The 144,179-nt window shown below is 38.5% G+C and overlaps 1 protein-coding gene and 2 pseudogenes across 3 annotated transcripts; 1 reads left to right on the top strand and 2 right to left on the bottom strand.

The window, feature by feature from the left end:
- The first annotated feature begins 25,578 nt into the window (after positions 1–25,578).
- LOC125399980 (large ribosomal subunit protein uL6 pseudogene) lies at positions 25,579–118,295 on the top strand (annotated as a pseudogene).
- On the bottom strand, positions 71,422–71,611 carry LOC148117582 (Nuclear RNase P; annotated as a pseudogene).
- A 21,619-nt stretch (positions 118,296–139,914) lies between the features above and the next one.
- Positions 139,915–143,852, bottom strand: LOC148117581 (uncharacterized). Of its 3 annotated transcripts, XM_087902291.1 has the most exons (3): positions 143,417–143,852; positions 141,484–141,613; positions 139,915–141,020 (listed from the first exon to the last, which is right to left on the bottom strand). In XM_087902291.1, exons 1-2 carry the CDS (start codon positions 143,662–143,664, stop codon positions 141,508–141,510), a joined length of 354 nt encoding a protein of 117 aa, XP_087758417.1. In that variant the 5' UTR covers positions 143,665–143,852; the 3' UTR covers positions 139,915–141,020; positions 141,484–141,507. The 3 variants fall into 3 exon arrangements, with proteins under 3 accessions (XP_087758417.1, XP_087758416.1, XP_087758418.1); XM_087902290.1 differs by having other exon boundaries at positions 139,915–141,613; XM_087902292.1 differs by lacking the exon at positions 141,484–141,613.
- Between the last annotated feature and the right edge of the window lie 327 nt (positions 143,853–144,179).

Here is a 144,179-nt window from a genome sequence, read left to right as displayed (position 1 = left end):
GTCAAAAATAGTTAAAATTGTTTATTGATCATACTATAAGACCATGATGGGGACACCCACTGAAACAGCTTAACTGAGCTAATGGAAGCCTTCCAACTCTGGCCTGTCAGCGAGGCAACCAGCATCGACCCAAACTAGGCCCTCTGAATGTGGGTGACAGTTGTATGGCTGGGGCAGGCTGTGGGGTCACTGGCAGTGAAACCAGGATTTCTCCCTACCATTTTTTTCTGGCTTTTTGAAACTCATTTTCTCTGGAGGGATACCTTGCTCAGCCTAGATATATGGGGAGAGTCTTTGTCCTGCCTGAGAGCAATGTGCTAGACTTTATTGACTACCCATGGGAAGCCTTACCAGGAGGGCTGGAGGAGGGGAGGGAAAGGTGTAGGGAACAGGAGAGAAGGGAGTGGGAGATTGATTTGGCATGTAAAATGAAAAAGATAGCCTTTTTAAAAAATAAATTTTAAAAAATTGTAGAAAAATAGCTATAACTCCAGTCCTTATAAGACCCAATGTATTCTTGGTTTACACGGGAATTGCATATATATGGTACACAAGCATGTGTGCATATAAAACATCAAAACACACAAAATAAAAATAAGTAAATCTTTTAAAACTTAAAAAAATACCAATGAAAATAGGTGTGATCATCTTTGTCAAATACATGGAAGAAGCCCAAAGGCAGCAATTTTTTTTATTTCTTTTCAAAGGAAGAGGCGATTATCAATGAAAACTTTATTGGCAGATGTGAGATTTAGTTATATAGGTATTTGTGATAGTCAAGATGTACTATGATTTTCTGTCCCCTTACTCATCTGTACTTTGTATTACAAATAAAATGATTATCACAGAAAATGAAGACAATTGGACATAGGAACACAGCTAATCCTGTTATATGAATTTTGTAATCCTCCATACCAAAGTTGTCAGAATTAAAGAAAGAAGTATCCAGGCATATGGTACACCCCTTAAATCCAGCATGCAGAGGACTTGGGCAGGAAAACCACGAGTTCAAGCAACCTGAAGATTCTGCTAAAACTAATTCGTGTAAAGTTCGGGCAATTAGAACTACGGAAAGTTTAGGAGGAAGAGATTCCCAGTTTTAGCTCCAGTGTCTATTATGGGACCGTGATTGGCCTTGAGCAAAATTTTAGAAATTTCATCTGGTTTCCTTCACTCCTTTCTTTCTTTTTTTCCCAATTTTTCTTGATCTTTTTTGCGGTTTTCTTTGCTCCCTTCTCCTTCTTTTCTCTCCCCCGTTCTTTGATTGTCCTTCTGTCCTCTGCTCTTCATTTCATTCCCCACCTTTCCTTTCATTCTCCCCTTCCTCCACCCACCCATTTTTACAATTCAAAACAGATTTATTTCACTACGAAAAGTAAAACTCTCTTCTGGCCACTGGACCAGGTAAATGCTTTAAGCCACTGACATCAAGGCCTCCAACAACATGAAGGATTGCTGTTCTGTTCCCAGGGGTACCTCACTTGCCAGGTTCTGGGTCAGGCTTCTTAGACAAACCCTCTGTCTGCTGTGTCTGTTCCTCTGTTTGCTTCTGATAAGCAATTTCCCATTCTGTGTGCTCATCATTCATTGTCTGTTTAGTTCGGAAGTTCCACAAGCCTTACCAAATTTCTTGCCAGTCTCAGAGGCTGAGGAATTCCCAATCTCCCAGAACTGTGGTTAATAAAGATTCTGACATCAGCTCACACCTCAGACCTTCTATAACATGTCCCTGGTTCTGGTTCTGGCCTCTAAATGCCTGGAATGCAAATCCACCTCATCTGGTCCTCGCATTATTCTGGTATTGAATAAACATTGCAAAAAAATCATTCCTGTCTTTTCACTTAGTAGCAGGCTCTCCCTACTTCTGCCCATCCCATGTCTTCCTCAGTTCTACCAGAACTTTCTGTTGCCTTGCGGGTCTTCAGCTCTTTGAATCATGCTGTTCGAGCACAGCTCTGATCTCACTTTCTTTGTATATGATTCTGGAAAAATAAAGTATGTGATATAGAGTTGTACATATAGACAGAACAAAAAAACCCTCATAAATGTGCAAATTCAGGAGTTGGTAGATTTTAGAAATTATTTTTAAGTTACTCTCCATTTAATTTCTAACTGATATATGTGTAGAGTCACTCTCCATGTTTGGAAGGATGCAAATGTCATTATTTAAAAATATAAGAATAAAATAAGTTTTTCATGACACTGAATAGGTTTGAAAGTACAATTCTTAGATGCTTCTAAATGGGAGTCACTTAGTAAACTGGCCCTTAGTCGTGTCTCTTAATTCCCTGCTTTCTCTAGCCTGCTTATTAGACTTGGCCAAAATCAAGAGCCAAGTATCTGGATTCAGCTAGGACCCTTTCTAGTTCTTGCTCAGACCTAGAAGAACATGTATTTTTGCCTTCTTTATTGTCTTCTGCAACAGTCTCTTCTACTTAACTTCCAATAATAAGCCAACAAGAATTGCTTGAGATTGCATAGAAAAATAATTTTAAAAATCAAAAGGAAATAATACTTCAGCCTGTCTTTTTTCAAATGTTCAGATAGATAAATGGATAGATAGATTAATAGGTGATAGATAGATAGATAAAGGATTACTCTTTAAGAAAATGCACTTGCTATTTAATTGAGGCACTGTGAAAAAAATTAATTTTTAAAGCAGATATTGAACAAAAGCCCCAGCTGGGAGGAGAGCACCAACTGTCTAGACTGCCTGTGTTGGTGTCTGACCATGCCCTAAAGTGATTAGAGTCAGCTGCCTTACAAGTATAACACAAACAAAAAAAAACCTTCTTGCTTTGTATTCAAAATCACAAGTGTATGCATATTGGTGCATGCATGCACACACACAGTCACACACATATTCTACAGATACACACACATACACACAAGCATACACACACCACAGACACACACACCACAGCAACACATACACACTCTATAGATATACATATACACATACATACAAGCACACATTCACACAAACACACCACAGTCACACATACACAGACCCATACACACCCTACAGAAACACACATATACATAAGCACACATACACCAGACACACGCACATATACCATACACATACACACACACTGATACACATACGTATAAACATGCACACAAACTCAGAGTAATTTTAATGTCTAAAATTTAAGTGTGGTACAAACTAAAAAATGAAGGCTTGTATTCTTTCAACTACCAAACATACATATTAGTCTATTTCTCTAAGAAGTTTATTAAAAACATCATTTACATAATTACTATGGCTAGGAAATAGAATTTATGAGTTAAATTACCAAAGAATAAGCACATGTATAGTAAAGCTGTGTGGCCCAGTATGGAAAACACATTACAATGTGTATTGATTCAAATTTTGATTTTAAATTTTGAATATTTTTAATTCTACTGAAACTTAAAATCCCAAGTATTATCTATTATTCAGGATCTGCATATTTCTTCATGAGCCTTAATATTGAATTAGACCACAGAAATATAATTATCATTACAGAAAGTCTGTTGAATAGTGTATTTGCTATTTAATTTATATGTTTAAGTCAGACAACTCCTTTAAAGTCTAAAATCATCCCTTTCTAAAGGTTATGATTTGTGGATTTTCCTAAAATTAATTTATACTCTGTGCTTTATTAATTTCTGTGACTTCTCTAAATTGGAAATATTAACAAGGACCCCAGCAAGAGGTGATACTTGAGAACAGTCCATTAAGGCAATCTGCCCCATGATGTCAGATGACCCAGACCCCTAATAACTCACTACTTTACAATATATCCATGGAAATTCTATCTCAGACTCTGGGTGAAATGTCTCAATTTATCATCATCGTTCTATTCATACAAACTATGAGCAGGGAAGAAAATAATTTTGTTTACCTTAGCTGCGCATATCAGAAATCATATACATTGCTTTCTGTTCGGATAGGAACTGCTTCTATGATCACAATTACTTAAAAGTTTGCACCTGAAAAGAGTCCTCAACTTTGTACGTGTCTTAGTCCATTTTATGGTTCTATCACACACTACCTCAATATGATAATCTATAAAGAGCAGAGGTATATTTACTTGGTTTCCCTGCAAGTTGGGAAGTCCAAAAATATGTCATAAGCATCTACTTGGCATCTGGTCTGGGAACTTGGCTGCATCATATCACAGTAACTGACATCACACAGGGAGACAGTGTTCATTTTCTCTATAGCTATTCAATATAGTACTTGAAGTTCTAGGTAGAGCAATAAGACAACAAAAGGAGATCAAGGGGATACAAATCAGAAAAGATGAAGTCAAACTATTGTTATTCGCAGTATATATGATACTATATATAAGTGACCCTAAATTTTCTACCGAGTAACTCCTGTAGCTGATAAACACTTTCAGGAATGTAGGGGCATACAAGTTGAATTCAAAAAGTCAGTAACCCTTTTATACACAAATGATAAAGGGGCAGAGAAAGAAATCAAAGAAACATTACTCTTTACAATAGCTACAAATATAAAATATCTTGGGGAAACTCTAACCAAACAAGCAAAATACCCGTATAACAAGAACTTTAAATCTCTAAAGAAAATACTTGAAGAAGATATCAGAAAATGGAAAGGTCTCCCATGTTCTTGTATATTTAAGATCAACATATTAAAAATTGTCAAGAGCAATTTACAGAATCAATGCAATCTCAATCAAAATTCCAACACAATTCTTCACAGACATTGAAAGAATAATATTCAACTTCCTATGGAAAAGCAAAAACCCACAATAGCTAAAACAATTCTGTACAATCAAGGAACTTCTGGAGGCAGCATCATCCCTGATTTCAAAAACTACTATAGAGCTATAACAATAAAAACAGCTTGGTATTGGCATAAAAACAGACATGTGGACCAAAGCAATCATACTTAAGCCCTGACATTAATCCACACAACTATAAACACCTGATTTTTGACAAAATCCAAAATGGTACAATGAATAAAGAAATGCATCTTTAACAAATAGTGTTGACATAACAGAACGTGAGGATGTAGAAGATTGCAAAAAGATCTATATCTATCATCATGCACAAACTCAAGTCCAAATGGATGAAGGAACTCAATAAAAAAATCCAGTTACATTGAACCTCATAAAAGAGTTAAGTGGGAAGTACTCTTAAATGCATTTGCATAGGAGACCATTTCCTAAATATAAAACTAGTAGCACAGATATTGAGAACACCAATCAATAACTAGGACTTCCTAAAACTGAAAAGCTTCTGTAAGGCAAAGGACACAGTCAATAAGACAAAACGACAGCCTACAGAGTGGGAAAAATCTTCTCAAACCCCACATCTGACAGAGGGGTGATCTCCAAAATATATAAAGAACCCAAGAAACTAGACACCAAAATACCAAATTATCCAAATAAAAAATGGGGTACAGATCTAAATAAAAAGATTCTCAGCAGAAGAATCTAAAATGGCTGAACGGCATATAAGGAATTACTCACCATCCTTAATTATCAGAAAAATGCAAATCAAAGCAATTCTGAGATACCATATTAAACCTGTGAGAATGACTAAAATCAAAAACATGGATGACTGCTTATATTGCACAGGATGTGGAGTCAGGGAATCTCTCCCTCACTGCTGGTGGGAATGCAAACTTCTACAACCACTTTGGAAATCCGTGTGGTAGTTTCTCAAAACAATGGCAATCAATTTATCTACCACTAGACCTAGTGATATTCCTCCTGATGATATGCCCCAAAAGTACTCAATCATACCACAAGGACAATTTCTCAACAACGTTCACACCAGCATTATTCGTAAAAGACAGAACCTGGACAACCTAGATGGCCCTCAACTGAAGAATGGATAAGCAAAATTTGGTACATCTACACAAAGGAGTATTAATCAGCTGTAAAAAATCAAGGACATCATGAAATTTGCAAACAAATGGATGGAACTAGAAAAAAAATCCATAGTAAGATAATCCAGGCTCAGAAGGACAAGCATGGTATGTACTCACTCATAAGTGGCTGGTAGATATACTACAAAGCATAACCAGACTACAATTCACAATTCCAGAGAAACTAGTTAACAAGGAACACACTAAGAGAAACACATGGGTTGCTCAGGGAAGTAGAATTAGATGATATCTCCTGAGTAAACTGGGTGGGGGGTACATTAAAGTGGAGGGGTATGAAAAATGAGCACATGAGGAAACAAGATGGTTGGGGAGAAAAGGAAGAAGTAGGGGAGCAATGAAAGTGATATCTTGCTAGAGAGAGACAGTATGGGGTTATGGAGAAACAAGGTGCTGTGGAAATTCTCCAAAATTCACAAGGATGGTCATAACTAAGACTCCTAGCAATAGTAGAAAGGGTGCTCACATTCCTCCCTGTAATCAGACTGGTAAATACCCCAAATAACATCACAGAGGCTTCATCTAACAACTGATGAAACCAAATGCAGAGATCCACAACCAAGCACCAGACCGAGCTCTAGGAAGTTGCTAGGCTTCCTGAGAACCCTTATTCCCCATGGAAAGGTGAGTGTACAATCTGCCCATTTCGAAGACCCACTAAGCAGGACAATCAGATGCGGTAGGGAATTGAGCCAAATCAAGAACTCAGTTTATTACAGTGAGCATCAGCTCATATATGTTAAATGACATGGTATGATGTAGGGGTACCTCCAGCTAATGAGAGACAGCCAAGCCCTCCCTCAGACTAGAGGGGCATCTACCTAGGTTTGGCCGTCTCATCCTTACTCAAACTTGAGCCAGGATTTTCTCTGTCCTACAAGCCTTGAAGTATAGGCCTTGAATTCAAGCCTGGCTTTTTTCTATTCTATAGCCCTCGAGGTACAGGCCCTGAGATATTTGGGGCCCAACAGGATTCAACGGAAGAGAGAGAAGAGGGAATATATGAGCAAAGAAGATCAAGATAATGATGGAAAAATCTACAGAGTCAGCAGAACCAAGCTCATGGAATCTCATGAACTTTGGCTTGAGACCTGTGAAGCCTTCATGGACTGAACTAGGTCCTCCATATATAGGAGACAGTGGTGAAGCTTGGACTATCTGTGAGGCACCTGGCTGTAGGACCAGTATCTATCACTTGCACATGAGATAGCTTATTGGAGCCGATTCCTTATGGCAGGACGCCATGCTCAGCCTTAACGTAGGGGGAGGGGATTGGTTCTGCCCTAAGTTAATGGACCAGACATTGTTGACTCCCCTTCAGAGCCCTTTTCCTGTTGTACGCAGTAGATGCGGGATGAACTGGGAGGGGGGGTTAAGGAGAGAACTGTGGTATGAGATTTATAAAAAATAAATTAAAAAAATAAAAATAAGAGAAAAGAAAACGCTACTAATACCACCACATTCCAGTACTATGACCTCGTTTAACTTTAATTAGCTTATAAAGGTCTTGCCTCCATTTGTATTTTAGAGATTAAATTTTCAGCATCTAAATTTTAGAAGGATATATTTGAAACACTGTAGTGTCTCTGGGTCTGAATCTTTATTCTTCACCGGATAAGAATTAATACTGCCAAATGTTAAAACATTGTAAAGTCATCTATATACATACTTCTTATGATCTCTTATACTTACAATTATTTTTCTGTTTCTCCCTACTTATGGTTGTTTGGGTGAAGAAGATTCAAAGCAGCGAGGGAAAACAGTGAGAACAGGTCGTGATTATTATTCTGCGACTTTGTAGGAGAGTAAATATTCTAGTTTTCATTTCCAAAACCTTGTTATCAGTGACTCTTCCAACCCAACAAAGAAACTCACTTTCATTGAGTGTAAATACTTTGGAGAAACAAAAATATTGATTGAAAAAATTTTTAGGTCTGATTCTTTCATGGATCCTGATGAACAGTAGCATGTGTTTTGTGCCATGGGCTCACTTATCTGTGTCTTAAAGCTGGGTATCTTAAACAGAAGCTTACTCCTATTTGAGCCATAGAACAAGATGTTATGTTCTTGCACTGAGTACACATATTATGATAGGCATGAATTGAAGATTGCTGTACATAATATCTAATAACTCAATTAATAGAATATTCATATTTTAACTTTTATAAGTTATTCAGTTATGGAACTACTATACAAGTACAATTTAAAGTACACATACCTTTATTATTATTTAAAAATTAGCATAAATTTTAAATTGAATCTTCTAATTCAGCTTCTTATTACTTTGAGATGGATTATTACTTTATGTTTTGGACAGAGAATGGAGTGGATCTTCATGAAAAGCAGGACAGGTCATAATTCTCTAGTCTGAGAACAGTCTTCATTTGATGGCCCTGACTTCATGATTTACAAAGTGGCTGGCACCATAACCAGATTGTGATAACAAGTTCAGGCTGTCTGTTCAACAAATGACTCTTTATTAATGGAGACAGATGGAATGAGCCATATCCCAAAACTACTCTTTCTACTTGAAAATGATCATGATTTAAACAATCAAATACCATAATTGTGTTGTGCAGCTGTATGACTTATGAAAGTAAGTATGTCTTTCAGAATAAAACTCTCCAGGAGTGCTTTTAAGCCATTAAAGTTTGAGTATAACATCACTCAATATTGATATTTCATGTGGGAAGAATTTCTGGATCAAATATTTTCTCATATTGATCAATTCAGTCTGCACATGTTGACATCTTTTAACCTTAATTTTGTCCCTCCTCTGTCAGTCTCTGCTGTCATATAGAATTTTTATTTTCTGCACACAGGACCAAAATTCTATGTTTCTGCATCCCAGATATTTACAAATATAGACATAGGTTCATCCATAGCTAGAGTATAGCATATATGTTTTAGAACTAGGGAACACAGAAGACCATGATAGCTTGTTAGAAACAATAAATTTTTCTCCAGCAAATTTAAGCTGCATATTACTATAATATTAAACTTGGCAGCTAAATATTTATCTTAAAAATTAGTCTTTTCTCCTTGAACTCAATAATTATAAAGTCCCAATATTTAAACTTACAGGAAAGAATTTCTAGGTTTTGTTTGAAATGTATGTAGTTATCCCTGTTATTGGCAAAATAAATGGCACCAGAATAATGCAGCATTAAATATTTTTGGTGTGGTCTCACATAGTACACAACCATTTATTATTAAAATAAAATTTATAAATAATAATGCTCTATACAACTCTTCATTCAGGCTTTCCATTTATTTTTAGAATGGGAAAATGATATATCTCAGTGTTTATACTTTCTGTAGCTACAATGAACACTTGAGATAAAACTTCTGAAGGAATCAGTATTATATTGCCTCCCCACTTTGGGCATTTTAGCTCATAATAAATTAATCCTTTTGCTTTGGATCTGTGTGGAAGCAGAATACCATGAGAGGGGTATGTTGGGGAGCCAAGAGAAAAAGCAAGAGTGAAGATGGAGTCACAGTCACATAATTACTTTCCAGGATACAACTTGAGTAACTCTTTGATAGTCTTCTCATAATGACTGTTTTGGGAGATGCCTCAGACTAGTGACCCTCAACACCAAATGGGTTTATACGATATTTGCAAAGCTGATTGACATGTGACAAAGTAACTGAAGGGAAGAAGTCTACTCTGAACGTTGATACACCCTCCATTAGGCTAGGAGTACCGATGGAGGAAGTTAGAAGTTCAGGGGGGCAACCCATCCAAACAAGCTCTGTGATTCCCAGACAAGTATGTCTACTATTGGACACTCAGTGACAGATGTCTACCATTGCAAGTTACTCAGTAACAGCAGTCTGTCATGGTTGCCATGGACACTCAGTGACAGACATCTACCATTGCTAGTCACACAGTATCAGCTGTCTGTCATGGTTGCCATGGCCACTCAATGCCAGACATCTACCATTGCTAGTCACTCAGTATCAGCTGTCCGCCGTGGTTGTCATTTTCCATTACTCATGGACACTCAGTGCCAACTTCTTCAGGATTTCAATGCTGTCTCAAACTCAGCAAACTTTCAGAGAGCTTTGTGGACTTCAGGATCAGACTGGGAAAACGAAGTTTTCCAACTTCCTGAATTGAGAAGATACGGCTTTTCTCTACTTCCAGTGTGCAGGTGGCCATTTTTGCACTGCCCAGATATTTGCTATGTATGCTAACACAATAAACCCACTATGATCATAATTTTTTAATATAATAGTATCACTTCTTCTGCTCTAGAGAACTCTGACAAAAACAAACCTCAAGACCTTCCAACAAAGATTTTATTATTAAGAAGCTGGGTAACAAGGAAGACCCAAAGAGGGCCCTGCATGGATTGCCTTAGGAAATAGATAAGATCTTCTGGGTACACTTGGGGGTTGGGGAGAAAGGAGAGGATGAGGGAGGAGAACATGAGGGAATGGGATGGTTAAGTTGGGGGAATGGATGGAGAGGGAGAACATTGAAAAAGATATCTTGATAGAGGGAGCCACTTGTGGGGTCAGGGAGAAACTTAGTACTGGGCAAATTTCCAGGAAGCCACAAGGATGACCCCTGCTAAGGCTCCTAATAATAATGGAGAGAGTGCCTGAGCTGGAGCCTTCTCCTGTAATCAGATTGGTGATTACCCTAATTGTCATCATAGAGCCTTTATCCAGTAACTGATGGAAGCAAATATAGAGATCCACAGCAAAGCACTGGACTGTGCATCTGAATTGTAAAGCAAAATCTAAATGTTCAAAACAGTGGAAAAACAATAAATTTCCTAAGAACAAAAAAAATATATTATCTCTTAAAATATTACCACACACGATTTGTGCCTTTAACACAAGGACTATTGAAGACCTTAAAGACACACACGTCAGCCATTCAGTAGTAACATGCTTTATATAGTATGCTTATCAATTTTCATGCCATCCTGGATCTATTAAGTCACACCACACCCATTGGCTAAATTACACATTACTAGATAAAATAAATCTAGTAGTCTATTTTTAAATAATTTTAATGCTTTTTATATTCTTGTGTTTCAATTGTCAGACAGATTGTCTTGAACTAAGGTTTACTGGGTTTTATAATCATACAGAGACACAGGATATACTTCTGCATATATTCATCATTGTCTCATGCTCTTAAATCCTTTTCCTACTTGTCTCCAAACCATGATTTTATTTCTGCACAGTCCTGACATAGTCCTTTAAGTAAGTTGTTAAAACAAATGACATAAAACGGACATAAAACTGTCACGAGCAAAACATTGCTATCAAACTAAAGGTCAAGCACTGAATGTGACATTCAAGGCTCCTCACCATGAAGTGATCACCTGCATGCTCAATCCACCAAAGTTTGAAACATAAACCTATGATGTCTTGGCCTGCTTCTCATCCCCATAAATGACAGAAAATGAGGAGATGAGCTAGATTTATAAAAAGCAATTAATAGCTTGGTGTGTCTTCAAAATTTAATTGAATGGCCATAAAAATTCAAAATATTACAAAATTCTGTTTCATCTTAAAGAACCTAATTTTTATTCACTGTGACAGGCAAAAGCTATAAATAAGGCTAGATTGATACTTTAGAAAACCTTGGAAATATGGATAATTGATCAGACAGACAGACAGACAGAGATAGACACACAGAAAAATGCACAGAGAAATAGAGAGATGGAGACAGAGAGAAGATAAGAGATTTTATCTGCAAGTCTAAGTGAGAGTTGATACTGAGCCAGGTAAGAAATTGGCTCTGGAAGAGCAATTTTTTAGGGATAGTTTAGGGATAGTGTATCTTTCTTTTTAGGGCTCTGAATACCAAAAAAAAAAAACACCTTGTCACATACTTGTACTTAATTTCAAGTTACATTCTAAATGAAAAAATGTAACTAGTATAAAAATATAATAAAATATAGATTATGAACCCATCTTCTAGTTTATTTACTTAACACAAGAACACTACGGTGACCAATCTGAAAATAGTATTTTGGTGACCCATTTATCTACTCCCTTCAGAACTTCCTTCCTTTGAAATGTGAGCACCCAGAAAAAAATGGCTTAACTCTGTCTTGTTTTTCAAGGTCTCCTGTGTTAGTTCATGTTCTATTGCAATTAGGTATGCTATGACTAATGCAACTCTTACAAGAAGAAAACATTTAATTGAGGCTTGCTTTACAGTTTTAGAGTTTGAGTCTATTATCACCGTGGCAGAGAGCATGGGAGCATCGGGCAGATATTGTAGTTAGAATTCTACATCCAGATTCAAAGGCAGCAGGAAGAAAGAGAGCTTGTGGGCTTGGCTTGGGCACTCAAAAGGCTTAAAGTACACCCCATTGACACACTTCCTCCTACAAGGCAAACCTTTCCAAACAAGGCCATAACCACTCCATAAGGAGACAGCTTCTAACCAATTCAAACTGGGGCATTCTCTAAGCATTCAAATATATAAGCCCATTTTTGTAGCCCATTCTTAAAAATTATCACATTTCTCTTTTCTCAAAGAGAGAAAAGGAAAATCTAAATATTCCTTATTTAATAAATATGAGAATGTTTAATTTCCTTAGCTAATTGCATATCTTGAGTCTTGAATGATTTTCTATTGAAATCAGTTTGCTTTCTCGGTCATAATGCCAGAGATTCCTATTTGTTTTGTTTTGTTGCAGTTAAATACTTGTCCATTGCTCAGAATTCTCAGAACTGCATAATGTGGGCTTTAAAGTAATGTTGATTGATTAGTTATGAACTTAGTCATGTTTAGGTAACCAATATATCATTGTATTGAAATAGCATTGAATATGAGGAGTATGAGTTGGCTTGAATATAAAGGAGAGTGTCCAGAAAAGCTTAGCAATGTTGAAGTATTTTAGATTTTTGCTGTCTATAGTGTCCCTGAATTCTCTTTCTGTGTGCATTTATAAAGGAACTGTAGCTATGAGTTACTTAAGAACTGGACGGTATAGCTCTGGAAAGACCTTTCTCTGCCAAGTTCTAGCAGTTTGCAGTAACAACCAAATTAAAGTCATTGCATGGGGCATCAATGATTCAGTTCACTGGGATTTATTTTGTTTTCTTTATGCAATACAGGTCATACTGGTTTTCATTGACTATGTAAATGTTTTTACATTTCATGTTCAGTGTGATTCATTAAAAATGTTCATGACTTTAACAACCAGAAAAGATGCTGTAGATTCAGTAACTAATGCTTAGATTAGGGACAGTTGTCCATAGGGAGGACTCGCACCTCATAGAACTTAGTTAAAACCACTGTGAGAAAAACACAACAATCATAGCCAGGTTCTTTTGTGATCATTGAAAGTCTCTTTGCTCAGTTTCTCTGATTAACATAGCATGTCATCATGGCAGAAAAATGGAGGAAAAATGTACACACCAAAAACATATGTTGAGCAAGTCAATCCCAGAGACAAAAAAGCAAAGTTGGCCCCAAGTTATGACAATCTTCAAGAATCAATGTTGGACCCTCTAAAATTTAAAGACCAGTTCAGACCAGTTATCTGGGGATAATACCACATAACCAATTTTCAACTATTGTGGGCACATGTATACTAAGCATTTCATTCACTGAAGTGATCAATACATCTAATGTGTATTCTGGATATCTATTATAGGCTATGCCCTGTAAGTTTTCTCACTCTGTGACTTTACGTAGGATGAAATAGTCCATCAATGATTTCTTTAGAACCTATCCCTTTCATCGAGTGACCGATGATTACTTAATTGGCTCTTCAAATGGTTGTCCTATAACCTTAATTATGCTGAAGCAAATAGCAAATAAATATTACCACAAGTAAATATCTCAATATGAAACTCTTAGGTACATGGACTCTTATTTTTCTAAGCAAAATAGCTATTAATATATTTTAATATTAGCAATTCATGAAAGATTAACAGTAAATATCTAAAATTTTCTAATTGTATTCATTCTATAAAATGAATTCAGATAAATATTATTAAACTTCTTTAGCTATCAGTTCTGCCCATTCTTCCAAGATGTGCATTTATAAGTAACAATTAGTTTATCAGTTTAATTATGACATGTCCATGCATTTGAAAATACCAGCTTTATGGGTAAAAAGACTGTGTTAAAACGTTTGGCTGGAATACATTATTTTCAAGCATGTAGAATTACTGTGCACACAGTTTCCACTCCCGCCACGGGAACTGGGGTTTGAGGTTTACTCTGGCTCTGGTCTGGAGTGTGAAGCCTCTCACGCGCAGCTGCTAACTTGTCTCTGTCAAGGCAGAAAGCCTGTGAAATTGAAACCATCTCGCCTTTCTTGTTCATCACTGCTTCATTTCTTTTCTATTGGAAACTCCTCTATTATGTGGCACTACCTAATAGGTGACCAGGTAGCAGTGCTGTTTGAAAGCATCAATTTGTCTTGAAATCAAATTTAGTGAAAACAACGCCAGAAAAATTGACACTATTGAAAGTTACGCTGTAAAAACTACTGTTGCTATCTTCATCGTGCAGATGTTTGTGATTGATTATTCTTCAGAGAGGAATTAAGGGTCCTCCTCACTGATTGCATTAAAATTAAAGCTAATTTGTGGTATGATATCTTTATTTATGGAGTTTGATGCATGTCAGCCGAAAATTATAAATTATGCTCAGATATTTATGCTATACAATTTGTTGACTAAAATATGTATTAATGTGAGATTTAGATTTCTGCTGTAAAAACATCACCCACGGAGTACACACAACTGGAACAGAAAACAGGTGAGCCTTATACTCTCCACCTTTTGAAACTCAGTGCATCCGCTCAGTTCACACCGGCAGCCTTGTACCCCAGTCAGGCCCAAAGGACAGCAGAGGGAAAATATTGAACATGCTTCATTGTTTTTTTTGCTACCAAAGTTCCAATATGTCAGTAACAAAGGCCAAAGCTATGAGGCTATTATTCAGTACTATGTCCCAAGGTGGCAGACATTGTTTTGTGGCTCATTGATTATACAGATCCACTCAGTGAGGGGCAGGGGTTCAACTGACATGAATTAACATATATAGCCATGACAGATTTATCTGCCTTCTATAAAGGATTTCAATCATCTTTTAGCCCAGGGATTAACTGAAGTCTGACTAATTTATACGAATCCTACCTAACAGTGTATTAAAAAAGGACTTTATTTCATAGCAATGAAGAAGCAGCTATGAGTCCATGACTATTGAGTGTTCTCATCCTGTCATTACTATTACAAAATTAGTAGGGTGCTTCTGATTTAGAATGATACCTTTTCATTAAAAGACTCATACAGAGTTTTCAAGTAGAAATTATATTGTGAGAACATCTAGTGATGTCTCCTAGAGCATGTCATAGACACTTAGTAATAATTCCAAACCATAAATATGTGTCATAGTCATGGATATTATTCTTAAGTGTTCAGCTGCTTTCTCTAAAAAAATTCTCTTTCTCTCTCTCACACACACTTGTATTTTCTGGAAGTCTATTCCAATAAACCATGCTTATAAATCTGAAGCTTCAAATCTATTACTCTTTTTCCTGGGAACAAGCCCTGAAACATTAGATTTAAACATAAATTAGTTTGGGTTTCTTAGTTTAAAGGAATTTAAATAATATATTAACCCCATTATTAGCTTTAGTTTATAAGGTTAATTTCACTCTGTACAAAGAAACATTATTATGATCCTCTTCCCCAATTTGTTAAGTACTGTTTTTGAATGTAAGTATGTACATATATATTTAAGTCTGTCATATCAAATTAGCTTCATATTCTCATTAACCAGCTAGAAAATTAAGTCTTAAACCTGCCACAACAATTAAACAAGGGTTCCAGCTGATTTCAAGATAGGACAACCCGACTTAGCATTTTCTCCAACACAGACTGGAGTAATATATAAACTAAGGTCTTTTAACTTGTCCCTGTGCACAAATATAATCTCTGCCATGTTTCACCCCACAAGTACTGACAGAGACCATGTATTTTAAACATTACAACACACACATAAAAATAGTTGTCTGTATTTGCTGAGTAATGAGCACCTTGAATGGTATTTTAAGAACTGCCTCTGGTACTTCCCTGAGTTTGCCTTCTTTGTGCTTCCATAGTTGCTGGAGTGATCTTATTCTGTGCCCCTTCCTCTGGCTACAGATGCTCCATTGGCAAGCATCTAGATAAACAGAATCTCAGGGTCTCTTCTTTGGGAATTTTGGAAATTTGAAGACTGTGATAGTCTGAATCAGGACTAGCAACACCACTGGGAGATGTCTGTGACCACCCTCTCTTGGTAGTAAGAAGAAACAGGAGTCATGTGCAGCAGGGTACATAAACTGCAGAAATCACAGAAAAACAGACGACAGGAAACAGAGGACTTGTGTTTGCCTACAAGTATATTCAAATTCAGACTTATAATTAAACATTAAATAAATTAATATCTTGATATCTTAAATAAATATCTTTTATCATTGTAAACATGAGTCAGAGTTAATGTTTTCGGTGGACCCATAACTGTAAGATTATCAAATGGTCATTTGGGTATTCACCATAATTCTGACACCACCAAAGTATTGTGAGAAATAAATATTTAAAAGAATTTGTGCTTATCTCAGTAACACCAAGAAAAGGGAAGCAAGCATTCATCATTCCTTGTGTTACACTGGAGAGAAACCAACTATAGAAAGGATTGCTGTGATTTCAGCACTCCTGGGAGACCAGAAGATTGGTTGTTATATAGAGAGAAGAAAGCCAACACCATTGACATCAGTCACGGAAGAGGAACCACTGGTTGCCAGTGGCTTGCTCCATAGAGAGTGCTAGAATCTCTTTCAATAAGGCAATTATTAGCCATTCAGACAAAGAAAGCCCAAGAAAAATATTCATCCTCTGTGAAAACAGATTTTCTCCTCAGGAAAAGTGGCCATTTCTAAGTCAGTTCAGGAAAGGAACCTTGCTTCTCCTAAGAGTGTCATGTTCCATACCCTGATCTGTGACTTTGCCATGTGCCTCCACCCCACTAGCTGTGTTGTTGCACTGTAGCCCATGACATTTTACACACTGGGATATTACTGTTTAGTTTGAATTCTGGACTCCAGAACTAAATTGTCTATGAGCACATCCTTACTACATAAACTATTACAGCTACTGGGAGTAGAAAGCCCCAGCAAAATCTGCCAGCTATGAGACTCTGTTCAGAATTGTTCCTGGCCTCCCACTACTTCACAGTCTCCTGTACCTCAGGCAACTCCACTACTTCCACTCAAGTCCTATTACAGTATCCATTTCCCTGGTTCCTGGGCTTTGAGTCTTAGCTAAGTGGTCACTATACAGATGCCTTGCTATAGACACTGAATATAGATCACCAATGTGATCTGGGGAATATCAGTAGAAAGATGCAGGTAAATTTGGGACATTTAGAGATAAACACTAGTTTTTGAGGAATAAATGACTTAAAAGAAAGTTGAAGAATATTTGGTTCATATAAAACTTGCTCAGAAAAGTAAATGTGATGCTGTTTGAAGGACAAAGCTGGTTAAGTCCACCCCATTGACACACAATTCATTATTGGTTAAGTCAAAATTAGACAACCTACAATTTTCGCTTCTTGATTTCTTTACATTTTTATTTGATAACTTATTTCCAAATAAGATTTCCCAATTAAAGTAAGTTGATAACTCTCAAATTCCTAGGACGAGTGCATATAATATACACAGAAAATATTACATATTATACATAGTAACATTGCTAAAGAGGAGAATGCATATAAACTGTGATTGAGAGAGGATGTATGTATGTATGTAAGAATATGTGCATGTATGTATGTGTTATAATAATGAGCCCACACACCAAGGTTTTTTTTAAAAAATGTGATTGATGGGATCTGATTATATAGCACGCAGTGACCTTAAAATCAAAATACCTTTACCTTGTTGCTGAATTTCACTATGCTCAGTATAATTCTTTATATAGACAAATGATCATGCCTTTTATCAACTGATATCTACTCACATTGCAGTCTAGAGTGTTTTGATGTAACACAACTAGTCTTCAAAAAAGAAAGTGCTTGATGAATACTCATTTGTTGCAGTTTCTGCTCAGACTAGGATAAAACTAAGTTCCAGGTTTGTTTTCTCTGTCTCTGTCTCTGTCTCTGTCTCTGTCTCTGTCTCTGTCTCTCTCTCTCTCTCTCTCTCTCTCTCTCTCTCTCTCTGTGTGTGTGTGTGTATGTGTGTGTATGTTTATGTGTTTCTGTGCATATGTGTAACTGTATTTAGACACCACACATGGGAAAAGGTATGTCACTTCATATGAAAGTCATTATTACTTTCTTGCCTTCTTATGTAGAAATATCTGGGATAATTTTGTAAAATACCTCATGATTTCCTTCTTGTATTTCTAATTCAAAATTCAAGATCACAGGGTACTTTGTTGATACCATAACCTTCTTTCTGTCACTCTAGATTCCAAATGCGTTATGTTTCATTACTAGCCAAAACCAATTTTCTCAACATTATGAACTATATGCAAATATAAAGTAACCATAATAGAAAAATATAATTCTGTAATAATATAAAACAAAACATAATGCTATCTTCAATATACTTGGAAATGTTAAAATCTTAATACATTTTATTGAAAATTTACTATCAGAGATAAAATACATTTGTTTTATCATTCAATTTTGTCTACTTTTTTAAAGCTTAAGTTTTTATTTTTAATTAAAACAATTTTCATAAAACTTATTTTGATCCTATTCTTTCTCTTCCCAAACTCCTCCAAGATTTCACCACTTCCCTAGCACACAGCCTTATGTTCTTTCTCCCTCTCTCAAAGAAAATGAAACCCAAAATTTAATCTCCAAATAATTAAATCCAATCATACAAAAAGTACCAAGCCCAAAAAAAACAAGGAGCACACACAATACAGAGTTTGTTTTGTATTGACCAACTACTATTCATCATGGGTCTTGCCCTGGAGTGAGATTTATATAGCCAGTACAATTCCATTAGAAAAAAAGCTGATTTTGATTTTTCTATTTCCTAGCAAGTATCAATTGCAAATAGCTTCTCAGCTGTCAGTGAGACTGTGTCTACTTTCTCTTCTCCATGCTGGGGTTACCTCTGACATGAATCTGTGCAGATCTTGTGCAGGCTCTCACAGTCTCTTTAGTTCAGCCTTGTGTGTCCAGAAGTTGCTATTTCTTTCAAATCATCAACCACCTCTGGCTCTTAACATCTTTCTATTTCTTCTTCTGGATAGATGATGAGATTTGAGGCAAGAGGTCTGATAGATATATTCCATTTAGGACAGTAGAGTGTCATGTTGTGGGTCTCTGTGTTGATTACCATATACTATAAGAAAAGCTTCTCTGGGGAAAGATGAGTGATGGTTATAGGAAGAGTTATTAGGGGTTGTTTTATTGCTGTGTCCATTCAGCAGAATTATAGCAGTAGTTTTTCACCTAAGCCCATGCTGTAGGTAGTCCCAAGATTTTGATCAATTCAGCAGTGACAGACATAAGTTCCACACCATGAAGTGTGTCTTAAATCCAAGTACAAAGTGGTTGGTTGTTCCTAAAATATTTTGTGTCACAAATTAGTCCTGTTCTGTGAAAAAAAGGACCCTGTTCATAAACTTAGAAAAATTGTTTCATTTTACTTTCAAATTTGATGACTTTTTTTCTCATTTAAGCTTTTCTGTTTATTTAATCAGATTGAATATTTTTTTAATTTATAAAAGTTTATTAATTAATAAAAGTTTCCATTTCTGCCCCTCCTCCCAACACCCTCCCACTCCCCCCACTCCCTCTCCTCCTCCCTCTCCATCCCTAAGAGGAGTCAGGGTTTCCTGCCCTGTGGGAAGCTCAAGTTCCTCCCCACTCCCTCCAGGTCCAGGAAGGTTAGCATCCAAAGAAACTGGATCCCAAAAATCCAGTATATGCAGAGGAAACAAGTCACAGTGTCATTGTCATTGGCTTTTCAGAAAGACCCCATGCCTGCCACATTCAGAGAATCCGGCCACATTCAGAGAATCTGGTTGGATCACGTACTTGTTCAGTCCCAGTCCAACTGGCCTTGGTGAACTCTCATTAGATCAGTCCCCTTGTATCAGTGGGTGATCGCACTCCTTACAGTCCTGCCTTACTTGTTCATGTTCTCCCTCCTTCTGCTCCTCATTTAGACCTTGGGGGCTCAGTCCAGTGCTCCAATGTGGGTCTCTGTCTCAATCTCCCTCCATCAATGGGTGAAGGTTCCCTCTGATCTTGCCTTCTTTGCTCACGTTCTCTTTCCTTCTGCTTCTCGTTTGGACCTAGGGAATTAAGTCCAGTGTTCCAATGTGGGTCTCTGTCTCTATCTCCATCCATTGCCAGAGGAAGGTATTATGGTGATATGCAAAATATTCATCAGTATGGTTATGGGTCAAGGCTGGTTCAGGCACCCTCTCCTGTGTCCAGAGAACAACCTGGGGATCTCTCCTTGGACCTGGGATCCCCTTTATAATCAAGTCTCTTGTAAACCCTAAAATGACTCCCTTAGTTGAGATATATTCTTCCCTGCTCCCATATCCATCCTTCCTCCCTCCCCCATCCGAAAACCCCGAGCTTTCCCCATTCCTCCCCTACTCCCTTTTCTCTAACCCTCTCCCCTTCCAACAACCCTCCCAATCCCCCATGCACCCGAGGTTGCCTGGCACTCTTGTCTACTTCCAATCTCCAGGAGGATAACTACATGATTTTCTTCAGGTTCACCTTCTTATTTAGCTTCTCTAGGATCACGAATAATAGGCGCGAAGACCTTTAATTATGGCTAAAATCCACTTATGAGTAAATACATACCATATTCCTCTTTTTGGGTCTGGGTTACCTCACTCACTCATAGTAAAGCGTTTTCTATGTCCATCCATTTGCATGCAAAATTCAAGATGTCATTGTTTTTTTACCACTGAGTAAAACTCTAATGTATATATGTTCCACACCTTTTTTAACCATTCTTCTATTGAGGGTCACTTAGGTTGTTTCCAGGTTCTGGCTATTACAAATAGTGCTGCTATGAACATAGTTGAAAAAATGCTTTTGTGGTATGATAGGGCATCTCTTGGGTATATTCCCAAGAGTGGAATTGCTGGGTCTTGAGGGAGGTTGACTCCCAGTTTCCTGAGAAACCACCACACTGATTTCCACAGTGGCTGCACAATTTTGCATTCCCACCAACAATGGATGATTGTTCCCCTCTCTCCACATCCTCTCCAGCATAGGCTATCGTTGGTGGTTTTGACTTTAGCTAATCTGACCGGTGTAAAATGGCATCTCATAGTTGTTTTGATTTGCATTTCCCTGATCACTAAGGATGTTGAGCATGACCTTAAGTGTCTTTTGGCCATTCGAAGTTCTTCTGTTGAGAATTCTCTGTTCAGATCAGTACCCCATTTTTTAATTGGGTTAATTAGAGTTTTAGTGTCTAGTTTCTTGAGTTCTTTGTATATTTTGGAGGTCAGACCTTTGTCTGATGAGGGGTTGGTGAAGATCTTCTCCCAGTCAGAAGGTAGTCTTTTTGTCTTACTGACAGTGTCCTTTGCTTTACAGAAGCTTCTCAGTTTCAGGAGGTCCCATTTATTCATTGATTCTCTTATTGTCTGTGCTACTGGGGTTCTACCTAGGAAGTGCTCTCCTGTGTGTATGTCTTGTAGACTACTTCCCACTTTCTCTTCTAACTGGTTCAAAGTGGTCAGATTAATGTTGAGGTCTTTAATCCATTTGGACTTGATTTTTGTGCATGGTGATAGATATGGATCTACTTTCATTCTTCTACAGGTTGACATCCAGTTATGCCAGCACCATTTGTTAAAGATGCTTTCCTTCTTCCATTGTCTACCTTTAGCTCCCTTGTCGAAAATCAAGTGTTCATAGGTTTATGGGTTAATATCTTGCTCTTCTATTCGATTCCATAGGTCGACTTCTCTGTTCTTATACCAGTACCAAGCTGTTTTAAATACTGTAGCTGTGTAATAGTGTTTGAAGTCAGGGATGGTTATACCTCCAGAAGTTCCTTTATTATATAAGATTGTTTTGGCTATCCTGGGTTTTTTGTTTGCCATATAAACTTGATTATTGTTCTCTCAAGGTCTGTGAAGAAGTTTGATGGGATTTTGATGGGGATTGCATTGAATCTGTGGATTGCTTTTGGTAGAATCGCCATTTTTACTATGTTGATCCTCCCAATCCAAGAGCAGGGGAGGTCTTTCCATTTTCTGGTATCCTCCTCAATTTCTTTCTTCAAAGACTTAAAGTTCTTGTCAAATAGGTCTTTCACTTCCTTGGTCAGAGTTATCTCAAGATATTTTATGCTATTTGTGGCTATCGTGAAAGGTGATGTTTCCCTGATTTCCCTCCCTGCTTCTTTATCCTTTGTTTATAGGAGGGCAACTGATTTTTTGAAGTTGATCTTGTACCCTGCCACATTACTAAAGGTGTTTATCAGCTGTAGGAGTTCTTTGGTGGAGTTTTTGGGGTCGCTCATGTATACTATCATATCGTCTGCAAATAATGAGAGTTTAACTTCTTCCTTTCCAATTCGAATCCCCTTAATTCCCTTATGTTGTCTTATTGCTATTGCTAGAACTTCGAGCACTATATTGAAGAGGTATGGGGAGAGTGGACAGCCTTGTCGTGTTCCTGATTTCAATGGAATATGATGACTTTTTAATAATTTTGTTTCACGTTTTTATAATTTACATGACTTAAACGGCCAGTCTTCTTTCGCTGTGATCTCTATTGAGAGTTGATAGCAGAGCACAAGGGACAGAACGAGGAAGGGGGTAACAGGGAAGACAACAGGGAAGGGGGTTTCAGTGGGGAGAACAAAGGGATGGTTGGACTAAGACAGGAGTTGAAGAATGGGACAACTGAGGGTCCTGGAAAAAATCGTATGGATGCCCACTCTTTCATAAATTTCAAATACATACAGACACATATACATGCCCATGTTAAACAATTTAATTGGAGTCATCTTTTATAAGGGTGAAATATACACTCAGTTTCCACAGAATGCCTTAAATCATGCCCTTTTTCTCCTAAATTCTTGATTGTGGATGCCCATGAGCAATCTGTCATGCCTAGATTTTTGGCATGATGGCACGAGAGCAGCCTTTCTTAAAACAAAATGGAATGACCCTCGTACTAGATTCTGGAAAGGATCTTACCCTGTTTTAATATGGGGTCAAGGACATATCTGTGTTATTGTCACAGTAGGAGAGTGAAGCTTGGTGAATTCCTGAATGCTTGGTGTGGTGCGTGGAAGAGAAGGGTATTAGAAGTAATGGCATGGTAGCTGTTGTGGACATTCCAGAGGAGGTGGAGTGAGAGATTGTGGATCCTGTGTTCCTGAACCTCTGATATCATCATGTTGCAGTCTGAGAAGGGAAAGCAATTGTGGTGATGGTTAATGATGCTCACCTTCCTGATAGAGCTACGACACGGATATCTAGGATATCACGGATATCTAGTGAGTCCTGTTCACTCTGGAGGCAGTTCAAGAAAATTAATCGAATATTTGGCAGTTGATCTGCACATCCAGAATTTACTCCCAGATGAGGTACAAGCAAATATTGTGGCCACAGATCACATTGCTTAACAGTCTGGTCAGCAATGTCTCTTGTTAATACAAATTGTTTTCTTAAACTTTTACTATTTTGATGATGTAATGTGGGCGTCCATGTGTGACTCAGTTTCCATCTGAGTCATTTGGGCTCAAGCTTTTCTGCTCTACTTTTTCCAGTAACCTTGAGGGCTATGAATAATGTCTGCATTAGCCCACAGAAAGAACATTTTTGCTCAGATGGAAGAACACATTTTTCTATTAAGATTTAGGCTGAGGCACTCCGCATTAGAGATTAGGAGCTACTTAGCTGAATAAGCTCACCTGTTAGAGCTTCCTCCCAAGGATAGTGCAGGGAGGTGGTAGGCCAACTGAACTTCCCTCTGTTCTGCCTTTTGCCTGTAATTAGTATATATGCTGGTTGAGAAATAAACTCTGGGCTGCTTGGTATTTACCTTCAGTCCTCCTGTTCTATCCTGTGTTTCTGTCTTCATTTCTGTCATTTCTTACAACTTCATGCCCCCTTCCAGGTAACCCCGTGCTGATTCCTGTCAGAGTAAGCAAGCATGTGATCGCTGAATAAAGCTCAACTTGAGATAAAGCAATCAATTGAGTACCTTTATCAGCTAAAGTGTTACCTTCAACCAATGGGCCAGGAAGAATGTTCTCTAATATGACCCACGAAGTATGGCAATTTTCTTTGAGGAATGGCATCTTCAATTTGCCAGAACAGTATTTTAACTTGACTATTACTAGTTTCAATGCAGGGGACAGTTTCTACGACATTCCTTTTAAAAGTGGAATTAGGGTCAGTGTATAAATTAAATGCATTATTTGAAAAAAAAATGGAGCACTACAGCAACAATTCACAGCTCAACTATTTGAGCTGAGGCCAGATCTGTTTGCACTACATATCCTTCACCATCAACAACACACACTGCTCTTTCATTAGAAGAACCATCTGTAGAAGCTAACACAGCATCCTTGAAGGAATGCTTCGTTACAATTTTAGGAAAAGAAATGAATGAACTTGTGAAAATTGCAGCAATCAATCAACTGGAAGATGATTACCAATTTGGCCTAGAAATGGAGCAAACTTAATTTCTCAAGAATTAGTATTTGGAAAAAGCCAATCACACTATTGTTTAATAAAAGGAATGCTGATCATGTTCAGTTCTCTACCAGTATATCACCTAAATTCCATCTTTTTTGTGTGTACTAAACAAGCTACTGCTTCAAAATAAGAGTTGAATACTTGGGCTGTGGGAACAGGTAGATGTAATGATAATAATTGTCCTTTTTGCTATAGTATGGCTGTTGGAGTAAGGCTTGTAGGTAAAATATATGCCTGGCAAGGTTGATCATAGTTATTATAATGTACCTGCTGATCCTGCATTGTACATTCCACCTGCACAGTATCTGTTTAGCAGTGTCTGTAAGATGTCTGAGGTTCTGAGAGATATTGTGGACATATTGTGGACTGGGATCACTACTCTCCTTAAGAATCTCACTGTGGGGCTCACGGTTTCCTGTAGACAACTTCTGTAAATCATTCAAAATTTGCAAGATATTTTTTTATAATCCAGGCTCCAAATATCCCCTTAGCTGACAAGCAGCAATTTGCATTTCTACAGACTCCCATCTGGGCAGGGCTGCACGTTCTCATTAGCTCCTCTTACATCCTGCATCAATCTCCGCTCTCCTGATTGTTTTTAAGCCCCCAAATAGGAGAATTTTTGCATCTTCTCTTCTGCTCAAGGCTATTGAACCATACAGGTTCGTTGGGTTTAGGGGGCCATAACACATCTGACCATTCCCTACCATCTGACCTCAGGTGCCAGTCACTGGAAGCAAGCCCTCTAGACTTTCTTGTCTCCTGTGCTCCTGGCTCCACTGCCGTGACTGCCTGTGGAGCAGAGGCGTCCTCTACATCCAACTGAGGATCAGGAACGGGAGGCTCTAACTCACCTATACCTCTTGGGCCTGAGTGGGGTGCAGTCCACACTCTCTGTGGCTTGGCAGTCCCATCAGAAGCCAGCATTGGTGACAACTGAGAAACTGTGCCCAGGTGCCCAGAAGACCATCATGGCAGTGGCTCTGAGAGCCTGGTGTCCACAGGCTTGGCTGGCTGGGAGCTCAGGTGAGTGGGGCCATGTCATTTTTCCTCCCCCAAGCCCAGAGCAGACCTAAAATATCAGCGACTATGCCACCAGTGTGGGAGAGGGGGTGGGATGTTTCAACTATTTAAAGTTGAAAATTTTTCTGCACTTGTTTTGCTCTAGTCCAGTTCTCATGGCTGTCAACATATAAGCACTTACAACCAGCTGACTACTATTTTACTGTGCCATATCAACAATTATATAAAAGTTTTTATTCTTGATAAAATCATCGCTGCCATTTCACATCTCTTATTTTTTGAATGCTCACTTCTCACCTCCATCCCTACAGTGTGATATTCATATGCTGTGTTGTAACATGAGGGGGCCTACTTGTTGGGGTTTCTGTCCTGCCTGGGTCCCCACAGCCAACAAGCCCCAAAGAAAATCACACAAAGATCTCCATAAGTTATAAAACTGATTGGCCCATTAGCTCAGACTCCTTATTAGCTCTTGTAGCTTATATTAACCCATTATTCTTATCTATGTTAGCCACATGACTCAGTACCTTTTCCAGCGTGGCAGGTCACATCCTGCTTCTTCGGTGTTTGAACAGGTGTGGGGGGAATGGGCTTTCTTCTTCCCAGAATACTCCTGTTTTCCTCGCCCCACTTCTACTTCCTGTCTGGTTGATCCACCTATACTTCCTGCCTAGCCAATCAGTGTTTATTTAAAATATGATTAACAGAATACAAACAATTCTCCTGCACCACTGTGTCCATCACATTCTCCACCAATACCATTGTTGGCACACTGGGTGCCATCTGTTGTGAGCCCCACATTGAGGGCCATCTGTTGGGGTCCAACTTTGATTGGTTTGTAGGTTCCAGGGTAAGGGCATGATTAGATTAGAAATGTTAGGCTGGTTGGGCAATGGTGACACACACCTTTAATCTCAGCACTTGGGAGAAAGAGGTAAGTGGATATTTGTGAGATCGAGGTCAGACTGGTCTATAAGAACTAGTTCAGGACAGTTAGGGCTGTAACACAGAGAAACCCTATTTCAAAAAAAAGAAGGAAAGAAAGAAAAGAAGAGAAGGGGGTGGGCAGACAAACAGAGACAGAAAAGACATGTACAGAAGCACAGAACACAGTTGGGAGGACAAACGAGTGAATACTGAATCCACTAACATTTCTTTTTCATAGGCTTCACATACCCCAATCCAAAAATGAGGGGGAAGACAAAAGACCTCAAATACCCAAAGCATCAAGTAACCGCACCCTAGGTCAAGACATCTTGTTAGTAGCCATTCTCTTGGTCAAAACTCCTGTCAATAACCTTGAAGGAGCAAGAATAGGACTGAACTCTCTGACCTTTAGTCAAGGTAGAACGAATCCACATCTGTGGGCCCTGACAAATATCCCAGAATATAGTTCTTATTACTATTTTTTTTTGTAGATGAAAAAACAGAGACTCATAGCCACTTAATAGATTTTCAGTTTTGTAAGCATGAAATCCAGAGAAGAAAAAGATTGGTTCAAAGGTCTGATTCTGTTCCACATGAACTTTGAAGGGGAAAAGCTATCATGTCTGTTTGTGGTAACTATCTGGGTGTAACTAGGGGGACCATAGTTGCCCTGTGGTATTATAACGAACTAATGTATGAAGGAAATCATCCAATACAAGATACTGAGTGCCCGGAAGAGGATGTTTTGCGTCCAGTTACTAGTATCTGCTAGCATAGAATTCTCTTTCCGCTACTTCACAGCTGCTCAAATTCTGGAATCATGGACACTTCTAGTTTTCACTGTTTCAGCTGTCCTTCCAGTCATGGAACTGACAGGACACGTGTGTAATGATCAAAGCTGTATTTATCAGGAACTACATGCTCAGAGTTGACAGTTCCAGAGTGAGTTCATCTCCAAACTGACTCCAGTGTCTTGAGAAATTCCCATTCTGCAGGATGTTTTACATTCAAGGCTGAGGAGATCATGTAGTTTCACAGTGAGACAACTGCTGCCCTAGATATGTATTTTCCAAAAGCTGACATTTTCAGAAAGCGGATTATTAACAGTAGTTAATTCACAAGATAACTGCCCTCTACAATTGGCCTAATGGTTTTAGCATAGCCTTTGGTGAAAGGTCACTTACTGTTACCCTGAGTAAAAGATACCAAGTAACTTAACATTCTTCTTCCTAACTAAGACTATTCTCCCATTAACCTTTTAAATACAATTACACACCTTTATTGAAAAGAAAAAAATCTGTTAAAGTGAAATAGAATTTGTATGACTTTTCATTTTTAAAATGTCTTAGTCTCACTCATATTCACATCAGCCCAAAATAAATTATATCAATAAGTCCTGTGTGCCATACACACAAGAAATAAAGGCTTATTATTACCATAATACCGCATATTGCCATACTATTACCATATTTATTATTGCTAACGGCTTTTTTCCGTGCAAGTAAACACCTTCCATTCAGATTGCCTTAAATAATCTCATTTGTTATTATTATGAAGATAACATACTAATAAACATTAGCTCATTGAATGTCAATATCATTGATTTAAAGACCCACTACTATTTAATATCCCTTAGTAATGGTGCAGGCCTCCTGATTGCTTCTTACAAATCACCTAGGAATTTATGAATTAAAGTAGAAAGATGAGTGGCTCGAGAGACTGCTCAGAGGTTGAGAGCACCCATCGCACTTGCACGAATAATGTGATTGAATTTTATCCATCTCTGGAGAGTCTTCCTGAGGTTAAAATGAAGAGTTTTGGATTAATTGTATCAGTAGATAAAATCTCAAAACAGCCTAGTATAAACTCTACATGTGGTTATGAGTGTTAACTCTAATGACAGTAACGATTCCCAAAGAAAATGAGCAAGCTAAGCAAGTAAAATTGAAAAATGTATAATTTTAGGAGAAAGGGGGCATAAGGAGTGGTTTTAAATCCTTTGTTAAAAGAAATAAACAGATTAAGAAATGGAAGAAAGGGAGTGGAGACCTCAGGGCAAGATGCCACCCAGCTAAGTTTCCAACTTGTTAAAAGGAATTAAAGAAAAACTTAGATCAGGGTGTGGTGCTGCACCCCTTTCCTTTAATCCCAGCACTGGGTAGCAGAGGCTGGTAGATCTCTGAGTTTAGGGCAAGCCTGGTCTACAGAGAAAGTTTGTGGACAGCCAAGAGAAGGCAATGAAAGCCAATGAAGACATAGTTGAATAAGGAGTGCATGTTTGAGTCCCAGCAAGCAGCAGAATTTGGCAGCTATGGCCATGTGATTCTGGATTTAGAGTTAAGGATGCAAGAAAGGAGTTATGTAAGAAAGCCCCTGAGGCCAGGCAAGCACCAGTGATGTCCCTGTATGGAAGACCCCAATAGGCCATTGTACAAAACTGGGAATGTGAAGCCAGGATTGTTTTGGAGACCCCAAGATGTTGAGGATGCCAGAGCCATGGGGCCAAGAACACCTGCAGACTGAGTGTGGAATCAGCCTTCCTTAGAGAAAGAACTGTGCTGTATTCAGGAAGGCTGAAAACAGTTGGAGATCTGAGGAATCTTTGAAGGCAGACGTGCAGATGCAGAGTCTGAAGTTTTTGGTGTTGCTTTCGTCAGGAATTTCCATACGCTACTCCGTTCCCCATGTTTTTGAATGGTAATGCATATCCTGTGTCATTATATCTAGAAGTATATGAGTTGCTTTTTATTTTGATTGTACATGAGATTACAGCTAAGAAATTGCATGAATCTCAGGAGAAAAACTCTGAACTTTAGACTTTTAAATAAATTTGAGACTCTTTATAGACTACAAGGACTTCTGAAATTCGCCTGAATACATTTTTGCCATATGATATGGCCACAAATCTTTGCAGGGTCAGAGAATGAAATATGGTGGTTTGAAAAAAAAAAAAAAGAAAAAGAAAATCATCCCCAAAGGGAGTAGCACTGTTACGAGGTGTAATCTTGTAGAAGGAAGTGTGCCACTGTGGGGGTAGTTTTTGAGGTTTGTTCAAGCTACACTCAGTGAGACAGACCACTTCCTTTTGTCTGTGAGTCAGGATGTAAACACTCTCAGCTCCTTCTCCATCACCATGACTGTCTTCATGTCCCCATGTTTCTTACCATGACGATAATGGACGATATCTCTGAAATAGTAAGCAAGACCAAATTAAATGTTTTCCTTTATAAAAGTAGCCTTGGTAATGTTGTCTCTTCACAGCAATTGAAACCCTATCTAAAATAATAAGTATCATCATGATAAAATTTGGAAGGAATGGATTATGTTTTCATAATCATAGATCGATCGCTTAGAATGTTAACTTCAACATTCTATTGCTGGATTTGTTTAGATGTGGTGGTATTTTGTTTAAGTATCTCATTAACCATCTTATTGACCTATTATTTCTCTTAGAGATGGAGACCAAATCAAATCTTAGCTATTTAAAAGTGATATTGTTTTATGAAACTAAAACTCTTTAACACTCAAAGCAACCAAGATTCCTTCCTGCCTTAGTTAGTTTTAAAAGTTAATTAATGTTCTTGCCTTAGTTGCTTCACTTTATTTTTTACCACAATATGAGGAGCATCCCTAAGTGATTGACAATTATTCTTTTTTTTGATGTTTTTTCGGACAGGGTTTCTCTGTAGCTTGTGAGCCTGTCTTGTAGACTAGGCTGACCTCAAACTCACAGAGAACTGCCTGCCTCTGCCTCCTGAGTTCTAGGATTAAAGGTGGGTGCCACCACCTCCTGGCTTTTATTTTCTTTTATGACTTTAAAGCTACTTTCTGAAAGTAAAATCCACTTTCATTGTGTCATTCTTAATGTCTTTATTTGGATCCATTTGTATATGGCATTTCTTTTCATCGGTTTTGTTCCTTTTCGCTAATTGTTCTATTCCTCAAACTTAAAATGTTAAATGAAAAAAGTATGGTGGTGGCACACATCTTTAACTTCAGCCCTTGGGAAGCAGAGGCAGGCAGATCTCTGTGAGTTCGAGGCCAGTCTACTCTACAGAATGTGTTCTAAGGTGGCCAGGGTTACACAGAGAAACCCTGTCTTGAGAACAAAACAAGAAAGAGAGAGAGACAGAGACAGAGACAGAGACAGAGACAGAGACAGAGAAGCATCTAATTATAGTGATCTTGTTCTTGTTCTGTACTTGTCTATTTTGTTTTGTTTTTTCAAGACAGGGTTTCTCTGCATAACCCTGACTTTCCTAAAACTTTCTCTGTAGATCAACCTGCCTCTTTTCCCCAAGTTTTAGGATCAAAGGCAAGTGTCACCACTGCCACTGTGATTTGGACTTCTTTTGACTTAACCTTCAGCAGAAACCACTGTGTGACTTCAATTATCCTGATGTCAAGAAATTTCCATTGTCTTGCAGAAATTGATATTGGAGTCCTTGAATTCTTGAGAAATTTTGGTATTTGATTTGGGTTATGCACCCACCATGCCATCTGTTCTCAGCAGTGGTCTCCCAACAGGAGCAGGGCCAGCTTCACCACTTAGGAGGCAGAAGAAAGGGAAGGGATTATGTGGCCTTAATCATAATTTCCTTTTCAGGGCTTCCACCTGAGAGGTGTTGCCCCAAGCCTTCAGGCAAACTTGAAGCATCTGGGTTCTGTTCTTCAACGCCAAAGTTAGCACAGTGAAGTTCACTCTAAAGGAGTAGCATTTGCTCTGAAGTGTTGCTTTAAATAAAATGAACACTTGAAAGTCTGACTGACAAATATTAGAGAATCCCAGGATAAGACTAATATTCTGCTGAGAGAACCAAGAAAGTAAGTAAAGCAAAGTAAGAAGTGACACTGTTTGGGATACTTCAAAACAAGGAGATTTGGAGCAAAACTAAGTACTAAGAAGTGTTTGAGAGGTTGTTCAATTCTTATTTGTATCTCTGAAATTCCCTTATTATGGTTCTGACTCATTTTCTGATGTCTGATATTTCAGTCTCTGGAGACAAGTAAGAATAAAGTTATCTCTTAAGTAACTTTGTTCAAAAAAAATAAAAATAAAAAATCTTCTCACCCAGACTTGTTCTATTTTCTAAACCATTGCTCTTCTCTAAGCCCTGAAAACCCAAAATTCAATCGAGTAGAAACAGAGTACTTAAAATTCAGTTCAGTACTGTATTTGACTTCTCTACTCCTCGGAAAGTGTCTGCATCCCCACCGGTTCCGTCATTCAAAAAAATGCTGATGTGTTCCTATAGCGGCTCTTTATTTCTGCTCTTCTCTAAAAAGGTTTCAGCAATTTGCTTTGCTCTGTAACTGGTGTCAAACATAGTTATGCCGGCTGATTACATTTAGTGAGAACTATTGGGAAAGGGGGGAAAGTCAAATAAATCCCATCTCCACCTACATCTAATTGAACGCTCCGTGAGGTGTTTATGAGGGATGTCCTTCACTCTCTATTTCTTTAGAGTCATCATCTGCTTTGTATAAAATAACAACTGGAGAAAAGGAAGTATCTTCAACCTTCTGCACTTGGTGATTATCTCAGCTGACACCTAGACACTTAACTTTTCCAGAAGAAACTGCTACTTTTCTCACTAGTACTAAGTAAATGGATTAACAGCAATGCTTTTTAAATCAACTATATCTGAAGTCTAATAATATTTTAATATTTCATTATGCAGTGGGCTTGTTTTATTGTTGTCTTCTTCATTTTTATTTTTTTAGCTGCCTCCACAATGCCTGAACATTCAATAGCACCATCACGGTGCAGACAGCTGCTCATGGCTCTTCTCGGCACTTCCAAGAGAAACATTGGCAGCCAAATCTACCTATATGTTCAGATGTTCACACTAGTTCAATCATTTGTAGTGTTCTCTCAACCTGTCCTCCCATTTTTACTCAATCAGAAAGCAGTTATTGACTCCTAAGGCTAAAACCAAAAACCAAAACAACAGATTAGGAGCCTTGCTGTCTCCCTCTCATTCTTTGTTTTTTTTAATATTTATTTATTACGTATACAATATTCTGTCTGTATGTCTGCAGGCCAGAAGAGGGCACTAGACGTCATTACAGATGGTTGTGAGCCACCATGTGGTTGCCAGGAATTAACTCAGGACCTTTGGAAGAGCAGTCAATGCTCTTAACCACTGAGCCATCTCTCCAGCCCCCCTCTCATTCTTTTTATTGGGAATTCAAATCTTCCTTAAATTCCTGAAATACCCACTTTTCAAAATTATATATTAAATCAGAATACAGAGCAATGTTTTACTATCTGAAACAGACTTTCTTGTTTGTCTCATTTAACTTTTACTAACAACCAGAGAAGATGAGATCACTCCTTTATATTGATTTTTTTGTCAATAGTTCTCCCCATTAAAGGTCAAAATTCATGTAATCACTATAATCTTGTGCTGTCCCCTAAGTTGCCGTCCATACTTGTTATTGGTACAGTTTCATTGTCTTCCCAGCTCGTCATATTCCACAGTCCTGCAGTGTTATTATAGCTTATGTCTCCCCAGTACCCTCTCCTGGCTCTCCTGGGCTCCCGTGCCTTACACTGATATTGCTGTTTTTTATATCAACCTTATTCATGGAAAGCACAGACTCTGTGTGATACAAATAGGATTGTGTTCCTCTGACTCTGGCATCTGCTTGTAAGGATGGCTGTTTTGCCTTTTGTCTCTGCCCAGTCCAACATGGTGGAGGTCCATTCACTGCCTCTGAGAGCCATTGTTCAGCATATTTTTAATGTACACTTATATCTTATGTTGACCCATTTTTATTAATCTGTGCATTGCCACGTAGCTATGGCTTACAGGCAAGGTTCCAGCGCATCTGTTCGCTTGAGTGGCTACATGGCATCTCTTGGCTCTGCCTTTTTTCTCCCAGCATTCAATTGAGTTTTCCCTGCCTAGCTCGACTCTGTTCTATCACAGGCTAAGCCAACTTCTTTAGTCATTAACCAGTAAAAGCAACACATATACAGAAGTATTTCCCACACCATACAGGGTTCACATATGGAATGGTGACCAAAAAAATGAATAAAAGAAATATGCCTCATTCTTCAAGTTGCTCTTTTTGGTGCTCCTTAAACCACTAATCTTGCTAATAGATTCATGCAGTCTATCTAGAGTATGTGTTTCTATGGTTCAGGGTGACCTAACTTCCTCAGTACCAGGAAGGCAGGAATCAAACCGTCTTTGTCTCTGTATCTCCAGCGATGACCACAGTACCTAATGCTCAGTAGACAAAGCACAGTTGAGATCAAAACTGTTGGATTTATAACTTGAGATCTCCACACTGTTTCCTGACTGGGATGTACTTATCTCTATTTGGTTTAAAAGATTACGGTATCATGATAAAAGGGATCATTAATCTTCTTCCAAACCAGCCATTTTCAAGACTGAATTGTCAATATTGAGTCAGATATTGTCCATCTATGGTTGATAGCTGAGGACTGCGCTCTACTCACCCTTTTCTTCAACCATCAAAAATGTTATTGAATATATTATAATAAAACACAGCATGAGATTATATTTTTTCACCTCTGGAAATCAGAATAGTATGAGGACTACTTTATAAGAAACCTTAATTTCATCCTTTTAGCAAAGAATATAAGTTTCTTAAAGCTACATTTATTTAATAATGACTATACTTAAAAGAAAGCGTTATCAATGCGTTAAGTGACAGTATAATTTCACTATTAATTTTTAGGGATTTTCCTCCAATTTCAGGAAAATTTCTTATTTCTATATTACTAAAACTAGGAAAAATAAACATAATATCAAGACAGACTGTTGATTTTGTTCAAGTAGCTTAACAATAATGATATTATAGTGATTTGATGCTCATTAATAAGTATCAAATAATGGACTTACAGTTTTCTATGGCATAAGAGACAGTTTTTCAATAGATTGCAGTATAATTGAGGGTTAAAACACACTGATCAATACGATGAGAAGCAGAGGGCATCTAGGATATTTACTGCTGACTGACAGTGATTTTTCTGTGAATGTAAGTCATTAGCAGCGGCAGTGGCAATTAAGAGGCATCCCAAGTCACACAGCTCTGCATGTCTTTCATATTTCAATAATGGGATTCGAGTTTAAGGTTGAGTCTCGACTCATTATTTCTCTCCTTTGCCAGGCATACAAATGGAAGAGCACCAACTTATCAGATGTCTCTACAGAGTGAGTCACAATGTGAGACAAACAGTCGATTTACTACAGCTGCCTAGGTCAGCAACACCTAGGTCAGCTAGGCGCAGCTCACATAGCTGTGTACGATAAATGCATAGATATCTATGACAGCGGCACAAGAGAATGAGCATATAATTATTTAAGTGATAATGGATTAAATTTAATAGTCGTTAGTTTCTTCTTCCTCCTCCTTCTTTTCTTCCCCCTTCTCCTCTTTCTCCTTCTTCATTTTGCAAGCAGGACATTTTATTTAGAAATAGGATATTAAAAGCAAGATTCTAATTCTAATGTAGAATAGTAACAAAATTTGAAAAAGAAATTAACCAGGTACCCTGAAGCTAGCTTAACGGATTCACAGTAAAAACCAGTAGAACTAAAGTTTCTTTCATGTAAATAGCATTAGAAAAATGTGTAGAGATGTTTACAGAGCAGGCCACAACAAATATTTTTAAATTTTACATTAAGAAATTGTAAATTAAAAAATAAGTCTGTCAGGAGTGGCTCACATCTTTAATCCCAGCACTGGAAAGGCAAAAGCAGGCAGTACTCTGTAAATTCAAGGTCAGCCTGTTCTGCAAAGCAAGTTCTAGAATAGCCTAAGCTACACAGAGAAACCCTGTCTTAAAAAACAAATTAATTAAAGTGAATACTAAATAATAAATAAAATTATTTATAAGAATTATTTTACAGGTTAAAATAGACATGTTTTTATGCATAAACTTTCTGCTGCAACATACATTTGAATGCAAAATGTAATAATAGAAGAATCTAGACACAACAAAGCTTAGATCTAATAAGAATAATGCAGCAGACAGAAGGAAGACATGAATAAGTAAAACAAACCCTGTGTCTCAATGGGTATTCTGTTAATGAAGAGAAATTATGACCATGGCAACTATTATAAAAAGAGTTCATTTAGATGGATTTGTCTTACAGTTTCAGAGGTCTAGTCCTATATCCTCATGGCAGGAAGCATGGCAATGTTCAGACAGACATAGGGCTGGAAAATAACTGAGATTTCTACATTTGGCTCCACAGGCAGCAAGAAGGAAGAGATACTGGATCTGGCTTGAGTATTTGAAGCCCCAAAGCCCATCCCCAGTGATATGCTTCTTCCAACATGGCCACACCTACTTCCACAAGGCCACACCTCCTAATTTTTCTCGAATAGTTTTTATTACAATCATTCCCTAATGACCAAGTATTCAATCTACTGAGCCTATGGGAGTCATTCTTATTCAAACCACCACACCCTGATTTAAGATGTCCTTGACTGGGCAGAAATAATCTAGAAATGAATAGTCTTAATTTATGAGAAAAAATACACCTCAGATTATCATCTGGTTAGATTCATGAATCAACAATATGCTCCCCAAATTCAACATTCTAATAAATAAAAGCCATTTTAAGATACAAAGCTCAAATCAAGAAGGTGTTTTAAGCTATAGAAATGCAAGTTATTAAGGTGTGAACCTACAAGTTATAAAGGTCTGAGGACAAATGCAAGTTATCAAATTTCTCAGTCATTATGCTGCCAATCTCAGTCTTAACATTCTCAATAAAATGCAGGTGAGCAGTTAATATACCTCTGGCAGAGGACTACCACTACTGTGCTGAAAGATCAAGATTTTAAGTTCTCCTTGGTCATTTTTTAAAGATACTGTTCATTGTGGAAAAAAATATGTCAGAGTCATTCTGGCATAAATATGTTGCCATTTATATTATGTGTGTATGTATATATATATACATATATATATATATGTATGTGCATATATATGTGTGTGTCTAAAACATGTTTTCACAAACTCAAAGAATTCTTGTGAGTTCCAGGGAGCCAAATTGAAGTATTTTACTGTAAACGGGTCAGATTCACCCTTCTCTCAATTATCCCAAATCTTCCTACCTTTCCCTGGTCATGGCACCCTCCTCCTCAAATACCAGGACCTACAGAAAATTTCCTTCTTCCTAAACTTAACTTTTTTCTTCCTAAACTTAACTTTGTCCTCTGCTCTGCCAACACCTCACCAGTTCCAAGAGACATCATACAGTCCCACACCACAAATCCTGGACAGAGTAAAGGAACCAGATACCCCAGGACATGGCGAGCATCCCAGCTTTCTAAGGTCTCCCAAAATTTTAATGCCCACAAATTAACAGGAAGCAGTATTGATAACTCGATGTCCTCATACTCTTAACCTGCCATGCCTAACTCCTTGTCTTTTTATTATAAGAAAAAGATGGAAATGTTATAATTATAAGTATCCTGGCATGCCTTGTGAGCAGGTTACCCTGCTCCTTTAATAAACAAGCTCCACCAACTCCCAATCTCCCCCTTCTCTCAGAGGCATGCTGGTTTTATTTGCTTTCTGTCTCTCTGCCCAATACTTCTTCTGAAGAGGCAGTAGCCCTCTTCCTCCCTCCTAACCTCTTTCCCCCCCCCTCTCTCTCTGTCCCTCTGTTTCTCTCTCTTTCTCGCTCCGTTTCTCTCTTTTCCCCCATATCCTTTACCTTCTCACACCCTCCCAATAGCCACTAAATAAAGTTTCCATTCCCAAGCACTCTCTCAATACATGGTTTATCTATCTGTCCCCTTGCCAGCCGCAGTCTCCCACCCACTGTGGGATCCACAAGGGTCAGTAGCACCAATAAATCATAATACTTACTCTATACTCATTTTATAAGTATGATCATTACATATGCAAAAAATATTTCCATGATTTTTAACTTAAGAAGTTGAATTCTTCCAGAATTCTTTTATTGCTTATGGGATTAATGTTTTTTTTTACCATTTTATATTCAGCAATCCCAAGTTTCTGTTATTTTCTTTTATCTCCCTCTATGTTGTGTAATTGTGTAGGTTCTGAAAATCCAGTGCCCATAAGAGAAGACTCATCTGTTCTCAGGGGAGAGGAATGAAAGACACGAAATGAAGACATATTTTGCAGAATCACTGATGCGGGTCTTGTTAGACGGGTAGGAGGGAGCAGATCCGTCGCTGTGAGGTCTTCAGGGCTACCGTATCAGTGCTGAACCTCACCTAAGCTCTCTTCCGTCTCCTCTTTAACGCTAGACCTCATAAATTACAAAGGGCACATTCTCAACATGCCTGGATACGGACCTTTGCCAAGCAGTAGCAGCTCCCACGAGAGTACAGATTCACTCCTAGTCACTTTACATGACAAGGGTCAAACTTTTCCAAATGAATTTTTCCTAGTTAAGATTCTAAGAAAGCAGAAAAAGCATCATTGTGGAGAAATCCGGTTAAGTGCCTTCTTTTTAACCCTACAGCAAAGTGAGACAAGTTTTACATAACCATGGGTCTCTAAGGACCGTGGAATAAATGTTCAGAACTACTTTTGTAAACACATCTTTGATAGACGCTAATTTATCTTTAATTTGAGGAGAGTATGTAACTTAGATTTCTTTATTTGTGACTACAAACTTTGCAAACCATAGAATTAAATTATTAATTAAATTATATACTCTTTATTTTGCAAAGATATTATAATTCCCCTTTGGGTTGTCAATGTGGTTTTAATTCTGCTGCTGTGCTAAAACACCCTGCCCATAAACAACATAGTAGGAGAGATTATTAGACTTGAAATTCCAGTCCATCTTTGAAGAGAGGTAAAGGAAAGAATTCCATATAGTCCAGAGCACAGAGAAATAGATCCGTGCCCTCACGCAACCTGCTTTCCCTATCCTATAAAGTTCATGCAACCCTGACAAGGAAATGCTGCTCCAAACGTGGGCTGAGTCTTTCATTGTATTAACAATGAAATAGTCCCTCAAAGTCTTGCTTACAGGTCAACACGATTTAGACAATCCCTGAATCAGTGATATCTTATCAAGCAATTCTTAGTTATGGAAATTGACATTTGAAACAAGCCAGAACAGTTCTTTAGAAAAGATCTAAGTGTCTTATATTTTTTTGTTTGTTGATCGCTTTTCTACATGTTAAAACAAGTTAATCTTATATTTATTGGGAGTTATGATCTTACACATTGCTCTAAGAGAATAAAGGGATAAATTTTGGATCTTCTATTAAAATGCCTCTATTTATACTAATAGTTTTGTATTGAACAGAATGATATGTAGAATTCTAAATGATTGCTCAGTTCTGGGTCTTAGAAAATTTTAAAGACAGAGATTAGGTGCTCAAAGTGTAATGACTTTAACTACAAAATCTTTGGTATAATATAAATTATGAGGAAGTTAGTTTCTAATCTTATCAAGCAAAATCTTAAACCTTGAGGTGGATACAGTGAGATGTTATACAAAAGCCAAAATTTGCAAAAGTTACAGCTGAGTTTTCCCCTGAGTTCCCAATATACACTCTGAAGAAGTAAAATCTAGGTCCTTTTTGTCACTTTAAAAGTAGAGGTAGCACGAGAACTCAGTAATTGTGAGTAGACGCCATCAGGTTGGGAAACCATTGGATAGAAAAGCATTTTAAAAATAGTCAACAAACCAGCCTGATTGCCTTCTTTACTGCATCTTCTATTTGAATGACAATGCAGAATTATTACTTATAGGATGAACAATCAGGGAAATGGAAAAACCTTTATTTAAATAGACATCCCAGGATCACTCTTAAGTCCCATAAGAGAAAATAATTAAAAATTAAGGTGGCATTTTTATGGGACCACTAACTACATAGTAGCTAAACAATGTTTTGAAAATATTCAAGACTGATGTTTGAAATAAGGAATTTCAGAAAACAAAAGGGAAATATTGATTTTTTTTCCAACTGTAGAAGCAGTAAGACCTTGGGAGGCCAAGTCCTATCAACTGTCAAGCAGGAGGGTATCGATTCTTGTTATATGAAGACAAACATTGGGTCCAACTGTTGTCTACAGTAGAGCCATGTAAGCTCAGGCATACCGTTTATGAAAATAATAGAAAAAATTCACAATGTAGCCAGGTTCATAAAATACCTACCAGGAAAGATAAATCTTCTAGATTTGATTTATTAAAAGTTGTAAGTATGAAGGTCTTTGTAACTTTCTGACTGTGTGGACTAATTCTTGTCCTATGAAGCCCTGCAAGGTTTAGAAAAAGTAAACTTAAATTTAGGGCAAGAAATTGAACAGCGTATGATTGTATACTTAAAGCAAATGAAAGTTTGTAGGTAACATCAGTTTAAGAGAAAAAGAAAGTGGAATCTGTGTCATTTGTCTGGATTGTTATAATGCTCTACTACTAAAATATTTTGAAACGATTGGTTAAAAAAAACCTGTTAGGTATTTTATATCACAGAATATTTAATTTTAAAATTACATCAAAGGCATTGCTTTCAACCAAGGGGTGGGGGTGGGTAGAGTAGCAAAGTAAAAAATGAAGAGCTAACACCGTAGACAGGTAAAGACAAAGTGTATAGGTACAATCTGAGAATATGTTCTCGCTGATAGGACCAGAAGTCTAACCGAGACCTTACTCTGTTTAGATAGACCTGCACTGCTAGGTATTAGTATGACAAGAACTAGTAAAGTCTAAAACATAACAAATTCCAGCCCACTCCCTAATCCCAGACCTAGAGAAAACAGGTTGAGAAAACTCTTAAGTTCCTCACAGAGAACCATCCCCATGATAGACTACAGGAAGTAGTGATAGAGTACAGGAAGTAGTGATAGAGTACAGGAAGTAGTGATAGAGTACAGGAAGTAGTGATAGAGTACAGGAAGTAGTGATAGAGTACAGGAAGTCCGGAGAGATGTATTCCCAAAGACTCCACCTACGGAACACTGAATTTTTCTACATCACAGATGTTCTGTATTCATAATTCCGGATATTATCTCAATAATAGCTAAAATGTTTATTTTGTTATTTTTCCTTGTCCAAATGAGTTTTTTTGTTTTTGGGTTTGTTTGTTTTTTTGTTTGTTTGTTTGTCAAGCTCCACTCTCTGGTTCTTTTACCATTATACATGACACATGGAAGCAAGAAGCTGTCTTTTAAGCTTCAAAGCTTTAAGTCATACCCGTACTCTCAGATGCACAGTAAGTGCCTAAAATACAGGTGGTCAAGAACCTCACATAGCCTACGTATAATTAGAATTAATTTATAAAATACATGCAGTAATAATCAAAAGTAAGATGGCAATATCTTGTGTAGTAGAAGTTATATGAATGTCTTATCTGTATTTAATTTAAAAGGCATTATTGTTTTGTACTGGATTGTATTGTATTTACTCTACTTCTTTTGGTGATGGTGTCATGACACAATCCTTAAGGGGTGACATGAAGTTAGGTAAATGGCACAGGCATATTGGTTACCGGTGACTAACATAGTTAAATAAAGCTACAAACAAAGCAAGGGATAAATGGTGGATTGTACATGCTATCAGTCTGTGGCCGCAATGAACAGACAATTTTCATAGCATGGGGATATCTTAGACTTGGAGTAGGGTCTCATCTCTCAGTGACAGGTTTGAGTAGCATCTTTTGGAGAATGCCAGGAGGAAGTACATGTGATAGTATCAGATGGGAAATGGGAAATGCATGAGGGCAGGAGGAAGTGCATGTGGTAGTATAGGTGGGGAATGCAGAGCATTGGGCAGCGAGATGGCTGTTGCCTTGTGGAAAACCTGGCAGGAAACTTCTGGTAAGGCTCTCATTCTCCATGCTTTGTGATAATGAACAGAAAGTGGTACAAATGTGGGAAACTGACTCTACTGCAGTGAGAAGAGCAAGTAGTTCCAGGAAGTGTTGAGTCATTAGGAGAAATAATACATCACACTACAGGTTTACATTATTTAAGAGTTCTATTAGTCACATTAGTGCAATCATGTATACCTATAATCTAAATAATCTAAATATTGGAATGATTAAATTAGCAAGGTTAGTTATCAATATGATATTGGGAAACCATATATACTACAAATATTTTTAACTATTATTAAATAGTTGTACATCTGACTTGATCCAAGCCAAATTAAAAAAAGCATTCTTAAAATTCAAAAACATATAGAATAATTATAAATATTATTAAATAGTTGTACATCTGGCTTGATCCAAGTCAAATTTTAAAAAAAAAGCATTCTTAAAATTCAATAACATATATACAAATTTCTATTTTTAAATATATTAGTTTAAGATGACATGATTTAATGCATTCTAATTTTAACAATGACAATAACACAAGCTACAATAAGACTGGGACAGAAAATTTCTGGGGATTTTTCAGTTCTCCCATTGATCTACCTGTTGAAACTAGACTTACATTTGCTCTGGGAGTACGTCCACTGCTTCAGCCAATAATCACTGAAGCAGGAGCCCACAGTGCTGTGAGAGCACCTTCCGCTCTGTCAGCCAATAGCCACTGAAATACCAGCCCACTGTGGAGTGGTATATTTCTCTTTAAAAGAAGAGCAGCAAGCTCAGCTTGGCCTCTTAGTTCCAGTGCTTGGTTCTGGCTCCTGTTCCCGGCTCCTGCTCCAGCGACTAGGCTCTCTTCCTGACGGTTTATGGTGTATGTAAGTTCCACCCCCCAAAATAAATACACCTTTAAAACATAACTGGTGTGGGATTGATTCGCCGATATCTGGTGCCCGAATGTGTGGGTTTTCCCCCCTCTTGACGTGGGCCAAGCAACCAGAGCTGCACACCGCTACTGGCTCCCAACTGGCCCTGACCTCGGGCAGATCGGGGAGGGAACTTTTTGGCTTCTGCTACCCCTATCGGGCACTGTCTTCCCTGCCGCCCCGCTGAGTCCAGCACTTGGCCTGTGCCGGAGCACACGATCTGTGAATTTAACCTCTGGATTTGAGTGTATATATTCTAGAGTTTACTTCCTGAATTGACACCATTGCCACGTGGATTCAGGTGCGCCCCCACCTCCTACTGGCAGGCAATGGTCATTACAGGTAAGATTTTTCTTTTCGGTTGAAAATACATACATACATACATACATACATACATACAAGTACAATTTCTTTTGATTGAAAATGTCAGAAAATAATACTATCCAAAAGTTCAATGGTTTTTTTTAATTGCACTACGGAGGATATTCTGAAGGATGTCTCTGATATTCCTCTTACTTTCTTATTCCTGGGATCTGTCGCTTTTCTGGTGTTTGGCTATTTTATAAGGAAGATACAGTCCTTACAGACTGAATCTACAATGCTGAGGGCAGAGATTAAAACCTTAAGAACAATTCAGACTGACACCAATCTCCTCAAAACAGAGTTTGGCGTTCTCAAGGAGGAGACTAGATCTTTGTCTGATATGACTCGGTCGACTGACCAAAATATCAAGAAGGTACAGTCTGATATTGCTTCTTTGGAAGGGAGCTTCACTGCTCTGGAGGAGGGAACAACCAAAATGACTTGTAACCTCCAGTCCATGACTGTAAGTGCTGAAACATTAGCTGAGAGGATTATAACCATTGAATGTGAAAATCAGACTTTATCAAAAGGGTATGATAGATTAATTGACAGAATTTCCATACAAGACGGCACAGTACATGCCATGAGGATTATGTCCAAGGAGGATATGGTATCTCTAACGAACAAGCTCCATGCTTAGAATTTTCAATGAAGGCAATTGTGTCCAAGGAGGAAATGGTGTCTCTGATGGACAAGCTCCATGCCTTAGAATTGTTATTGAAGGCTTTGGAGAATAATACTGGACAGGAGATTCAGGACTTACAGAAGGCAATGGTGAGCAGATTTAATAAGATTGAGGAAATCATAGACTCTGATGAACAGGAGCAAAAGGTAAAAAGGCAACATTCACCTCAAAAAACTCTCAGTCTACATTGAGTTATACCTGCCTTTCCAGTAATAACATCAGAAAAGATAACCGGCTCCAAAACCCCTGAGGTCATTAAAGAACATACATGGGAGCCTATACGTATGAATGATCTGAAAGAATTTAAACAAGCAATTGTGAATTATGGACTACATTCATCCTTTGTTAGGGAGATGTTAAAATCCTGGGCTCTGAGCAGCAGGGCCACTTCTCAAGATTGGAACCAGCTCACGTCAGCTGTCCTCGAGAATGGACCTTTATGGCATTTCAAATGCCTATTCAAACAAGAAGCCAGACTTTTACAACAACAAGAATCAGCGAAAGGAATTGAGGTTTCACTAGATCAAATTCTAGGGGAAGGACTTTACTCTGATCCTCAGGAACAAGCTCTTTATGATGAAAACATTTTATCCATATGTGCTACAGCAGGTCTAAGGGCCTGGGACAGGGTTCAAGACTCAGGTCAGAGAGTAGAATCATATATCAGGGTCAAACAGGGTCAGAGAGAACCCTTCAGTGACTTTTTACAAAGACTAACTAAGGCTGTACAAATAGGGATACCTGATCCAGAAGCAAGAAATATAGTAATTGAGTCTTTGGCTTATGAGAATGCCAATGTAGAATTCAAAAGGATCCTGGGGCCTTTAAAGACCAGATCAGTGCCTTTGGATATATGGGTTTTACATACAATGAATGTTGATACATTTGATTATGGTAATGAAACATGGGTGAAAGAAGCAATTTCCAAAGGTAAAAGGAGACATCAGATTACAAAATGCTTTCATTGTGGCAAAATGGGACACATGAAAAGGGACTGCAGACAATGGAATTCCAGGAATAATGCCTCTTCTAGGAATAACAGGGATAAGAGGACTCAGCCTTCAGGTTTATGTAGGAGATGTGGAAAGGGCAGGCATTGGACGAATGAGTGTAGGTCAACAAGAGATAAACAGGGCAACCCGTTGCCATCGGGAAACTCAATAGGGGGCCTCTCGAAGGCTCCCATGGCAAATGTGGTCCAGTCATTTCCGATCACTGCAGAGAACATGCCTCTTCAGGGAAATTAGAATGCCCCATGTCTTCTGATAAAAGCAATAACGGCCTGAAGGATGAGTTAAATGTGGTGAATGAATCAAGAAATCTAAGAGGACAAAGTAAACGGATATTCTGGCAAACTTCTATAAATGAACAAAGACCACAGCTAAGAGTGTGTGTAAATGGCAAATTTATTACTGGCTTACTGGACACAGGTGCGGATGTAAGTATCATTACTCCAGAATCTTGGCATCTGCATTGGCCTCTTCAGGAGGTAGATATTCAGTTCTTAGGAATTGGAACTCTATCTCGAGTAAGACAAAGTACGAGATGGGTCAATTGTATAGGTCCAGAGGGACAAATAGGAAAACTAAGGCCATATGTAGCCAATATTGCAGTGAATTTATGGGGTCGTGACCTATTGCAGCAATGGAATACCCAGATTAACATTCCTGCTGCTTCCAGAGCCTATATTTCTGAGGACAATATTACAAGATATTATAGATGGCGGAAACCAGCCATTGGAGCTATACAAGAACACAACACAATTGATGGCCCTTCAGAGGTACCAACAGCCATGCCTCTACAATAGTAGACTGAGAAACCAATATTGACTAAACAGTGGCCTTTAGCTGAGGAAAAGTTACAGGCTTTAGAACAGCTGGTACAAGAGCAATTAGATGCTGGACATATAGAAGAATCTACCAGCCCTTGGAACTCTCCTGTATTTGTTGTTAAGAAAAAATTTGGTAGATGGAGAATGGTGACAGATCTCAGAGCTATCAACAAGGTTATTCAACCAATGGGTTGTCTGCAATCTGGAATTCCTCTGCCCTCCCTGTTACCAAAGGGATGGCTTCTTATAGTTATTGATCTGAAAGATTGTTTCTTCACTATACCATTACAAGAGAAAGATAGAGAAAAGTTTGCCTTCATAGTGCCTACTTATAATAACTCTCAGCCTACAAGGAGGTACCAGTGGACCATCCTCCCACAGGGAATGTTAAACTCTCCCACCCTGTGCCAATATTTTGTAAGCCAACCATTGAAAATTATACACAAACCATTTCCTAAGTCCATAATATGCCACTATATGGATGATATCCTGATATCTGATCAAAACAAAGACACTTTAGAAAGGCTGTTTGAAGAAGTAAAAAGATTTTTTCCTCTTCCCCTCCTCCCATTTCCCTCCCCTCCCCCCTTTCTCCCTCAGCCTCTAGTCCAAAGAGCAGTCAGGGTTCCCTACTCTGTGGGAAGTCCAAGGTTCTCGCCCCCCAATCCAGTTCTAGGAAGGTGAGAATCCAAACAGACTTGGTTCTCCCAAAGCCAGTACATGCAGTAGAATGGGATGGTTGGGATGGAGGAAGAGTGGATATGGAAGCAGTCCTTCCTTTCCAATAGCACCAGTGCAATGGTTCCAGGCAGAGAGAATTTATTGCACAGCGGTGCCAAATACCTCTTTTCTTGTTCTCTTTGTTTCCAAAGCTCTGTTGAGGAATACTCAAGAATTATCATTCCTTCAAAAATTTAAATAGTAATGGTAAAAATATTTCATAAATTAGTTTGGATTTTCTCAGGGGTGTATATGTATGAAACTAGGTTAAGCATGTAACAGTCTTTCATATTACTATCTTGACATATTTTAGGAAAACTCAAACATTAATAGATGATGATAATTTTATGAATATTAGGTTTTCCACAGCAATGTGATAATTTACACAGTGATGTTTATGGTTCACATATGATATCTGGAGCTCATGTTACTTTTCTGAATATAAATATTTCTTTAAGATATTTAAAGCCAGCTCCTGATTAGCAATAACTTTTGAGGAGCAAGCTTTCTATAAAAATTAATATATATACATCCCTTATGAAGATACAGGTTTTCAAAAAAATTAATTTGGTAAGGCTATTAAAAAACACAAGTTCATCGTTTTGCTTGTAAAAATCATCTTATTGGATCAGTACCATATTTAATCATTAGACATGTCCGTTCGCCAAATACTAATTCATTGATTGAACAATAGTTTCACTGGTTCCATTTTGTCCCAGACAACTCTGTATTATATAAAGGTGTTATTGGTCAGTTTTGCATTACTTTACAGAGATACCTGAGGCAGTTAACATATAGAAAAGGGGTTTATAGATCTTAAGATCAAAACTCTGAAGACTTGCTGAAATTGTGTTTCCTTGTGGGTAGACTTCTGGTAGGACAGCAGATGGCAGCACATCATTCTCAAGCGTGGACAGGCACTATTGTTCATGTCCCACGTCAGAACTGGAGTTCCATCTGTTTGAGACCATGCTTTGGGTGACACACATACCTTCCATAAAGGACCACACCAGTTGCCAGTACTGTAATCTGGTTTAAAAAAAATGTCTTTAACATTTAAATTCTTAGGGAATCATTGAACTATAACAAAAATCTACATTTTCCATGGTAAAACGCAATAATTACTTGACTATAAAGTAATTAAAAATATTTATTTTGATCTTGAATATGCAATGAAAACACAAGAGAGTCTTTGGCCAAGAGGTTGAAGGTAACAATAGATAAATATAGATCCATAGATAAATAATAATGGGGCATTAGAAACAGGAAATAGAGAGAGATGGATGGAAACAGGGAGACAGACACTAAGCTCAAGAAATACTATTTGTGAGAAGATATAATAAACCTAGTATCAGAACATATTTGTATAAAATAAATGATACATTTGTGAACAATTAGTTAGGAATATAAAAGTTAGGAGAAAACAGCAGCCATGAATATCATATTCCCATCTCTTAAATTCTGAACTACAATAAATCTGAGATATTCGTGAAAACAAAGTAACGTCTGATTACTTTCCCAAATACTGAGAAATATTAAATCTAGATTTTATGTTACTTACACTATATATAGTCAAGTCAGTGTAGTACACAAACTTGAAAGTATTGCTCTCAATATAAGCTTCTTTCAATGTTTACTATACTGTCTTAGTGTATCATTTGTCTCTTAATGTATAACAAATAGTTCCCAAACATAATGCCTTAAAATAGTAACAGTAATCTGGGTTAAGAACTAAACTCAGTGCTAGAGCATCTGCCTACCATATAAAAATTAAATAAAAATAGTTTACAACTCCGAGAATATGTAGGCTAGGCATTTTGGAAAGGCTCAATAGGTACCCAATTCCTATGATTAATATCAGACATCTTTTAGAGATGTTCTAGTCTGGGAGACTGTACTAGATTTAGCATTAGAAAAGAAGCTTATTCAAAAGTCTGGCAATGTAATGCGTTTGGGCAGACTCCCTACTCTGTACTCTTTCTGAGACAGCTTCTTTGTGTACATGGCAAGGGAAACAGGATTCAAGGTGTAAACTACAACACCTCAAATCCTAGACTCATGACTTTTACCATTTAATGTTGTTCTTACTGAACCTGACCTGCTGGAGTATAAGAAAGAACAAGAATTAAAAGAGATAGCTTACTACACATAGAGTTACTACACACAAATCAACTTCTCTATGTCCAGTGAGCTGTCTAGGTCTTGTCTTCAGCAATAGGGCCTTGCCATTAGTCAGTTTTTGGAGAGCAAACTATAATCTTTGTAACAGACTGGATTGGTTGGGGATTTTTATGATAATTCTTTGGCCAACAACTCAATGAGAAGTAACCCAATCCCAGTACCATACTATATTTGATGAGAAGAGATGATGATTGGCCAGTTTATGCTCATTCTCCCCCATTATTTGGCAATTTCACTTAGATTTCCTTCATATATATAAACACAGTAAAACTTTGAAGTTAATGGTAACTTGGGAATAGGAAAAACAATTTTAGAAAATATCTAATGCTCCCTTTACTGTACAATCGAGAAAGGCAGAACAAGATGAGAGTCGGATGCCTCTGGTGTTCACTTCCCCACAGACTCACAAGGTAGGGCATGTAACTTTTCATGTATGATGCTATGATTTCAATTGCCACTATTATTTCTTAAAAACAAGTAATCAAGAGTGGTTTAGTAAGAGCAACAGGGCTGCTCTAGGGAGGGGACTGATAGGTAGGAACTGTGATGCCCATCACTGAGTTGTAATTGTTTAGCAGTTAGGATTCTTGTCCCAAGTTATGTCATATACTCTATCAGATTGCTTTCACTGGAAATTTTATTAAATTCCTTGAGGCATGCGCACCATGCTCCATGAGCATATTCCTTCCTGTGTTTTCTGTAAACACAGACTGCTCAGAGTCAAATCATCATACAAAAATTTTCTTAATTACAACTCTGTTTGGTCAAAGACTAAACCCTATTTCTAACTAGTTCTTACATCTTAAATTAACTCATTTCTATTAATCTGTGTATCACCATGAGACTGTGACTTACTAATAAGTTTCCAACTCCACCTTCTTTCTGCTTCTATCTCTACTTAGATTTCCCACCTTACTATATTATGTCCTTCCATAGACCAAAGAAGCATCTTTATTAATCAATGGTAGTAAAACATATTAATCCCCTTACAGAGGGGATTCCCTCGTCAGTTTTCACTATTTTCTAGCATTTCTTTCTTTTCTTTCTTTTTGCTTCACCCAAGTGCCTCTGCAGTTACACTGTGTTTAGAAGGACCTTACTTTTTTTTCTTAACCAAATAGTGTCATGCTCATTTCTAATCACTAAAGGCAAATGCAGCCTTCTCTGTCTAGTAGTAATATCTAGATCAGTCTAGACTACAGAGGAAGACCACGACTCAAAGAACAAAAGCAAAACAAATTAACAACAAAACCCTAGTGGCTTTATTTTTTTCTTTTTTCTTTATTTTTCTTTTTTTTTATTAATTTATAAAAATTTCCACTTCAGCCCCTCCTCCCACTATCCTCCCACTCCCCCCTCTCCCTTTCCTCCTCCCTCTCCAGTCCTAAGAGCAATCAGGGTTTCCTGCCCTGTGGGAAATTCAAGTTCCTCCCCCTACCCTCCAGGTCTAGGAAGCTGAGCTTCCAAACAGACTAGGATCCCAAAAAGCCAGTACATGCAGATGAAACAAGCCCCAGTGCCATTATCAATGGCTTCTCAGACAGTGCCCATGTCAGCCACATTCAGAGAATCCGGTTTGATTACAAGCTCATTCAGTCCCAGTCCAGCTGGCCTTGGTGAGCTCTCATTAGATCAGTTCCCTTGTATCAGTGGGTGAGCGCACCCTCGCAATCCTGACTTCCTTGTTCATGTTCTCCCTCCTTCTGCTCCTCATTTGGACCCTGGGGGCTCAGTCCAGTGCTCCAATGTGGGTCTCTGTCTCTATCTCCATCCATTGCCAGATGAAGGTTCTATGGTGATATGCAAAATATTCGTCAGTATGGTTATGGGCCAAGGCCAGTTCAGGCACTTTCTCCTCTGCTGCCCAGGGAACAATCTGGGGACCTCTCCTTAGACCTGGGAACCCCTCTAGAATCAAGTCTCTTGCAAACCTTAAAATGGCTCCCTTAGTTGAGATATATACTTACCTGCTCCTATATCCATCCTTCCTCCCTCCACCCCATCCCATAACCCCAGGCTTACCCCAATCCTCCCCTACTCTCTTCTCTCTAACCATCTCTCCTTCCTTCCACACCTCCCCACCCCCCGTGCACCCCAAAGTTGCCTGGCAATCTTGTCTACTTCCAATATCCAGGAGGATAACTATATGATTTTCTTCAGGTTCACCTTTTTATTTAGCTTCTCTAGGATCACAAATAATAGGCTCAAGGACCTTTAATTATGGCTAGAATCCACTTATGAGTGAGTACATACCATATTCCTCTTTTTGGGTCTAGGTTACCTCACTCAGTAAAGTGCTTTGTATTTCCATCCATTTGCATGCAAAATTCAAGATGTCATTGTTTTTTACCACTGAGTAAAACTCTAATGTGTGTATGTTCCACACCTTCTTTAACCATTCTTCTATTGAGGGGCACCTAGGGTGTTTCCAGGTTCTGACTATTACAAATAGTGCTGCTATGAACATAGTTGAACAAATGTTTTTGTAGTATGATAGGGTACCTCTTGGGTATATTCCCAAGAGTGGAATTGCTGGGTACTGAGGGAGGTTGACTCCCAGTTTCCTGAGAAACCGCCACAATGATTTCCACAGTGGCTGCACAAGTTTCCATTCCCACCAACAATGGATGAGTGCTCCCCTCACTCCACATCCTCTCCAGCATAGGCTATCATTGGCGTTTTTGAGTTTAGCTATTCTGACAGGTGTAAGATGGTATCTCAAAGTTGTTTTGATTTGCATTTCCCTGATTGCTAAGGAGGTTGAGCATGACCTTAAGTGTCTTTTTGCCATTCGAAGTTCTTCTGTTAAGAATTCTCTGTTCAGTCCAGTACCCCATTTTTTTAATTGGGTTAATTAGAGTTTTAGTTTCTAGTTTCTTGAGTTCTTTGTATATTTTGGAGATCAGACCTTTGTCTGATGAAGGGTTGGTGAAGATCTTCTCCCAGTCAGAAGGTAGCCTTTTTGTCTTACTGACAGTGTCCTTTGCTTTACAGAAGCTTCTCAGTTTCAGGAGGTCCCATTTATTCATTGATTCTCTTATTGTCTGTGCTACTGGGGTTCTACTTAGGAAGTGGTCTCCTGTGCCTATGTCTTGTAGACTACTTCCCACTTTCTCTTCTATCAGGTTCAAAGGGGTCAGATTAATGTTGAGGTCTTTAATCCATTTGGACTGGATTTTTGTGCATGGTGATAGATATGGATCTACTTTCATTCTTCTACAGGTTGATCTCGTTATTTGCAGATGAAATGATAGTGCACATAAGTGACCCCAAAAACTCTACCAAAGAACTCATACAGCTGATAAACACATTTAGTAATGTGGCAGGATACAAGATCAACTCCAAAAAGTCAGTTGCACTCCTATACACAAAGGATAAAGAAGCAGGGAGGGAAATCAGAGAAACTTCACCTTTCACGATAGCCACAAATAGCATAAAATATCTTGGGATAACTCTGACTAAGGAAGTGAAAGACCTATTTGACAAGAACTTTAAGTCTTTGAAGAAAGAAATTGAGGAGGATACCAGAAAATGGAAAGATCTCCCTTGCTCTTGGATTGGGAGGGTCAACATAGTTAAAATGGCAATTCTACCAAAAGCAATCTATAGATTCAATGCAATCCCCATCAAAATCCCATCAAAATTTTTCACAGATCTTGAGAGAACAATAATCAACGTTATATGGAAAAACAAAAAACCCAGGATAGCCAAAACAATCTTATATAATAAAGGAACTTCTGGAGGTATAACCATCCCTGACTTCAAACTCTATTACAGAGCTACAGTACTGAAAACAGCTTGGTATTGGCATAAGAACAGAGAAGTGGACCCATGAAATTGAATAGAAGACCCGGATATTAACCACAAACCTATGAATACCTGATTTTCAACAAGGGAGCTAAAGGTATACAATGGAAGAAGGAAAGCATCTTTAACAAATGGTGCTGGCATAACTGGATGTCAACCCCTAGTGGCTTTCAATGAGAAACCTGTGAGGGGAATGATGGGATAATCTGTCCACCATAGTGTATCATGGAAGAGTTGTCTGCTTACTGAATCCTTACAGACAGAGACAGCATTTCTGTTTCCTTAAAGATAAATATAGTCCTGTCTGAACCAGTCGCTGGCAGAATTAGAGCAGAACAGATAACAAGGATAAAGATCTAAGATACCTCTTGCATTTACTCTTCACTCTTGAATACTATCAAATGTGGAAGACTCAGAAGGTATGAAATTCTAAGGGTGAAGGACCTCATAATTGTTAGATGAAAGAATTATCAGAGTTCTTTCACAAAACAAACTCTAGTATCAACACTGGACACTTCCGTGCACATAAGAAATATCTTACATACTTTAAGACATTGAGAATTGTTTTATATTTTCAATCTGTGTACAAATTCATTAAAAGAATTTAACTTGTCTATGAAAGTTTGTTTTAAACATCATACTTTAATTGTTCTGTTCTCTGTTCTGCAATGAGACAGCAACACACCAAACAATTCAATATAAAAATGGCGTAATTATGTTGAGAATTCTCTGTTTATAGCTCCACCCCTTTTAAAAATTGGGTTAGTTTACTCTTGATATCTATTTTTGAGTTCTTAATATGTTTCACTTATTAGTCCTCTTTTGGAAGTTCACCTGGTAAAACTAATTTTCCATCTGTAGGCTACTTCATTGTCTGAATGATGGTGTTCCCTGCCTTATAGAAGCTTTTTAAATTATTGAGGTACAATTTATTAATTGTTAATCTTAATGCCTGTGTTTATTGTGTTCTTTTTCTGTGCCAGTGTTACCCCCACTTTCTCTTCTATTAGATTCAGTGTATCAAGTTTTATGGTGAGGTAGTTGATCCATTTGAAGTTGAGTTTTGTGTAAGGTAATAAATATGGATCTTTTTGGATTCTTCTACATGTAGTTGTCCAGTTCTACCAGAACAATTTATTTAAGATGCTTTCCTTTTTATGATATGTATAATCTTTTTTTTAAAAAAATAAAACCTCTGATGTCAATTGTTGTACAGACTTAAGTCTGTGTTTTGAGTTAGATTCTGTTGATTAATGTTTTCAATTTTCTGTCAATATTATGCTGATTTTATTAATATTGTTGTGTAGTACACTATGAAAATCAGGGATAGTGATACCTCCCAGAGTTCTTTTATTATTCAGGATTATCTTAGCTATTTTGCTTTTGCTTGTTTGCTTGTTTTTGTTTTGTAGTATTTTATTTACGAACTTCAGTAGCCTTCTGCCTGGTGGATAGTTGTTGATAAACTACTGTTGGTGAATTTTTCTTTGGCGAGTATGTAGTGTCCTACCCTAATTTCTTTTGATTAGATTTTAGTTCAAGTCAATTTAGTTATATATTTAATAAAGCTACAACAGCTTACTTCTTAAATACATTTGCTTGAAATACTATTTTCAATCCTTTTATTCTGAGGCGATGTCTAGTCTTGATGTTAATGTGTGTTTCTTGGATGCAGCAGAAGGAAAGATTTATATTGATATTGATTCTGATAGACTGTGTCTTTTTTTATTGGGGGAATTGAGACCATTATCACTGAGAGATATCAATTATCAATGTTTGCTGATTTCTGCTATTTTGTTTTTGGTGGTGGTGATAGTGGTGAATGTATATAGAGCTGTTACTTAAATTTGGTTTTAGCTTGGAATACTTTATAATCTTCACTTATTGTGCTGGCTACGGTAGTCTAGGCTGGGACCTATGGACTCCAGAAGCCTATAGAACATCATTCTATGGCTCTTCTTGTTTTAAGAGTCTCCATTGAGAAGTTAGGTGTTTTTCTAATATATATGTTACTTAGAGGTTTTCTCTTGTAGCTTTCAATATTCTGTCTGTGTTCTGCATGTTTAGTGTTTTGATTATTATATACCTTGGGGACTTCCTATTTTGGCCCAGACTATTAGGTGCCTTGTAGCTTTCTTTTTTTTGGGGGGGGGGAGGTATTTTTTATTTTTTTTGTGTTTTCTTTTTCCTTTTTTTTCCTTTTTTTTATTAAAAATTTCCACCTCATTCCCTCTTCCCACTCCCCTCCCCTTCCCCCAGTCCCCCTCCTTCTCCAGGCCAAAGAGCAGTCATGGTTCCCTACCCTATGGGAAGTCCAAGGTTCTCCCCACTCCCCCCAGGTCCAGGAAGGTGAGCATCCAAGCAGACAAGGCTCCCACAAAGCCCGTCCTTGCAGTAGAATCAAAGCCCAACGCCATTGTCCTTGGCTTCTCAGCCTCCACCGTCAGCCACATTCAGAGGGTCCTGTTTGATCACATGCTCCATCACTCCCAGTCCAGCAGGCCTTGGTGAGTTCCCATTAGATCAGTCCCACCATCTCAGTGGGTGGACGCACCCCTCGCGGTCCTGACTTCCTTGCTCATGTTTTCCCTCCTTCTGCTCCTCATTTGGACTTTGGGAGCTCAGTCCAGTGCTCCAAAGTGGGTCTCAGCTTTCTTGTGCCTTGAAAGATACCTCCTTCTTTGGGATAAGGAATTGTTCTTCTTTGATTTTGGTGAAAATATTTTCTGTTCCTTTAACCTGAGTTTCATCGTTTTCTTCTATTTTTGTTATTCTCATATTTGGTCTTTTCCTATTGTCCCAGATTTCATTGATACTTCTTTCCCTAAGTAATTGTTTTGTGTATTTGACATTTTTTTTGACTGAGGTATCCATACTTCTATGGTGTCTTCAGTGTCTGAGATTGTTTTCTTCCATTACTTGCACTGTGTAAGGAAAACTAGCCTATGTTGGTCCTGTTCCATTTCCACAACTTTCCATTCCCAGATTCCCCTTAGTTTGAGTTTTCTTTATTGATTCTATTTCTATTCTCGGGTCTTGAATAGTTTTATTTGTTTCCTTCCACTTTTTGTTTGTGTTTTGATAAACTTCTGTAAGGGATTTATTCATTTCCTCTGCAAGAAACTCTATATAGGCATAAAAGCTGCTTTAAAGTCTTTTTCCTGTGTGTGCTTCAGCTGTTTCCACAAGACTAAGGAAAGCAGAATATTTCACTAAGATCTACTTAGTGCCCTGGGAGTGGGGGTAAAGAATAAGGAGAGCTACACGCAGCAGGTGGTCCTCGACAGAGCTGGAGATGATACTGGGATATTAAATTTAGAGGAATGTGGGTGTGTGAGAACCTGCAGTTAGCTGACTTTCCTCCCTTGATGTAGTGTCCTACGGATTCTCAGGGAGTGCTTGCCAGGGTTGGGGCAGGGAAATTTGGTGGAAAGATCTGTAGGATACACTGGGGATGGAGAAGAGGGGTGGAAGAGAGGCTGCAGCAGGAGCTATGATAAACACCTAGGGATATTTTGGGGGATTGGTTTTGGAGCAGTTAAAGGAGTGGTGAAGATCTGCAGACAGCCTACCTTCTCCCCTGCCTGGACTGCCTTATGCCAGTTACTTTGTTAATAATCTGTGTTGTCTCCTTAGATTGCATGCCTTAACAAAGAAGCTACCAAGTGAAAGAGGCCTACTTGGCAAGAAACTGGATACAGCTGTAAGGGAGAAGTCATTGTGAGGGAAATGTGAGTCCTTAATCTTTAAGCCATTGTGAAATGCTAAAAGCAACTACTAGTTCAAGATAACATTGAAGTAAGAGCATTTTTGACTAATGAAATGAGGCTATTCTAATAACAAATTGTTTTGTTACACTGTTCCTGGATAGATTTTAATGAATGTCTATTCACTACAAATAGGAATCAACTACAGACCTAAGTAAGGAGACCATCAAAACTCAACATGGCAAATGCATTAGCTGTATTACTTATAGGGTTATGGGTGAGTGTATTTACAGGGTCATGTGTGAAGGTATACTTACAGGGTATAGGGGAGGGTGTACTTACAGGGTCATGGGTAAGGGTGTGCTTGCAGAGTCATGGGTGAGAGTGTTTTACAGAGTCATGGGTGAGGGTGTATTTACAAAGTCATGGGTAAGGGTGTACTTACAGAGTCATGGGTGAGAGTGTACTTACAGAGTAATGGGTGAGGGTATATTTACACAGTCACGGATGAGGGTATACTTACAGAGTCACGGGTGAGTGTGTGCTTACAGAGTCATGAGTGAGTGTACTTACAGGGTCACGTGTAAGGGTGTAGTTATAGAGTCACGAGTGAGGGTATACTTACAGAGTCACAGGTAAGGGTGATTTACAGAGTCACGAGTGAGGGTGTACTTACAGGGTCATGGGTAAGGGTGTACTTACAGGGTCATGGGTGAGGATGTACTTACAGGGTCACGGGTGAAGGTGTACTGACAGGGTCATGGTTGATGGTGTACTTACAGAGTCACCGGTGAGAGTGTACTTACAGCATTGTGGGTAAGGGTGCACTTACAGAGTCATGGATGATGGTGTACTTACAGGGTCATGGGTGAGGGTGTACTTACAGGGTCATGGGTGAGGGTGTACTTACAGAGTCACAGGTAAGGGTGTACTTACAGAGTCACGGGTGAGGGTGTACTTACAGAGTCACAGGTAAGGGTGTGCTTACAGAGTCACGGGTGAAGGTGTACTTACAGGGTCATGGGTGATGCTGTACTTACAGAGACATGGGTAAGGGTTTACTCACAGAGTCATGGGTGAGGGTTACTTATAGGAGAAAAGAAACTCAATGACAACAGCTATATCATCAAAAAGTCCACCTCAGTATGAGTGATGTTTCAGAACATCTGGAAACCTGAAGTTTCCTGCACAGCATGCATTATAGCTCAACTGGTTGTGAGGTATCTTTTTAAAGTAGTCTGTTGTTCTGAGCCTCTACCAGGCAGCATATTTGCATTTGAGGAGCTAGGAACCTAGTAAATCTGGTCAGTTTAAGGAACTTTTTGAAGCCATTGAGTTGTTTACTTACTGGGCTCAATGATTTCCTCTCCAAAATGGATGATTTATCTCCCCTTAGAGCTCCCTGTCTTGAGCAACTTCTTTCCAAGTTGGAGGGTTTTGTTTCAGAGGAATTTGCTGCAGTACATAAATCTAGATGAAGAAATTTCAGAAAAAGTAACTATGACTGTTCCTCATACACACACAGAGTAAAAGAATAAACACAATTATTATGGAAAATGTAGCAACAATTTTAAAATGAAGTATGCATCATGATTAAGTAATGTGTTTTTACCACGGTATTTAAAAACCACTCAAAGTCAAACATCATATTAACAAGTTAAAATTTGTAACAAGAAGTTGATTTAGTCTTTCTTAGGAAAAAGTAGTACTTGATAAAATCCCACATATACTCCAAGTACATGTTCTCATAAATCAAGACTAGAACGACCCTACCGCAAGTTGGAAAGGTCAGCGAACGTGCTGCAGATAAGAACTGATTTGATGCAGAGCTCAGCAATTTTCCTCTCAAAACAAAGACAAGGCAGTGATTTCTACTTATATTACTCACTGTAAATCTAAATGCTGTGGTCAGTGAAACAGGAGAGAACAGATAAAAACATTTAAAAGAAAAAATAATATTGTGTTTTCAGATGATAGAATACTTTGTGTGTTTTAGCACTAGCTTGACTATATCAAGGCCAATATACTTAGTGTAATATTGCACTAGGGTTTTGCAAGATTTATAACTGAAGAACCAGGTAAAGGAAACATGACTGTCCTTATACAATATTTATAACTATCTAAAAACAAAAGAGATTTTTAAAGCGAAATGTCTAGTATTTTGAAATTAGTATCTATTCCCATATTGATGACTTTGTGCATAAAAATTGCATTTAGAATTTAAATATATGAGTTTCTATAAAATTATTTAAAACCTTGAAATATTCATTATTATCAGATAGGGAGATAAATTACAGGACATCTGTGTTTTAGATTGCTGTGTAGCTGTAAACACAAATTAGGAATCTTCTTCTGTACCAAGGAATGTTTGCCAAAAATGAACTTTAATAAGAGCATAAAGAATAAAAGAACATGAGAGAGACTGAGAGAGAGAGAGAGAGAGAGAGAGAGAGAGAGAGAGAGAGAGACCTAAAGATTGAATTAATACTTAAGTGGTTATAATTATTTGCTAAGAACAGACAGTAACTGGGGAGATGGGGGTTTGAAGAAATGTGAAAAGCTTTGCTCTAGACTGTATGCATTTTTGACATTTGACTTTAAAAATGACATTGTCTAATAAAACAACATTATTGACACAATTCTATTGATTTAACTGGTGCAATTAAATATTGGTATAATTCTAATGATTGAAAATGGTGTGACATTAAAACAAAGAGTCAAATGGAAGAACAAGTGAATGGAAAAGAATATGATTTTCATTACTCTAATGTAAAGTAAAGTATTTACTTTATTTATTAATTAATTTTTACTTTATTTATTTATTAATTTTTAGTAAAGAAAATAGTTGTTAATTGTATGTTCAGAAAGTATTCAGAATAATTTTTCATAGATAAGACAACCAACGGCTTCCTTATGCCCCTCTCAACCCTGAAATCTAAAGTGGAATTGGGTTTTTAGAAGACTAGTCATGTATCCCCACCCCTTGAGCAGGTGAAGAAGCAGTCAGTCACACACACACAACACACACACTCACACACACACACACATACACACACATGTGCACATAAGTGCCACACATATACAGGAAAAGCATACTCGTGGAAGAGGAAATTATTTGGTGGCTGTAAAACTAGAAAGGTATTATCGCAAAAAATCTGAAAAAGAAAGTATATTTGAATACATGTTGAAAGAAGTCAGTATAACTCCAAATATATAAAAATTTAGGGTTTTTCAGCCTTTTATGGGTAATAGAGAAGTAAAGAATGGCTGTCTGAGGCTTAAGGTCTCTTGTATGTGACACTGTCAAGGGGGACACATGACGTCATTTGTTAGAATCAGAGACCTGTGTAACAGACATAGTCATCCTATGGGTAAAGTACGAACTTTAGTTAATAATGGGAATACTGACCTATTTATTACAGCATAAAAGAACCACAGAAATTTCAATTGTTAAAAATAGAGAAAATGTGTGGAATAGGAATTACATTATCATTTTCAAATGTTCAATATTTCTTTTTTCATGTATTTATTTATTTATTTCTCTAAGACAAGTTTTCAAACAGCTCCAGCTGCCCTCAACCACAGGCATAGCTAAGGATGACCTTGAACTTCAGTCTTCCTGCATGTCAACCCCCCAAGAGCTGGGTCCTGGTGTGTAGCATCTGGTTTGCACAGTGCAGGGTATCAAGCACATGACTTTAAGCATTCTAGGCAAATGTTTCCCCAACTCAGATGTATCCCCGCTTCTGCTCAATATTTCTGTAAATCTGAAACTTTTTAAAAAAGACTGTATGGTAACTTAAATTCTCATAAAGATACATTTTATAGGAAGCAGTCTTGGCACCTGGCTGTGATCCATCTTCACTCATTAGTCCTGTACAGTACTAAAATAAATCTTTGTCTTTCTCCCTGTTCACTCTAACTTTATTTATGTCATTTAATTTCTTTCTATCATTTCTAAAGCCGTAATTATATTAACTTTAAAGTGCAACATAATATGTACTTCGGATGGATTATCATAAATAGCAAGAAGGAAGTCCAGTAATAGTTTCATTAGCAATTAAATTTGTTGCTATGAAAATGGATTTTGATAAGTGTCTTTAATTATGTGTACATATGAGAATCTTTGAGTGGGATTGTGGACATGGCAACCACTGCTATTAGAGTTAACAAAAAGGCCAGAAGAGGCAGGGCTTTCCTTGGAACTGGAGTTACAGTTGTGAGCCACATGGAATGGGTCATGAAATCTGAACTCAGGTCCTATAAGAGCATATGAGATATGAGCCAGTAAACGGCTTCTCCAAACTCAGATCTTTATAAATTTTAATTGAAGGAAACATTTAAAAATTGTATTGCTTCTCAACATGTAATGGATGCATTGCAGATTTTTGAAACTTCATTACACTTCCAAAATTTAAAACTTTAAAACTTGAAAATCATTGCTAGGTTTGTAGTTGGGGGATCATTTGCTTTACATCTAATATCCATTTATGAGTGAGTACATACTGTTTTTGTTTTTCTAGGTCTGGGTTACCTCACTCAGAATTTTTTTTCTAATTCTATCCATTTGTCTGCAAATTTCATGAAGTCATTGTTTTTTACAGTTGAGTAATACATTTTATTTATCCATTATTTAGTTGAGGGGCTTCTAGGTTGTTTTCAGGTTCTGGTTATTACACATAGTGTTGTTATGAACTTTGTGGTATGATTGAGTATCCTTTGAGTATATGCCCAAGAGTGGTATCTCTGTGTCTTGAGATAGAAACATGAATCTCCCTGGGAAGGGGAATTAGTTGAGATCTCTTGGGTGAACTGGGGATAAAGAAGGGTGGTAAAGGGGAGGGGAAGGGAACAGGAGGGAACAGGATGATCAAGAGAGGGAGGGATAAAGTGGGAGAGTAATGAAAGAGATATCTTGACTTAGAGAGTCACTATGGGGTTAGTGAGAAACTTGGTGCTAGGAAACTCTTAAGAATCCACAAGGATGACACAAGCTAAGTCTCCTAGCAGTAGTGGAGAGCGTGCCGGAACTGGTCTTCCCCTGTAATCAGACTGGTAAATACTCTGCTTCCCATTCCTAAAATAATCTCTTATTTCAAGATAAAAATATTTTAATTTTGGTTTATATCCATAAGTGATATTTTTGAACTTGTTTTTCTTGAAGACAGCTGAGTTTGGAATGAAGGGTATCATCTTCTTTGAACTTGAATCTTATAAAGTCATAGATTTTTTTTGTATACTGAGTCAGTAGATAGTCTTATCAAACCATAACTTTAAAATGGAGGTTTGAATTGAAATTTCATTTAGTTACCCTCTAGTGCTCTTAAACTGTATTTTATTATCCCATATACACCTCGCATAAAACTTGGAGATAGCACCAAGTCATGAAAGTTGTACTTCCTCAGAACTCCCAAAGCCCAAGTCATTTCCCAATTCAGTTCTGATCCCTGCATCAGGAAAGTGTAAATAAAGCTAAAGTGGAAGTCCCAAAAATGACAAAAAAAAAAAAAACCCGCAAAAAGGCACAACAATCATGAGTTAGACAAAGATCCATTCTTATTACAAGGCAGGCCAAGGATTTGAACTCATATTTTATTGATATTCTATAACATTATAAAGTTCTAACAACTTTCAAGAAACTGAAACTTGTGGGTCAGAATCCTTGACTCTGTTGATCCCAAATCCATGATGTAGAAGCCCAAAATGTCACAGGGGCAAGAGAAAGGGGACACTGTTTTTATCATGGTCCATAAGAGGACGAAAAGACACGGAAGCAAGAGATTTTTGAAGGCATATGCCACTCATTTACTTCCTCTAATGAAGACCAAACTTCTGCAGTCTTAAGAAACTCACAAATGGGACTGGAGAGATGGCTCAGTGGTTAAGAGTATTCCCTGCTCTTCCAAAGGCCCTGAGTTCAATTCCTGGCAACCACATGGTGGCTCACAACCATCTGTAAAGAGGTCTGGTGCCCTCTTCTGGCCTGTAGACATATACACAGAGAGAATATTGTATACATAAGAAAGAAGTAAGTAAATAAATAAATAGAAACTCACAAATTAGTACCACAAGACTGTGGAGACATTACACGTCCCACCCACAATGACTACCATTTGAATATTTTGCAGTGAAACTTTCTAAGACCATTGCCAGTATTATATTAAAATACTAATAAAATAATCCTACTTTTCTACTATGTATATCAAAGAGTCTCCATAAAAATCTCAATTAGGATAACACATGAACACAACCTTAAAACAATTCTGAAAGATGCAAACGTTTTATATTAAAATGTCATTGACTGATTGTTTTAAAATACACCAACAAAGGACTTTCCCACTTTAGTGTATCCCATAACTTAACAAAGAAATGTAACTGTTTGAAATAGTAAGTTTACAGTGTATATTCAGGTTTTAAGGTTATCCAACAGACTTCAAGGCACTCAACTTACATCATTGTCTCCGAATTCAACTCTGGATCAAGCATGTCTCCCAAGTCAAATCTCACATCTGTAAACATCCCTAACTCTTGACAGTCTATCTGGCAGCTATACTCCCCATGTAAAATCAAACATGACATTACCTACTCTGGTGAGGGGACTATAAGATTTACTTTTTTATGTCACAGCTAAAAGAAGTTTCTGCTATTTAAAATACTATTTATCATTTTCTTAAAAATATGATGTATTCATTCAGAAATAAGGAAATATAATCAAAACTATTTTAAAAAATTAACCGAATAGAGTAAATTACAATTGACTGTGATAATGGGAGAACATGAGCATATGTAAACAAGGGGTAAATTGTCATATGTATTCACATACAAAAAGATATATCCATGTATATGTGCATTCACATATATTTGCAAGCATATTTTTATATGTACATTCACACATATTACTTAAAACACTTTAGGAATATTTTAAATGATCTGAAAAATTAGGTGGTAAATAAAAAGAAATAAGAAAAAAGATAGAAATTTTAGAAATATAAATATCATAATTTACACATAAAATATGCACAATTTACAAAACAAAAAGATTGGAAAATTCTCACAGAATATTACCAAACCGGACAAAGCACATCTAAAAGATGAAATGCAGAGGCTATGCTCAAGAAATTAGAGTGTGATAACAGAAAAACAGGAAATGAGAACATTTTCCAGAAAAGTATTTCTGAATGTGGAAACATAAGATTTCTAATCACACTCTTGAATTCACACTCTCAAGTACACATATTAATTCAAAAGAATGCTTATAGTATATTTTAGGAAAATTAAATATAAAGGGGATGATTGTGCACAATAAATATAACAAATTATTTTAGTTTCGAAATTATAAAGCAGACACTGAGGGCAAGGCTATTTTTGCAATTAAATTTAGAAAGAGGAGTAGACTTCTGGCTGCTTGGCCCTTAAGAATTATCTGGACTGATGAACCCACAGAGGGTTGAAGGGGAAAGAATTTCATTGCATTCGTATTTATTTCAGAACGTGAAATTGGTAGATCAAATTACTTCCTCCATCCTTGCAAATACTCTGAACATGAGCATCTTTGTGATCTATAGTAGGGATCTAGGAACTCAGTTTGGCAGGAGGCATAGAGAGACCAATCAGTCAGACATGATGCTAACACAATAGCTGGCCGGAGACGTCCATAGACTACGCCAATTGACAGGTAACACAGCAGCCACAATCTTACATATTCCTGGGCATCCTGAGGCTTCAGCAGGTAAAAGGAAACACAAGGAGACAAAAGGAAAATGCAGAAATACAAATACACTGAAATTATGCTTCAGACTGTGTCATCAAAGTGAACCTGACAATACAATATGATAAACCAAAATGCATACTCATGTAACTGGGAACTCAATAGCTTTGAGCTATAGCATTGAGTTTTTAAGCTCACTTTTATAAGTGAATGAAACAATTCTAGATATCAGTTAAGTATGTGTATATTCACCTCAGATAAAAACTTCCCCAAGTCTTGCCACTGTTTAAGGACCATATATTCAAGTACATAAGCCTGTGGGGAATATTTCTTTTCTTTTCTTTTTTTTTTTTTTAAATTCAAGTATCCGAAAACACTCTTTCCACTTCCTCCCCTCCTCCCAATACCCTCCCGCTCCCCCCACTCCCTCTCCTCCTCCCTCACCATTCCCAAGAGCAGTCAGGGTTTCCTGTTCTGTGGGGAATCCAAGTTCCTCCCCCCTCCCTCCGGGTCCAGGAAGATGAGCATCCAAACAGGCCAGGATCTCAAAAAGCCAGTCCATGCAGACGAAACAAGACCCAGTGCCATTGTCAATGGCTTTTCAGTCTTCGTTTGGACCTCGGGGGCTCAGTCAACCCCCCATGTCAGCCACATTCAGAAAATCCGGTTTGATTAAATGCTCGTTCAGTCCCAGTACAGCTGGCCTTGGTGAGCTCTCATTAGATCAGTCCCCTTGTATCAGTGGATGAATGCACCCTTCGCGGTCCTGGCTTCCAGTGCTCCAATGTGGGTCTCCGACTCTATCTCCATCCATCGTCGGATGAAGGCCCCCTCTGATTTTGCTTTCCTTGCTCACGATCTCCCTCCCTCTTCTTCTCATTTGGACCTAGGGAGTTAAGTCCAGTGTTCCAATATGTGTCACTGTCTCTATCTCCATCCATCGCCATATGAAGGTTCTGTGGTGACATGCAAAATATTCGTCAGTATGGTTATGGGCCAAGGCCAGTTCAGGCACCCTCTCCTCTGCTGCCCAGAGTACAATCTGGGGACCAGCGGTAAAAAACAATGACATCTTGAATTTTGCATGCAATGGATGGAAATAGAAAATGCTTTACTGAGTGAGGTAACTCAGACCCAAAAAGAGGAATATGGTATGTACTCACTCATAAGTGGATTCTAGCCATAGTCAAAGGTCTGTGAGTCTATAATTTGTGATCCTAGAGAAGCTAAATAAGAAGGTGAACCTGAAGAAAAGCATATAGTTATCCTCCTGGATATTAGAACTAGGCAAGAGTGCCAGGCAAACTTGGGTGCATGGGGGATGGGGAGATGGAAGTAGGGGAAGATGGTTAGGGAGAGGGGAGAGGGGGAGGATTGGGGATGGCTTGGGGGAATGGGGGGGGGAGGGAGGAAGGATGGTTCTGGGAGCAGGGAAGTTTATATCTCAACTAAGGGAGCCATTTTAGGGTTTGCAAGAGACTTGATTCTGGAGGGGTTCCCAGGCCCAAGGAGTGGGGAATATTTCATGTCCAAGCCATAATACAGCTTTGAATTTTATTTTTCTTTATGTGGACATTTATTTTTTCCAAGATCTTGACTCATTCACAAGACTCCCCTGTTCTTTTCCAATAATCGTTTTCACTATTGTCAAAATCAGTTAGCTGTAAGGGTTTGTAAGGGTTTACTTTTATAAGGCCTGTATGTACTCTTGATCAATGTGTCTTTTTTATGAAAATACCATGCGTTTGGAGGACTATAGTAGATTGTGAAGTCAGGAAGCTTCATGTGCTTTGTGAATTTTATTTAACATGGATTTGACCACTTGAGACTATTGAGGTTCTATATAATTTTATATATAAAATTATATATAAATTATATATGTATATATATATATGCTAATTTTACAGTTAGCTTTTGGACCCTAGTGAAGAATGCCATTTTTACCTTCAAAGGGAGTCTATTGAACATGTAATGTGCCTTGGGTAATATTGAGATATTAGCAGGATTTTATCTTCCAAGACATCAACAAGCCATGATATTCCACAGCTTTAGGTCCTCTTTGATTTCTTTTATCATTGTTTGAAAATTTCAGTTGTAGAGACATTTCACCTCTGGATTAGCTATCTTTGTCACGACTGTGACAAATACCTGGAAGAATCAACTGAAGGGAATGGAGTGTATGCTTTAATTCCTTCTTTGAAGGGATACATGCATAAAGGCATAGAAGGCATGGAAGCTGGGAAGTTCTTACTTTATGATGACAAGAGCCGTTTTCTCACTTTTGAAAGACTGGTGGAAACTTTGGAAGGTTTTTTATCTGTAAGAATGTGTTTAAAGGTGGTTACAGTTTTATCCCCTTTATAATTTGGACACATTTTTCTTTTCTTACCCCAGTTTTATTTGTTTTGGCTCAAGATGGGGACATATTTATGTTGTTTGCTACACTGGCATTTTGTCAAACTGTTTATTAAATATATCTATAGATGTGTTCTCCATTCAGCCTTGGTCAGATAAGCTTTGTTTTCCAGTGGGTAGTAGTTAATAGATTCATAACTCTTCACAGTACTGAAAGTAAGCACACGTGACTGCTCAACTATAGATTAGACACCTACATCAACCCTTCCACACCAAGTGTCAGGTAGAAGTGTCATTATAGAAGGTGGGAAGGCAATGTAAGTGCCTGCGGATGGGGAAGGACATCGGGAAGTCTTCCGGACGTAATAAGGTTGTTGCAGCAAATGTTTACCTACACAACACCAACCCAAGCTCAAGTCAACTAAAAACTCATGCAGAGTGGTAAGGGAATCCTAAGATTCCACCCTCAACTGAGGAGCTATTGAACACTTTCAGAAGAATTTATTTCTCTAGTGTTGCACTGTGTGTCTTCTAGGGATGTGGTGTGTGGAAGAGCCATAGGCTTGCTACCAGTTTCTCTAAAGTAGAGGCAGCTGTAGGTCCTTTGTGAGCCCTTGCCACGTCTCTCTTCTTCTAAATATCACTTGCAACTGTGTTGCTCCATCCTATTCAGAAGCTAGCTTATTAAATAGATGGCCCTAAATGGCAAATGGCTTTTACTTTTTGATATCTTAGTCTGGCATGTTGTGAAATGAACTTCTTGGTGTTTGGAATTTGTCTTTTCCTTGTAGCTAGAAGACATGTCCTTCAATATAGTTCTCTAGATAGTCGTGTGACTTTTCATGAGAGATTTAATTCAGCAAAACAGTGCAGTGAACTTTGTCTCTCCAAGTTGTGTGCTCAGAGCAGGCCTTCTTGAGATTGTTTCTAACACTGTGCTGTGCTTGTATTGTGGGAAGAAGAGAGAACTTGCCTACCAGCCGAATGCTTTCCAGAGGGCAACCCCTTCTCTGTTAGAATGCTTTGTGTACCAGGCTATCTTTTCCCGAGTACCCTGTTCCTCTCAAGCCTTCCCAGTGTGGCAAACCTTGGAAATACTGCTGATCTCCTGTTGTTTATTCCGTCCATAAGACAAACGGGAAACCTGTGATGCCTTCTTCATCCAAGTTCTCTACTTCCTTTACATCCACTCTTGCTAAAGTATATGTGTCTAAAACGGTGCCATATGTTTAGTTCGTCAGATGTGCCAGACGCTAAGATTCTCACATAGACTTGTACTTCTGAGGTGTCAATCGTCTGTCTTTCCGCTTAAGATTATATCATTAGACATTCTCTCTATTTTTTTCATTTAGTCATGCTAACAGTCTGTTATTTTATTTAAAACATTTTTAATTTACTTTTTAATTAAAAACAATCTTTTTTGTTCTTTAAAGACCATTTTTCCGTCTCATTGATTGTTTAAATTGCATATTTTGTTCCCATTTTATTTATTTCTGCTCCAATTTTGTAGTGGTTTTTCTTCATGAATGTCAGGTTTAGTTTATTAGTAGTAATCTAATTTTCTGAGATGTTGCAATGTGCCACTTATTTTGAATATTTCTACTTGTATAATACAGGTATTGACTGCTATAAACTTCTTACTACTCCTTTCGATGTATGTCATTGTTTTGGTATTTATTTGTAATATCAGATGCATTCATTTCTTTCACTGTTTTAATATTTCCTTCTTAATTTGCTCTGGATATGTGACCGTGGTATGTGCATACACAAGTTTTCTGAAAGCTCATGAAAATCAGGTTGCTTATCATTTTCAGGGAAGGGGAAGTACATTACGTCAGAATTACTGGTTGGTTTGTGCCTATTTTCCAAAAATTCTCAGAAGTAAGCTTCTTCCCTCTGAGGTAGCATCATAGTGGTAGATGTCCATGTCGGCTGGAATCCACCCTGGGCGTGTCACTGTGTGAATACTGTATGACAATCTGAATTTTCTTTCCCCACATACAGCGTCACCAGAATATACCAGGAGAGTACCTACAAAGATTCTCAAGAGCAAGGTCTAGCTTAGAAGCCTCAAAGACAGTTGCAAATGCCCATGGATCAGCATTGCAAGTTACTGCCCGGTTTTCAACCAATTCATCATAGGTGAGTGAGCCTAATCTACTATTTCATAGTTATAGCCATCCAAGTCAACAAAATACATCAAAAATGAGCATACACATAGTCTGTCAAAACCACCCCAACAAGTTCTAAGTCCTTGAACAGAACCTTTGTTTACCCACAGTAAATAAAGGTGTGGGGTGTTTTGTTGTTGCTTTTTGTTTTGTTGTGTACCCCTCTGTGTTACCTAAAACTAGGCTAGTATTTGTGAAAGTACTTACTTATTTTCGTCACTTAGGCCCATGATAAGTCTGAATTTCACTGATTAATGACTGTTGAATTTGGGGTACACCACAGCTTATACTGGAACATAGAATGGCAAAGACTAAGCACCAATCATTCCTCACGAGAACACAAGCCCTTGTCTCTTTTCAGAACAGTTCTAGACCCTTATCAGTATTGACCTAGGGTTGACATTCATACCTAAAACTGAAGTGCATGTTCCATGGGTGTTTCTGTTACCCATCAACTTCTGTAACTATGTTTTAGATGTTATTAATAGTTTTGAGAATTGCTTTGGAAAATGAAACAGTGGTGAATATATTCACTGTTTGGTTTTAAAGTGCATAAAAGAAGTCGACTTAGCTGTATACAGAGGAAAAGGACACAGAGGAGCCTGGCAATGCAGAGAGAACAATCCAAATCAACTTATAGTATCCAAAAAATAAAGGGAGATGGCAGACTTTCAGTAATGTCAAGAATTAATACACAAGTGGATTTTCTTAGAAGAATAGATGAAGGAATAACCCCTTGATAAAAACACCCAGGTTTGGTGTCTATAAAATATGCTATTTTCATGAAAAAAAAAACTGGTTTAAACTCGAGGGAATGCTTTTGTTCTGTAGAAATAGATGTACCTTCCCATATGCCTTTATAAATTGCTTCAGACTGGTTTTTTTTCTTTATTCAGAAGCTGTGTCTGTGCCTTGGAGAACAAAGTCAAGGTCATTATTGCTTCCCACATAAGTGAAAATTATAGGTTTCTATTCAAAAGGCAAAGCCCTCATTTTAAAAAGATGAATTGGGAAGTACTTTAATAAGAATTTGAGGTGATTAAAGCACTTAACATAAATCTTAAAAAAATTTCTTAGATGACTCTAGGGCGAAGAATCTTAATTTAATTGCAAAAGACACATAATTCACTCATTAACTGTTGCTTAAAGCTTTCAACTTAGCAATAACTAAGGGTTAATAATAGTGGCTTAATATATGTAGTACCCGCTTAAGTCAAAACATATTATATGCTGTGGAAATGCTCAGTTGTTAATGTATCTGCCATGCAAGCATGAGGAACTGATTTGGGATCCCTAGAACATATAAAGAAGACAGGCACAGTCATGCTTTTCTTTGACCCCCAGCTATATTGAACACTCACAGCTAAATCCTTAGAGCACTCACCAACTAGTTCTTCTAGCCACTGTGTGACCATGTGAATCCCGGAGAGACCCTGCCTCAGAATAAAAGGTGGAGAGCATAGAGGAAAATACCTGATGTCCATCTGTGGCCGGTGCAACCATCGCGTCAGTGCATGTACTCATACACTCGCACACACAGAGAGTACACTTATACACATACCATAAAAGAGAATTACTCTGAATTTGCTTTATGTGGACAATGTTAATGTGCTACAGTTTTACTTCATTTGAGAATAAGAAGTAAGTTGATAGATTCACCAACTAATTCAGGCTTCACCTATTTAAGTGGCTTCAGTTTAGTAGTAGAATAGATATGAACACTAACTCTTCCAGTGGAATATGATTCTGTGCCTTTATCAATAAACTTTATGGACGCACCTATCTGGAGTTGTAGAATTGGTAGTGTGTAGCTCTGCCACATCAGTCTTAGTGGGAAGGTTCTGTCTGAGCTCTGAATATACTGCCTTTCAATACAGTTGCAACTTCCGGCGGAGGGATTTGTAATATTTGCAAAACACCTAATTAATGATTTCTCCAAATAGTTATGAGATATTATGCTTTTGATGGGATGTCAGCCCGTCTAGCAGAATACAATTCCACTTTTTAAAATTACACTCATTTATCTAGCATGAGTTTGTGGATTAGCATGTGTCAGCTAACGGAAGTGTAGCAATCAGAGAACAACTTGCCTTGCAATATGGGTTTCTCCCACAACGTGGGTTACGGGGATGGAACTCAGGCTGACAGGCTTGGTGGTAAGTCCAACATACTGTGTTACCTTCCAGACCTGTGACACACACACACACACACACACACACACACACACACACATGCGGGGGGCCATCCTGACCCGCAGGAATGAACGCCACCAAAAACGAGAATTCCTTCTCTGGTCACATCTTTATTTGGAGCATTCCCTTGAGGAAAATTGGGGGAAGGGACGATAGAGCAGGGATGAGAGAAAGCTTAGAGAGAGAGCGTTGGGCCCCGAGGCAGCTGCTTTTAAACGGTGGAGCGGCTTGAACGCTGTCCTGATTGGTTAATGCCATTCTGCTGGTCTGAGCATGTGCAAGCAAGGGTGCAGGCAGGGGTGCTCAGCCCCACATGGCTACCTCCAAACTGCAGGACCACCTGTGCCTCCAGGTGGCTCCCAACATCTCCCCCTAATTATTGTCTTTAAGAGCAATAAGGCAAAACTATTTTCCAATCTGGTCCCCACCTAGACGCAGCATGCCAAGGATATCTCTGCTCCCACCCATCTCCAAGGAGGGAGAAAGGCAGAATAGAGTCAGTCAGAAAATTGTTAAGAGATAAGAGGTTGCACAGGGTGTTGCTCAAGTCGATGGTGTGAAACAGCTGCTCTTGGCACTGCCCAGAAGGTCATCTCTGCTGTCTCCGCACGAATCTTCCACAGCAGGACACTCAGCATCCACTGGGTCGTCTTCTTTATCTCTCTGGTCGGTCTCGCTGGCATCCAGATGTATGTCAGCATTCCTAGAAAAACATAAACAAAACTCTCCTCCCAAATTAACATTTAAGAGTATTAAAAACTCTCAGTGTAAAAATTCAGCACAATCAGTACTGGAAGTAGGCTGGTTTTGAACTTAGAGATCTGCAGGTCTCTGTTTCAAAAAGCAAATCTTGTTTGCCTGTACCAGCAAAATTTTGAATTAAAAATTAAGTGTATAGAATGCAAGAGAAATCCTTTCTCTGGGGGAAGCTGTCACTGGTAGTGTAGTCCCCCTCTATTGTTTAAAAACCAAAGCAGTTGTCATTGGGAATTGAACTCATAACCTTTGGAAGAGCAGGCAATGCTTTTAACCACTGAGCCATCTCTCCAGCTCCCCTATTTAGATGGAAAAACCTCTAGGTAACATTGTTTATTTCATCCGTTGCCAGGGGCAATAGGTAATGATAACCAGGTTGACGCGCCTTTATTATGATAATTAGGACCAGTTCTTTGAGGGAGAATGGACGTCGATCATCTGGCTACTTCCTGCTGACAAAGGGGCGATGTTTGGGGGATAAATGTTTTTATCTGACTGAATTTTTGGCGACAAATGTTTTTATCTGACTAAATTCTTGGCGACCTTGGCTGAGGGCGGCGGCAGCAGCGGACAGCGGCGGCTGCCACAGCTCCGCCTCTGAAGCCCATAATGGCGCGCTCTGCATGGCCCAAAGGCATGGCTCCGCCCCGGGCCGTGCGCGGGCTCGCCGTTTCACCTCAGGCAATGAACTCGCACCGCCGGCTGTGAGCCTTTTCCAAGCTCCGGCGAGGGGGGGCATCCGCCCACCCGTGGAGGGGCTTCTCCTGCCCGGTCCGCCCGCGCGCAGAGCCCCGTTCTCTGGGAACTCACCTCCCCGCTCGCCCATGTTGCTATGGAAACACAGTTTTTCCGCAGAGCCGATTCAGCTCCTCTTTGCCTTCTATGGCGCCGCTGCTCACCACGCAGCTTCCGCCTCACGCCTGTAGTCCCAGCTACTCGGGAGGCTGAGACAGGAGGATCGCTTGAGTCCAGGAGTTCTGGGCTGTAGTGCGCTATGCCGATCGGGTGTCCGCACTAAGTTCGGCATCAATATGGTGACCTCCCGGGTTTCAGCACCAGTTGCGGGGGGCCATCCTGACCCGCAGGAATGAACGCCACCAAAAACGAGAATTCCTTCTCTGGTCACATCTTTATTTGGAGCATTCCCTTGAGGAAAATTGGGGGAAGGGACGATAGAGCAGGGATGAGAGAAAGCTTAGAGAGAGAGCGTTGGGCCCCGAGGCAGCTGCTTTTAAACGGTGGAGCGGCTTGAACGCTGTCCTGATTGGTTAATGCCATTCTGCTGGTCTGAGCATGTGCAAGCAAGGGTGCAGGCAGGGGTGCTCAGCCCCACATGGCTACCTCCAAACTGCAGGACCACCTGTGCCTCCAGGTGGCTCCCAACACACACACACACACTTGACTATGCCAGCTGGCTTCACTCTATTACAAGTTCATTCCTGAAGCTCCTCTTATAAACTACAGATGAGAGAATGTGAAAGCCAGCACATTTACTTCCCAGGGCAGCAAAAAGTATTTTAGAACATTTTCCACTAAGGGTATTACTTTTAGACTGGTCTTAAAATAGTAAAATTATTAAATACTTTAAATGATTTAAGCAAGATAGTGTTTTGTTTACTAGGAAGGCTGTTTTTTCCTGATTCATTAAGTTTAATGGGTCAGAGCTGACAGATAACCTGATATTACAGCTCCCTTGGCCATGAAATCCCTAATTAAACAAGGCCTATACTCTTTGCCAAAAAACAAAGAAATCGAGTTGTGCTATCAACATTTGCAAATTCATGTATGATTTTACAGCACGCATTCAAGAAATAGAACAGTATGCTCGGGAAATTCAAACCTTTCTCTTTCTCCCTTATTTATATCAGAATCCAAGTCCATGATCTATACAGATTCTCATGGTGATGGCAAATATGTCAAAGATGGCTATCTTTAACATGTAACTTTACTATTTGATGTGCACCTTTCTTGTCTTCACAATGGAGCCAAAACAAATAGAGGATGTGGCTCATTTATACAGCTGCTATAAAATGAAGATCAAAATAAAGCACTAAAATCATTATGGGAGACTTTATAAATTATACAGTACATTATAAACTTAACTTAAAAGCATGTTCTCCTTTCAAAATAACAAAATTTATTTTGGCTAACACATGACTTCAGGGTCTTAGGAGAGGCTTTTTATTTTTGAAGCCACAAAAATAAGTGTGAAGTTGAAAAAAGAAATTAGAACAGCCTAAATATGTAGAGGTACAAAACAGAGTTCTAAATTCGAAGAGGAGGCAAGGAGGAAGATTGCTCAACAGGCAAGGGTGTTTACTGCCCAGTCTTACTCTCTCTCTGTCACTCTCTCCCTCCCTCCTTTCCCCTCCCAAGTTTTATGGTAAGTATCCCCATTGTAGAAAGAGAAAATTGTCTCCTACAAATTGTGATGAAGACATGTCTCAAAGGTTCTTCATCCCATAAGTTGGATAAAGTATTTGCCATGTGAGTACAAATGTTTTGTTTTTGTTGGCACATTCTCAAAGTTAATGGAGTGTTGGACAAGTGTTCTGGTTCCAGAAAGAATGCAGCAGGTTTAATTAAAGATGATCAGACAGTGATTATTGAAAGGAAGTCACGAAGAAGGATGTTCCCTTAGGTAAACAGTCATTAAAAATGTTCATGGGACTCAAGTTCTTATGCAACATCTTGATATGAATATCAGAAATTTTCGTGTTTAGTTACTTTTTCTTTATTTCTTTTCAGAGAATATACAAGAATAATTCACCGCAATACATTGTGAAAATGAAATAATTGTTTTAAAATTATTAATGACGTTTTAAGAAGATACCTAATACCCTTAACTGAAATGTGTACTTTAGTGCTAGCCAAGTAGTCCCTCTCAAAGTAACATGTGGCTTTAATGTGTTCTAAATGAACTGAAAAGAGTAGAGAAGTGATCAACAGAGATAATTACAGTATTAATGGTTTGCATTGTGTGCCCTGCGGTGTGTTATGTTCTCCTTAGTACCATTTTCTTTGGCAGGTTAGAGAAAACAGCAAAAATTAAAGACTAAAATTAAAGTTCTTCATTTTAGAAATTGCCACATCTTGCAATTCATGTAGTCTATCTCCCCAAACCAATTGATTTTTCCATTTTCTGTCTCAAGTCATTGCACTTTTCAGTCATATCGTCTCAATTTTGTCAGTGTGCCATTGTAAAAAATCAAATATGATTATAAATCTTTAAAGACAAGTGGTAGAGCTTCCTTCCCATCATAATTTTCTAGAAAACACTTGGTAATTTTTAAATTACAAAATTGCTTTGGTATTTTATTTATATTTTAATAAATAAAGCTTTCCTGACTACTGACCAATCAGCGTTTTATTAAACCAATACGAGTGAGAAAACCTTACAGTGTATGAGAGCATTATCCTACAATATTTCCCCTTTTCTTACTACATAAAATACTATGAGATAAAATAGATTATTACACTCTATATTTATTGAGTAGCTTGTATGCTCCCCACACATGTTTTCTGGTCTTCCTTCCCAATGAAAAGCCCAGACTTGGTGGTTTGTAAGACAGTGAAAACCAAGAAAATCGGTTAAGGTTTTGATAGTATTTCCTTACCATTACTTTAGTTATTTTTCTCATTGCTGTCTCATTAATAGAAGCTCCTTACAGGAGTAAGAATTTACTTTGGCCCATTTTCCATAATCTGTTAATACTTTGATAATATCATGCATTTATGAAAATTTTGTTAAAATATGATTATTGTTTCCTTCCATTATTTTTCCTTCCTCAAGATCCTCCAATCGCCCCCTTTGCTCCTTCTTCAGTTTCTGGCCTCTTCTTTTGTCCTCATCACACACACATACATGCATACAGAGATGTGCATATACGCATGTATATATGTACATGCAACATGCTGAGTCTGTTCAGTGGTACTACCATAACACTACTAAACAAGAATAATTCCTAAATTTATACTAGATATTTAATCCTTATACCCACAGGTGAGCATGGCTCTCAACCCTCAATAAAGAAGATTCTGTATCCAACATATTTTGATCATTTTCATGTTTTCTTCTTACTTCCATAGTGCCACTTATACATCTCTTTTTTCAATATCATGTCCTTTTTTGTGATTCATAAGTCCCAGGGGTCCAATCATCATATTATACTTTATAAACTCTTATAATACTTTTGATCCAGGTGTGTTTTTATGGTTTTCCCTCCTCCAAGCTCCCCAGCTCTCCTGCTACTCTCTTACTAATAGTCCCATCTTTCCATCTTTTCATCTCTCATTTTCCATTCATCCTTTGTCTATCTTCCCACCCTTCCTTATCACCTGCTATTACTATTTTAAATATATAATATATATTTTAATATATATTTAATATAATATATAATATTATATATTTTAATATATTTTATATATTATAAAAATATAATATTTTTATATTTTTAGGCTTTATGTACTTAAATTTTCATACTTAAATTAGTTTGTATGCATATGTACATTGTATGCTAGTATCTACATTTAAGTAAGAGCAGCTTTTCTCTTTATGATCTTGCATTACTCCATTTAATATTATACACTCAAATCTATATTTTTTTCCTGAAAATTTCATGATACCATTTTCTTTACAAATGAATATTCAGTGAGGTATTTCTACCACATTGCCATGTGTCAGCAAGAACATTCTGAAGAGAATGCCAATAGTACAGGATCTATCCCTAAGAATTACAGATGGGAATGCAAGAAATAAAAAGCTTTTCCCCAGAGAGAAACTATCAGGAGAGCAAACAGATAGCTCATAGAACTGAATTGTGTTTTGATACAGTTCAGTACATCACAGTAAGGATGCATGGTGAGGCTCAGGGCATAAGCTCTGGGCGTCTCCATAGATCTGGGCCTCTTTATGGGTCTATGAACCAGGAAACAATGTGGAAAAGAAGCAGTGGTAGGATCATAGGCCCCAGGTCTTACCAGCAGTGATGAATTCCTCCAGTCACATTTTACCTTCTGTAGTTTACACAAATTTCCACAAATGTCCCATCGACTCGCAGATGATATTCAAGAACATGAGTCCTATGGGGGACAGTTTGCATCTAAACAGTATTCCACTCCAATTCCCACAACCCGCACATGGCCTTCTCACATATAAAATGCAGTCATTCCTACTTCAAAAGTCCCCATAATCTTAAATGTTTAAATATTGTTTAAAAGTCTGCAGTCTCTTTATAGATACCATGAATCAAAAAGCTTACATCTTTTCAATTTATAATGCCTTGAGTAAGTATTCCAGAAAGGAGGAATAGGGTTATAGAAAGGAAAGATCAAACCAAATCAAGACTTTAATCAAGCAGCTACAACACAACCCATGCCGATCCAGGTCTAAAGTTCTGTGTCTGAGATGACATCATCAATGGTCCAGGTTGGTTCCCTGTGGCAGTTGTGACATATTTCTTGTGTTAGCTTCTGTTAGTGTCACTGCAATCATTGGTAGATGTCCTATGGTTCTTGCGTCTCTGATACACTAGAATCTCTATTGCTACATAGGCTTCACCTTCACAATTCCATTCACATCCCTTTCATGAGTTCCATTCTGGAAATTTGATTCTACTACAAATTGCCTATCCCCAGGACCTTCTGGAACATTGGTCTATTTGTCTATAACCTTATATTTGTATGCTCTGACATCAGCACGCATTAAAAATGCCACAATCTTGAGATTGGGCATGACTCCCATGTGCCTGTAGTAGCTTGTGTTCTTTGGAGGATGGATTTGGGAAAGCACAACTTAGTGGCCCTACATAAACAAGATTCCCCAAAGACTCTGTGGTGTAGGAGGTCTTTCTGTCTTTGTGTTGCTTTCATTGGTTAATAAAGAAACTTCTTTGGGCCTGCTGATAGGGCAGAACGTAGGTAGGTAGAGAAGACAGAATTAAATTCTGGGAGGAAGAAAGCAGAGAAATACAGATACCATGGATCTGCCGAAGACAGATGCTGAGAATTTTACTCAGTAAGCCACTGCCACGTGACGATTCACAGATTAATAGAAATGGGTTGAATTAAGATGTCAGAATTAACCAATAAGAAACTAGAGCTATTGGACCAAACAGTTACTTAATAAATACAGTTTCTGTGTGATTATTTCGGGGCTAAGCTAGCGGTGCAGCCGAGACAAACAAGCAGACCCTCTCCTTGCCACAACTCTGTTTAGTCACAGTCTTTTCAAATGACTAGACTCTGCCTTATCAACTCAGAATATAAGCTGACAGAACCATGTAAGGATCGGAAATATCAGCTTAGCCTAGCTCTTTCTGGGCTGTATCAGCTAAATTGCTGGTCATTAGAAAGCTTGCAGTGGAGAAAGAGAAGTAATAGAAGCCATGAAGATCTTGAGGTTATTAATATGCATAATATAGACCAATAAATATTTCTGGGTTTTGCCTCTCATGGCACGTATGACTTACCCACTTACTATTATTATACACTTACATAATTGCAAAATTATTAAAAGTATTTTCATTTTCAAGATTTGCAGGACTTTGAAGCTGTACTTACAGTCCTAGTACTATTTGCTATTTGATTTTTTTATAGTTTCTCTTTCTCAAGTCAAAATTTAAAAGAGACTCTGATTGCTGGCCAGAAAATAGAGTAGTTAACAATGAATCACTTGACCACTGGACAAATACATCCATTTTGACTGCCAGCTCTGGCTGTGAGCAGAACAAGTTATTCTAAATTCTTTTCAAAGTGAATGTGAATGGAAAATAGAGGAACCATTATCCTAATTCAAAGTAAGAATGTCTATTATCAACTATTGTATATAGGCTGATTGCCTAGCCTTCTGTGTTTCAATCTGTCAAAATTTACACAACATGCACACACACACACACATACACACACACACACACACACGAATTTGAAACAAAAAGAGTAATATACTCAAAACATTGTATCCAATTGCCAATCAATAGTCAGACTCAGCATTAATCTCATTGCTATTATCGTAATTAAACATGAAAAATAAGTTCTCTTGTAAGGAAACATAATACCCAGTTATGGAAGTTGGGGGCTGTGGCACGGTCTTAGCTTTGATGAGGATGTCATAGTGTGTAACACTGTGGTGAGAAGACATTTAAGTAGACTACATGGGGAAATAAGACATCAAAGAGACAGTTTAATAACAGTGAATTCTGTTGAACTAACCGGGGTTCTATGAAGATTACTTCAATCCTGAGGAATCACTTAGTAACACAAGATTTGTTTCTTAAAGACGGCATTTGCCCTCACTCTGAGAGACAAACTTCCAACACACGAATTCTTGTAAGACAAGCCATAGCACAGTGGTAGATGCCAAAAGATAGTTTTCCTGAATTAGCACTGACGGCTGTTGGGCTAAGAACATCAGGAGCAATTGTCTGATATCAGCAAGGTGGGTGAAAAAAAAAAAAAACCTGAATCAAGAAGGACACCATTGAAACCGATACAAAGAGCTGCTTCAACTTTTGCCTGGCGATCTTGTCAGGCAGAAGTTGGGAGCATGGGGGTAGGGGTGGGGTGGGAAGGGAAGGGGGGGGAGAGAGAAGGGAGAAGGGGAGGATTGGGGAGAGCTTTGGGGAGTGGGATGGTTGAGATGGAGGAAGGTCAGATATGAGAGCAGGGAAGAAGATAGCTTAATTAAGGGAATCATTTTATGGTTGGCAAGAGGCTTGGCTCTATAGGGGATCCCAGGTGTCCAGAGGATGTCCACAGCTAGGTCCTCGGGCAGTAGAGGAGAAGGTGTCTGAACTGACCTTGTACCATAGTCAGACTGATGACTATCTTGAATATCACCATAGAACCTTTTCCTGACAGATGGAGATAGGGACAGAGACCCATATTGGAGCACTAGACTGAGCTTCCAAGGTCCAGTTGAAGAGCAGAAGGAAGCAGAATATGAGCAAGGAAGTCAGGACCTTGAGGGGTTGGTCCTCCCACTGAAACGGTGGGACTGAGCTAATGGGAGCTCACCAAGGCCAGCTGGACTAGGACTGACCATGCATGTGATCAAACCGGACTCTCTGAATGTGGCTGACAACTGGGGCCGACTGAGAAGCCAATGATGATGGCACTGGGATTTGTCTCTACTGCATGTACTGGCTTTTTGGGATCCTAGTCTGTATGGATGCACACCTTTCTAAGCCTGGATGTAGCGCAGAGGGCCTTGGACTTCCCACAGAGCAGGGTACCCTGCCCTCTTTTAGGACTGGAGGGGAGGGTGGAGGGTGAGTAGGGGAGCAGGAGGGAAATGGGAGGAGGGGAGGAAGTGGAAATTTTGAATGGTATTGTTTATAAAGCAATAAAAAAGAAAGAAAAAGAAAAAGAGTTGCTTCATTTGGCCTGTGCCAGCTCTTCCTCCAGCTGAGAACACCGTGACGTTGAAAGGAACAACCCAGTTCTTAACTAGTTCCTGCAATGGAAAGAAAAAGAATCAAAGACCACAGCCAGAGTCTCAGTGAAGTACTTTGTGTACCTGATAAAAACAGCTAATTTTATCCATCGACATGACGCTATCTGTATCCCCTGGGAAGAGTTCCAATAAGGAACTGTCTAGATCAGGTTTTCCAGTAGAAATATCTGTAGGAGATTATGTTGATTATGTTGATAGTTGAAAGAACTGCCCACTGATTGATGGCTCATTCTCCGGTTTAGGTTTGAAAGGGATAAGAGTTCAGAAACAAGCTAAGCCGTTACATAAAGTTAGGATAAAACCTAGACATCCAAAGTCTCAATAAATATTAGGTATTAAAATTTTCTTTTCAACACTTCTATTAACTTGTGTCAATTAATAACAATATTCTGGTTCTTATTATATAGTGATATTATTAGAGAACCTAGCTTAAACAACAAAACAAGTAGTTTTTCAAACTAATAAGTCAAAATAATAAAATAGTAGAAACAATTCTAACAACAAATGAATCATTAATTCATGAGAAATACAAGATAATTACAATATATATTATTTAAAATATTTTTATTCAAAACTATTGAATTTAAAGAGGTGCATGACAATGAAAGAAAAAGTTACTCAATTCTTTGTTGTGTAAAATTATTTATTGAATAAAAGTGCTTATATTTTTCTGAAAAATATAATTGGGACAATGGTAAAATCCATTTAAAAAGAAGCACATAAATGGATAGCAAACTTTTAGTCAAAATAGCTTTCAAAACTCAACTGGACAGCAAAGGTCAAGCATTGAGATTTATTTCATGTAGGAAATATTCAATGGTCCTGGAACCAGCAATCAGTATTGAGTAATATGCTCATAAAATGAGCTAAGGAATCAGTCTCAAATTCTCTTAAAAGAAACTTAACATGTTCATACTTTTTTTTTAAAGTCCTTCTTAAGAAATTTGTTATGCACAAATGGTCAATGTTGTTTGTCACAGAATTTTTATAGGACAAAGTTTTGGAAACATTTTAAATATTTAAAAAGTAAAATAATTTAATAAATTATGATGTTATGGGATATTTGCACACTGTATGAAGGTATATTTCTGTGGTTAGTGTAATAAAAGCTGAACAGCCAATATCTAGGCAAGAGGTATAGACAGAACTTCTGAGCAAACAGAAAGGAAGTAGCAGAGGGCATCTAAGTGCATGGGAGAGATGTGAGGAGAGAGAGGAAGTAAGATGGGGGTGGAGGGTACATGAAAGAATGCATATTCATAGGAATGAGTGAATATAAGTCATAATTCTCCATGCTATTATGTGTGAGCCAGTGACCCAGTGAAAACATCCAACCACATCTAGTAGAGGAATTACGCAATATTTAATATTTTGCTTATCAACTGTTTGCGATAATTCTGTGCAATATGTCTAAAATTAAAATGCTAAGTCAGTCTATGTTCTAAATACCATATTTGGGATTTTCTGTTTTCTTGCATTTTTCAGTTCATAAACATCTTTAAATTATTTCATCTTCTTACTTATTTTGCCATATTATGCAAGTTTCACTCTGGCCTTTTGCCTTCTCTTACCAGGAGATTCTTAGCACACCTGCAAGAGTCTGTATTCATGTAAGGGGATATTCACAAGTTGATCTGTGTGGAGGCTGAAAAAGGCAGGCCCATTTTCCCCTTATCTGATGGTCAGAGAGTCTGGGGACTAATAGGCACAATTGCATCTTCTAACTCAGGAGGTGGTTGCCTGGCCCTTTTTGAAGCTGAGACAGCTGATGTCATCCTCAGGTGGTCAGGATATGCAAATGTGCTTCTGCTCCCTTCTTTTGTAACAATGAGGTGCCCTAGGGAAGGGCAGTTTTCAGTGTAGTGACTGAGTGTACTGTGATTTGGGGCATCTCACTGCCTAGACAATTAAATGTTAATGGTTGGGAGTCTCAGAGTTGACTGTGTGAGTTAACCTGTTGTATCATGTTGTATCATGTTAATGAAATCTTTTGTTACCTTCTACCCCAGTTTATTTTGTGAATAAAAGCTGTGAAAAAAAATAAACACTGGGGGCTAGAGAGATGGCTCAGAGGTTAAGAGCATTGCCTGCTCTTCCAAAGGTCCTGAGTTCAATTCCCAGCAACCACATGGTGGCTCACAACCATCTGTAATGAGGCCTTGTGCCCTCTTTAGGCATGTACGTAGACAGAATATTGTATACATAATAAATAAATAAATATTTAAAAAAAATAAAAATAAACACTGGCGGACTTCAGAGTCTGAGCGAATCCTAAAATACTCTTCCCATACTGTCTTATGTTTTCTGACTTATTATTTTTATGTGCCTTCACAAAATTTTTCTATTCCCACACCCCTACCCTGATAAGAAGTATTTTTGTCGAGGCCAGTCCTCAGCAGTATGGACAGTTTGGAGGGGCTCTATTCAGCCTTCCATTAGGAGAAAAGGAAGGATAAAGATGATGTTGTAGTCTGAGCACATGGAAACCCATCCTGAGTGCAGAAGCTTTAAGAAATTGAATCAATAGCATTTAAGAAGTAGGGACACCGACGCACCATTAAGGCTGAAGAAAGGAATTCCATGAATAAGATTGGTTCCCTTACGGAAGAGGATACAGACATCTACCATTCTTAATATGCCTTTTCTTATAACAAAAGTCCAAATGGAAACCAGCTCTCACAAACAGAAAATATTCTTTAACCATGACCGTCCACTTCCTGGCCTACAGAACAATGAGATATAAGTTGTCCTCATTTACAAATGACATACATGAATAAATGAATAGATAAATAAATAAACAAGCAGACAGACACATGAATAAACATGATGTCATTTATTGTCTTTTGAGATACTGAAGCAAATTTTAAAATATCTTAATATTATCTTTTAGATAATGGAATTGTATATGTATTATTCACTCATTTACAACTTGTTTTACAAAGAAAATGTAAAAGTGCCATAAGAAACTTTCTTAACTCAACTGGCAGAAATTACCCAGGACTAATGAAGCCATGGGTCTTGGAGGAGCCAAAAGTTTATTAAACCATCACAATCTCTCACTGCATTCTAAGTAACTGTCCTTATACCTACATAGAAGTCTAGTCCTCAGCCTTAATCAAGGAAATTTCCCTTCCCAGCAGATGGAGACTATTACAGAAAATTACAACCAGTCAAAATACTGGGTTGGAGAGCCCAGTCCCAACAGATATAGCTACAAAATAATTCTTGCACTGAAAGCTCAGGGAACCTTGCAGAAAAGGGGACAGGAAGTTTGCTATGAGACTGTCTCCCGATAAAGTCTCACCAGCATGACTGCCTAAACACGGGCTGAACAAGAAGAGCAATAGACATGCCGAAGTAGATGAGAGAAAGAGAACAAATCTCCGTCCTTAACAAATAACTACAGGCAACTAAGGGGCGCAGAGAGTGGGAGAAACTGTTTTCCCCGGGGAAGAGAACACCGGTTGGTTATCCAATGCCAAATCGTCAGCTCTAAAAACTACATACATGGAACATTATACAAGCTTATCAGGCTATATTTAGGAATATATGTACAAACACATGTATATGTACATGTATGCATGTAACAATTAATGAAAAAATAACGATGAATTTGAAAGAGAGTAAGAAGTGTTATTTGAGAAAGTTTGAAGAGACTACAGATAAGGGAGAAAGTTTGTAAGTATACTGTAATTTGAAAAATTAAAGAAATTATGGAAAACTAGTGAGTAGAATATTTCTAAATTCTGGCCTGCTTATGTTATTGTCTAACAGCAAGTGAAAAGCATATCAACAACTTTTCCAATATTGTTTCATAGTCTAAATAAAAATGAACATAGCTAAACTTTACATAGCTAAACTTGAATATAGAAAATAAATAGATATTTAAATACACACACAGTGAAATACATATGTGCGTCTCCTTATTGTAAGTATCTACCCTGACCCTTTTCCATGTGACAGGTCAAAATAGTTACTCTTTGCTCCAAAGTCAAATAAGTATCAAGGCATTGTTTATACAAATCCTCCTGGCAGCCTGCAGAATAACCCACACACAAATATAATATAAATAAGCAAACAAATATATTTTCATAGTTTCTATTTATTCTCTCCACTTCCCCCATTCCTGTTCACTGTGTGTGTGCATAAATGTAACATTAATGCATGTATGTTTACTGTTAAATGTTAAAATTGTCAGTTCGTTGTATCTCATTTCAAACTACAAAAACAGTAAGTCTCATATTTTAAATTGGTTATATTTTTAAGTCTCTTACAAAAATACAGTATTAAATATGGCAAGCTGTTTTCTACTATTGTCAGTTCTGCCATTAACCTATTGCAAGCAGTTATTTCTTTTTATGAGTATAAATCTTACCTGTTAAGTAAAGAGTCAGTACAGTCTAGTGCTGTGGGAGCTTCTTCTGCTCCTTCAGCCAATAGCCGCTGAGATACCAGCCCACTGGGGCGTGGTCTCTTTCTCTTTAAAAATCAGTGGTAGCCCTCTCCTTGCTCTTGCTCCAGTGACTAGACTCCTTTCCTGGCTGTCATGTAGGACGGTGTTCTATAAGTATTTCCCCTCAAATAAATAACCCTTTGAATTCAAACTGGTGTGGGATTGTTTCACACATTAGTCTAGGTTAAACCCAGCTATCCAGGCATATTGGATCTCCAGATTCTATACTGTGGGTATACTTACTTGATAAAAAGCCGTCAATTGCTCAGGGATCTGGTGAATGTAACATTTGCATATTTAATTTAAAAAACGTTTCGTAACGAAAAGAGACAGGTTGGCTCCTAGCAGCAGTAGTTTATCTCGTCCAAAGAAAACAGAAGACAGAAAGGCACAAAACAATGTCCATCTACAATTCATTTCAACTGTCAAGTGCTGACCACTGGGCAAAACTGCCTTTTGTCTAAACTGAAGATCTCCAGACAGTGGACAGAATTGCTGGAATCGACAGCCTAGCTGCTCACGTCAAGGTGGACTTGTCTTCTTATAAATTTCTTAGCCTCAATATCTTCTGGTAGGCCTTGCATTAAGCAGAAAAAGGCAAATATGACCCTCAGTGACCATAGAGGGGCCTGAAGAGTATCTCTAGGTGACAACCAAGTAAGTTATCTGTCATTTTTAATCAATAACTCAAGTAAAATTTTATTCTTCTCAAAGATCCTGATACAATTTGACAACTGAAAGGTTTTGTTATTTAAAAAGACAGCCTCACCGAACAAATTTCAACAAAATATTCTCTTTCATGCTGCCTTTCATAGTCTTAAAGATTCTTTTCATTATGCAAAAATATCTGTCAGTTATTTGGATATAAATATACTGCTGTTTAAAACTTATGTTTTTATAAACTGAAAAAAAAAACTTGTGAGTTTTAGAGAGCCAAATTAAAGGATCCACCCTAAAAAGGTCAAATACACCCCTCTCAATTTCCTGGTCTTAAATTTTTTCCCCAAAACTTAATGTTGTCCTCTGTTCTGCTTTAAAGAGGTCTAAGAGACACCAGACATTTTAATACCACAAATACCAGACAGGAGCAAAGAGACTCAGGTGTCTAATAACCTATTTTGGTGAGGTAAAAGAATATAGCCCCAAAAGGAATGACACTATTAGGGGGTGTGGCCTTGTTAGAGTAGTGTGGTCTTATTGGAAGAAGTATGTCACTATGCAGGTTGGCTTTAAGGTCTCATATATGCTCAAGATTCTGCCCAGTGTCTCAGTCTACTTCCTGTTGCCTGCATATCAACTGTGGCAGCTCCTTCTCTGGAACTGTGTCTGTCTGTATGCTGCCATGCTCCCCTCCATGATGATAACAAACTAAACCTCTGAAACTATAAGCTGCCACCTCAACTAAATATTTCCAAGACCATCTTTGGGCCCTTGGGACTGCCTCAGATCCTAAGCATAAAAATCAATAAGCTTCTGGACAATTAGATGCAGGGACTTTACCCATATGATTCACAGCCAAGCCTGTCACTCAGATCCAGGATTTACCTAAAATGCTCTGTAGCATCCAAAGTTTATATGAATCTTTTTACGAATACACCTACACAAATTCTGCTTACCCATTTACAAATCCTTTTTTCAAGTTATAAACTGTTTCAAATTCCTAAGTACGTTGAAGTTAAAATATTACACTTTAATTACTATGTATTTTCTGTGCATATGTGTGTGGGGGGGAGCGAACTGCTATGGTGCAACTTCCCAAAGAACTGTTGTTTTGTAAACAAACAGAGGTAACCCACTTATGAATAAAAGAAGTAAATACATTTGGAAATTTAAGAAACTGTGGCATTATAGAGCATTCAGTGAGTACGAATGCATTTACTACAGTGTGTAGTGCACTGTAGTAGAATATTATCTTAAAGTGTGCTACTTTTTCTTATTCTGTGGAGCATTTGTTTAGCTCTAGGAAACTGTGATTTTTGCCTGTCTATAACACCTGGCAGTCTAATAAAGGGCTGAGCAACCAGAAGTGAGGCAGGAGAAAAGATAGGCCGGGCTAGGAAGTAGGAGAAATCTGGGAGAACCAAGAGCAAATTAGAACAAGGACAGGGGACAGAGGGGGCCAACCACCCAGCTAAACAGCAAGTCATGGAGTAAGAAGTAAAGGAAGGTACACAGAAACAGAGAAAGATAAAAACCCAGAAGCCAAAGGTAGATGGGATAATTTCAGAAGCTGGCTAGAAACACGCCAAGATGAAGACAGGCTTTCACAAATAAGAAACAAATTTCCTGTGTGATTTATTTGGGAACTGGGTGGCAGACCTTCAAAATCAGAAAAGCGTAAGCAACAAACAACAGTACACTTTGTTTGGGTTTTATTTTTAACAATATGCAAATATATCATTACTTACTTAACAACCATAGGCATAGATATATATTTAATTTCATAACTGTTTTCAGTAGCAAAGGTTGTTTGCATTCCCTGGTCTAATAGACCATCTGAAAATTGCACATGCACTTTAAAAAATATTCCATGATCTAAAGGAGTCAGGGCTCAGGAGATGTCTTAGTGGGGGAAAGGTGCTTGATCCACAAATCTGACCTGAGTTAAGGATCTGGATCCACTGGTGGAAAGAAAACCCTGACTCTGGTATTCGTCCTTTGACCGCTACACACTCACTGTGGCACACAGGTGCCCACAAAGATTCCATTTTCCAATAAATACATAAATGCAAAAAAGAACAATGTAAAAAGTTTTATTTTTATCATTCCAAAACCTCAATTTCCACAGAACAAATATTTAACAAATTAAATATTTATTAAATTTAAAAAATTAAAAACATAAGTCTAGAGTTTTAGAGAAACAAGATTTTTAATATAAATAAATTTAAATAGCACTTTTGTTATATATTTTTTTATTTTATATTCACATCATTCCAGTACATTGTGATTTATGTCAGAGCTTTATTTTTCCTTCTAATAAGATAATGCCAAAAGTTTGAAAGTGCTTTCACCTTTTCTTAACAGAACCACCTTTTACCCTCACAGAGATGAGTCAGACAATTTCTAGAGTTGTGAAAAATGTTTTACAATGGAAAATACTATGTCAGCATTAAACCAAGTTACAGAATATATCATTATGCTAAGCACCACTTGTAATATCTACAATTACATTTAAAGACTTGATTGTAAAAGTGACTTTTCCCAATCCTCAATTTTGCTTCCAATAATCAAAATATTCGTCCTTGTAAAATCTAAATGTCCACGAAGACAGAGAAAAACTGGATCACAGGGAACAGTGAAAGGAGCAGGCCAGCTGTGGAACCAGAGCAGAGCCCCACTGTGAGGAATTTAGAAATTCAGAAACAGGCAGGAGTCTAGTGGTGATCCAAGTCCTGCATTCCAGACATTAGAAAGCAGAGATAAAGAGGCAAAGGCTAGAGCAGGCCTCTGTTAGGATGCCTTTATAGTGCTGGAGCTCCCTAGGGTTAAAACTTTGAGTTGTAAGCAGGCTGAGTAACCTTCAGGAAATCAGTAAAACTCACCTATCGAGACAAAGGTATTAAATTTGCTGAAGTGAAAAAGAAACCAATGGTGATAACTTTATAGATAACTTTATTCTACTGGTTTTTTATTTAAATTATATACTTTATTTTGATTACAGTTTCGCCTCCCTCTACTCCTCCCAGCTCCTTTCCACCTCTGCTCCCATCCAGGTCAAAATCCTTCCTGTCTCTCATTATAAAACAAACATGGTCTTAAGGGATAATGATAAAATAAAGAAAGAGGAAATAAATTAAAAGACAAAACAAAACATATATATCAGAACAGAATAAAACAAGCAGAAGGAGAAAAGCCCAAGAAAAGGTACAAGAAGTCAACATAGAAACAGAAACCTGCTCATTCACACATGTAGGAATCCCATAAAAGCACAAAACCTGAAGACAATATATATATATATATATATATATATATATATATATATATATATATACACACACACACATAATATTGAACCCACACACACACTCCCATAGAATCTGTAGGGTGAATTAATGGAAGAAAAAGCAAAAAACTAAAAAGTAATATTTAAAAACGATTGCACTAAAAATAACTGAAAAAAACAAAAACAGTCCTGACTTGATATTATGAGTTAGGTGCCTCAAGAAGTTCTTGAGTTCATTTTCGGGTAATTGTCTACTGAACCTCCCACAGAGATCACTTCAAATATTTCCTAAGTACTACGCAAGCAAACAAAGATCGTCTCCAGTGAAAGTTCAACTTAGCGTCAGTATTCACCTCTGCACATAGCAACTAATGAGACATTGAAAATATAAAAGGAAAACAATAGCAAACAGTAGCAGCAAGGAAAAGCACACACAAAAAATTTAAGAAGCGTATAAGATATCGGCGAAGAAAGTTTTTAAAGTTTGCTGAAGAACATAAAAACCCTAATAAACAAGAGACGTTGCAAACTGTTCTTAGAAAGAAAAGGGTAGTCATGGAAACACTGGGCCAATGTGAGGGTTCAGCCAATAAAGGGACCGAAGCACAGCTGATGACCTGAATGTAATACCCAGCACCCACAGGGCGGATAGAAGAAATCAGCCACCCTAAAGATATCTTCTAACCTCCACTTGTGTACCATATCCAATCAGGTGGACACTCCCAGACACACAGAATGAGCTATTGTGTTGTTTCTATAAAGGTCTGGGGGAATTTGGAAGATTTCTCTCTAAGTATTCTGCAGAATATAAAAAATCAAGCCCGTACTGCTTTCTAACAACAAAAAAAAAAAGTACTGGTGATTTGCAATATCAAATTTTGTAAGTAAATGACAGAAATAAATAAATCCTGCTTCCATTCATCAGAAAATAAACTGGTAACTCTGCATCAATATTGTTAACACACCAGACTTTCTTAATAATGAATGCAGAACTTAGAATTTATGAAGCACACAAGGTTTGTTCAGTAAACACCATTGAAATATTTATCTAGACATCCTTTAAAATATAAGAAGAGCTGTACCAATTTCATCATCTAAGACTCAACTAGCTTCAAATATGTTCTGAAACTTACATAATAGAGAAATCAATGGAATATTTCAAAATGCAACAAGGAAGTGGAAAGACTTCATGGAAAGAGACATACTAAATGAATCAACTTACATTATCACATAATTATTTTAAAATTTTTGCTAAAATCAAGAAATAATAGTGGAAAGTTAAATATACATTGCAAACTGACGCTATAACAAATTTCATTTTAGAGTTTGTTATTCTGTATAAGCTTTCTAACATATATGACCTGCGTCTGTTTTCTTTGGACCTGAAGGTTTGTGTCCTTTTGGTTATTATTTTATAATTAGCTCTGTTGCTTTTACATTATGTTCTTCCTCCTCATAACTGTCACGTTTCAATTATATAAATCTAGTTTCAATTATATAAATTTTATACCAAATACTGAATATTCTACTATCGTTTATGAAATGATTTATTTTCCTTTTTGTAATTCTTAAATTTCTTTTTCATAGTTCTTGAGTTCATTTAACTGCCATTTTCATATTCCTGCCTTTGTTTTACGGTTTTGGTTATCAGACAGATATTACACTTGCATATTTTACAAGATCTGATAATCACCTTTAATTTGCTATCATTTTGGTGTTTTATCGTTCCGGAAACTTAGGTCGTGAAAGGTTAATATTTTATGTTTCTTTAAAATACCTCTGTGTGTAAAATCCCTGACTTTCCTAATTGTCTTAGCATTGTAGAGTTCCTGTCATCCAGCAATAGCAACTGATGCTCAGACAAGAATGACAGGTTACATGAACAAGAATCTTTTCCAGCTCATCAGTGTTCCTTTCAATTAGTGTAATGACAAGTTAGGCTTCAATAATTGATGTTCTTCCCACCTGTTAGGTAACATTTGTTCTCTCTCAGTCTATGATGCCCCTTGTGTTCCTAGGACCCCTCATTTCCAGGACATTCTTTCTGAATTTCCATGCATTTGGAATACAGAAACATCAGTCAGTTATCCTCACTTTCCTTTCAGAGGGTGTCTCCAAGACGGCCTCCTTAGTCTCATATGAATCCCATTTTCGATGTCTCAGCAGCCAGGTGGGATTCTTGGCCACAGGCCCCCTGCTGAAGGAAACCTCCTCCTTACTGGTGGCACTCAAGTGGTTGGGTGTTTCCTGTGTGCTGGCACTGATGGAAGCTGGTCATGTTCTTCTTTATGTGGTGCAGCTGTTCCCACAGCTCGAGAGAGAACCCCCTTATTTTCCTGACTACACATAGCAAAATTTTTCTCTGTCTTCCAATATGGTATTAAACTGCAGGAGATGGTTATTGAGAGGGGTCTGTTTACTTTCCTCGTTTATCTGGATGGATTTTGGCTCAGGTTCCCATTATTATTCAGGCTGTCACTGTATCCTATAGGCAGCCATTGTTGCTTTATAGGCAGTCACTCTACCCTATAGGCATATGTTATCACCCAATAGGCTGTCACTATATTCTATAGGTATCCATCATTACCTTGCAGACTGTCACTCTACCCTATAGGCATCTATTACACCCTATAGACTGTCACTATATCCTATAGGTCAACATAATTATCTTATCAACTCTCACTATACCCTATAGGCATAGACATCTGTTATTACCCTACCTATAGGGAGTCATTATTACCCTAGGTTGTCACTCTAACCTACAGGCAACAATTATTACCCTATAGGCTGTCATTATACACTATAGACAGTCACTATTACCTTTAGGCTGTCACTATACCCCATAGACATCTGTTGTTACCCTATAGTCTGTTGCTGAATTTTAAGCACAGTCCTTCCATAATCTCCAGGCCTATGTGGCATGACTATACCGACCTTTGGGTCTTGAAGATGGAGCTCAAACACTCTAGTTTGCTGTAATTCTCTGTAAACAGAACAAGGGGCAGCCATCTGGGACTCTTCAAATAACTGTGCGCACATCAGGAATTTCAGTGCTGCCAAGGTGCCTAGGTGCTAGAGTTCAACACTCCCCCATGCAGGTACGGCAACCTCTGTTCTTGATAATCCAGGCGTGTCCCCTTCCTGTCTGATCTGGAGGGAAGGACGTTCTCCTGTGAAATCTGTGAGCCGGAAGCACCACTTTCGTCCTTGTCACTTCAATAAACACGCAGATCTATGGACGGATGAAAGCACACGGTGTGGGTTGAGGGTTCTGAAGAGCTTAGAGGAGGCTATCCGATGACAATGTCAGGGAACCAGAAGACTCTTCCTGAGAGATAACTTTATATTTGCTAAAGGTATGGCACCACCAAAAAGAAACCGTGACGGTGTGATATTGTCAGGTACAGTTCAGAAGCAGAAAGAACACTCTACCGACAGCAAGGAGATGAAAGAACCCATCTGAACAAGATTCTAGAGGTGTCTTTTTGCTCAATTTTTTTTTATAAGAAAACAGTGGGCTGAGGGGAGGTGGGAGGCAGGAGGAAGGAAAGAAGAGAGAACTGTGGTTGGAATATAAAAATGAAATTAAAAAATAAATAAATTTTAAAAAGACTGAAGAAATGAAGACAATAAAGATGACAGATACTTACAAAAGTAGTGAAAGCCCATATTTCATAACACACAGGAAAACAAAAAAGCATAATCTTAAGGATCATAAATAGTCATATATATATGTCATGAGTGTGTTTGACATGAAAATAAGAACAGACCATTAAATATCTGCTTCTTATACTTTATTGTACCATTCCATTTTTCCACCAAATAAGTGAGAAAGATTATTTCTGCCACCCAGACATTCAACTCAACACAAAATACTTCGAAACAAAATGGGGTACAAAGTAAGATAATAACTTGCTTTGTAAACACTGACTTCCAATTGCCTGCTTGCATAAGCATGGATTACTTCAAAATGATTGAAATCACATTGTTTTAGACTAGCAAAGTGTTCCCAAATTTGTAAGCACATTCATTCTCACCAACAATGAGAAGATGTTTGGCAAACATGATAAAGATGCATTATTAGGAACATAATTTATGAATCTCTATTATGTAGTGAGAGAATTGCCTCTGAAGTCAGTAATAAGAGCTGAACAAGAAATAAAGTATTAACTTTCATTTTTATTCAAAATGCATCTGAAACTTAACATCCTAATCAGTCTGATGCTATGTGGCAATGACCTCAATTGCAATAAGCAGCATGTAGAGGGAGAATTCAATTGTGCCACATAGATTTCATTCAGTCAAGGGAACAATGGGACAAAATGCCCTTCAGGAAAATACCAAGCTGGCTATTGACCAGTGGACTAGAAACTGTAGGAACAAATAGAGTTTTAGACCTTCATGATCTCCCATGGTCTCTTTACAAATGAGAAGTCCAGTGTCAGAGAATGAAATGAGGTGCAATTATGTTATGCCAGCTCATCTTAGGAGAAGACTTGCTGAAGAAAAATAATCTAGTCATTTAAATCAAGTCATACTCAATAGGTAAAAAGTCTAATTCTGCTAGTTACAGATTATTATTATTTATTATTGAGATTAAAAAGTATAATTTTTACACATATAAGTATCTCATTTTCCTTCAATTAGAACCATATTTAAAATATCTCTAAGTAAATAAAAATAACACATCTGTTTTTAAATTCTTTCTTTACAAAAAATGTCCTATGAAGCAAAGGAAAAATATGTGCATGTTCTTGGCCTTCATATTCTCATTTTCATTCAGAAAAGCCTTCTGACAACAAGCTAATTAAAAAATTTGAATAATAATTCACAAGTAGAGAAGCACAGAAAACCACTTATGCCACTAAGACCTCTTTATTTTGGAGTGTATGTTGACATGTATGAGAACATGCATGAAGGCACTCACAGAAGCCAGAAGTGGGGTACAGATACCCTGATATGGAGTTACAACTGATTTTCAGTGGCCGCTCGAAACAATCCTGACCGTCTCCATCAGTAGCAAGGGCTATTATACACTGAGACGTTTCTCCAGCTCTGTCATTACTAGGATATTTTCAAGTTCTTTGTTTCTTTTTAAAATAGGAGTTATACGATCAGAAGAAATGACTTTCCTAATAATAGTTTTTGATGGTGACATTTTAAAGATCTTCGATGGAAACAATAGCAAAAATTGAAATATTCTTATTCATCCAGGTCTGGTAAGATAGACTAGCACCCCAACTACATAGGTACTCTCTGAGGTACATACTGAGATAAAGGTATTCTTGTCAGTTTGGTGGCTTGTAGAATTTCATCTTGACCGAAAATAGTAAAAAGTAAGCTGTGTCTATGGCTCAATGATAGAATCCTTCTCCAGAATGTGTGTGACTCTAGGCTCTATCTCTAGTATAATACAGAAATAATAACAAAAGAAAGAAAGAAGCAAGGACGCAAACGAAGTTAGAAATTGCATGTTCCCAGCTTTGAAATGTCTCGTTTGTGGACTTCATCTGTATGTCAAGCTTGACTCACAGATGATTCATTGCCCAGCCCAGTAGGCAGCCACGTGGGAAAGCCAATGTTTTTTTTTGTTGTTGTTGTTGTTTTGTTTTTTTTTAAATATGTTTCTGGCCATTTGAAGAGAATACACTCAGAGAACAGGGATAAGGTAGGTGGGATGGAAGATCTGACCTACTGAAGAAAGAGTCAGGACCCGAGGCTGCGCATAGATTTTATACTAGAACCTCTGACAAGGAATTTCAGGATTTTAGCATGTGAGAGAGAGATAAGTTTTCAGGCTCAAAAACATTGCTCTGGCTTCTATGAATATATCCCTGATCTACAGAAAGATCTGTAAACATTTGGGTGGTGTATAACACTGACTTTTTGTTTGAGATTCACACTTACACATATTATTTGATATATTCCTAGTTACTGAAGGATAGGATGAAATTCCTTTTAACATTTTTACATATATTACTTTAAAAACTTAGCTTAAGAGACAAATGATACATTTAGATGTAATACCAAAATGATCATTTAAATATATCGACTTGTTCATATTGATAATTACTGATATTTAATATTATGACACTTATAAATGAATGAAATGAACTCTCAAATTTGAAGACATTGATATCTTCATACTTAAGAATTAGATATAATTTAGGAAATTATATTTTCCTCTTATTTTTCTGAATTATAGTTAGGAAAATGTGCAAGGAAATTATTCTTGCACACATCACCCATCTTGTACCTTTTTATGTGGTGTTTTCATTCAAAAAAAAAACTTCAGGATGAGCTGTTATCTAATTTAATTACATGATATTACAGAGTATTTTTTGTAAGAAAGTCAAAGTAAATATAAGCTCTCTCACACACGTGCATCTTAGTTCCTTAGAACGAGTGGGTGTAATTGATCATGGTGGATGGTGGGCATCTTGTACTAATAAAGCAAACTGTATCATTCCAGATGTGGTACTAGTCATGACACAGTTTTGAAAGGGTGAGCTAAGGACCAATGAAGCGGGAAACACTACAGATGCCTATAATGAGTGATTTGAATCCTCACAGAAGATGTATATTCAGAAAACAGCTTCACTCTGTTCAAAGTTAGTTCCAAGATTTGTGAAGTCTTTTTAAGAAAATGAAGAAAAAATATGAACATGGGAAAATAAATATATATTTAATTATATTTAAAAAGTAAAGCATGTTTATAAAACTTAGTGAAAATGAGTTCAGTACCACAATCACAAGATCTGGGAGAAAATGACACAATGATTAATTTGCTCTTTGACAAATGTGCCATATGTTGTCTGACTGTATTTCCTCAGTAGCTCCACACATGACATTCACATGTTAATCTTCCAGGGTATTTAAAGGAGTGTCTGGATAGAAACTGGCATTCAAAAGTCAGTAGCTGCCATATATACCAATAGTAAACACGTTGAGGAGGAAATTAAATCAAAATAAATCCCATTCACAATTGTTCCAAATAAAATAACACACTTTGGAATAAACCTATCCAAAGAAATCGATGATCTTTATAATGAGAACTGTATATTACTAGAGAAATTTAGCAAGACACTAGAAAAATGAAAGATAGTTCACATTCATGGATTAAAAGAATCAACATTGTGAAAAGGCATTTCTGTCCAAAGCAAGTCTTAGTTTCTAAAGGCAAATCTATCAATTTGGAGTGTGTATATCTCAGAAAACTAAAACTAGAAAGTAGTCAGCAGAGAATGAAAAGGATACTTTATAAAGGAGAAGAGTGGGCAGGGTGATGAAACTCAGGATAGGACATCCCAAAGGGAAATGTCAGGGCATAAGTGTTTAGACAGAGTTGTGGCGGAGTTGGGGAGAGTCAGACAAAGCTTGTAAGAAACCTGCATTTTAAATAAGCCTGTTACATTGTAAGCTACTATAAAATATATATGTCTACAATCATTTATAGCATATTGTTTTTAAAATATTTATAACACACACACACATAGATAGATACATAGAGAGAGAGAGAGAGAGAGAGAGAGAGAAAGAAAGAGACAGAGAGACAGAGTCAGAGACCAGAGATAAAGTTTATCATGATTTACATAGATATTTGTTTTATTGCTGAAACTCTTCTGTTCTTCATACAAAGTAACAATACTGAATTGTATTTTGTGTTTTTCAACACGAAAGTGAAAAAGCATGACTCATGACTCATTTTAACTTTAACCTCTGCTTTTTTTTTTTCGGTTTTTCATAACAGGGTTTTGTTGTAGCTTTGAAACCTGTCCTGGAACTAGCTCTTGTAGATAAGGCTGGCCTCAAACTAACAGAGATCTGCCTCCTCGTACTGGGATTAAAGGTGAACGCCACCTCTGCCCAGCTCAAACTCTGCATTTTTATAACATTCCTTAAAGGATTTTTCATTTTGAGAAAGCATTTAGCTTTTAACCCCAGCATTCTGGAGGCAGAGGAACATGAATCCCTGAGTTCTAGTCCAGCTTGATCTACATAGTGAGCTTCAGGACAGTAAGGGCAACACAGAGAAAGAAAGAGGGAGACAAAGAGAGAGAGAGGGGGAAAGAGGAAAAGAGGAGAGAGAGGGAGAAAGGGAAGGAGAGAGAGAGAGAGAGAGAGAGAGAGAGAGAGAGAGAGAGAATTCTCCCGACTTGTTCTGATTCTACCCACACCATTTCCTCTTTTTCTAATACCATGACTTATTTTTAGGGGCCAAACTATTGGTTGAAAATTGAGGAGAGTCTTAGAGTCTTCAGTTGGCAACAGTAGTTTGATGAATCTAATACACATAGTTGCATACCTGAGTCCATACTCCAGGAAGATCATGTAGCCCATATCGAAACACACAAAAGATGCTCCCCAATTCCCTGGGCTATCCTTAACACACCACAGGGCCACCAGAGTCATACTGGCAGGAATTCTATGGTAAGTCTCAGTGCTTTAATGTATGTCATTGGATACCTATATTTTCAATTGAGAATAAGTTAGTCACTGTGTGGTGAAAGTTGTTCTGAATTGTCATTACACTGTTAATAGTTTTATTCTCTGGAACTGATTTCAAGAACAGATCATTTATTTCAGTACCTGAAAGCTTGCATATCAAGCACAAGTCCCTATTTACATCCCCATTTTTTAAGTGAAAAGATACTTTCTAACTCTAAAGCCCACTAGACTCAAATATTTCAGACAGGTTTCAAATTGGATAGAGCCAAATATACTCTCATTTAGAGAATACGTGTTTGTCTTTTAAAGACTGTATTTCAAGGTTCATAAGTTTGGTGGTCTAGAAGTTCAGTTCCCTAACAGCTACCCGGGGTAACAGAGAGAACACTTCTCAGGAGCAGGAATTGAAAGATTTCTATAATAACACCACACAGTACCGAAGGGTCAATTTCTTTATTTCTTGTTAATTTTAATTCTCTTTTCCTAATTGTCTACAATTTCTCAGTTCTAATTTCATCCCTAATCCTAATATTCTTTTTTCTTCAACATGTTTATTTTTGTTCCTCCACGTTCTACGTTCTTATTATTCTGCCATTACAAAAGGCCAAGCACATATACCTCCATTCATTAGCAACTTGTTAGTAATAAAAAAAAATAAACCTAAAGGCAATGATTTGTTCTGCTTAATTGGTGACTGACAACAGCTGCAGAGTATAATAATTTCACTTACCTCTTAACAGGACAGCTACAAAGTATAAAAAAGGAAGAAACTAAAACAATGAGAGATATAAGGAAGAGGCAAAGAATACAAATACTACATTTCTTAAGTGTGATTAATAATATCTAGACAAGCATAGGCCTGAGCCAGTGACCTCTGCCAGAGCAGGTCTGAGTCAGTGATCTCCCTAGAACAAGGCCTGAGCAAACAACCTTCACAGGAGCAGGTACAAGCAAGTGACCTCTGATGAAATAGGCCCAAGTCAGCGACCTCCTCAGGAGCTGGCCCAAGCAAGTGACCTCTGTGGGAGCATGACTGGATAACCTCTGGGATTACAAAGTGACCTCTGGGGTGACGGGAGCTGTGGCCCCAACTCTATAATGAAAAACAACCATCTGAGCCTTGGATCCACTGGCACCTGAAAGAGTGATCATCAAAGACATGGACTCAAATATAAGAATGAGAGTAAAACATGGGTAGAAAAGGTAAGAACACACTCAACACCACAAACAGCAACACACTACCACCAAAAATTAGCACCTCTGCAACAAGGTTTGAACACCCCAATACAAATGAAGCAGAAAAAAAAATGACAGAAAAAAATAACTTTAAGAAAATGTTTGAGGACATTAAAGGGGAAATGAAAAAGTCTCTCAAAGAATTGGAGGAAAAGACACATGAAAAAATTGGAATAAATCAACAAATTCCTTAAAGAAAACTAAGAAAAAGCAATCAAACAGATGAAAGAAATGATTCAAGATTTTAAAACTGAAATAGAGACAAATGTGTTCTTTCTGTCCCATGACAAATGGTTCCTGACAAGAGACAGAAATTCTGAATTTTTCTTTTAACAACATGCTTGGATTTAGAGGATATTCATTGTCCAACTCCAAAGCCAGCTTTGATTTTTAAGTGAGTCTATTATTCTTTTTTCTTTTCTTTCTTTCTTTCTTTCTTTCTTTCTTTCTTTCTTTCTTTCTTTCTTTCTTTCTTTCTTTGTTGGTTTGTTTGTTTGTTTGTTTGTTTGTTTGTTTGTTTGTTTGGGTTTTCGAGACAGGGTTTCTCTGTACCTTTGGAACCTGTCCTGGAACTAGCTCTTGTAGCCCAGGCTGGCCTCGAACTCACAGAGATCTGCCGGCCTCTGCCTCTTGAGTGCTGCGATTAAAGGCGTGCGCCACCACTTCTCAGCCGTGAGTCTATTATTCTACTGGGTAGTACAGACAAATATATATGTGCAGAGATTTTACTCTGCAGATGAACTTGTCTCACAGGTCATATTCCTCTTTGTTTGGTGATCCTTTCTGTATCTTTTTGAAAATTAGAACTTTCCTTCAAAGACAAGAACAGAACCCTGCTGTAACCCTTAGGAGGTTTTCTTGCCACCTGTATGAGTGTCCCCTCTGTGGACAATCTTTTTCTCAAGAGGTTTCTCCCTTTCAAATTGAATATTTATTAATTTTGAGGATATCTATTGCTTTTCTTCTCCTGTGGAAACAAGAGTGAAACCCCTTCCCCAATTTAGTACATCTCCTGGTTTCAATTCTGAGGTCAACACATCCTTGAAATACACCAGCTGATTTAATTCAGAAGGCTTATTATTATTATTATTATTATTATTATTATCCAATGTCTCTCTGATGCCATTGTTCCTTTCTCATTAGCATTAAAAAGTTCAAGGTTAATAAAGCCTTATACAATCTATTTCTGGGGGTATTTTCTATCCCTTTCTGTTTGTTTAACATATCCTTTATAGTTTGATTGGATCTCTCTATAACTGCTTGTCATTCAGAATTGTTTGGTATACCTGTAATATACCTTATATTATAATAAGCCAAAAATTGTTTCATTTCCTTAGAGATGTATGCTGGACCATTATCTATCTTTATTTGTACAGGTATACCCATGATGACCATAACATCCAATAAATGCGTAATTACTAAATCAGCTTTTCCCAAACTCAAAACAGTTGCCATTTTAAAACCTGAATAAGTGTCAATGGTGTGCTGTTCGTATATTAATTTTCCAAATTCTGTGATGTGTAGCATATCCATCTGCCAGATTTTATTCCTTTGAGCATCCTTTGGATTAGTCCCTGCAGGTAGTAGCTTTTGGTTATAGGAAGAACAAGTAGAATTTTTTTAAAATAATCTCCTTAGCTTGTTACTATGTGATAGAAAACTCTTTATTTAAACCTTTGCTATTGACATGACATATTTTATGAAATTCTGAGGCCTTCAGCCCAATTTCTGCATTACCTTGTGTTAGAGGACCTGGAAGTCCTGTACGAGACCAGATCAGATGTACATTGTATATGTGGGGCAAAGCCTATTGCTAATTATATCTTGAACCTGAATGAATAATAAAATCAATTCTGTATCATCTGGTATAAATTCAGCGGTTTTGATATGCAACACAACTCTTTTCTGCATATTGCAAATCAGTAACTATACTGAGAATTTCTTTAAAATCTCTTAGTACCAAGAGAAAAGCATGTAACTCTGCCTTTTGGAAAGAGGGCTATTCTTCTTTGTTCCACCTTACTTAAATCTTTTTATTTATCACCTGTTTTTCCTGATTTATTTGCTTCAGTATAGAATGTACAGGCTTCAGTTCTTGGTGTGTCCATGAGGGGGCGGATTCAAGTAGTTCTTTTTATAAGATTAATTCTATCACTTTTGAAATAATTGCTATTAATCTCTCCTAAAGTATTAGCACAAGCTTCTTTCCAGGGTTTATTGTCTTCACATAATTTTTTGATTTCATCAGCAGTAAAAGACACTATAATTTCTGTTGGGATCATTCCTGATAGTTGACGAAGTCTCAATTTTCCTTTTATAATTCATTCAGAGACATTTTTCACATAAGTTTTTAACTTTTTACTTGTTTTTGTGGTAAAAGGACCAATTCTAAGACAATATCTTCCCTCTGTATTAAAATTGTTGTAGGGGAAATTTTGGAAGGCAATATAACTAGAATGCAATTAAAAGTTTGATCTATCTTATGCACATGTGCTTCCTGTAATTGATTTTTCATCCACAGTTAATTCTTTCTCAGCTTGAGCTGTTAATTACCTGGGACTATTGAAGTCTTTGTCACCACCTAAGATTTTGTTTAAATAAATTATTAGATCAAGTGTTTTCCCAACATCCAGTCATAGACTGGAAATATCTCCTAGCAATCTTGAAAGTCTTTAAGAGTTTGCATTTGGTCTTTCCTAATTTGCTCCTTTTGTGTTTTAATTTTCTGTCAACCTATTTTCTAGCCTAGGTAATTGACAGAATCACCTCTTTGTGTTTTCTTTTTTTCAATAGAAATTTACAATACCTATTTTGGCAAAACTTTCTTTACTTCTTCAAACAGTCTCTCTAAAGTGTCTGCATTTGACTCAGAAAACAAAATGTCATCCATGTAATGGTAAATTATAGACTTAGGAAATTGTTTATGTATAATTTCCAATGACTGACTTATGAAGTATTGGCACACGATGGAGCTATTGAGCATTTCCTGTGGGGAGATCGTCCACGGATATCTCCTAGTAGGCTGAGAATTGGTATAAGTAGGCAATGTCCTTTTCTTGTAAACATATAGTGAGAAAACAATCTTTTAAATCCATAAGTATAAGAAACCATCCTTTAGGTAATAGGGAAGGCAAAGGAATTCTAGATTGTAGAGGGGACATAGGTTGAATTACCTTGCTGACAGTTCTTATATCTGTCACTATTCTCCATTTTCTATGTTTCTTTTTAACAACAAATACAGGAAAATTTCAAGAGTTGGTTGATTCTTCAATATGGTGAGCATCTAGCTGTCCTCTGGACAAATAGGGAACAGGAACAGAATCCAACATCCAAGCGAGATGCTGGAGATAAAGAGAGAGAGAGGAGGTGGGCATACAACTTTTTGGTACCCAAGGCCATGCCCAGTCTGGTCCAGGCTCTCAAAGGCCATTGGCTGAAGGAGGCTCTCCATCACTGAACACTTATCCCCAAATACAAGGGCACCCTCATATGTAAAAGAAACATTACTAAAGCTTAAATCACACATTAAATCCTATGCGCTAAAAATGGGAGACTTTAACATTCCACTCTCACTAATGGACAGTTGTGCCAGGCAGAAATTTAATAGAGAAATAAGGGAACTAACAGATGCTATGACTCAAATGGATTTAATAGACATCTATAGAACATTCCTTCTAAACATAAAAGAATATACCTTCTTCTCAGTACCTCATGGAACCATCTCAAAAATTTACCACATACTAGGTAACAAGGCAAACCTCAACCAATAAAAAAAAGAAATAACCCCATGTATTTTATTGGATCACCATGGATTAAAAATAGAATTCAACAGCAACACTAATTCCAGAAAGCCCACAAACACACAGAAGTTAAGCAATGTTCACCTGAATCATCAATGGGCCAAGGAAGAAATAAATGAAGAAACTAAAGCCTTCCTAAAATTCAATGAAAATGACCACAGAGCACACCCAAATTCATGGGAAACAATGAAAGCAGTGCTAAGAGGATAGTTCACATGGCACTAAATGCCTACACAAAGAATCTGGGAAAATCCCACTCTAGTGAGTTATCAGAACACCTGAAAACTTTAGAACAAAAAAAGTAAACTCACCCAAGAGGTCCATATGGTAGGAAATGATCAAATTGAGAGCTGAAATTAACAAAATAGAAATAAACAAACAAAAAATGACAATACAAAAAATCAGTAAGACAAGTTGGTTTTTTGAGAAAATCAACACAATAGACAAACCTTTATCCAACCTTACTAAATTGCAGAGAGAGACATTCCAAATTAGCAAAATCAGAAAAGAAAAGGGGGACATAACAACAGGCAAAGAAGCAAAAAATATAAAATGTAAAAAAGAAAGCATATAAAACAAATTGTGCTAGCATAACTGGATATCAACATGTAGAAGAATAAAAATAGATCCATATCTATTGAAATGCGGTGATGGGTCAATATCATTGGTATTACTGCACAAGTGAAATTACAAATGAAAGCAACAGTTTTCTGAATCAGTGGCCCTACAGGCCCTGCCTGGCAGGCTTCCTCCATCTAAGTATAACTTCTGTGGTTGGTTGAATTCTGAATTATCAATTGCTATAAGCTGTAATTGCATCATGGCCCATAGTGGCTCATGATAAGTGCTCCTGACACCAAAGTCTGATGGTGTGAACACACAGAGACAGTCCTTGAACTTTCTACGAAAATATGTGTAAACATCGTGATGTCTGTCTCCATTTTCATTGCTGAATATTTCCTCCTTCATCCTGATTCTTCACCATACAGCAAATCACACAAAACACAGACATGAACACACAGACACACATACACACTGTCATATACAGACAGACGCACACACATACATACATGTGCACACAGACACACAGAGACATGAACACACACATAGACACACATACAGACATTCACACACAGATATGTGCAAACAGATATGCACACACACACACACACACACACTTTCTTTGTTACTTACTTGGAAGTATTCTGTTATTCCTTAAAATAGAAACAAAATCATAATAGGAAAGGAAGCCTCTTAGAGTAAGACAAACTTATATTAGACTGAGATAGATACCATGGCATAATAGCTGAAGTACATAGTAAAATTAGAAACCATAAAAATACAAACTTGTGGCAGTGACTGTGTGTGTGTGTGTGTGTGTGTGTGTGTGTGTGTTTATAGCATATTTTTGACTAGAAGTTAGTGGTTTTACTAACCAGAAATCAGCATGTTACATTGAACTATGTCGAATTTGTTTTCTTCAACTTTCGCTGTGTGAAAGCTCAGCCACTATCGTTGCCACCATGGACCTCTGTGAACCTCGCTGAACTGCACAATTTACAAATCACCCTTTGTTCGAATACTCTCTTAATTTCATTGCTTTAAGTATGCTTTCCCCAAACCATAAATTTAATCACTTGGAAAGTAGTGCATTCCCTGTGAGGAGCATGGCTGATTGACTGCCCCACCCTCCCAGTTCTGCTGGCCACTTTCTCACCAGTCCTTTCTTGGGGGAATATTTTTGCAGAGATGTTAGTTTGTTTTTTATCATGAACTTCATTATCGTTTTTGTTACAGCACAAGGCCAAATGGGTAATCACATTTTATTTTCTTACTTGCAAATATCCCCTTAATCTCAATAATACCTATTCTAATGGTCAAGGGTGAAGTATTTACAGTAAAAGTCCAAAAAAAGACAAACTCACCCAGCCCTCATTTCAAATAGAATGAAGCTTGTACTGTTGTAAAAAGGTGGAAAAATAAGTCAGAATAGGGTGTATGATACACAATATTATCCTACAAAAGAAGTCTTGTATGTACTGTGGAGGCCCCACTTTTTTTCTTGAAGCCAAGTTTTGTACACTGTGGGACATTTCAATCAAGCTATAAGAACAATTCTGAGATTGAAATTACACTGTGCACCCGTGTCAGGCCATAGCTGAAAAAAACTCTTGAAATAGTTATTAAACAATAGCCACTTATGATCTCTTCCATAAATGTTTACACACACTTATATGTATGTGTGTATGTGTGTATGCATATATGTACATATACACACGTACACACACAAGTGTGTGCGTGTAGTTTTTCCTGAGAATCAAGCCTATGGCCTTGTATTGACAAGTACTCTATCACTTGTTCCAATCCCAGCCACCCCCAACTTCACTGTTAAACTAAATTAAGAGTGACATTCCTCTCGCTGAAGACAGAATTTGTGATTCTTGTTACAAACTATTTTCCTGCATCATGTTACTGAGTGAAAACACTTCCAAGTAGAAATCCTTTCTTGTATCGTAGAGATAAATATATAGTTGATAATAAGTGGCAATATGAAAATAAACTTACTCTTAAAAGTTTAATTAAAACGAATACATTACTTTGCACCATCACGGAGTATAGAAAGAAAACGTGATAACACTGTATTTACACCTCACTTCAGTTCAATAGTGTTGTTTTCACAAACAAACTTAGCTAACAAGTAATCCAGAGACAGTGAGTGTTAGTGGTTGGTGCAATGAAATTTTGGTAAAAACTATAAATTTATACAAATAATCAGGTAGGATCTAAGTAAACATTCTGATATTTAACAAACGAAACTCGTCTTTTCTAAGAGTTTGTAATCTAGAAGATAATCAGAATATATTCTAAAGCTAATATATTGAAACACATGAAGATTTTTAAGCAGAAAATTTAATAATAAAAATAACTATTATGTTAGAGTAGTACTGTGTGCCAGTCACCACTTTTAAAGCTGGTCTATATTTAGTGTTATTTTATTCTCAGCAAAGCCCAATTACATGGATGCTGTGCTGTGAACAGTTTACAGAGTTGGAAACCGAGGGCATAGAGGTGAAGTGTTGTTAAGCAGCCTGCCATAAAGTGGCAGTGCCCATAAGAGTAAGAGCTGGCCTCTGGACTCAGGCAAGCTGGCTCCAGCAATTGTCTTAGCCAGCACTATTTCTCTTGGCTCTGGTGATTGCAGCCTTATTATCACTTCATAAAGTAGAAATTTTTTTATCCTCACTTTAAGACAAGGTAATTGAAACTGAAAGAGCTAGAAATAAGAATCTTGAAACGCACTAAATAGAGAAATCGTATTAACACTCAGTTCAGCATTTAATGGTGCCCGGCAGTGGTTCATGTAAATCACCTCCATTAGCTCATTTCCTTCACATAGTAAAGCAGCAATTGGTGCATCTGGAACTATTTGTTTAATCGTCACTGTACAGAAGGACACAGAGAATCACAACATGCAACTCAGGGGTGGAAAATGACAAAGATAGCTGGCTATCCTGGTTGGGATGCCAAGGTAGCAAAGCTGACTTCAGTTGAGGGGTTTGTGTCCTTCAGAAAAATAAATGCATAAATAAATAAACGACTTTCTCTCCCACTACCAAATAATAATAGTGAGTAAAATGTACAGAAGAAATACAGAATAATTTCTGAAGTCTAGAGATAACTGTATGGAAAAGGAAATTTTACCTGGATAAAACTTGAAAAGGGGAGTAATTGATAGTGAAAATTGTTTTTAAACTGGAAGCAACAGGATCAAGAAGATGGGTAATGACATTCAGTATTCAGTAAGATCAATCATAGTATTTACTATTTTACATTTATTTACTTATTTATTTGAGAGATCATTTTATCCACTGAGCCTTCTCTGACCAGTTATATTTAAAAATCTAATAGTTTTTCAAATTAGAAACTAAACAAGTACAAAGGTGCAATATATTTTTACCCATTTATTTAAACTTCTTTCTTATTCTTATTAGTAATTTATTTGACTAAATTACATAAAAATGATTTCTGTTATTGCAGTGTTTAGATCCCATGGACTAAACTTAAAGAGTTCTTGCTTTTAAGAAAATCTCAGTCTTCTACTTTGATATCACTGATGACAATTTCTTCAGGTTTTGAACTCACAGTATTAACAGCAGCCAACCACAGTAGTAACCATTTCTTGAGGGCCTACTGAGGTCCTTATGTAGGAACAGCTGATGGGCATTAGAAGGAGGTGAGAGCCGGCCACTAAACAAGCCAATTGCGAAGCAGCAGGGAACAAGCCTGGCCTTGGTCATGAGTCACAATTGAGAGGAAGAAAAATGAGTCCACTGTCTAAAAACTAACTCCAGCAAACAGGAATAGGGACAAATAATATCAGTTACCATGCTTAGTAGGGACAATGAGAATCAGAAACATAAATGAGCTCTATTCTTCTCATTCACATGTTTCTGAATAATTAAAGAAAATTTATTTGCCAGATTGTTGGAAAATGGAGAAATAATAGAACACATGAAAGGAACACGGGAGAGAGATTCTGGCAAGGGTCTAAGGTCCAGAGAATTCCTTTCCCCTCTACACCTCAGGCTTCCCAAAGGCGGCAGCTTCAGGAGAAGGGGCCAAGTAAGAGACGGGGAAAAGGATAAATGTTGAATGCGGTGTCTAATAAGTTTTATGGTTTTAAGAAGGTCAGCTAAATATGGAAAGACCAAGACTCAGCACATATCAGAGGACAGCCAAGTGAACCAACCTGATGACTCAGAGTTACTCGTTTTCTTTGGAAGGAACATTCTGGGTCTTCTAGCTCTGACCTGCCAAGTTAAAGTCATTTTTTTTTCTTGGCACTCATGAAGTAAAATGTCAGAGTCTGTGGGAGTGATGGCATATTTCTCTTTGCAAAGTTGTCAGTAAATAAAAGCTAACCAAGTTGAATCCTATTTGAATTGTTCTTAAGGAATTTTTAATTCAAACTAGAACTCTTTGGGGCCAGGAAAGCCAAGAAACATGGTTTTCGTCCCAGAGATTGAACCCAGGGTCTCCTACATGGAAGGCAAACATCTATTAAGTTACCATAAGGTTTTTATACTCTGAACCCAATAGGAGCTATTTCTAATCAGAATTATTTCTTTTTGTTGTCTTTTTAAATATACCTTTTCTATGTATTTTTCCTTTTGAAATTGAAATATATTTGCATAATTTTCTCTTTCCTTTCCACCCCCAAACTCTTACTCTTCACAAACCTTTTGCTTCCTTTCAAATTCATGACCTCCTTTTTTTTTAAAAAAAAGAAAATATACTTATTCTTCTATCATACAATATATTTTGAATGGAGTTTCTGCTCCCTCCACTCATCCCAGTTACTCTTCCCTTCCCACATCCCCTGTTCACCAAAGCCACTGCTTCTGTGTTTCCCTTCAGAATACAGCAGGCCCCCAGGGTTACCAACTGAACTTCCAATAACAAGTTACAATAAGACACGTCATAAACAAGTCATATCAAAGCTGCTCTCCTAGTGTCCTCAGCCTTCTGACTTATACAATCCTTCCACACCCCCTTTTGCAGGGTTCCCTGAGCTCCACCTAAGTTGGCTGTGAGCTTCCGAATCTGCTCTCATCAGTTGCTGGAGGAGGGAAGCCTCTATGAAGACAACTGGGCTAGGCTCCAATCTGACATTGACATTTTTACCAAGTCCTATTTTAGGGTGGTGATTATTATGTTTGACCTCTATGTCTTTAATTGTTATATACAGAAGCTTGCTGTGAGGTTTTGTAGCTTAAAAATGTCAAAGGAGGTATACTCATAAAGTGTCCCTTTTTTGTTTTTTCTTTTTTACTTTTTAATAAATTTTATATTTATGGAGAATTCTTTTACTGATGCTTCAGTAAACAAGGTTTTTGTTTGTTTGTTTGTTTAGTGTATGTGTGTTTGTGTGTGTGTGTGTGTGTGTGTGTGTGTGTGTGTGTGTGCACATGTGTGTGCGCACTCACATGTAATGTTTGGCCCTGGATGTAATCCTATGGCATCAAAATTCAATTCAATGTTTCATGTCAAGATGGCTTTGTAGGTTTATGCTTCAAGGTGACAGCAGGTAAAATATAAAATATGTAAACCAAATATACGACAAGACTCAACAAAGGTAAACACCTTCAGAAATAAAAGCAAAACCCATGTTTCAGCTGACACATAGGTCTGAAACTAGAAGCCTCTTAGTCATGATGGCCAGGAAGTACATTCTACAACAGACAGCAGAAATATGTTGTGATCAGCTCCACATAACAGAGGAGTATGGGTTAGAAACTCCTATTAATGTTTCTCATATGAAAAGTAAAGACTTCATCTCTCGGATCTATCTATGTGTCTGGATCAGTTAAAGCAATCTATCTAAGTAGGAAGGTGAAATGGGTAAGCCTTTTCAAATAAGAGGCACACTAATAAGCTTATTGCTGCAGGATCTGCAGGTCATAAACAGAGACAGTTCTGCTTCTTGCATGGGTGTGTGAATCCCCAAGAAACAACCCATCAGCTAACACTTTTGAAGAAATATAGAGGCAAATACAGGGGGTTTTGGAGCACTAAACAAAATCGAGCAGTGTTAAGGAATCAAAATTTGACAGGTGATTGTCCTGAGAATGCTTCCTGTTAGGGTTTTGGATTCTGTTGCTGATTAGACCTTCAGGGACAGGGTCTTGGGAAGCAACATAATCTGGTGCCTGGGGTGTGTTCAAAGAGAGGCACAGAGAAAGTTCTGGGAGGGCTCTTTTTGCCCCATCTACTGCGAAAATAAAGACCATTCTCAGCAATCGGACAATTGACATTGCAGAAAATGTGGGCCTCACTCTGAAGGGGCACACAGTCATTGTAAAGTGGCCCCTCTGGAGGGACTTCAATACATCAACGTAGAGCTGAGCCTTCTTGGAAAGAAGAAGAAGAGGCTCCAGGTTGACAAATGGTGGTACAATAGGAAAGAACTGACCATGGTCAGAACCATCTGCAATCACGTTTAGAACATGATTAAGGGTGTTACACTGGGCTTCTGCTACCAGGCGAGGTCCGTGTATGCTCACTTTCCCATCAACGTTGTTATTCAGGAGAATGGGTCTTTGGTTGAAATCCGAAATTTCTTGGGTGAAAAATATATCCGCAGGGTTCGGATGAGGACAGGCATTGCTTGTTCTGTCTCTCAAGCCCAGAAGGATGAATTAATCCTTGACGGAAATGATATTGACCTTGTTTCAAACTCAGCAGCTCTGATACAACAAGCCACAACAGTTAAAAACAATGATATCAGAAAGTTTTTGGATGGAATATATGTGTCTGAACAGTGCAACAGGCTGATGAGTAAGACCTAAGTTACATAGCTCCAGAAACAAGATCCTGAATACTGAATTAAGTATGATTTGAGTGTCTTTTGGGACAATAAAAGACTTTTATTGAAAAAAATAAATAAAGAAAGAAAGTTCTGGTAGGATTGTGTATAACATCTTCCTTTTCATTACTGACTGGTATTTAAACTGCTAATAGTTACGGAATGAGAATTTTTTTTTTTTAAAAAAAAAAAAACTGAGTATCATCCAGATTTCCTGACCCTAAATCTCAGAGATTGATCTTAAATTCAAATAACCAGATATTCACACTTGGATGTGAATGTGAAGAGAATAACACAAAATCACAGGAGAACTGGATCCACCTGCTCCCCCTAACATCGAGTTTCCAGGGGCAGAGGCGGTTTCTATAACATTGTGACAGGACACCTGAGACCTGGCAGTGTGGAACTGACTGGGTAATTGGCACAGTTACCAATTTACATATCTTTCCTTAGTTGACTCCTTACTTAAAAGTCTTTATATTGATATAATCTGCATGACATGGAATTCATCCTTTAAATTATACATTTTAGCAGAGTGGTGGAGTATGTGTAGTTTTCAACTATGACTATGATTTAACTGAGAACATTTGCATCAGCCCAAAATAAATTTTACACCCTCACTTCCCTGCCCGCAATTGCCAGTTCTCATTCTACAGTTCCAAATGCCCTTTCTGGACATTCATATGCATAGATACATGCAGTGTGTGGTTTTTTGTAAGCATGTGTGATGTTTCCAAGATTCATCCATGTTACAGCACACATCAATGAACCATTTTACTGTAGAGTAGTTTCAGAGATGCATAATGTTTTGTCTATCTGTTTATCAGTTAATGGATATTTGGGTTGTTTTAACATTGTAGTGATTATGAATAATGCTATTTTAACACCATGATGTGGTCACGTGTTTGAACATTTTTCTTGGATACTCAGTACCGGAATTACTCTGTGAACAGAAACCAGAAAGAATGTTTCTATTCATTTATTATTTTAGCAGTATACTTTCTCTCAAGTTTATGTAAGTATACTGGATCTGATTGGGATATATATATATATATATATATATATATATATATATATATATATATGTATGTATATTCATATATGCAATGTGTGTATCAAGCAAACTTACATATCCATTAACTCTTTTAAAATAAAATTCAGGTTTTTAAGTACACAGTTTGCTATTATTATAATTACCTTATTGTATACACATTTTGAAATTCATTTGTTTTGTCAACTACTGTGGGACCACATTCTGCTCCTTCAGCCAATAGCCTTTAAGATACCAACCAATTTGTTAGTTAGACTTTGTCCACCAAGATCCCTTTCATTGCATATCAGAACACTATGGGCACCAGCTAGTGGAAAGTGGTAGTTGGAGTAAGGAAGACATCCTGGGCTCCTATGTTTAAATGTTTGATCTCTAGTTACTGGGACAGTTCAGGAAGGATTAGGAGGTATGGCCTTCATGGAGGAGGTTTGTCTCTAGGTGTGCTTCAGTCTTTATGTGGTTTGCTATTAGGGTAACTGGAACTTCACAAAAAGAGTTTAGCAGTGTTCATTCTCTTTCTATTATGTGGAATAATTTGAGAAGAATAGATATCAGCTCTTCTCTGAAGTTCTGATAGAATTCTACACTAAAACCATCATCAGGCCCTGGATGTTTTTGTTTTGTTTGTTTTGTAAACTTCTGCTGACAGCTTCTATTTCTTTGTAGGTTATAGGTCTATTTAAGTTGTACACCTGGTCTTGATTTAATTTTGGTATGTGGCACCTATCAAAAAATTGTCCATTTCTTTTACATTTTCCAATTTTGTGGAGTACATGTTTTTGTAGTATGACCTAATGGTTCCCTGGATTTCCTCAGTGTCTGTTCTTATGTCCCCTTTTCATTTCTGATTTTGTTAATTTGGATGTTCTCTCTGTCTCTGTGTCTCTCTGTGTCTCTGTCTCTGTCTCTTCCTTTTGATTAGTTTGGATAAAGGTTTGTCTATTTTGTTGACAGTCTCAAAGTACCAGCTCTTTGTTTCATTGATTTTTTTGTATTATTTTCTGTTTCTGATTTGTTGTTTTCAGTCCTCAATTTAATTATGTCCTGTCTTCTACTCCTGCTGGGTGTGTCAGCTTCTTTTTGTTCTAGAACTTTCAGGTGTGCTGTTAAGTCACTAATGGGAGTTTTCTCCAATTTCTTTATGTGAGCACTTAGTGCTCTTAGCACTTTCCTCTTAGCACCGATTTGATAGTATCCCATAGGTTTGCACATATTATGCCTACATTTTCATTGAATTCTAGGAAGCCTTTAATTACTTTCTTTATTTCTTCCTTAACCCAGAGGTGGTTCAGTAGTTCACTGCTCAATTTCCATGATTTTGTAGGCTTTCTGAGAGTAGTATTGTTGTTAAATTGTACCTTTAATCCATAGTGATCCGATAAGACACAGGAAGTTACTCCAGGTTTTTTGTATCTGTGGAGGTTTGCCTTGTTACCACATATGTGATCGATTTTAGAGAGGGTTCTATGAGTTGCTGAGAAGGTACATTCTTTTATGTTTGGATGGAATGTTCTATAAATGTCTGTTAAGACATCTGTTAGTCTCTTATTTCTCTGTTAAGTTTCTGTCTGGTTGATCTGTCCATTTGGTGTGAGTGGAGTGTTGAAATCTAATATTAGTGTGTGGGATTTGATGTGCAGTTTAAGTTTTAGTAATGTTTCTTTTACATATATGGGTGCTCTTGAGTTAGTGGCATAGATGTTCAGGATTGAGACTGTATCTTGATGGATTGTTCCTGTTGTGAGTATAAAGTGTCCTTCCCCATCTCTTCTGATTGATTTTAGTTTGAAATTAATTTTAATAGATATTAAGATAGCCACACCCACTTGTTTATTACGTCCATTTGATTGAAAAAACTTTTCCCAACCCTTTACTCTGAGGTAGTGACTGTCCTTGAGGTTGAAGTGTGTTTCTTGTAGGCAGCAGAAGGATAGATCCTGTTTTCATTTCTGTTCTCTTAGCCTGTGTCTTATTATAGGTGAATTGTGTCCATTGATATTAAGCAATATTACTGATCAGTGGTTGTTAATTCCAGTTACCTTTTGATAGTAGTGTTTGTGTGTTTCCCATATTTGGGTTATGCTGGTGGGGGGCTATTTGTTGCCTGTGTTTTTGTGGGTGCAAGTAGCTTCCTTGAATTGGGGTTTTCCTTCTAGTATTTTTTGTAGGGCTGGGTTTGTGGATACGTATTGTTTAAATTTGGCTTTGTCATGGAATATCTTGTTCCCTCCATCGATGGTGAATGAAAACTTTGCTGGGTATAGAAGTCTGGGCTTGCATGAATGGTCTCAGTGTTTGCAGCACATCTGTCCAAGACCTTCTGACTTTCATGGTTTCCATTGAGAAGTCAGGTGTAATTCTGATAGGTTTACCTTTATATGTTACTTGACCTTTTTCTTTTCTTAATATTCTTTTTTTATTCTATATGTTGGTGTTTTGATTATTCTATGGTGAGGGAACTTTTTTGATCCAGTCTATTTGGTATTCTGTAAGCTTCTTGTACCCTCATAGGGATATTCTCTTTAGGTTTGGAAAGTTTTCTTCTATAATTTTGTTGAATATATTTTCTGTGCCTTTGAGCTGGAGTTTTTGTCCTTCTACCCCTATTTTTCTTAGGTTTGATCTTTTCATGGTGTCTCAGATTTCCTGGATGTTTTGTGTTAAGAATTTATTGGATTTACTGTTTTCTTTGACCAATGAGTTTATTTCCTTTATAGTATCTTCAGCACCTGAGATTATTTCTTCTATCTTTTTTATTCTCTTGGTTATACTTGTCTCTGTAGTTTCTGTTCATTTATGCAGATTTTCCATATCCAGAATTCCTCTGTTGGTGTTTTATTTTTTATTACCTCTGTTTCAGTCTTCTAGTCTTAAACTGCTTGCTTCACTTGTTTGATTGATTTTTTTTCTTGGGTTTCTTTGAGGAATTTATTAATTTCTTCTAATTTTTGTTTGTCTTTTCCACTATTTCTTTAAGGAAGTTTTCATTTCCTCTTCAAAGGGCTCCATTATTTTCATAAAGTTACATTTAAAGTCATTTTCTTTTGCTTTTTCTGGGTTAAGACGATCAAGTCTTCTTGTTGCCTGACCACTGGGTTCTGGTGTTGCCATGTTGCTTTTTAGGTTGTTGGATGAACTCTTGCATTGGCGCCTACCCATCTCTTCCTTCAAATGAGGCTGACAGTGTCTTTGCATCTTGGTCCAATCCTTGCAGTGGTTGTCTGAGTGTTTGTGAGGTTTTTGTTTTGTTTTGTTTTGTTTTGGGGGGGAGTTATTTTTTTTTCTTTTTTTAAATTTATTTATTTGTTTATAAAAATTTCCACTTCCTCCCCTCCACCCCATACCCTCCCATTCCCCCCACTCCCTCTTCCCCCCTCCCCCGCCCGCACTCCCTCTCCTCCTCCCTCTCCAGTCCTAAGAGCAGTCAGGGTTTCCTGCCCTGTGGGAAGTTCAACTTCCTCCCCTCTCCCTCCAGGTCTAGGAAAGTGAGCATCCAAACAGACCAGGATCCCAAAAAACCAGTACATGCAGATGAAACAAGACCCAGTGCCATTGTCCATGGCTTCTCAGTCAGTCCCCATGTCAGCCACATTCAGAGAATCCGGTTTGATCACATGCTCGTTCAGTCCCTGTCCAGCTGGCCTTGGTGAGCTCTCATTCGGTCAGTCCCCTTGTATCAGCGGGTGAACGCACCCCTCGTGGTCCTGGTTTACTTTTTCATGTTCTCCTTCCTTCTGCTCCTCATTTGGACTTTGGGGGCTCAGTCCAGTGCTTCAATGTGGGTCTCTGTCTCTATCGCCATCCATCATCGGATGAAGGTTCCCTCTGGTCCTGCCTTTCTTGCTCACGTTTTCCCTCCTTCTGCTTCTCATTTGGACCTGGGAAGTTAAGTCCAGTGTTCCAATGTGGGTCTCTGTCTCTATCTCCATCCATCGCCAGATGAAGGTTCTATGGTGATATGCAAAATATTCATCAGTATGGTTATGGGCCAAGGCCAGTTCAGATACCCTCTCCTCTGCTGCCCATGGAACAATCTGGGGACCTCTCCTTGGGCCTGAGAACCCCTCCAGAATCAAGACTCTTGCAAACCCTAAAATGGCTCCCTTAGTTGAGATATATACTTCCCTGCTCCCATATCCATCCTTCCTCCCCCCATCTCATTCCCCAAACTATCCCCAATCCTCCCCCTCTCCCTTCTCTCTAATCATCTCCCCTTACTTCCACTCCCCCACCCCACCCCCAGTGCACCCAAGTTTGCCTGGCAATCATGTCTACTTCCAATATCCAGGAGGATAACTATATGATTTTCTTCAGGTTCACCTTCTTATTTACCTTCTCTAGGATCACGAATTATAGGTTCAAAGACCTTTAATTAAGGCTAGAATCCAATTCTGAGTGAGTGCATACCATATTCCTCTTTTTTGGGTCTGGGTTACCTCACTCAGTAAAGCGTTTTCTATTTCCATCCATTTGCATGCAAAATTCAAGATGTCATTGTTTTTAACAGCTGAGTAAAACTCTAATGTGTATATGTTCCACATCTTTTTTAACCATTCTTCTATTGAGGGGCACCTAGGTTGTTTCCAGGTTCTGACTATTACAAATAGCGCAGCTATGAACATAGTTGAACAAATACTTTTGTAGTATGATAGGGCATCTCTTGGGTATATTCCCAAGAGTGGAATTGCTGGGTACTGAGGGAGGTTGACTCCCAGTTTCCTGAGAAACCACCACACTGATTTCCACAGTGGCTGAACAAGTTTACATTCCCACCAACAATGGATGAGTGTTCCCCTCACTCCACATCCTCTCCAGCATAGGCTATCATTGGTGTTTTTGACTTTAGCTATTCTGACAGGTGTAAAATGGTATCTCAAAGTTGTTTTGATTTGCATTTCCCTGATCGCTAAGGAGGTTGAGCATGACCTTAAGTGTCTTTTGTTCATTCGGAGTTCATCTGTTGTGAATTCTCTGTTCAGTTCAGTACCCCATTTTTTAATTGGGTTAATTAGAGTTTTAGTGTCTAGTTTCTTGAGTTCTTTGTATATTTTGGAGATCAGACCTTTGTCTGTTCGATGGATTGGTGAAGATCTTCTCCCAGTCAGAAGGTAGTCTTTTTGTCTTACTGACATTGTCCTTTCTTTACAGAAGCTTCTCAGATTCAGGAGGTCCCATTTATTCATTGATTCTCTTATTGTCTGTGCTACTGGGGTTCTACTTAGGATGTGGCCTCCTGTGCCTATATCTTGTAGACTACTTCCCACTTTCTCTTCTATCAGGTTCAAAGTGGTCAGATTAATATTGAGGTCTTTAACCCATTTGGACTTGAGTTTTGTGCATGGTGATAGATATGGATCTACTTTCATTCTTCTACAGGTTGACATCTAGTTATGCCTGCACCATTTGTTAAAGATGCTTTCCTTCTTCCATTATATACTTTTAGCTCCCTTGTCGAAAATCAGGTGTTCATAGATTTGTGGGTTAATATCTGGGTCTTCTATTCAATTCCATAGGTCGACTTCTCTGTTCTTATGCCAATACCAAGCTGTTTTCAATACTGTAGCTCTGTAATTGAGTTTGAAGTCAGGGATGGTAATGCCTCCAGAAGTTCCTTTATTGGATAAGATTGTTTTGGCTATCCTGGGTTTTTTGTTTTGCCATATAAACTTGATTATTGTTCTCTCAAGGTCTGTGAAGAAGTTTGATGGGATTTTGATGGGGATTGCATTGAATCTATAGATTGCTTTTGGTAGAATTGCCATTTTTACTATGTTGATTCTCCCAATTCCAAGAGCAGGGGAGGTCTTTCTTTTTTCTGGTATCCTCCTCAATTTCTTTCTTCAAAGACTTAAAGTTTTTGTCAAATAGGTCTTTCACTTCCTTGGTTAGAGTTACCCAAAGATATCTTATGCTATTTGTGGCTATCGTGAAAGGTGATGTTTCTCTGATTTCCCTCTCTGTTTCTTTATCCTTTGTGTATAAAAATTCGGGCAGCCGATTTTTTGGAGTTGATCTTGTATCCTGCCACATTACTAAAGGTGTTTATCAGCTGTAGGAGTTCTTTGGTAGAGTTTTTGGGGTCGCTTATGTACACTATCATATCGTCTGCAAATAACGAAAGTTTAACTTCATCCTTTCCAATTCGAATCCCCTTGATCCCCTTATGTTTTCTTATTGGCTGACTAATAGACCTGAGGCACGTGGGAAAGGGGCCTAGAGAGCCAGAGAATGGGGTGCCCATCTGGCTGACTGATCACTGACCTCTTGGTCTGCTGTGTGCAGTCGGGATTTTAGGTTTTAAAAGTCCACACTATACCCATCCCCCCCTCCTCTCTCTGCAATTTACAGATTAGATAGAAACTATCAGCTCCTTCAGTGCCATATCTTCCTATCTGACACTACACTCTTAACCATGCTGGTTATGTATTGTCCCTTTGAAACTTTAAGAAAACCTCCAATTAACAGTTTCCTTTATAAATTGATGTGTTGCCATTGTCTACTCACGCTATGCTCACTGCCTTCTTTAGTGGTCAGAATTCTCTAGTTCAAACCTGATAGAATGGTTATGTGTTACAAGGAGGATTTAGTTTATAACATCTGTGATATGGGTCAGGTAGTCCTATTATAGCTGTGTGCACTGAAGAGGCTGAGTAGATGGTGGGTGCTCAGTACACAAGGCTTAATATCACTGAAGGGCCAATCCAGGATAAAGGGCTGGGGGATTGCTGGAGCGTAGCATTGCTCCCTGTAAAACCAACTCTACTAATACGCATGCGGAGTTTCCCAAACACAAAAGGCATTTAACTAAATAATAATTTAAAAAATGTGTAAAATAGCCTGGGTGGGCGGTGTCTGGTAGCCCATGTTACCGTCAATGACCATATGAATGCCCAGGGTCTAGACTGAAGTCTGTGAGCATGCTGGTATCCAAAGACTATGCTGTTGCTGAGACCATGCCAATTTTAGTGACCAGCATCGTCACTTACATCTATGATGTCATCAAGGCCAGGGTTGCTGCTGAGGGCCATGTCTGGCTCTATGGCCCTACAATAGTATGGCCTGTGTTCATGTCTGTAGCTCCTGATGAGATGGGAAGTCATGCTGATGTCTGAGGCCATGTCAGTCTTGGTGGCTATGCTGTCATGCTGACACGCAAGCCTGGGTTGCTGCCTAAGACCATGTATGGGTCTACAGTTGTATCACAGCTGGGGTCTGTATTGATATCTGTGGCCCATACTGGAACCAAAGGTCACATGGATGCCGGGGATCTAGGTCACAACTTTGGGACCATGTGACTGCCTAAGAACCATGCTGTCACCAGGGCCTTGCTGTCTTGAGTGGTTTGTGTTCTCACCTAGGGCCTTAGTGTCATTTGGATCAGAGCTGCTGTTAAGGACCATGTCTGTGTACGTGCTCCTACAGCAACAAGGGTTTGAATTGATATCTTGGATCCAGCTACCACCAAGGGTTATATAGATGCTGGGATCTCCTCAGTCACCTGAGACCACATTGAGGTCTGAGAGCCATGCTGCTGTCATGGACATACTGATCTGGGTGACCTGTACTAACTTCTCAGGCCATGGAGATGTCTGGGTTAAAATGCATATTTTATAGGTCACTGCTGTTGTCTGGGCCAAGCCAAAGCCCTCTCCAGACAATGCCAACACCTGCACCAGGTCCTGGAACTTCACTATTGGTAGGAACTCTCCTGGATCAAGGGCACCTACCAACTAAAATCTTGTTTTATATGCTATTGTGTTCCAATTATTCACCTGAGCCTCACCTGTAAAACCAGGGCACTTACCTGTTCCATTCTTTGTGTTAATGACTTCCCATGACTATCCCCATTTTATAGGACCAATAATAACACTATTTTTTTCTCCTAGCCACCTGCCTTCTCATCTCCCTCAAAAAAAGGAGCTGGCTGAGGACTCCAGGATGACAGTAAACCAAATGCCGCTCCAGCCACACCTCTCGCTGAGCATGAGTCCACGTCCCAGCTCTTGCCTCTCCCACATGGCCCCAAGCCTGCAGGAAGCAGCCAGACTTGAGTCAACACCCCTATGTCCAAGGACTCTGGGATGTTTGGTCACCAGTGAGATTCCAGCCCCCTGACACCCCTATATCTAAGGACTCTGGAGTGTTTGGGTTATAAGCATCACCCCAGCCCCTGACAGTCATCCTTGGGGTGCCAATGGAGCAGAAAGCTCCATCTCAAGCCCCCTCCCCCTGGGAGTTGCCTTGGTCCTAACTCCATTTCTGGAAAAGCCCGCCAAGTGCTGACCCCTCCCCAGGGAGGGGCAGGACCACTCCCACAGGCTATTTAGGCTGCTGCTGAGAAAAAAAAAATGATTTTGGGTTTTGTGAGGTCTCCCCTGCTATCTTTTTCTCGTGCTTTTCCTGCCACCCAGGAGCACTGCATTTATTAAACGTGGGCATTTTTTATTTGGTCTAATTTGGTCTGATTGGAATTATTTGTGTCGGCAGAGAAATTCGTTTTAAGATTATTTCTAACACTACATAAGGGCCATGCCACTTCCAGGGCCATAGTGTTCTGGGTGACCTCTGCTGTCAGACCGAAGGTGATGTCTGGGCCAAGGTGACCCTGCTGTCATTGAGGGTGTGCACGTTAAGCAGTTCTGAGGTCATGACAGTGGGAGAGTTGATCCTGCTCCCCACCTCCCTCATAGCCTCTCTACAGCAATCAGAAGAGATGGCCCTGCACCTCTCCTGGGCAAACAGTAGAGCTGGTCCTGGCGATATGAGTGAGGGCAACCCATGTCTTAGGGCCTGAGAGCAGAAATAGCTGCCCTCTTGCTGTAGGCTGCATTGGGTGACCTAGACGAGGCAGCGCTGGGAAGTTCTACCAGGGAGTAACAGTGAGGAAAAATTAGCAAGCTGACCAAGTCAGCTGCCACCCAGCCCAGAATAAGGGATATGACTTGACCCACCCCACCATCCGCCTCATCTATAAATTGTTGGAAGATCCAAAAGTATAGGATCTCCACGACACAGGACAACAACAGGACATCCAAGAGGAGCCCAAATGAGAGCCCATTATTGATGGCATAGTGGAGGTCAGAGGCCTGGAACCAAACTGATGACTCACAGCCTTGGACATTTAGAGAAGGTGAAAGGAACAGAGGAAGAACTGTGTGACTCACCAGGTCACACCACAGCCTCCAGGATGACATTGTTCTCATTGTCTTGTTTCTTTTCTTTTCTTTTGATTTGATTTGGTTATTTTGGCTCTTTGGGGGAGTAGCTTTTGAATTTTAGGGTATTTTTTGAGGGGATTGCAAGGGTAGAGGACAGATTTAGGAGCACAGGGAGACTTATGGGAGCGAGATGCATTACGTGAAATCTGCAAAGAATCAATAAATGTTTTTAAAAAGTGTGAAGCAGATGAGAGAATGTAATATTTAAAGGAAGAAAAAATGAGTAGGAAGTGATAGAGTAAACAGATTTCGTGCGTAAAAAAAAAATCATGGGGAAGGAAAACCCAAGTAACGTGAAACATCAACACGTTTGTTTACTCTGGGGAAATATTTGAAAAAGAAAAAAAAATTACAATGCATGGATGTGTGGGCAGATACTTAATGTGCAAATCCCATATGGACACTGGGGTGACGGGGGGGGGGGGAAGAATCTGCTTAGAGACAATGAAAGACAGAATTAACTTAGGGGAGGAAGCTGAGGAGATGTAGGTGCTTAACAGATGACTACTGAGTTCTTTGGGAATGGTGATGTCATGCTATATCTCAATGATGTGAAAGGCGGTGGAAGGGTGGGCAAATGGGAACAGAGTAGTCCACGCGAGTGAAGCCGAGAAGGACTATGGACAAGCATGACTATCTGGCAGGATTAGGGATTTTAAGCTTGTTTTCTGCCCTTTTTTCATGTCCCCTTATTTATTCTCCTGTACCGTAATAAAACTGTACCATAAGGGAATAAAAACACTCACAACCTCCAACCCAGGCACATTAAATATCCATGAAACCCGGCTTTCCCTTGCTCTTTTGAAGTTGCTTCTATGTGCGCCTTCCCCTTTGTTCTGATTTCAGGGCATCAACTGCAAATTCTAAGTTCTACCTTGAAAACTGAAGTATAGACTTTTTGAAGATTGAGATGTTAATTTCTAAAAATGTCTATGAAAGTCTACTTCTCTTGACTTTTGAGAGTTTCCCCATGTAAGCCAGACTGGTGTGAAGTATGTACTGAAGCCCAGCCTGTCTTCAAACACGCCATTTTCTCTCCTCCCAGCTGCCAGAATTACAGCCCTGCACACACACCTGTTCCAAATTTAGCTTTATTAACTTTTATTACGAGGAAGATCACTTTACATCTATGTTTATTCTATGAATCTCCTGCCAAATCAGACAATGTATTCTGACTATATCTATTCACTATAGACCCACTTTCACTCCTGCTCACACCCCATTGCCCATCTTTTCCAGTTTAATCTACATGTATTTGAATTAAGCAAGACAGCAGTTCATTTTTATAAAGAATTTATAAGGCCTCAACGCTTCTTTCAAATCTTTTACCTCCTTTACCTCTTTATCATGAATGAATTTTCTAGCCTTAGACTAATATATCTTTATACTATTTTCTTAAACAAAAATTACTTACTTACACGGTGATAATTTTATTGGCCTTCTCTCTTCCGTGCTCTGTTTGTCCTTTATAAAATACAAGTATTGTAAATTTCACTCAGAAAAGGACTGAAAGGATGTGGTTTATACAGATGGAAATCCTCAAGTTTGGTCTGTAGGTCTCCACAAGGAGACTGACACTAACAAATAGGAGGATATAAGGCACCCATAAAATCATCTTCATAAGAGCTCTCATAACAACAAAATTTGAGACTGAATGTATAGAATGCTTGACTGAAATATACGGAGCCCTGAGATGGGTCCTCAGGGCTGCATAAATTCAGGTGAGGCAGGAGGATCAGAAGTTCAAAGCTATAAAAATTTAAGGCTAGACTGACTGACACGATTCTCTATCTCAAAAATAAAATAAAATTCTCCTTCCTGCCTTTTCAAATGACTTCTTTGTATTTTCTGTATTTCCTTATAAACCTACTTTGGAGTGTGATACTAAAGGGAAGCCTAACAGCCTAACAAATGATGGTGTCACAGATACACCAGGGCCACAGGAGTGTGAGAAGATCCAGCTTAGGGATCCCAGGAAAAGAGAAGAAGCAGAGCAGTTTATGTTCCTTTGAAATTTGGAAGCTTATCCTTATCAGTCCTTTAGTAGAAGTTGGCACACCACTAGACTTCAAATTAGTTCAAAGTTGCATGGTAAAAAGAAAAAGAAAAAGAAAAGTTGAAATCCCTCTGTTCAGCTTCATTGTCTGGCGTTTAAAAGAGTGTCCATTCATTGTCTTTACTACAGACAGTAGTCCTTGGTTTTAAGGATTTGCTTGAAGTCAAGAATTGGTTCACTTTCATAGCAAGTATTTATGTATACATAATGAAATTGGAAACTAAATAGAGAAATTAATTTTTCACTGAGAAGTAATATAAACTGTATTATTTAAATCTAGACTTTCCCAATTTCTCTCTATATATACATATACAAAAATTATGTATATATGGGAATTATATATATATGGAAATTATATCTTTAACATAAAAAATAGGAATCTCCTTAGTCTTTAGAGTTTATAAAACTGGTGTTTACCAACCAAGTTCTCATTATTTGATCTTGAGGAATTATATTCTGTATCTTAATGTCATATGCTGTAAAATATGATAAAACTTTCAATGTAATTGTATCTTTTTCTATTTCCAAAGTTCTATGAATCTGCTTTGAAGAAATTTTTAGTATATATTTTGATATATGCATTTGAAGTCACGTTTATTGTCTATCAAGTCTATTATTTGCATATAGTTACATTATATTGTTTCTGATATGTGACTATAATAACTATAAGGAGACAAAAAAAGAACAGTTGTTTTTAAAATTATTCATAGGGGGTAGGAAGTTAGCACAGTAGGGAAAGCACTTGACACGCAAATCTGAAAACCAGAGTTCAGACTCCAGAATCTTTGTCTATGCCCATGTGCATGGTGGTCCACCTATAATCCTGGATTGCAGGAGGCAGATGCAGAGACTCTGGTAAAAGGTTACTAGTCACACTAACAAAAAAAAGTGTGTCTCATGCCCTCCTAACAGGCTATACACAAGCTAGAGAACATTCAAGGGAGACATTTGACCTCAACTTCTGGCCTTCATATGCTCATGCATACACAAACATGTCACACGCATGCAGATGGAACTAAAAGGATGCAAGCAGAGGCACAGGAAGATCACACAAACATATGTCCTAATGGAGAATTAGCCATTTTATTTAATATGCAGAAATTAATAACTGCACCAGCATTTAATCATTTTCAACAATTTTTCATAATTTATATATAAAATATTGAAATTAAACATCATGTTATATAAAACTTTTCATACTACATTTTAATTAAGTCAGTTAAACCTAAAACAGCTTTTTCTTACAGCAAAGTTATTTCAAATATTTGTAATACATTCTTGGCTCATTATATTAGACGCTAATATCAATTCATATTTTAATGTTTCTGTTGATCACAGTTTTTCCTGTTATTGAAACAGTACTTTTTAGACTCCAAAGACAAGTTAATATTAGGGACATGTGTGTCATATGAAGGGCTAGGGTTGAAATTTAAAAAAATACTAAAGTATTAATAATCTAGTCGTTTTTCTCAATAACCTGTTCTTGGAACGTTGACTGAACTTTAGTCATAATATTTTTGCTTTATTTTTATAATCTTTTTTAGGAGATTATACGAGAATCTCACCATTTTCCCCTCTACCCTCCCATAAACTCTCCCCCTTTGCTATCATTCACGTTCATGGAGTCTTTAATTGATGTGTGTGTGTGTGTGTGTGTGTGTGTGTGTGTGTGTGTGTGTATACGTATATAAAATATTTAATCTGTATGTGTAATCTATATCTTTATTGGGTTTCATGGTCTGAGTTGAGTTGATAAAGACGACTGACCAGGTTTCTTCCTCTTTGTGTGGTAGGCTTTAGCAGACCAGTTGGACCTCTTTCTACCCACATACTAAATTCCTCAGGTTTCCAGAAGAACCAGTTGGTCATTTCCAGTCTCACCAACAAAGAGGCAGCTAGCGGGAGACAGTAGTTACCAGCAAACGCTCCTCAGAACAGTGGCTGAATGCATTTGAAATGTCATGTCTCAGGAAAATTCTAGGTGTCCCGCGAAGAGATAGGCTGTGCAATTGTCACATTAAGAAATACCTCCATCTACAGAAGGAAGTGACCTACAGGATATGGCAATGGGACTTGAGATACTTTGCCCAGGCTATGAGAATGAATGATGACAGATTCTCGAAGATAGCACTGCCTGGAGGAGTGCACGGAATAAGGCAAAGAGAAAGGCTCAAAATGTGGCTGGATAGACAGCACAAAGGAAGACTGTGGAGCCTTGGGTGTGACGACAACACAAACAGCTCAGACTGCCCAGGACAGGCACAACCGGAGAATCCCCATAAATGGCTGTTTATGCATGCTGAAGCATTGCCAGGGCATAAATGATGGTGTGTGTAATAGATTCACTAAGCCAATTACTATATAGGTACAAACATAGTTTCACTCAATCCTATATATTATAAATGTATTTTACTGAAGCTTACTGAAATTTAATGTTACCTATGAAGGTGATTAAATCGTAGTCAGTTTCATGAACTGTCTTTCACTAATCTATGTAAAGTTAATAAAAACAAGTTGAAAATTTACATAAGATCTCAGTTATTTAGCTGATGTATTCAGGGACAATTATAGAATATTTAGTATTTATTATGAATATGATATTGTACATTTTAATATCAAGAAATAAACATAAGATTTGGTTTGTTTTTCAGGCAGGAGACTTCAAACTATTGGATATAAATATGTATGAACATGTTCTTAATGTGGATATAATTATATTTTCATATCCAAATGAGTTCATTAAAATAACATAGTAAGTGCAAGAAGTCAAAGATTATTTACTCCCTCAACTATACTTTCAAAATGTGATTTCAAACATGTGATTATTGTGTGTTTGGATGTTAGTTAAAGATCTGATTCCAAGCTTTGACTGTGAGGAAGAATTGAATGGATTTTTGCATAACAAAGGAACACAAAGTATACGATTTTGACTTTTCTTCTCATTTTCTCAGTTACATATTTAAGTTATTGAGCATAGATATCTTATATTCAATTCTGTAAGTACAAAAATAAATATGTTAGCCAGACATAATGGTGCATGCTTTTAATTCCAGCACTCAGGAAGCAGAGGCTGGTGAATCTCTGTGAGTCTGTGAGTTCATGACCAGCCTGGTCTACAATGTGAGTTCCAGCACAGCCAGGGCTGTTACACAGAGAAATACTGTCTCAGATAGATAGATAGATAGATAGATAGATAGATAGATAGATAGATAGATAGACAGACAGACATAGACATACACATAAATAGGTTGATTGATAGATATTTTTCTAGCTGTGTGTCCTTTAGAATAAGTCTGATCATGGGAATATCAGATACTGGCTGAACAGATTTTAAATTTACTGTCAAAACATAAAAAAAACTGTTACAAAAATATATTGAGCACAGCCAAAATGATACTAAACATTCTGCATACAGCATATTGTTTAATGCTAACATGTAACTCAGATTCTTGAACACTTTAGTGTTATCAGGTTTGGGTTTCATCTTATGCAGTGACCCTTAAACCCAGCAAAAAAAAAACAAAAACAAAACATTAGTCAGTTCCATTATATTTGAGTCACTACTGTATCAGTATCTTAAAGGGAAGTCATCATTGTAGTTAGCAGGGTTTTAGTCCAGAAGTAGTTACTCAAAACAAATCAGATTCCATTTATTTGTGTGAGGGATGGGGGTAATATGTTCATGTTTGTCTTTTTGCCCGTCTGTGTGTTTGTTTTTAGAAAGAAGATGAGGAAGGAAAGTTGGGTGGGGATGGAGGTGTTGAGGATCAGGGAATATTTGGGGGCTTGGAAAACATGCTCAAAATATAATGTATGAAAAAATGTTTAGATAAAATAATAAAACCCAAGTATTAATATATTCAGTCTACAAGAGACTTGTTTTACCAGTATAGATACAGACTAGAAGTAAGTGACAGAGATGAAATATTACAGAGAAATAGAAAAGAAAAGCACATACGAATGGCCATCAGTCACATATCACTTAATATCACAATATAGATCTTTGTTCTAGACATGAAGTCTTCATCCGTTCATATCTTTAAGTAAAGACACCTTAGCCTTTTAGCCACAGAAAATGGATGTGCAGAGAAAAAAAAAACACAGTGAAAGCTATGTCTCTGGTAATAGTGGTAGGACCATTAAAATCCCTAAGAGAAACAAGTCTCACAGACCCACATTTTGGAGAAAGACAGAGAAAGAGACAGAGAGATAGAGAGAGAATAGGTATGTCACTGGATTTTGAAACCTCAAAACCCTATCCTTGCCTTTGTTTAGTGATGTAAAGAGGTACCCGTTTGTTTATGTTGCATAATATTTAACTATATAAAGATGTGTAACATTTGTTTAAGTGTTGCATTGCTGTTTTACCTTACCTGCCTAAGATTGGTCTAATAGGAATCTGTATAGACAATTGCAAGGGAAGAGTGTAGGTGGAACTTCCAGGTAGGGAGATTAGGGAGGAGGGATTTAGGCTCTGGGCAAGAAAGAAAAGACACACCAGGAAAATGCCAGGGGTCAGCACAACAGACATGGAGAAAGCAAGAAAGTATGATATACAGAATAAAAGAAAGGTAATAAAAGAAAGCCTTAAAACAAAGCATAGATAAATAGAAACAGGTTAAGTTAAGTTAAAAGAGCTAGTGGAACAAGCCTAAACTGAAGTTAAGCATTTATAATTAATAATGTCTCCATTCTTTACTTGGAAGCTGATTGAGGGTCCAAAGAAATTGCCAGCTACAACACAATTCCTCCAACAAAGCCACGCCTACTCCGGCAAGGCCAGGCCTTCTCATTTTTCTAATCCTTTCAAATAGTGATACTCCTTGGTGACTTAGCATTTAAATACATGAACATATGGGGGCCATTTTTATTCAAACCAATGCTTTCCTTTCTTAGGCCCCCATGGACATTTGACCACATCATCATGCAAAATGCATTCTGTCCAGCTTAAAAGGTCTCGATATGTTTACCACACTAGTTGATGGCGTGACCCGGGATGCAGGGTCTAAAAATGAGGGGTACTAAAGTTTCATGCAATAGCCAACTTTATTTCGAGCATCAGAAAAATTGTACTCTGAGGGTTAACAAGAGTTACCTGAATAAAGTACGCGATCGCAAGAAGAAGCCACACATAGAAAAAAATCATGGTTTTTATCTAGAGGTAAATAAACAAATAATAGACAGTTTAATCCATAATCTAAAGTAAACTCATTCCTGTCCCTTGTACCTGGGAGGAGTGAAATAAACACATTCCAGGAACAATTCTGGGTTTTGAAGAAACTGATGTCAGGAAACTCCTGTCTTGTGTTCTTGGCATTTTCTCACAAGTGCTCAGAAGTCTCACATGACTCCATCCTTGCACTGTGTTCTGAAACCCATACTCTACCACAATCTCAACAGTGCTTGAGAGTTCAGTGTTCAGTATCATCTGAGACTCATGCCTCAACTTTAATCCATTGAAAGTGTTATAATTACGCTGGTCTGCCCATCACCTGGGTACCCTGTCCCATTCTTAAGAGACAAGCTCTGACCACTCCCAACCTCCCCTTCCCTCCAGAGCAAGCTGATTTCGTGCCTCTTCACTTCCTTTTTCTCCCTGTCTGTCTTCTGATGAGACAGCCTCTGCCTTCCCCTTAACCCCCCTGTCTTCCCTCTCTCTGTGTACCCCCATCTCTTTCTCTTTCCCCAATACCTTTCTACCCTCCCAATACCCACTAGATAAACTCTATACTCAAGCTCTCTCTGCATGACTTAACTGTCTGTCTCCCATTTGCTGACCTGTCAGGGTCACCTTCTGCTTAACCCTTTCACTGGTGCCATGAACTCAACAGGATCTCTCTTCCAGCCGAGGACTACAGCGAATCCTGTAACCTTGAAACCTTCTATATGGTTGCATTTGCAACTCAAAACTGCTGTAGTTCCAAGTCCAACATTGACACTAACTTTGGGTCCCCCTCCACCTCTGGTGCTGCCTCCATGAGTGTGGAATCCCCTTGGTGGTAGTGGTTCCCCATGTGAAAAGACCCTGCACTGGTCAACCATTAATTGGGCTTAAAGCCCCTCACTCGGGGCCTCTGACTCCATGTGAACACAACGGGGTTTGGTTTGTGCCTACCCATTCTCACGGCCTCTGGACTTGTAAGTGACAACCTAAGGCCAGCCTGAGCTGCAGTTCATGCTGAACCACTGGGACACTGGAGTTCAGTCTCTTGGACCTCTTTCCTTGTTCATGGAAACTGTGCCTTGCTCCTCAGATATCAAGCCACATACCTGCCTATCCTCAGCTAACATTCTGCCAGTCATCGGTAATTGAACACGTAGCCTACACTCTTTCCCCCTTGTCTGTCTTTGTCTGTCTTTCATTCCTGGCTGTAATCACAGCCATACTACGCTCTGTTCCATGGTGCTGCCCACTCCTGCTAGTTCCCACGTCTGGGGTGGACTCTGTCTCTCTTCCATTCACGGAGCCCTTTCTGTGGCACTGCGTGCCACGGGTCTGGTTCCTACCAGCAGGTGGGCGGTCCAAGACACAAGGAAATCCTGAACCTGGATCTGCTACCAGTCCACTTTCTAACCCCCTGTCCACTGGGATGCAATTGGTGAGATCCCCTCCTCCGGGTCAGCTTTCACTGCAATCACCACCAGCACTTCCCACAAGCAAGGTTTTGCCTTAGCACTGCACTCACTGAGTGATGTATTTGTTTTTCCAGTCCAGGGCCCTAGCCTCACCTGGATAGTGCCTTTGCTTCTTGGATCTACAGATCATTCTTTGGATATGGATCAGCCACCTTTATCTTGTAGATAAACAGATAATGACCGTATCCAGTCATTTATCTGTTTGCCTCACCTGTGGGAAACAGGCTAACAAGACCGTACACATCTCTAACTTCTACCAGGGGATGGTTAAATGTAGAGTGACCGCACGTGGGCAACCACGACTGCTGCCATTTTGTCTGAGCTTAAGAAAGGCAGGAGCCAGAGACTCCTAAGTTTCGCCCCTAGTCAAACAGCAGCGGAGGCAGGTTCCCCATATGACCAGCTTCAAGTCTTTAGCTATGCTTTTAATAATTACTTTTATGCCCTGTTACAAATGGTGTGTTGGCTTGACGGTCCACCTTGGCGGGGCCTGCTGAGGCATCCCTTGCACACAGAGACCCACCTCTGCAGTACATCTCTCCCCTACCTGTAACGACTCTACGTTCCCCTTTCGTTGGAAGCATTAATTTTCAAATGTTTTCTTTGCTCTAAAGACCTGAGTATGTCTGTATTGCTGCAAAATGTCAGTCAGAGATTAAAAAGTCAGCACTTTTCAATTAACCTTATGCGTAACTTAAATTCCACTGTGTATATGTGTACACATACTTATTGTTAAATGTTTTAAGCAGTACTGAGATCTCAGTCCAGACTAAAAGAGCAATGTCTCAGATATTTTAAATTGGTGTGTACTTTTAAATCTGTTATAATACACTGTATATGTGAGTCAATGCTGCTTTCTATATAATGACAAAAAATTTAAGGTTATAAAGATCAATTTCAGATTAACAAAAAGCGAACCTATAGCCCTTCCTGTAAGCTGTTCTTCACTACTGTCAGCTTTACTGTCAAGCTTCTATTGCAAACAGTTTTTCTTCTATGTCCTTCAAGTATAAATCTCACCTGTTAAGTTACAAAACCAGTACAGTCAAGCTTGGATCTATCTCTCCAGGCAAGTCCTATACTGTAGACATAACTTAGATTTACCTAATAAACAGCCCTCAAGTGTTTAGAGATCTGGGATTTATGGCACTAAAATGTTTATTTATTGAAAGTCTTTTTGTAACAGAGAGACAGGTTAGCTCCCAGCAGTTCCACCCCATGTCCTCCAAGGAAGACAGAAGACAGATAGGCAAAAAACAATGTCCATCTGCATTTTTCTTAAAGTAAAAACGCTAACCACTGGGTAAAACTGCCTTTTATCCAAACTGCTACAGTTCTTTAGTGGATGAAGGAGAAGTCGAATCGACTGCCTTGCTGCTCAATGCAAGGTTTGTCTTTCTAGATTCCTAACCCACAGCATCTTCTGAAGCCAGGCAGGTCCTATGCTACCAGCAAAAAGCAAAAGCAGCCCTGAAAGCCCCTGTCCTCCATGACCACGGAGGACCCTAAGGAGTGGTTCTAGCTAGCCAATCGGATAAATTCCCTGTCATTTGTTTAAATCAATAACTCACATAGAATTTGTATCCTTCTCAAAGGTCTCTGATATTGTTTGAATGGCTGAGAGGTTTCTCCAGTTTAAAAAGGACAACCTCTCATAACAAATTTTAGCATAACTTCTTACCATATTGTAAAAAAGGTGTTTCAAGATACAAAGTTCAAACAAAGAGGGTGTTTTAAGGAACATAAATGGAGGTGATTAAGGTGTGAACCGTCAAGTTATAAAGGTCTGAGAACAAATGCAAGTTATAAGATCCCTCTCTCATTGTGCTGCCAATATCAGTCTTTTTTTATATTTGAGAATTTTTAATAATGAAAGTAATCCATGTATATCTATGATTATACCAAGCCTGAAATATTAGTATATTACAATCAAAATACAGAAACAAAGTTCTGTCTCACTTAATAAGTCCTTCTGAGGGTATCAAGTATTTTAGCACATTTGAAAGCATTTTAACTTAAAAGGTGTTTTGCTTAAAAGAGCTAAGTGAATTTTTCAAAAATTTCTGATTTTTAAAAGATAAAGTAAAATTTTAAACTGTTTTGAATTTAACAAACATTTAATGTATCATGGTGGCTGCAATTAATAGCCATGTGGGGTATCATTAATAATCACAGAGAATAAGGGCTGTAGGCATATCTAACTATTCACTTTTACATAGAATTTTTATTTTAGACTAAAGTATATCTGACTTTAAAGCTTTTGCACACCTAAAGTTTCTAGAATATTTTCGAAACTTTTCAATCAAAATTGGTCTATAAATCTTACTATAGATGACACAATTTATATTTCTGTTTCTCTGAAATCTCTTTTTAACGTAAGCTAAAGATTGTGCCTCTGCACAACATTATCAATAAATTGCTGATGAGATATCAATCTAACTCTGGCAGAGTACTATAACGGTCTGTTATACAATGCATATGTCTAAAACTTATGTTTTCACAAACTCGAAAAATTCTTGTGAGTTTCAGGGAGTCGCATTGAAGTATCCACCTTAAGCAGGTCAGATACACCCCTCTCTCAATTCCGTGGTCCTGACATCCTCTTCCTCCTCAGTAATAAGGACCTAAATAATTTTTTTTTCTTCCTAAACTTAACTTTGTCCTCTGCTCTGCTAACACCTCACCAGGTCTAAGAGATGCCAGACAGTTCCACACCACAAATCCTGAACAGGAGTAAAGCAACCAGTACCCCAAGGTGTGACCAGCATCCCAGCTTTCTTAGGTACCCCAAGACATCAACAGCCACAAATCAGCAAGAAGTAGTCTTGGAACTTGACATTCTCATTCCCTTAACCTACAATGCCAAACTTCTTATCTTCTTATTATAAGAAAAAGATAAAAATGTTATAATTTTAATTATGCTGCCCTGCCCTGTTACCTGGATACCCTGTCCCTTTAAGAGACAAGCTCTGCTGACTCCCAGTCTTCACTCTCCCCCCAGGAATGCTGATCACCTCTCTTCCCTTTTTCTTTCACTCACTCTGTCCATTCTTCTTCTGAAGAGGCAGCCTCAGCCTCCCACCTTTCCCTCCTCTTTCCTCTTGCCCTCTGTCTTTCTATGTCTCTCTTTCTCACTCCCCTCCCTACCCTCTCCCCTCCCTTATGCTTCCAATACCTAATAGATAAACTCTCCATACCCAAGTTCTCTCTGCATGACCTATCTGTCTGTTTCCCACCTGCTATGGCCTCTCCCACCCACAGTGGGACCTTACAGGGTCACTGGTGCCATAAATTGTTCAGCAAGAACAAAATCAAAAGTCAGGTCACATACTTCCAACATATAATGGAGAGAATATACATCATCACTCAAAAAAGGATGTAAGAGAGCATAATGGGGGAAATACTAGAACAAAAGAAGGGTTAAACACAGATGAGCAAATTCTAAAGTGTGCACCTCCATGTCTCATGTCAAAGTGCTCTTTAGGTTTCTAACCCCTTTCAGCTCTGTTGACTGTAACATACTTCTCTCTCTTGGACTCATTCCACATCTAGTCTGTGGATTTCTTGGCAGGTAGCCTATGACCATGTCGTCTCCCACACCTTGGGAGTCTCCACACCCAATCCAGATATACTCAATGGCTTCTCCAGGCTTCTATACATGAACACCTTTTAAAAATGCCTAGCCTCGGAGGCTTTCCTTAGCCGCAGAGGGAGATTCCACAACCCCACAACCCCTTTCTTGTATTTGTGACTCTAAAGCCAGAACCACATGGTCCAAACCACCAAATTTTGCTGCCTGATGGGGCTAGAACTTGGTCCCCTCTTTACATTACATTTGCACCAATTTTCTGTTGTTCATGGTTTCCTTCACTGCTTAATCTTTCCTTTGATTCCTTTCCACAAGTTGGAAGTTTAGCTGGGTGGGTCCTGCCCTGAGGGCACCACTCTTTGGTTCCATTGTCATCCAGCTTCTCTTTAAACTTCTTGTCTCTCTGAGCACAGAACTTAATTCTAACGTTATATTTCCAGGTGGTTTTTTATCTCCTCAAACTACACATTGTTCGTGTCTTTTTGTCAAGCTTGCTTCTTTTCACTGTAGAAAAGCATAGGGGTCGTTACAAATAATCACAGGACACAGTGCAGACCAAGCCGTCTAGGAATCCCCTGGGTCAATGCCATTAACACAAAGCTCAGTTTAGCCTCATGCACATTTCTAGGACAAGGGCAAAAGGAAGTCCCATTATTTGCCAAATTATCACGAGAATTTTCTCTAAGCTACTTACTAACGTTCTTCTACTCTGAAACCTCTTAATGAGGGTCACCATAATTTCCATCACTCTTTGTTCTACTCTCTTTCAGGCTCCTACTCTACTCCTATTAAATTCCACTTAACGTGCTCAAGTGTTTCTAAGTCCAAAGTCACAAAGTCCATGTCCTGCCACAAGCAGCATGGTCAGGTCTGTCACGGCAGCACCCTGCTCCCTGGTACACATTTTTTTTTTTTTTTTTTTTGAGATTCAGTCCTTTATTTTTTTTTTTTTAGTAAATTTTATTAAATTATAAAAGTTTCCATTTCCGCCCCCCCTCCCAACACCCTCCCACTCCCCCCACTCCTCCCCTCCTTCCCCTCTGTCCCCCAGGGCAGTCAGGGTTTCCTACCCTGTGGGAAGCTCCAGCTCCCTCCCCCTCCCTCCAGGTCCAGGAAGGCGAGCGTCCAAACAGACTGGATCCCCAAAATCCAGCATATGCAGAGGGAACAGGTCCCAGTGTCATAGTCAATGGCTTTTCAGAAAGACCCCGGGCCAGCCACAGTCAGAGAATCCGGCCAAATTCCGAGAATCTGGCTAGATCACGTCCTCGTTCAGTCCCAGTCCGACTGGCCCTGGTAAATTCTCATCAGATCCGTTCCCTTGTATCAGTGGGTGATAGCATCCCTCGCAGTACTGATTTCGTCTTTCATAGCCAGATCATGGAAACAACCTAGGTGCCCCTCAATAGAAGAATGGTTAAAAAAGGTGTGGAACATATATACATTAGAGTTTTACTCGGCGGTAAAAAACAATGACATCTTGAATTTTGCATGCAAATGGATGGAAATAGAAAACGCTTTACTGAGTGAGGTAAGCCAGACCCAAAAAGAGGAACACGGTATGTATTCACTCATAAGTGGATTCTAACCATAATTAAAGGTCTTTGAGCCTATTATTCGTGATCCTAGAGAAGCTAAATAAGAAGATGAACCTGATGAAGATTATTTAGCTATCCGCCAGGAGGTAGGAAATAGACAAGAGTCCCAGGTAACCTCGGGTGCATGGGGGGGTGGGAGGGTCGATGGAGGGGGAGAGGGCTAGAGAGAAGGGAGTAGGGGAGGAACGGGGAAAGCTTGGTGGCCGGGGATGGGGGGGGGAGGGAGGTAGGATGAATATGGGATCAGGGAACAATATATTTCAACTAAGGGAGCCATTTTAGGGTTTACAGGAGACTTGATTATATATGGGATCCCAGGTCCAAGGAGAAATCCCCCAGATTGCTCTCTGGACAGAGGAGAGGGTGCCTGAATCGGCCGTGGCCCATGACCATACTGATGTATATTTTGCTTATCACCATAGATCCTTCGTCTGGCGAAGGACGGCTATGCAGTCGGAGGCTCACATTGGAGCAACGGATTGAGCCCCCCGAGGTCCGGAGGGGGACCTGGTACACATTTTTGTCTTGGCCACTGTTCTCTTGCTGTTTCTATGTTTTCTATGGCTAAGACAACTCTTATGAAAGAAAGTATTTAACTGGGGCCTTCCTTGCAGATTCAGAAGCTTAGTTCAAAACCATCATGGCAGAGAGCAAGGCAGCAGGCAGGTTGCTGGAAAAGCAGCAGCAGAGAGAAAGAGAAAGACAGAGAGAGAGAGAGAGAGGGAGAGAGAGAGAGAGAGAGAGAGAGAGAGAGAGAGAGAGATTCTGATCCCCCAAGCAAATAGAGAGAAAGCATTGTACCTGACAGGGGCTTTTGAAACATCAAAGCCTACTGCCAGGGACACATTTTCTCCCCCAAACCCACATCTCCTAATATTTTTCTCATCCCTTTAAACAGTATCACCCCCTGTTGACAATAAGCATTTAAATACGTAAACCTCTTGGGGCCCTTCTTGTTCAGGCCACCATGTCATCCGTGAATGGATGGGACTTCACAGTAACACAGCTGTTTCAGGGCACCCGAGTTTCTATTACCCCCGTTTCCATGCTCTTATAGGTTAAGTTCAATATTTGCACACCAACCTTCGATTGGGTGGAATTCCCACTTTGATCTTCTAAAGTAAGTAGTTATCTGGGGTGAATGGATGTTTGTTTATATCTCACCCCCAAAAAAGTGAATGTAGCAACTGCGACCAGAACACATTACAAAATGAGAAGCCAAAAACATGTCGTTAAGCCGTTTCTTCATTCTGTGAACATTAGAGTATCTTTATGGTTAGGTAAAACACTTGACCTAATTGGTTACGCGATATACAGACATAGTAAACAAGGGAGATATAGGTTCCTGTCTGCATACCATGAACATGTCTAACAGTATTTATTTGGGTTATACAGTGAACTGTATTGATGGTATTCCAGAGAGTATGGCTTATACTTACTAATAGTTTTCTAATCCTTTTGAATACCTTTTGACTAAGTATTCAAGTATATAAACCTAGGCCCCTCTTCCTCTTCTTCTTCTTCTTCTTCTTCTTCTTCTTCTTCTTCTTCTTCTTCTTCTTCTTCTTCTTCTTCTTCTTCTTCTTCTTCTCTTTCTTCTTCTTCTTGGAATCAGGGATAGAAACTGTGTGGGGAGATGCTCAGTGTTGGGGACTCAGCTGGGACAGGGACTTCTCAGAAGCCGAGGGCCTCTCTTCCTCTCATATTCTTGCTGGGGTGAGTGGCCCAGGACTTCTTACTTCTTAGAGGCCATGTAGGGTATGCTCTATCTCATGGTCTACCCCCTTGTTGCTGTAGTTGTATTTGTTTCCATACCAGAAAATGAGCTTTGCAAACTCATCACAGAGTAATGCCAGACTCAGCATAAAATCACAGGAGACAGCCTGGTTCTCAGTGTTGCAAAGGATATCCTTTAGTGGGCCAGTCAATTCCTGCTCACAGCCTTCTTGATGTCATTGTAATTGATAGCTTTCTGTAGGCAGCATGACGTGTGGTGGACATATTGGGAGTAGGAATATGGAAGGCCGAGGCAGTGAGCTCCCATTTGGTTCAGGGATGATCTTGGTCCACAGCTTTGAAGAACAATATAAAATATGATAAATTCGAATCTAGTAAGTGTGTAAAACACTTGGCCTATTGTAATTGTTTTAGAGTAACATGAACTGTACACAATTGTGTGCATATGAGGTCTTATTACACAGTTTAGCTGGCCTCAAGGTCATTATTATCTTAGGATTTCATTTATTAGTATTAATTCACTTTATTAATTTGTTTCTAACCCAATCACAGCTTCTCCTCCCTCCTTTCTTCTGTGCCTTCCCCATAAACCCCCTCTTGCCATCCCCCTGCTCAAATCATCTGTTTCTACTCAGAAAGAGGTAAGCCTTCCATGGCTGTCAATAAAACATGGCATATCAAATTGAGGTAAGACTGAAAAATAATAGAAATTAAACAGGGTGGTGGTGGTACAGGACTTTAATCCAGATTTAATTTCTATTATTTTTTTTGTTATTAATGGTGGTGGTAGTGTTAGTGTGTGTGTGCATGTGTGTGTGTGTATGTGTGTGTGTGTGTGTGTGTGTGTGTGTGTGTGTGATGTCTTGTTTGGGGTTTTATTGGTATAAGATTATCTATGTGCTTTTGTGGGTGCAGCTACATTCCCTGGACTGGAATTTTCCTTCTAGTACTTTCTGTAGGCATAGGTTTGCAGATAGGTGTTTAAACTTGTTTTGTTTTTCATGAAATATCTTGTTTTCTCTGTCTATGGTGATTGAAAGTTTTGCTGGCTATAGTAGTCTGGGCTGACATCCATGGTCTCTTAATGTCTTCATAATGCTTGACCAGGACTTTCTGGCTTTCATTGTCTCCGTTGAGAAGTCATGTGTAATTGTGATAGGTCTTCCTTTATATGTTACTTGGCCCTTCTTTGCAGCTCTTAATATTCTTTCTTTATTCTGTATGTTTAGTGCTTTGATTATTATGTGGCAAGGTGAGATTTGTTTTGTTCTTTTGATCCATTCTATATTGTTTTTAAATAACTTTTTGGACCTTTAAAGGTGTGTCTTTATCTGGGACATCTTTTCTCTATGATTTTGTTGAATATATTTTCTTTGCCTTTCAACTGGGTTTCTTCTCCTCCTTCTATCCTATTATTCTTGGGTTTGGTATTTAGATGGTATCTCAAATTTTCTGGATGCTTTCTGTTAGCAATCTTTTAGATTTAACAATTTTTTGAATGATGAATCTATTTCCTCTATCATATCTTCAACACCTGAGATTCTCTTTTATACCCCTTATATTCTGTTGTTGCTACTTACATCTGTAATTCCTGTTTGCTTACCCATTTTTTTATTCATTGCCAGGATTCCTTCAGTTTGCATTTTCTTTATTGCTTTTATTTCAATCTTTTATTATTTCCTTCACTTCTTTTGTAGTTTTTTTTCTTAACTTTTTTGGTATTCTTTAAGGGATTATTTTTTATTGATTGATAATGCCTTATCTTCCCATTTTTTTTTGTTGTCTTCCCTTTGATTTCTTTACGGGAAGTTTTTATTTTCTCTTCAAGTGCTTCTATCATCTTCATAAAGTTATTTTTATTATTATTATCTGGTGCTTCGGCTGTGTTGGAAAGCTCATGTCTTGTAGGTTTGCTGTTTCTGATGATACCATGTTACCCTCTCTGTTATTGAATGTTTTACTACACTGGAGTTTAGGCATCTGGATTTAGGATGATTATAGGTCTGGATTATGAGTTTTACGTTTGTCTTTGTTGGATGGGTGCTTTGTTCCTCTGTTTTCTGTATCCTTTACTGTCTTCTGGGCTAAATGGCCAAGCGTTCTGGTGTCTGGCAGATTGTCATGGACAGTAGTTCATCACTGAAGGAAGTCAGGGCAGGAACCGCAAAAGGGCAGCATCCCGGAAGCAGGAGTATATGCAAACGCCATGGAAAGGAGCTGCTTACCGATCTGCTTCCCAAAGCTCCTTCGGTCCACCTTCTAAAAGAACCCAGGGTCAACCGGCCAGGGCTGGAACCACACTCAATGGGCTCCCCCATTAATCGCTTAATGAGAAAATGCCAACTGAGTCTCCTTCCTCTGGTGACTCTAGCTTGTACCAAGGTGACACACAAAACCAGCCAGGACATCTGAGTCCATGCCAACTTGACACCCAAGCATATCACTATTAAGTAACATCCCTTCCTCTCTCTTATTCCTTCCCAAAATGTCACATTAAAATCATGAATAATTTTAAAAGTCCCAAAGTCTTTACAAGTTCAGCATTTAAAATTTCAGGCTCTTTAAAATAACCATTTATTTTGAAAAAATCTAAACTCCTTTAAAATTCAAAATCTCTCAGCTGTGGACGGACTCCAGTAAAGTATGTTCTTATTTCATGAGGAAAGAATCAGAGCACATTCACGATCAAATCAAAATCAAACAAATTTTAACTCTCCAATGTCTGGGATCAACTCAAAATCTTCTGGGCTCCCTAGAAGGCTTGGGTCTGCCCTCTGTAGCACACATAGCTTGTCTTCTAGACTCCAGGTGGCTCTACTTCACGGCTACTACTGTTCTTGGTGGTCATCTCATTGTACTGAGATCTCCAAAAGACTAGGGTCTTCCTGCTACAGCTGAGCTACACTTTCACCAATAGCCTCTCAAAGGCTCTCCACATGGTGTCCTGTCTCAACTTCTTTGTATGGTCCCTTCATTCCTGAACCTTCAACTGCCACTGATGTTGTACCTGGTATTAACTTTTGTTTTAGAGTTTGTATTGCTGTGGAGAGACACTATGTTTCTTATTAAAACGTTTAATTGGGATAGTTCACCTACCTTTCAGAGGTTCAGTAGCACATTGTCATCATGAGTATGTGAGTATGGCATAGTGCAAGCACATATGATGATGGCCATATCTTAAAGACAACAGGAAGTCAACTGAGACACTGGGCAGTGTCCTGAGCATAGGAAGCCCCGACAGTGACACACTTTCTCTAACAAGGTCGTACCCACTCCAAAAAGTCACACCTCCCAGTGCCGCATCTTCCTATGAGATTATGGGGCTAATTACATTCAAACAACCAAAACCAAGTATCCCAGAATGTCCTCAAATGTAACCTTTTTCTTCCTGACCCTAAAAATACTTGATAGTTAGGAACTATTAACACGCTTGGATGTGTATACCATCCTTTATGACTAGCAGTGAGTTCAGTTTATTTTCAGTAATATCAATGATAATATCATGCTTTGCATGATGACTGATAGTAGATGGGATCTCATGAGTTTGTTGTATTGTTTTAGCTCCCTTATAATCTAACACAAGGAGTCCATCGTCAACTGAAGTGTCCTTTTGTAGCATATGTCTATAATTAGAATAGACTTGAAGTAATGGCCGTACAAGTAACACGTGAGATCCATAAGCACAAAGGCGTAAACTCAACAAGAGGATGCGTTAACTGAAAATGCATACATACTCATAATTGAAGCAAATATTAACAAACTCCAAGGAAGAAATGAAAGTATAAGAATAGAGAGATCAATTGGACTGAAAGCTCAATTTAAAACACTATATTCAGATTATGCCTTAAGCAGAATAAACCTAGGCATTCATGGAAGGTTCCATAAAACAGTGATGTGAATACACTCTTTTTAAATGCGTGGAAACATTCTACAAGATATACTTAATATCATTCTAAAGCAACTTGAAAAAGCCAAAGTTTTATCAAAAATCCTCTCTGATCACTGTGCTATCAAAACAGAAATTGATACAGACATCAGAAATACATGGAAACCAGAATATGCTCTTAAATTATCAATGGATGAAAATTGATAAGTAAGAACAAAACAATTATATCTCAAACTTAATGATAATGGAAACAGAATGGATCTACACATATGCAATGCAGCATATTGTATGAGGGCAGCTTAGAGAAATGAACTTTACTCTGGCAGTAAAGATCAAGATCTTTAACAGTACAACATCATGCCTGAGGAGCAGAAAAAGTACGAGCTATGGTCACAGTTAGAAGGAAGAAAGAAGTAATGAGGGCCAGAATAGAAAACTTGAAATAGAAGTCAGAAAAAGATAATAGGAAAGGTAAATGCAGCGATTAGTTGGGTTTTGTATTCGTTTATTAATTAAATTAAATTATTGTTTCCTCCATTCCCCCTTTTCACTACAAATTCCACCATGTCTCTTCCTTCAAATTCCTCCTGTACGCCCTCTTACTCCCTCTAAAATTCAGGTCCTTCTTTTAAAAATCACTATTATTTTACACATATACACACAGTGATATATAATAGTATATAATAGATAGATGACAGATAGACAGACAGACAGGTGATAAATACAGTCTGCTCATATCCAGTTAGTTTTATTTGTATTTATGTGATTTAAAACCTAAGAGTTTCTTTTTAAGAGATGAAATCAAGCAATATTTAATCAGACCAACAAATAAAAGAAAAATCAAGCAACATTTAATCACACCATCAAATAAAGCAAGCAAAACTCAAATAAAATCATAGATAAAATAAGAGATAGTATACCAAAATTCATATATCACAAGTTAATATTATAAAAGCTACAGGTCAATAAAATGAGTAATGTAGATAAAAAATAACTAATTTCTCTAAGCTATAACTTCCTGAGACTGACATCACAAAACAATTTACAAATTAGGAAGAGAAATTGAGTATGTTACACACTTGCAATCTCAGCCCTCAGGATGTGAAGTTCAAATACCTTCAAGCTCAAGAACAACTTTGCAGTACATGTGGAGAAAGTGTCTTCACAAGCTAACAACCTCTACACAACAATTAACATCAACACTGAAGTCCCACATCAAATCAAAGCACAGTGTCTGATGTCTCTATGTCTCTCTGCTGAATTCTGTCAAAAATTTTGAGACTTACAGAGAGTCTTTCTAGAGCTTCAGAAAATTACACATGAGGTAAATATTTCCAAATTCATTTTACAAACCAATATTATTCAGATCCCTAAATGATTAGATAGGATATTAGAAGGAGTAGGCAATTACAAGTCAATATTTCTAACGAACTAAAATTAAAGAGTCTTCAATAAAATATTCCCAAACATATTTAACACAGAGTTGGACTAATATTGAAAACAAAAATGAGATTTAAAAACATGGATGCAATAAGGCTCAGCATACATAAATCTATACCAATTATATCCAGAGATATAGGAAGGACATTTGTTAAATTTTGACATTTTAGATCACAAAATCTTTCAATGACTTAGGCATAAGGGTGTCCCGCGCTTCCGTCTCGCCAGCAAGAACCACGCGGTACACATAGGATTCTTCTGCAGTAAAGCTTTAATGCCCCTTGGGAGAGCGGGCATCAGCCAACATGGCGGAGACCCAGATAAGATGGAACCCATCCCTTATATAGGAAACAGACCCTGCTTTGGACGTGTCACTCTTGGATAGGTCCATTGTTCCCAGTCCCAGGTGATGCCTCGGGAGTAGGCGGGGACTCAGTGGGAAATTACCGAGCACATGTGCGTTCACCTGGTGGTGAAGCCGGATGTCAGCGCCATCTTGATAATGGAGAATGCGGCTGCGGCCTTCTACATCTCCCCCTAATTTTACTTCTTTGCAGAAAGGCAACTCCCTAGGAAGGTAAAGATAGAGGTCGCACTTCCCAAAATGAAAACATTAAAATGGGCTTACACGGAATCTGTCCCTAGGCTCATGACACCTGGAACCTATCCGGCCTGCCCTTTGCCAATTTTCTGGGAAAGGGAATATACGGCAGGAAACCCTTAAGCAAAGCAACTTATCTCTCAGAGAGGGCCATTCTCTGTGCGATGCTCTTCAGCTCAACAACCTTCAGGGCTAGCTAAGCCAAGCACTCCACCCTGTGCAATGGACCACAGTCCTAGGGGTGCAGGAGCTGGTTGGCTTAAACCTTACTGCTTTAACATAGATAGCCACATATCAGTAGAGGCCCCTGTTCCAGGGCAGCCAGTGCTTGTGCAATAACCACTTTGTCCCTACGATTTTGGGATTTGAGTCAGCAGACCATCCAGAGGAGAAACACTAATCCATAGTATAGGACTGTTCCAAAACATTTCCACCCCCACCCATTCTTTGGAGTAGGGGAATGAGGGATACGGCCCAGGACAGGAGTCCTACGGCCAAGCTTATAAATCATCTCTAGGACGGTAGGGAGGGGGCCCAGAGTCTTATTGGTTGTAAAAAGTCAAGGAAGCACCGCCATCCTATGGCTGACTGGTAACAGCTTCGGGAAAGCTGAGAGTGTCCTCCATCGGTGCTCTGTCATCCATCTGCAAAATGGCAGGAGGAACAGCAGCCAGGTCCTCAGGCGAATCCGTGTGTTGTGGATCACTCTTCACTGTTCGGGTCAATCGCTCTGGCAGCCAGAATGGGCTTTCTTGATCCTGTGGGAAGACACAAACAGCTCCCCTGGATCTCAATAAGATGGGATCCGGGCCTTTCCATTCATTAGAAAGCACATCTTTCCACTTAACCAAATCTTTGGGCCGCTGCGGATCCGAACAATGTCGTGTTGCAGCATTTTGGCCATTATCATCCAGATTTAAAAAATTTATGGTGAACAGAGCCATGGCGATGGCCATTCTTGGCATCGGGGGCAGTTCCTTTATATTATTCCCCCCCTTTTTGTTTAAATAGATATTTATCCAATTTTTAATTTAAATAACCATGGTATTTTGTAACCTGTCTTGAAGATACCCATAGTGTTTAGCAGAAATAACTGACAGGATAAGGGAAACTGATAGCAAGCAATAACTGACAAAACAAGGGGAAATCCAGCAGCATAGCAATGGCACAGCAACAACAACATTGCAATGTACAACAACAACACAGCAATAACTGACAGACCAAGGGCAGGAGCTGGACCATCCCTCAGGAACCCGCCAGCTCCGCAGCAATCAGGCCAGACAGCTCCATAGCAGAGGCTTTGTCCTCAGGCCTCTGGACAGATGAATCCACAGCATGAATAGTAGCATTTCTAGAAAAAAACACATAAACTCTTCTCCCAAAATAACATTTAAGAGTATTAAAAAACTCAGTGTAAAAATTTAGCACAGTCAGTACTGGAAGTAGGCTGGTCTTGAACTTAGAGACCTATAGGTCTCTGTTCTAAAGAGCAATCTTGTTTGTCTGTGTCATTATAGTAGGCCTTAGAATTAAACCATTTTAAATCTGGCACAGATGAGATTATTGTTTTAAAAATATGAGAAAACCGTTTTCCTGTTTTCAGCCTGGAGTCCTAAGATGACGTGGCCATTGGGGAACCCATATGGGGATCTCTGTTTTTTACGGTATGGGCCGTGTTGCCCCAGTGGCGCCTAGGAAAAACCCAGGCCCTGTTTGTTGATATTAGATTTAAGATTTATTGGCTCCTGTATTTCTTGCTGGTACGGTGGCCTCGGGCTCCAGAGCCCGCCCGTCATCCAAGGGCTGTGTGCGGCCCTGGTCCTGCTCGCTGCGCGGCTCCCCGTGTCCCGCTGTGCGGCTCCGCCTGTCCCAGGCCAGGAAGTGGCGGCTCCACCCCCAGGCGCCCCTGCCTTCCCCGCGGGGCTAGCCTCGTTCTCTGAGGTCTGAGGCTGTGTTGGTGGCGGAGTGTGGCGGGAGCCGACACCCAGACCAAGGCTGCACAGGCCGGCAATAACTCAAGGTCCGCGCCAGAGCCTGCGGCTCAAGGGGCCAATGGGAGAGGCGGCGAACAGGGCCGCTTCCCTACTAGCCAACTCTCAACACCTGTGCCACAGCAAAAGCGACTGTAAACTCTCACAGATCCAGCCAACGACCCAATCACCCCAAAATCCAAGGGCCCTTCGCATCCATCTCCCTGCGGATCCTGAAACACCAGACAAGCCAAGCATATACACAGCAATCTTTTAGGAGGACTTGAGTTCTTAAAATGCTAAGCAGTTCTTAAAAACTTAAGTCACACTATGTAGATGTAATATGGTACTGCCTGTTTACTGCATTTAAACCTTAATTGCGCTTTTATTATGATAAATACGACCAGCCCTGCCTGAAGTTAGCATCGTTTAGCATAGCCAAATGGAATCAGAGCCATTTTACCCTCAGAGACCAGCACAGTTTTAGGTACATTGTAAGCCTTCTGGCCCGGCTGCCTGTGGCACCGCTGTGACATCCTCCAGGCCAGGCACCAACCGAGCCTGCGCAATTGAGCCGGCGCAACGTGCTCCCCACCATAGCCACAGAGCAAAGCTCCGCTCCAGCCGCCCTCCAGCCCCAGCTGCACCCACTCCGAGCCCAAACCGGTGCATGGAGCAAAGCTGAACTCAGAGAAGCAGGCTTGAAAGGACCTCATTTAAACTTTTAGGGAATTTGGGCGTCGTTTAGTCTCTCTGGCTGCTTCCTGCTGTTATTGGGCCGTTGCATTCTTAGGGGTAAACACTACAACATTTCAGGAGGTCTCGGTGATTCAAACCACGCAAATCCCAAGTACACCCTTAGGCTCTCCTTTTCTGTGGAGACGAAAACAGAACCTCTTTCCCAAAACATCATATCCTTAGCAGTTTCTAAGTTTAAATATCTTTCTCCTATCCAGTACACAAAAGACAACACGAACAACACAACACAAAGCCTTCGACCCTGTAAATCAGCCTTCTCCCCCATCTCCACTCTCCCAAAATCACCGGGAGGTCCTTTTTAACTTATTTTCTTTTCTGTCTCCCCCATTCTTTACCGGGGGGTCATTTTTTAACTTATCTGGGTGCGCGCACAACCTCCCACTGCTGCTCAGTTTCTGATATGCTCTCTGTACTTTAGAACGTACCTCTCTGAGCACGCATTCCTACAGTTCTGAATCCTCCTTGTGTCCAAGGGGTCTCCGGCGGTGCAAAGTTCTTCTTCTTCTTCTTCTTCTTCTTCTTCCCGGGTATCGGCACCAGATGTCCCGCGCTTCCGTCTCGCCAGCAAGAACCACGCGGTACACATAGGATTCTTCTGCAGTAAAGCTTTAATGCCCCTTGGGAGAGCGGGCATCAGCCAACATGGCGGAGACCCAGATAAGATGGAACCCATCCCTTATATAGGAAACAGACCCTGCTTTGGACGTGTCACTCTTGGATAGGTCCATTGTTCCCAGTCCCAGGTGATGCCTCGGGAGTAGGCGGGGACTCAGTGGGAAATTACCGAGCACATGTGCGTTCACCTGGTGGTGAAGCCGGATGTCAGCGCCATCTTGATAATGGAGAATGCGGCTGCGGCCTTCTACATAAGGGTACATTTATTTTAATATACTAAAGGTAATAAGATATAACTCGAAGATTGGGTACCTAGAACTTAAACTGTATAGCCATTTGCTCTAGTACCATGAAACTGACCAAGATGTTTGTTTCTGGTCCAAGCAGATAAGCAACATGAAAGAATCAGAAAGGAGAAGTTAAATTATTTTTATTTGCATGTAAAATAGCCTTAAATTTTTTAACTTATTAAAATTTTAGCATAAAGAACTTACAAATAAAAAATGAGAAATGATAATGACTTTAAAAGTATTAAAACTGAAGTAAGAAATAATTTGCTTACAATGAAGGTGA

Source organism: Myodes glareolus, chromosome 27 (genome assembly GCF_982192425.1).
Source record: "Myodes glareolus chromosome 27, mMyoGla1.1, whole genome shotgun sequence".
NCBI lineage: Eukaryota > Metazoa > Chordata > Mammalia > Rodentia > Cricetidae > Myodes > Myodes glareolus.
This window is presented reverse-complemented; position numbering and strand designations above follow the sequence as displayed.

Coding starts and splice junctions, on each gene's coding strand:
- LOC148117581 (XM_087902290.1), bottom strand. CDS start 143,664: ATGGGTTCCATCTTATCTGGGTCTCCGCCATGTTGGCTGATGCCCGCT. Junction 141,614..143,416: donor AGGAATGCGTGCTCAGAGAG/GTACGTTCTAAA, acceptor GTTTTTTTCTAG/AAATGCTACTATTCATGCTG.